The following is a 144,179-nucleotide window of genomic DNA, read 5'->3' as shown; positions in this document are numbered from 1 at the left end:
TCCTGTGAGCAATAAATTTACTTTCTACTTAACTAAGTATCAGTTTTTGTAGGTTGCAACTAAGAAAACTCAGAATAATACATATTGGTACTAAGCTGTGTAGTAAAGACAACTGAGATACAGATGTTGATGAAGAAAGTCCTTTACATTCTCAGTCTCATTAAATAAAAATTTTATAGAAATTGGTTTTTTGTCTGTTAGAGACACTAGAACAGCTTTTCTATTTTTTTCTCCAGATTTAGTGAATTTTAATTTCTGCACCATAATTTGAATTATAAATTTTAATCGTCTTAATTTCATAAACCCATGATTAAACAGGAAATAAGAAATTAATAGAAAACCTATACTCTTTTGAAGGTAAGAGATATATCCTATAGCATCAGAGTTTTGGCCTCTGAGTAAATCATCTGATGAAAAGGAAGGCCTGGCATGTTGTGATACTCTCACAAAATGGAGGGTAATTTTGTGTACCTTGTGTCTAATGACTCAATATGGGGAACTTTATTGGTAGACTTTTTTGTATCTGAAAGGCATCATATGATGTTTAGTTGTACTGACAAGTTAACCAGGTGACCCAAAAGGCTAACAAATTTGAATAAAACCCATTGCAACAGAATCCCTTCAGCTGGTCCAAGTTTCTGTACAAGAAACTTGGTTGAAAGAATTTTGGGATCTGGAGTATGGCTTGGCAAACATGTCTTATAAAAATGAAATAAAGTGTAGATATTAGTTGTTCAGTCATATCCAACTCTGTGTGACCCCGTGGACTGTAGCCCGCCAGATTCCTCTATCCATGGAATTCTCCAGACAAAAATACTGGAGTGGATAGCTGGTCTCTTTTCCAGGGGATCTTCCCATTGCAGGCAGGTTCTTTACCACTGAGCCACCAGAGGAGCCATGTCGTATAAAGCCAGATACTAAATATTTTAGCCTGTGTTATAGCAGCTCATATTGACATCATTTTTGCATGAAAAGAGCCATAGACAATTCTTAAACAAACAGATGTAGCTGTGTTCTTATAAAAATGTATTTATAAAAAAAGGCAACAGGACCATAGGCTCTAGTTTGCTGAATTTTGATCAGAGAATTCAAGTAGCAGGAATATGTTTGAGGAGATTTTAGTTCTCAATTCAAAATGTTATTCTGACAATTTTCTATGGTAAATAAGAAGTCAATTAAACAAAGTTTATCTCAACATCTAAGTAAAATGAACATAGCATTATTTTCATCATATGTATGTACAATTTCTAAAAAGACAAGATTTCTGCTGAAATCTTTAGAAATAAATTGGCATGAAACTTGCAACTTACTTTCTAGTAGTATGACAAAACCATAGAACTAAACAAAATATGGCAATTTTTTTTCTTTAAATTGAAGTAAATTATATAAGAATATGTTTTCTCTAGGATCAAAAATATTTATAATAGATAGAAAAATCATACTAAAATAAGAAAATCACAATATTTTCATTTATATTATTTCAGATGTCATTTAAATTATTATGAATTTGAGATCTTTAGCTATAATATTCATTAGCTTAAATTAGTATTTATAAGGGAAGTAAACTTTAATATGTAATTTACTATCTGTATTAATCATTAGAATTCTATATTCTCCTACTGGCTTGCTTCACAGGCTCATTTTATTTTATTTTTTAATCTTAATAAAGCATGTTAACATATACTAAATGTTTGAATGACATAGGAAAAGCTACAATTAAGAGTTGGGACATGTTTAGCACTTAATACTTTGCAGAAAAAAATAAACATAAACAATTGTTATTACACTTTAAGGTCATCTGACCCTTCCAAGTTCACAAGATATGAGGAAGAAAATTAAATGATCGACTGTAGGCATGCTAATTAATTTGAAATTATTCCTTAGATAATATTAATAGTATTGTTAGCTCACTAGTTACTTTTTCTGAGTTGATCACAACTTCATTTTTGTAGCCACACTGAGAAACATATAAATGATGCATGGGTTAGTCAGACTTGATTATAATTAACTAAAAATCATTCCATTCCATTCTAAAACAATCATTCTCCATCAGTTATGTCTAAACAGTCTGACTCAAGTAAAATAAGTGGATCATTTCCACTCTATTATATAGTAAACTAAAATGGAGTGTTTTGAGTTCAGGTGAGAAGTTGTTTAGATTTAATAGCAAAGTAAAAAATTATTTTAAAGAAAACAAGGACATTAAGAAATAGTAACTATGATACTAAAAACCAAACATATCACATATAATTTAATCTAATTTAAAAAGTAAATAATACATTTTTATGATTTCTTTTGAGGCTAATTTCACAAATAGAATGTATATAAAGAATCTGCCTGAAATGCAGGAGACCTGAGTTTAATCCCTGAGTCAGGAAGAGACCCTGGAGAAGAGAATGGCAACCCACTCAGTATTCTTGCCTAGAGAATTCCTTGCACAGAAGAGGCTGGTGGGCTACAGTCCATGGGGTCACAAAGAGTCAGACACAACTGAGTGACTAACATGCACAGACACTGAGGCTAATTTCACAAATAGAATGTGTGTGTGTATATATATACAATAAGTTGCAATAGTTCTGGCACAGAAAATAGTAAATTTTCTACTAACTATGCAATTTGATGTAATTTTAAGTCTGTGTAACTATAAGAATATAGAGGAAGTAAAGTCTGGGAATAGATAAACAAACTACAAATATACTATATTCGCTAGGCAAATATAGTTGATAGAAGGAGTAAATAAGAGAAATTCGAGAAAAAGTACTAGAATGAATAGATAAGCAGTTTTGATGAATGACTTAACTTTTGCAATATACATTTTTCATAATTTACTTATTCTAATGTTTGGAGAGTTAACACATATATTCTTTACATTGACGATATCCCAAGGATATAATTTCTTTCCTTCAATTAAACCTTGCCTTTTTTGTCAACTCTTATGTTTTCCAAATTTGTTCAGTACTCCTATTTTTATTTAGCCAGAAACTTTTCTCCCCATATTTTCTCTTTTGGGTCCTCATTGTATTTTAAATTAAAGTACATATATCAGTCACAAGTATAGATAAAAGGCAAAAAGCTTGTGGGAGCAAAAATAATACTTCTATTAAATAATATTGTTGCATATGTGTCATTCATAGCATGGAGTGTCATACCTCCAAATTGAACATTTTCAAAATAAGAATGAGAATTTTGTTCTGAAGGAAAATCAGAAAGTGGTGGATCCAGCATTTGTTGAACACAATACGTGCCCGATTTTCTATTGGACATTTTCTATTGTATTCTCACTTTTAGTCCTCACCAAATCCTAGAATATGGGAGTTTATGTCAGCAAATACCTAAAAGATAAATCACTTTCCATTTCCTCAAATGCTGAGGTAAATAAATATGATACTTCACTCTGGGCAAAAGTTATCCATTTCTTCTTTACATATTTTTTCTGAAGAATAAAAAACTGTTCAGAGATGCAAAGACTCCACCAAAAGTCCCCACAGCAATGTAGTAATCAAAATACAAGGGAACATATCACATATAAGAAACAAAAGATTACCACTCATAAAGATGGGATATCAACTATTCAACATAGTACTCTGTATTAAGGACATTGCAATGTGCTCAGAGAAAGAAGAAATAAGCATAGAATGCAAAAAACATTGCAAGTGATACCAACCAATTCATATACAAGTGATACACAAGAGGCATCAACTTGTAAAGTGTGATTGAAATTAATAGGTCATAAAATAAGAACACGGGATTTCAGTTGGAAGAGAAGCTTCTGAGTTGAAGTAATCTAGTGATCTTTATTGAGAAGAATGTATGGCAAAAACCACCACAATATTGTAAAGTAATTAGCCTCCAATTAAAATAAAATATAAAAAACGGTGGGAGTTTGGATAGTTACAGAGAGAGGGCAAAACAGCAAGAAAAGCTGCAGAGTGTGGTAGAGGGGGAGAAATAGTTAGCCAATTACAAAGTTCTCTTGTGAAGGAAATGTGACTAAATGTGAAGGATATTGAATTTGAGGCCAAATAAAGCCTAAGTGGAGTGAAAAGTTGCATTTACTCTCTAGATTTTTATGGGAAAAGAAGCCCTGTCATTGTCAAAGGAAATAACATTTGTTTCATTGTCAAAGGGAAGAATTAGTTTTGTTATTGGAATTCTTTAGTGGAATTCTTTAATGTTATTGGAATTCTTTTCCATTCACTAGGTGGTGGGAAAAAAGTGAAAAAAAAATGGCAAGATAGTAAATATTTTCAGCTTTGTGAGTAATAAAATGTCTGTTCAAACATTCAGCTCCACTTTTATAAGCAAGAAAGTTTTGTAGGCAATGGAAATAAATTATATTTGTTCCAATAAAACTTTTTTATAAAAATTCAGTGAATTAGATATAGTTCAAGGCTATGAATTGTCAGCCCACATTTTAGAACACACATTTATTAAAATGACTATTCCCAGGTGGCACTGATGGTAAAGAATCTGACTGCCAATGCATGAGACACAAGAGCCACAGGTTCAAGCCCTAGCTTGGAAAGATCCCCTGGAGTAGGAAATGGCAACCTGCTCCTGTATTCTTGCCTGGAAGATTCTATGGACCAAGGAACATAGTGGGCTTCAGTTTATGGGGCAGCAACGAGTCAGACACAACTGAGCAACTGAGCACTTATGGCTTTGCTAAGATTGAAGGGACATAGTTTTCTTCAAGGAATAGAAGAATGATCAGTGAATATATTCTTACAAAATCATGTGAAGACTTCAGTTATTAAAATCTACTATCTATGAGGACCCTAGAAAAGATGTTATTCTTGTCCTGAAACTCATATCCATACAGTCTTTCAGGTATACTATTATTTAGCTATATTATTCTCTGAACACAGTGAACAATTTCATTGCTCAAACCACACTCTTTCATCTTTACCTATGGCTTAAATATCATCACTACATTTGCTCTATTTTAAATACCATCCACACATTATCCAAAAAGAAACTTGCTGATCTCTAATACTCAAACTAAACTTTACCATCTCTCTATAATTTCCCATGAGTACTTTCTGAACATTCTTTGATATGTATTTCTAGAGAAATTCAGAGCAAAAATAATAGCAAATTTTTTTTTAAAAACCTGAGCTGCATAATTAATATATAGTTTTTCAATTATAAAAAACTTGGCAATCTATGTCTTTTTATATACATTCAAAAATAAGGGCAGAGTAGTAAATTTAATCTTGAGTAGTTTATTTTCTCACATTTAGTAAAAACTGACACAAATATTTGTTTGAAACTAAAGCATGACTTCTCTCCTCTATGTCAGCCTATCTCAATTATAGCTCTTGCCAGTTGCATTTATTCTTTATACTACCATCTCTAGCCCTGATTAAACAGTTCCTCGAAGGTATTTTTGTACTTCTGACCTTTTACACAGCTCTTCAAACATAATGCCAAAAAAAGCTTCATTGAAAAAATACATTGAAAAGGTTATCAGATATGCTTTCATCCATTACCAATCTTTTCTTCTTAAAATAGAAATATTTATCTATTCTTCTGGACCATTATACTTGTATGAGAAAAAAGACAACAAAAATGTACTTCCCAATTCAGAGGCATGCTGGTGTTTTTCAAAGTGACCAGCAGAAAATCCACATGCCCTTGAAGATATAACGAATTAGACTACACTAGGTTGGGAAAGGTTTCAGTTTTACTTATATTCTTGGAACTATATCTTATATTGCCAATAATAAGGCCAAAGGAGGAATTATAAGATGGATAGACAGCAGAAAACCATCATCAACACTAGTCTGCTTTTGAGTTTTACCCTTTTAACACCAGGGCAATAGGTAATTTTGAATTGATAGGCTAGACTTTCCTAAATCTCACTTACCAGTGACCAGAAGTGATGGTTCCTGGCCACCGCTGCTGGTATGAAGAAAAGATAGTGGCTGCTATACATAAAATGGATAACCAGCAAGGACCTAAAATATAACACATGGAACTCTGCTCAATGTTATGTGGCAGCTGGATGGGAGGGGAGTTTGGGGGAGAATGGATACATGTATATGTCTTGCTGAGCCCCTTCGCTGTTCACCTAAAACTGTCAGAACATTGTTAATCAGCTATACTCCAATACAAAATAATAAAAAAAAAAAAAAAAAGAAAAGAAAAGATAGTGGACACTGAGGTAACTCAGACCTTGGTAATAACTTTGAGATTTAACAACATGGACTTGAGTAATTCTTCCTGCATTTGATTACTGTAATTTCCATTTCTATCTATTAATATATATTTAACATTTCAGGGGGTTAATGCAGCACACACATACACAGACAATGCAAAATCTAATACTCTGTATTTACTTGTATATAACAAGTTGTCAAACACCATGACCCCAGTAGATTTTTTAGTATTTTACTAGTACTCTTCAGAAATAGCTTTGTTGCCACATCTCTTTTGCTTCATTTCTATGAAAGATGTCCATTACATGTTCTTATTTTGCTAATTTTATATGGAAATTTGGCTTCCCTGGTGGCTTAGCGGTAAAGAATCCACCTGCAATGCAGGAGATGCAGAAGATGCTGGTTCAATCCCTGGGCTAGGAAGATACCCTGGAAAAGGGCATGGCAACCCAACCCATATACTTCCCTGGTGAATTCCATGGAAAGAGAAGTCTGGCAGGCTACAATCCATAGGGTCGCAAAGAGTTGGATACAACTGAAGCTACTGAGCACTGTACTGCACTGCATGTGGAAATTATATAATGCTTGAAATAATCTTTATACCTATTTCAAATATGACATCGTAATATTTAATTGATTCATTCAAAATGCTACTCAGTTTGATACAATGTATTGTTCATAATGCCCTTTGACAAAGCTACTCTATTCTAAAGAATCAGTTCAGTTCAGTCGCTCAGTCGTGTCCGACTCTTTGCGACCCCATGAATTGCAGCACGCCAGTCCTCTCTGTCCATCACCAACTCCCGGAGTCTATCCAAACCCATGTCTGTTGAGTCAGTGATGCCATCCAACCATCTCATCCTCTGTCGTCCCCTTCTCCTCCTGCCCCCAATCCTACCCAGCATTAGGGTCTTTTCCAATCAGTCAGCTCTTCGCATGAGGTGGCCAACGTATTGGAGTTTCAGCTTCAACATCAGTCCTTTCAATGAACACCCAGGACTGATCTCCTTTAGGATGGATTGATTGGAGTCCAAGGGACTCTCAAGAGTCTTCTCCAACACCACAGTTCAAAAGCATCAATTCTGCGGTGCTCAGCTTTCTCACCGTCCAACTCTCACATCCATACATGACCACTGGAAAAACCATAGCCTTGACTAGCCGGACTTTTGTTGGCAAAGTAATGTCTCTGCTTTTAAATATGCTATCTGGGTTGGCCATAACCTTCCTTCCAAGGAGTAAGTGTCTTTTAATTTCATGGCTGCAATCACCATCAGCAGTGATTTTGGAGCCCAAAAACATAAAGTCTGACACTGTTTCCACTGTTTCCCCATCTATTTCCATGAAGTGATGGGACCAGATGCCATGATCTTAGTTTTCTGAACGTTGAGCTTTAAGCCAACTTTTTCACTCTCCTCTTTCACCTTCATCAAGAGGCTCTGTAGTTCCTCTTCACTTTCTGCCATAAGGGTGGTGTCATCTGCATATCTGAGGTTATTGATATTTCTCCCAGCAATCTTGATTCCAGCTTGTGTTTCTTCTAGCCCAGCGTTTCTCATGATGTACTCTTACAAAGAATAAATCATCTTATTATAAATTATTCAGTATTCTGTGCTTACAGCTACAGAATCCTTAAGTTTGTTCTCATTAAGCACTTCATATTTTAATTAAAATAAATTTTATATTACTGCAATGAAATTCTGATTGCTGACTATCAGAAGTTTGGACAAATTTCAGAGGTTAAGGGCATAGTCTTCTACACCACTTGTCTCAAATCAGACAACTGCAAATTTGGAAACTCCCAGGCCACACACACACTCCTGACCAATTTGCTAAGTTTGGGGCTCCAGCTACCTCCTCAGGTTTGATAATTAGCTAGAATGACCCACAGTAGTCAGTAAAAGACTATACTTATGATTATAGTTTTATTATAAATCACAAAAGCCAGAACACACCAGTGTAAGAGACACATGGTGCTAGGTCTGAGAGGGTTCCAGATCCAGAGCCTTCATGTCATTTCCCCATGGAGTCAGGATGAGTCACCCTCTAGCATATAAATATACATCACCCACCAGGAAGCATACCTGAGCCTTGGATGTTCTTAGTCTTTTTTTGGACTTTATTATGTGGGCACAATTGATCGAATCATTGGTCATGTATTTAAACTGGATTTCAGCCCTCATTTCTTCCTTGGAGGTTGAACTGATACCACGTGACTCAAAACTCTACCTAATCACACATGGCTGGCCTCTCTGGTATGCCCAGTCCCTTCCTAAAACAATCTATGGATCCACATGAGTCACCTCATTAGCATAGACTCAAGTGTGATCTGAGAGTCTCACCATGGATAAAAACCCTCTCCACAAATGAGGAAATATCCAGAATTTGGAGGCTTCATCCCAGGAACTGGATACAAAGACCAGCCAAATTCTTTATTACATAAGAATTACACTAAGATTGTGCTCTAATATTTTAAGAGGAATCACTGAAATAAGTCATGTACTGAAAACAAGTCAGCAGATCTTAACTATAATCTCAATTTCAATCAGACTAAATGAAAGTTCACTGGGTGTTTTAGAATATCTTATTATCGCTATCATGTTAATGGGTAGACACCACACTAAGTCATAAGAATGTCAGTAACTTCTAACATCAAACATATTCATATGTGTGTATTCATATTCATAATTGAGTGTGGTCAAAAGATTAAATCATTCTGATTAACTATGGCCCATTTTTATAACCCTTTGACCATGAGGGAAACACAAATACCAATATCATTATTCCTAGAACCGTTTTACGAAGAAGAGAAACTCAGTTATATTTATGACCTGTCTAGCTCTAGAATTTAGTTATCCAAGCATTATTTAGAAAAATTTTAAAGTTCACCTCTTTGCCCACAAATTTATCAAAATTATTTGAATAGAAGCAAATCACTGAAACTCGAACGATTTTTTTTCTTTCTAAAACTAAGGTCAAGAGAGAATTAGCGTAAATAATTCAAAAAAGTTCTTCCATGGTAACTATTATTAAATTTTCAAACATGAAAATGTATTTGTTGAGGATCTATTGGGTTGGCCAAAATGTTCTGTAACATTTTACAGAAAAAAACAAACTCTTTGGCCAACCCAATATATAAGGGAATTGCATGTCTTTTTGTTTTCCATGCAGTTTATCTGTTTATTATTCATGGTAGTATTTTTAAAATATATTAATCTTCTCAGGTAACAAATCAAATTAGCCTTAAAAATAGCAATGGTATATTGAGGATCATTTACTGAAAATAATTTTACAATTTTCCACATTCCTTTTAGAAGTTATATGTTCTATGGCCTACATGGCACTGTCTGATTTAGGAACTATCTCTGCATGTCCATTTTGCTGTGAGAGGACTGACAGTCCATTATACCCTCCCAACACATAGAGAGACAAATGGGCCAATTTGACCAATAAGATACCATCTCTTGGTGTTTTCTATGAAGATGGGAAAAAAGAAACATCTTGATTTCCCTCCTTGAATTGAAAAACAGATATTCTCTATTCTCTTGGTTCATTTTTAAGTAGACAATGTAATATGTGACTAGGAAGTGTCGTATCTTACATCATTTTGGAAGAGCCCACCTGCAGAAAAAAGAATGAGACCAGGATGCAAAGAGAAAGTAAAGACTGGACTAAGAAATAGAGAAAGAAAACTAAGGACTCAGATGAGTCCTTAGTATTTTTTTAGTATTAACATACAGCTTGTCTTAAGACAGTTCTACAAATAAATTTCACAGTTATGTGACCTAATGGTTTTTATGTATTACTTAATGATGCCCTTTTGGATTTGGGCTCAATAATAAATACTAGATTTCTGAATAGCATACCATTGTGGAAGTAAAAAAAAAGAACACCTGAAGCAAATGCTCAAAGACTACTTAGGTTATATACTTGATACATAGCTATAAGACATAAAGATTTAATATGATGAATTTTCTATGTAAAGGAATATGTTAAAATAAATTTTATAGTGTATTTCAGATGGCTTACTATGTGTCAGGCAATACTCAAAGCACAGTAAATACTGACATCACTAGTTCTCATGACAGTCATATGAAGGAAGCACTATTATATAGTACTTTTACAGATGAAGAAACTGAGGACCAGAGAGGTTAAATAACTTGCTCAATGAACATAGCTATAAATGTACAGAGTGGGTGAATTCTATCTTCTAAGTCCAGACTCTCAGCTGTTCATATCTAATACTATCCCTGCTAGGGATACTGGGAAGTTTCTCTTGCACATGATAAAATGTTATTGCCATAAACCGATGTCAAATGCTAGTAATTTACCTCACTATAATCTGAGCACCAAATAAAATTTTGTCTACTCAAATGATATATATGTTCATGCAGGGGAGTGGCTGATTACCGGGGGTGCATTCTGCATAAACATATCATACAATTTTTACAAAAAAATTTATGAACATAAATGAAATACTAAAATTTATGATATGATAATGATATTTTTCTCAAGGTATTGGTAAAACAAATATAATATCATTGATGATAATTTTTAAATTTGGTTTTGTTTTTATACGTCATTATATACCTATACAGGTTTACTGCACATATATGGTCATTTTAGTGTATAATATTTTTCATACAAACCATGCACTTTAGTACCATTTTTAAAATTAACTGTCACATAGCAAAGGACTATATGAGATTCTATTAATTCATTCTTCATAACAAAACATGACAATACAATCTGACACAAAATTTGGAAAGAAAATTGAGTTAAATAATATTTCTGAAAAAGAATATAAATTGAAACATTGCACTTCCAGTTTCCTTCCAAGCATGAAAGGAGCTTGGAAGTCATCACTCTTCACTGCAGTACATGTAAAATATTGAACAAACTGAAAATTAAAAATTATTAGAGAACTTAGAACTGAGATCACAAGGCAAACCTCTGCCCTCCAAATTTGAGAGATGATCGGACACATAAAACTAATAGCTTATTTGGCATAAGCACTGGAGCAGAAACCTCTGCTGGGGACAAGTTATCCTGCAACTGATGAATTGCTGGAGGCTCAATGTGGGCAAATTTGAGAGTTAAAACTGCCAGAAGGACAGGTTATATCGTGGTCCCCAAACTTTCATGAGTTTTTCTATTAGGAGCCCTGCCATGTTCTTTTCATACTAAAGACTGAAGAAAAATCTCCATATTTCCAGCAAGAGAAGGGGAAAAGTACCTATTTAAAAAAAAAAAACAACTCTCAGAGCAATTTTTTTTTTAAACTATAGTTGCTTTAAATGGCTGTGTCAGTTTCTGCTGGACAGCAAAAGTGAATCAGCCATATGTGTGTGTATATATTGGAGAAGGAAATGGAAACCCACTCCAGTGTTCTTGCCTGGAGAATCCCAGGGACGGGAGAGCCTGGTGGGCTGCCGTCTATGGGGTTGCACAGAGTCGGACACGACTGAAGCGACTTACCAGCAGCAGCAGCAGCAGTGTGTATATATATATATATATATATATCCTCTCTTTTCAGATATCTTTCCCATTTAGGTCACCACAAAGTACCGAGTAGAGTTCCCTATGCTACACAGTAGATTCTCATTAGTTATCTATTTCATACATAGTAGTGAATATATGTCAATCCCAATTTCACAATTCATCCCACCCCTACTTCTTCCTTGGTATTTGTAGTTTTTGTTCTCTACATCTGTGTCTCTCTTCCTTTTTTGCAAATAAGATCTTTACCATTTTTTTTTAGATTCCACATATATGCATTAATATATAATACAATATTTGCTCTTCTCTTTGTGACTTACTTCACTCTGTAAGACAGTCTCTAGGTCCATCCATGTCTCTGCAAATGACAAAATTTCATTTCTTTTTATAGCTGAGCAATATTCCATTGTTTATGTGTACCATATCTTCTTTATCCATTCCTGTGTTAATGGACATCTAGGTTGCTTTCATGTCCTGGCTCTTGTAAATAGTGCTGTAATGAATATTGAGATGCATATATCTTTTTGAATTATAATTTTCTCTGGGTATATGGACAGTAGTGACATTGCTGGGTCATGGCTTCCCAGTGGTAGAGAATCTGGTTGTCAGTACAGGCGGATTCAGTGGTAAAGAAGCTGACTGTCAATACAGGCAATACAAAAGATGTGGGTTTGATTCCTGGTTGGAGAAGATCTCCTGAAGAAGGAAATGACAACCCACTCTAGTATTCTTGCCTGGGAAATCCCATGGACAAAGGAGCTTGGCAGACTTCAGTCCATGGGGTTGTAACAGAGGCAGACGTGACTTAGCAACTAAACACACACACGATAGTTTTACTTTTAGTTTTTTATGGAAGCTTTTTCCTTAACAGGATTTGCCATCAATTGAAACTATTTTACCAGAGCCTAATAGACTGAGGTTTTTATAAGAGCCTAACTGACCTGGGGAAAGAAAATGTCTGAATTAAACTATGGCATGTTAATAGAAAGTTTGAGTTATGTTAAGGCCAGCAGAAGAGGAGATGATTGCCTTAAAAAATAGATAATTTGTTACTTACAATTTCCAGGTAGAGGAAGCACACCTTGACACATGGAGAAGTACCAAGTCAAACAGGCGGCTAAGGGGAAAAAGAGTAACTTTGGACAGGAGACTTAACAGTGGCTTTCATGGAAAGGAGGGGCCAGGCAGGGTAAGCAGGCTAGCTTGAACAATTTCAGTGGGCTCTGGGACATAAAGCTTCTTCCTAGTTGTCTGTGGGGTACCTGTCCTTGGGGTGGTTAGAGCAGGTGCTTAAGTGGCCTGGAGTGTAACAGCCTGAAAAAGAAGGTGATTGAAGGGTAGCTCTTGATTGATTGTCTTGAACTTGAAAAGCATGATCTTATGCAAGGTGTTTACCATCCCTAGGTATTGGCTCAAATCCTGGGACGTGAAGTCTCTGGAGGGTCAACAAGACCCCAGTTGTCAAAGCATCAGGATACCGAAAATAAAACATTGTTAAAACAACACCTAATGGTAGCCTCCTCTCATTTCTTAATAGCCCAAATGTGAAAACAACCCAAATGGCCATCACCTGATGAATGGATAAACAGAAGTCCATATATTATACAATGAAACAGTATTCAGCAATAAAAATAATGAAGCAACGATCCTAATACATAGAGGAATCTTGGAAATATTTGCTAAGTGAAAGAAATCAGGCACATGTAATTAGATAGTGGCAATATTTGTATAACATGTGAATATACTAAAAAACACCTTAGGTTGGTGAACTTATAAGTGACATATATTTCTTTAATGTTTTTAAAATGTGACATACAAACAGTAAATCAATATTGCAAGGAAAATAAGAACATCACTAGCTATCCTATATTTCAGTGAAATGGTAGTGAAAAATATTGCTACATTTATAATAACTTTAAAAATCTAAAATGTCCTGGGATATTAATACCATAATGAGAAATACTGTGTGAAGAAAATTATTAAGCTAATTAAGGGTCATTAAAGGAGTTATTTTGAAAAGGGAAAGTCCATTGTCATAGTCATAGTGTCAATATTACAAAGAAACCAATTTTCTTAAAGCATAAATATGATTTTATCAAAATAGAATACGGATTAGTTTGGGAAGGTTTGGGCTTTACATTTTTTCTAAAGGTACTGTCAATTTATATAATTTTGAGACCGGCAAGAGCTTTTCAAAAATTAAAATAGTTCTTGGATCAAATTAGACGGACCAGTGAAGCATAACCATTATCATTTTACAGTTATTTATTGTAATAATAAAGTAGCCATTATATTTAGTGGAAAAAAGAGAATTATTTAATAAACTTTCTTGGGACAAGATACTAACAACTTGGAAAATAATAAGGGTGTATTTATTGTCTTATACCTCATTTCTATATGAATTAAAATTTAAATAAAACACTGCAAATTTTAGAAGTACTTTAGAAATGACAGGTCATTATTTTACAGAATGAATATAGAAAAGACAATATTTTTAATATCAAATGAAATTATGAACAAATAGTTTATAATTTTTGTATATATATATATCATAATATAGTGTGACATGTGTGTTGTTCAGTCATGTCCATCTCTCTGTGACCTCATGGACTGTAGCCCACCAGACTCCTCTGTCCATGGAATTCTTCAGGCAATATTTCTGAAGTGAGTAGCCATTCTCTTCTCCAGGGGATCTACCCAACCGAGGGATCAAATTCACATCTCCTGCGTGTCTCTGCAGGCAGATTCTTTATCGTTTGAGCCAACAGGGTAATATAATGTGATATACAATTATACAATTCAAAAATAATTCACTGACTTTATATATACAGCTCTATTATTATATGATTATGTAGTATATTAGTATTAGTTATATATTCATTATATATTAGTGTATGTGTGTATATATACATATATACTATATCTATGTCCATCTATCTTATCTATCTATCCATATAGCCTTATAATTTAAAAAAGGTTCTGGAGTGGCATTTTGACCAGTTACAGTCTCTGTTACCAAACTTTTCTCATCTGAAAATCATTACAAAAATAGGATTTACCTCTTGAAATGTTTACCACAATTAAATGAAATTATACATGCAACATACGTTAACATTGTATAAAATGTAATAAAACTTTAATAAATGTAACCTGTTAATTGTATAAAAGATTGAGGCATTCTCCGGTGGCTCAGCAGTAAAGAATCCTCCAGGAGTGCAGGAGATTCCTGAGTCACCGGTTCAATCCCTGAGTCAGGAAGATCCCCTGGAGGAGGGCATGGCAACCTACTGCAGTATTCTTGCCTGGAGAATCCCATGGACACAGGGGCCTGTCAGACTAAGGCCCATTGAGTCACAAAGAGTCAAGCACAACTGAAGCAACTGAGCAAGGACATAATAGATTGTACATTCAGAAATATATTAAGTAATAAAACGGATCTCATTCAGATCCCAGCCCTTCTCCACAGGTAAGGAATCCCGACAGTTGGTGTACTATTAAATACTTTTTTATATCTGTTTTCATACATGAATATTTTAAGAGAATCTTAACTTATTTTTAACTTTCTATGGAAAGATATATAATTTATATCATTCTGTGAATCATATTGTTCTTACCTAACAATTTAGTTCATTCTGGTATATCATTGGGCTTTCATCATCCATTCTTCCTATCCTTTTAACATAACCACATTTTGAGCCACCACCTCAGTCCAAGTGGATTGGATATGCCACCTCCATCCCTGACTGCAGATGTGGTCACATGACTTGAGCCTGGCTAAATAGGTTATGGAATCTTCCTGGGCACAATGTCTTATTTAGGGATGAACAAATGATATGATTTGCATAGTGTAACACTGTTCAAAAGTACAACGAAAAGTAAAAACATTTATATTTCTGTTGGATGCATGAACTGAGCCTCAAGTAAGTGGCAGCAATGTTGCCACTAACTAGTGAGAATCACCTTAGAACCAACACAAATAATGAAGTATTAGAAAGAAATGATGGTATTATTTGAATATATTGTTGGAATTCCTGACTAAAGCTAGAGCTATCTCTGAATATTTCCATTGCGTGTAGAATGTATTCCTTTTTCCTTAATTCTGTTTCAGTTAGGTTCTGTCATTTTCAACCCAAATTAATAAATATGTCAAACTCTCTCCCTCTTCTTCTGACTTTCTTTCTCTTTTTCTGTCTAGTTTTAATTATCACAGTAGTGCTAAAAGAAATATAACTGTCCCTCTGTATCTGAGGGGGATTAGTACCACACCCCTTCAGATACCAAAATCCTTAGATATCAGATCCTCTATACAAAATTCTGAGGTATTTACATATAACCTGTGCACATTCTCCTATATACTTTAAATCATGTCTAGATTACTTGTCATACCTAACACAATGCAAATACTATGTAAATGGTTATAATTGCCATGTCAATGTCTTCTAAAAAGTTACTGGAACATGACGAATTCCAGTTTTGATTTTTAGCACTGAATTTTTTAATGTATATTTTTGACTTGCTGTTGGTTGATTCCACAGAAGCAGATCCAAGGAATAAGGAATGCTGACTGTGCATTCATCTACTGTTGTTATTATTGTTTATTTGCTCAGTTGTGTTAACTCTTTGTGACCCCATGGACCATAGCCCGCCAGGTCCCTCTGTCCATGGGATATCCCAGGCAAGAATACTGGAGCAGATTACCATTTCATTCTCCAGGGGATCTTCCCAACCCCAGGATCAAATCTTCATCTCCTGCATTGAGAAGCAGATTCTTTACCACTGAGCCACGTGGGAAGCCCCAGAATCAGCTATAGGTATATATATTCTGGAAGCCGCAGAATCAGCAATAGGTGATGTATATATATAAATCACCTCATTTGTGGATTTCCTTCCCATTTAGGTCAACACAGAGCATTGAGTAGAGTTCCCTGTGCCATACAGTAGGTTCTCATTAGTTATGTATTTTATACATAGTATCAGTAGTGTATATATGTCAATCTCAATAGCCCAATTCACCCCATCCCATCTTTTCCCTCTTGGTGTCCACACATTTGCTCTCTACTTTGTTTCACAAATCAGATCATCTATACCATTTTTCTAGATTCCACATATATGCATTAATATATGATATTTGCTCTTCTCTGACTTACTTAACTCTGTATGACTGTCTTTAGGTCTATGCACATCTCTATAAATTACCTAATTTCATCCTTTTTTATGACTGAGTAATACTGCACTGTATATATATCTACCACATCTTCTTTATCCATTCCTCTGTTGATGGACATTTAGGTTGCTTCCCTGTCCTGGCTATTATAAATAGTGATGCAATGAACATTGGAGTGCATGTATCCTTTCAGACCATGTTTTTCTCTGAGTACATGCCCAGGAGTGAGGATTATAGGGTCATACGATAGTTCTATTTTTAATAGTTTTAATAGTTTATATTTTTTTAAGAAATTCAATCCTGCTCTTCATGGTGACTGTATCAGTTTACACTCCCCGGCGGAGTAACCTGAAGCCTGAGCAGGGTAGACGGGGAAAGCACACACGCCGTGAGCGGGGGCGAACCCAGTGCGGCCGAGACACTGCGAGCTCACCACACACACGCCAGATTTGCAGTGTTCCTTCCTCCCCACAGCACGATTGAACAAGCGAACCTAAAGAGATCACCTCCACCGCTTTGTTGCAGGGCGGAAATTAGATACTGAAGAGATCTCCAAACAGAAGCCAAATAAACAGAGGGAAGCACTTTGGAAGGGACAGGCCAACAGATTAAAATCCCTGTAGTTAATACCGACTGCATTGAAAAGGACCTATAGATCTTGAAAAGTATAAGCAGGAATAAGGATCTATCTGAAACTGAGCAGATCCCACACTGCTCACAACAGCTCCAGAGAAAGTCCGGGATATATATTTTTTTACTATTATTATTATTTTTTTTTTAATTTTTTTTTTAAATTAAAAAAATTTTTTTTCTCTTCTTTCCTTTTTCTTCAAGTCCTCTATTACACCTTTAACTTTCATTTTCATAACCCACTATTAACTTGCAAAAAAAAAAAAACTCTATTTTTGAAGCAAACTACATACATATATCTTATACCTTTTGTGTTTTCTTTTTTTAATGTTTTTTTCCTGTTTTACTTTTTTTTACTGTTTTACTGTTTTTTTCCTTTTTACACTGTTTCCTTTTTTCTTTTTTTTATATTGTAAGTTTTATAAGAGTCTAACCTCTACTCTAGATTTTTAATCTTTGTTTTACATATTTGATATCAATTTTGTACATTTAAGAACCCAATCTTTAGGACCCATTTTTACTCAGGAGTGTGGTCACTGGCCTGATTACTCTCTCCCCCTATTGATGCTCTTTCTTCTCCCCCAGGGAACCTCTATCTCCCACCCTCCTCCTTCTCTTCTCAACCCAATTCTGTGAATCTCTGAGGGTGATCTGGGTACCGGAGAACACTTCAGGAACAGGATACTGCCCAGATCTCTCTCTCCCCTCTTGATTCCTGCTCACCTCTATTACCTTCCTCCCCCCTCTCTACGTATCTCTGTGAACCACTCTGAGGGTTCCAAACTGTGGAAAGCACAGAGGGAAGTGCTTACTGGCTAGATTGCTCTCTCCACATTTGAATTCCCCTCTTCCCCTCCTGGTCACCTCAACCGCCCCCCCACCTCATCTCTCCATGTAACTCAGTGCACCTTTCTGGGTATCCCTCACTGTGGAGAATCTTTTCACCATTAACCTAAAAGTTTTATTATTGAGGCTGTATGGAAGGAGAAGTCTTGAGGCTACTGCAAGAATAAGACTGAAAGCCAGGGGAAACATTAATTAATAAGAGACCATCCAATAGCCTCCATATATACACTGAAACCAAGCTCCACCCAAGAGCCAATAAGTTCCAGAGCAAGACATACCACGCAAATTCTCCAGCAACGCAGGAACATAGACCTGAGCATCAATATACAGGCTGCCCAGAGGCACAGCAAATCCATAGACATCTCAAAAATTAATACTGGTCACTCCATTGCACTCTAGAGAGCAGAAATCCAGCTCCACCCACCAGAACACCGACACAAGCTCCCCCAACCAGGAAGCCTTGACAAGCCACCTGTCCAACCCCAACCGCAGTGAGGAACCTCCACAACAAAGAGGAACTTCATACTACCAGAATACAGAAGGGCCACGCCTAACACAGCAATCTAAACAAGATGAAAAGGCAGAGAAGTACTCAGCAAGTAAAGGAAAATGAGAAATGCCCACAAAACCAAACAAAAGAGGAGGAAATAGGGAATCTATCTGAAAAAGAATTTAGAATAATGATAATAAAAATGATCCAAAATCTTGAAAGCAAAATGGAGTTACAGATAAATAGCCTGGAGACAAAGATTGAGAAGACGCAAGAAATGTTTATCAAGGACTTAGAAGAAATAAAATGGAGTCAATATAGAATGAATAATGAAATAAAGGAGATAAAAGACACTCTGGAGGGAACCAACAGTAGAATAACGGAGGCAGAAGATAGGATAAGTGAGGTAGAAGATAGAATGATGGAAATAAACGAAGCAGAGAGGAAAAAAGAAAAAAGAATCAAAAGAAATGAGGAAAACCTCAGGGACCTCTGGGACAATATGAAACGCCCCAACATTCGAATCATAGGAGTCCCAGAAGAAGAAGATAAAAGAAAAGGCCATGAAAACATACTCGAGGAGATAATAGTTGAAAAGTTCCCTAAAATGAGGAAAGAAATAGTCACAGAAGTCCAAGAAACCCAGAGAGTTCCAAACAGGATAAACCCAAGGCGAAACACCCCAAGACACATATTAATCAAATTAACAAAGATCAAACACAAAGAACAAATATTAAAAGCAGCAAGGGAAAAACAACAAATAACACACAAGGGGATCCCCGTAAGGATAACAGCTGATCTTTCAATAGAAACCCTTCAGGCTAGAAGGGAATGGCAGGACATACTTAAAGTAATGAAAGAGAATAATCTACAACCCAGATTACTGTACCCAGCAAGGATCTCATTCAGATATGAAGGAGAATTCAAAAGCTTTACAGACAAGCAAGAGCTGAGGGAATTCAGCACCACCAAACCAGCTCTCCAACAAATGCTAAAGGATCTTCTCTAAACAGGAAACACAGAAAGGATGTTTCAACACGAACTCAAAACAACAAAGTAAATGGCAACGGGATCATACTTATCAATAATTACCTTAAATGTAAATGGGTTGAATGCCCCAACCAAAAGACAAAGGCTTGCTGAATGGATACAAAAACAAGACCCCTATATATGCTGTCTACAAGAGACCCACCTCAAAACTAGGGACACACACAGGCTGAAAGTGAAGGGATGGAAAAACATATTTCATGCAAACGGAGACCAAAAGAAAGCAGGAGTCGCAATACTCATTTCAGATAAAATAGACTTTAAAATAAAGGATGTGAAAAGGGACAAAGAAGGACACTACATAAAGATCAAAGGATCAATCCAAGAAGAAGACGTAACAATCATAAATATATATGCACCCAACATAGGAGCACCACAATATATAAGGCAAATACTAACAAGTATGAAAGGGGAAATTAACAATAACACAATAATAGTGGGAGACTTTAATACTCCACTCACGCATATGGATAGATCAACTAAACAGAAAATTAACAAGGAAACACAAACTTTAAATGATACAATAGACAAATTAGATTTAATTGATATTTACAGGAGTTTCCACCCCAAAACAATCAATTTTACCTTTTTCTCAAGTGCACATGGAACTTTCTCCAGGATAGATCACATCCTGGGCCATAAATCTAGCCTTGGTAAATTCAAAAAAATTGAAATCATCCCAGCCATCTTCTCTGACCACAATGCAGTAAGATTAGACCTCAATTACAGGAAAAAAACTATTAAAAGTTCCAACAGATGGAGGCTAAACAACACGCTTCTGAATAACCAACAAATCACAGAAGAAATCAAAAAAGAAATAAAATTATGCATGGAAACGAATGAAAATGAAAACACAACAACCCAAAACCTATGGGACACTGTAAAAGCAATACTAAGGGGAAGGTTCATAGCAATACAGGCGTACCTCAAGAAACAAGAAAAAAATCAAATAAATCAACTAACTCTACACCTAAAGCAACTAGAGAAGGAAGAAATGAAAAACCCCAGGGTCAGTAGAAGGAAAGAAATCTTAAAAATTAGGGCAGAAATAAATGCAAAAGAAACAAAAGAGACCATAGCAAAAATCAACAAAACTAAAAGCTGGTTTTTCGAGAAGATAAACAAAATTGACAAGCCATTAGCCAGACTCATCAAGAAACAAAGGGAGAAGAATCAGATCAACAAAATTAGAAATGAAAATGGAGAGATCACAACAGACTCCACAGAAATACAAAGGATCATGAGACTACTACCAACAGCTATATGCCAATAAAATGGACAACTTGGAAGAAATGGACAAATTCTTAGAAAAGTATAACTTTCCAAAACTGAACCAGGAAGAAATAGAAGATCTTAACAGACCCATCACAAGCACGGAAATCGAAACTGTAATCAGAAATCTTCCAGCAAACAAAAGCCCCGGACCAGACGGCTTCACAGCGGAATTCTACCAAAAATTTAGAGAAGAGCTAACACCTATCCTACTCAAACTCTTCCAGAAAATTGCAGAAGATGGTAAACTTCCAAACTCATTCTATGAGGCCACCATCACCCTAATTCCAAAACCAGACAAAGATGTCACAAAAAAGGAAAACTACAGGCCAATATCACTGATGAACATAGATGCAAAAATCCTTAATAAAATTCTAGCAAACAGAATCCAACATCATATTAAAAAGATCGTACATCATGACCAAGTGGGCTTTATCCCAGGAATGCAAGGTTTTTTTAACATCCGCAAATCAATCAATGTAATACACCACATTAACAAATTGAAAGAAAAAAACCATATGGTTATCTCAATAGATGCAGAAAAAGCCTTTGACAAAATTCAGCATCCATTTATGATAAAAACCCTCCAGAAAGCAGGAATAGAAGGAACATATCTCAACATAATAAAAGCTATATATGACAAACCCACAGCGAACATTATCCTCAATGGTGAAAAATTGAAAGCATTTCCCCTAAAGTCAGGAACAAGGCAAGGATGCCCACTTTCACCACTACTATTCAACATAGTTTTGGAAGTTTTGGCCACAGCAATCAGAGCTGAAAAAGAAATAAAAGGAATACAGGTAGGAAAAGAAGAAGTAAAACTCTCAATGTTTGCAGATGACATGATCCTCTACATAGAAAACCCTAAAGACTCTACTAGAAAATTACTAGAGTTAATCAATGAATATAGTAAAGTTACAGGATATAAAATTAACACACAGAAATCCCTTGCATTCCTATACTCCAATAATGAGAAAACAGAAAGAGAAATTAAGGAAACAATACCATTCACCATTGCAACAAAAAGAATAAAATACTTAGGAATATATCTATCTAAAGAAACAAAAGACTTATATATAGAAAACTATAAAACACTGACGAACGAAATCAAAGAGGACACAAACAGATGGAGAAATATACCGTGTTCATGGATTGGAAGAATTAATATAGTGAAAATGAGTATACTACCCAAAGCAATCTATAGATTCAATGCAATCCCTATCAAGCTACCAATGGTATTTTTCACAGAACTGGAACAAATCATCTCACAATTTGTATGGAAATATAAGAAACCTCGAATAGCCAAAGCAATCTTGAGGAAGAAGAATGGAACTGGAGGAATCAACCTGCCTGACTTCAGGCTCTACTACAAAGCCACAGTCATCAAGACAGTATGGTACTGGCACAAAGATAGAAATATAGATCAATGGAACAAAATAGAAAGCCCAGAGATAAACCCGCGCACATATGGACACCTTATCTTCGACAAAGGAGGCAAGAATATACAATGGAGAAAAGACAATCTCTTTAACAAGTGGTGCTGGGAAAACTGGTCAACCACTTGTAAAAGAATGAAACTAGAACACTTCCTAACACCATACACAAAAATAAACTCAAAATGGATTAAAGATCTAAACGTAAGACCAGAAACTATAAAACTCCTAGAGGAAAACATAGGCAAAACACTCTCCGACATAAATCACAGCAGGATCCTCCATGACCCACCTCCCAGAATATTGGAAATAAAAGCAAAAATAAACAAATGGGACCTAATTAAAATTAAAAGCTTTTGCACAACAAAGGAAACTATAAGCAAGGTGAAAAGACAGCCTTCAGAATCGGAGAAAATAATAGCAAACGAAGCAACAGACAAACAATTAATCTCAAAAATATACAAGCAACTTCTGCAGCTGAATTCCAGAAAAATAAACGACCCAATCAAAAAATGGGCCAAAGAACTAAACAGACATTTCTCCAAAGAAGACATACAGGTGGCTAACAAACACATGAAAAGATGCTCAACATCACTCATTATTAGAGAAATGCAAATCAAAACTACAATGAGGTATCATTTCACACCAGTCAGAATGGCTGCTATCCAAAAGTCTACAAGCAATAAATGCTGGAGAGGGTGTGGAGAAAAGGGAACCCTCTTACCCTGTTGGTGGGAATGCAAACTAGTACAGCCACTATGGAGAACAGTGTGGAGATTCCTTAAAAAACTGGGAATAGAACTGCCATATGACCCAGCAATCCCACTGCTGGGCATATACACCGAGGAAACCAGAATGGAAAGAGACGCGTGTACCCCAATGTTCATCGCAGCACTGTTTATAATAGCCAGGACATGGAAGCAACCTAGATGTCCATCAGCAGACGAATGGATAAGGAAGCTGTGGTACATATACACAATGGAATATTACTCAGCCATTCAAAAAAATACATTTGAATCGGTTCTACTGAGATGGATGAAACTGGAGCCCATTATACAGAGTGAAGTAAGCCAGAAAGAAAAACAACAATACAGTATACTAATGCATATATATGGAATTTGAAAGATGGTAACGATAACCCTATATGCGAGACAGAATAAGAGACACAGATGCATAGAACAATTTTATGGACTCTGAGGGAGAAGGTGAGGGTGGGACGTTCTGGGAGAATAGCATTGAAGCATGTGTATTATCATATGTGAAACAGAACACCATTCCATGTTCGATGCATGAGACAAGGGCTCAGGGCCGGGGCAATGGGATGACCCAGAGGGATGGGATAGGGAGGGAGGTGGGTGGGGGGTCCAGGAAGGGGAACACATGTAAACCCATGGCTGATTCATGTCAATGTATGGCAAAAACTATTACAATATTGTAAAGTAATTAGCCCCCAACTAAAATAAATAAATTTATAAAAAAAAAAAAAAAAAGAAAAGGCAAAAAAAAAAAAAAAGAAATTCAATCCTGCTCTTCATGGTGACTGTATCAGTTTACATTCCCACCAACAGTGCAAAAACATTTTTTCCACACCCTTCCCACATTTATTGTTTGTAGATATTTTTAATGATGGCCATTCTGGCAGGTGTGAAGTGATACTTCATTGAGGTTTTGATTTGCACATCTCTAATAATGAGTGATGTTGAGCATCTTTTTATGTGTTTATTGCCCATCTATGTGTTTTCTTGGAGAAATGTCTATTTAGGTCTTTGCTCATTTTTTTTTTAATTTTGCTCTTTGTTTTATTGATCCTGAGGTGCATAAGCTGTTTGTATATTTTGGAGATTAATCCTTTGTCAGTTGCTTCATTTGTGAATTCTTTCTCCCATTCTGAAGGTTGTCTTTTTGCCTTGTTTATGGTTTCCTTTACTGTGCAAAAGTTTTCAATTTTAACTTTAATGAAATAAGGCACAAATTTATTTTCTGGTGCTTCTTTGCCAACACTGTTACCAATATTTTACATTTTGAGTAATCTGATGGATGAATAATGACATATTAGTTAACAGCACAATCTAGAAAGTATATATAAATATGTGTGTGTGTCTGAAGTAGGGCATGGAAATCCACCCCAGTATTCTTGCCTGGAGAATGCCATGGACAGAGAAGCTTGGCAGGCTATAGCCCTTGGAGGGTCAAAGAGTCAGACACAACTGAGCCACTAACACACACACACACACACACACACACACACACATATACATATACCATTTGTTTTTGTGCAATTTATCCAGTAATAACATTAGAATGTTTAGAATAAATTTTTATTACTTTTCTCAAACATTTTAGAGCTTATATTAGAGTTAATAATTTGTCATACATACGGCTAAAGATTTCTACTTCACTTACAACTTTTTTTTTTCCTGGTATCTTCTTTTATATAAATGATTATTTTGTTTAATGTCAATCTTTATGGTTTCTGATTGTGTGTCTAAATTAGAAATGCAGGAAAGACATCCTAACCATAATATCAAAGCAATCATCGAAATAATTGCTTGGGGCTTCCTAAGTGGTGCTAGTGGTAAAAAAGAGTTGCTTGATAATTTAATAATGCAAAAATTAAAGAGCTTCTCAACAGGATAAAGAATTCAAATAAAATAAATGACAAGTTAAAAAAATGAAGAAAAAATATTCATAATATATATGGTAGAGTGTTCATGTCCATCATATACAAAATTCTTTTACAAATCTTTGCAAAAATTATGAAAGATAAGAAATTTTAAATATAAATATGAAAACTTCCATTGTCCAAGAAGTTAGGAAATAGATTATCTAACAGATTGTAAGAAAGGAATCATAAAAAATTTCTGGAAGGCACTTAGTAAGTATGTATAAAGTTATGGAAAATATACACAACTATTGACCCAGAAATTATATTTCTGGGAATCAATTCCAAAGGAAGAATTTAATAACTATATGATATATTCATATATTAATTGCAATATTGTTAATATTGGCAGAAAATTTTAATACAACTGTTGGGGGAGTGTGTAATTTCCTTGCTTCTATCTTTTCACAACAAAAATTTGAAGTGACACACCAATGTTACAGCCCTCAGATGGACTGGTGTTACAGCTCTGTGTTACAGCTCAGTTTTATTTAGAAAATAAAGCAAAATACATCCTCGAGGCATGAGGGCATGCAGACCCAACACACGGGAAGAGAAGAGAGAGACCCCCGGCCCTTTGGCTCCTCTTTTTATATGATTTTTTTTCCTCCTCCCTCCAGGCCTGTCCTATGTAAATTGGGCTAGCCAGGAGTGCTGTTTGTTTTACCTGAGGTCCTCACTCCTGTCCTTGGAACTTCCTTTGTTCTATTTTTGCAGGCTTTTCCCCTCCTTGTCTTTTAGCCATTGCCATTCTGGACTCCTTTTTCCTATTTTAATGACCTAACACAACCCAAAATGGATTAAATATGTATATATCCATAAAATGGAAAATTGCCACAGATTAATTCAATTTAAGTAAAAATAGATAAGGCAAATTTCACATGAAAATATATTATCAAGCACATATTACCTCTATTTTAAATGTATAGATTTAAAATATTTTTATACAAAAATACATATCTATGGAGATTAAAAATAATTAGAAAAATTAGTAGATATAGTTTGAATGCTAAAATCAATTTTCTCTGGATGGTATCATAAAAATAAATTGTTATTTTTATCTTTATATATTTTGGAGATTTTTAATCAAAGGTTTACTTTGATAGCAAACAATTGCAAAAAATGAATTTTTTTATGATAAAGATATTATGTGAGAGACTATGACTAATTTAGGGAAATGAAAGGAAAGAAGAATGTTCTGAAGCAATAATCATCAGTTTAGAGTTTTAAAATAATCAAAATATTTAAATAAAGAATAAAATTCTTTCTTCACCTTTATGACAATTTTTTTCATGTCATTTTCTCCTTTTCAGTATATCTTGGTGTGTAATTGCTTTGTCATTTTGTGATTGCCACCACCATATACTGTTCTCTGTTTGTTTGTTTGTTTTTCCCCAGTACAATATGCTTCTTCTCAGCCTTTCCTATCATTTCCTGTTTGCCTCTCAAGCTAATCTGCATTTTAAGTTCTTACCAAAACCACCCTTTTGCCATTTCTTTTCTGTTAAAGACATTGCGTAAATTTTCCTTTAGTTCTCATTCTTTTCTCTCATTTTAACTCAAAACCAATTTTATTTAGCCAGGAAATTTAGAAAAGTGTTTAAATGGTCATCCATTTTGTTAACACTGAAGAGTAACTGTTTAAAGTTTGTACTCTCATGGGTCAATTTTTACCAATATATCTGGTGAATTCTAACAACTCTGTATTTATACTGAACTTAAACTTCAGAACTGGAGTATTAGAAAATCAATAGTCTGAAATAGTTGTATTTGTACTATCTACTTCTCTTTGGGCTGGGTGCTTCACTCCTGGCCCATTCTCAGATGCATGTCTGCCTAGGGCCTCACTTCCTCCTGGGCAGGGGTGTCTTATATTATATTATAAAAATATTATAAAAATCATTTTATAAAATTATTATAATATGGTTTATAAAATGATTTTTAATGATTTTTATAAAATCTTTTATAAAATGATTTAGGGAGCTACTAAAGGCCCCTAAATTTTTGCTGTCCACAAATTTTTGTTTCCATTTTGCTGTCCACAGTGCACTATCCTGATTTCAGGGGCCTGTCTCAGATAACTCTCCACGTGGCTGGGCATCCTGAGCTGTGTAGTAACCACATCACAGCACATGCTGTCCACTTTTAGCCATCCCCCAACTATAAGACCCTGGAGAAAGAAATGGCCACTCACTCCAGTATTCTTGCTTGGGAAAAATCCAATGGACAGAGGAGCCTGGTGGGCTACAGTCTATGGGGTCTCAAAGAGTCGGAAATGACTGAGCGACTAAGCACGCTTCTCTTCAGAGAGAAAGAGATTTTCTGTCCTTTTGACCTTGCCATTCAAAAAAAGTTCGTAACAAAATACTTTGAAAAAAGATATCCAGGATTAAAATATCAAAAAAAAAATGAAGCATGTATGAATTTTAATTTCTTGACACTAGATAATAAGATTAATTTAGATAATCTAAAACTGTGTAGAGCTGAATTTTAAATTTTTAAAATATCAGTATCAGTTCAATATTCTATCTGTCTAGCCCAGGATGCATGAATATGTCATGATGCATGAATGTGGCATCAAATTACAGATACAGGTATCTCTCCTAGATTTTCAATGATAGAAATATCCTGTAGTACTGTAGAGGTCTGAGTGCAGGATCTACAAGTTGAGCAATGGTTCCATTATTTTTAAAGTTATAGAGAAAGTTATTATACAAGGACTTTTCATGATTATAGTCACTTTGCAGAATAGCATGTCATGGGTTCTTTCTTACGTTACATTGATCTTCCCTAAACCACCGAACTGCTAAGAGACCTCACCCAAAATGCAGAGTCCTAGATCTAGGGTCATCCTCTACTTTCAACCACTTTCACACTTGATTACTGTTCATATTTTCACTACCCTTATAATCAAAAGCTGTAAATCTAATTTAAGAAAATCATGTATAATGACCATATGGTCATGTAAACTGAATTAAAAAAAAATCAAAATATGAGAGCGGTGAGTTTTAGTTTTATTTGAGGACCTTATTGTGGATTATAGCCTGGGAAACAGTCTCTCAGTAGCTCTGAGGGCACTGATCTGAAGAGGTAGGAGCAAAGACCAATATATATATATATATATTGGCTTTTGGCTAGGGAATATGTACAATCAACATTTATCTTGGTAGAGGGTTACTTACTAGTTATGAGGAACAGGTATCTCAGTGATTTTAGAGCTTCTCTATGTTTGGGAAAATGAAGATGCAAGAATCTGCATTCATATTTTTTGTGCAGAGATATTTTTATCTAACTAAGGGGCTAGTTTTTCCAAAGCACAGAATGCTTCATTCTGATTTTTTGTCATGAATCCCTTTTAAGGCACTGTTGGTCAATAACTTTAGTGGCAAATGACTTAATCTTTGTAGAACTGAGAGATGAGCAACATTCTTTGCTTTATAGCTTAAAGAGCTAATGATCTTAGAACAGAACTCCAAAGTTTAGCATCTCAAATATATTTAGTATGCACTTAAAAATATCCTGTATCTATTTCCTTGAAAGAAATGATATATGCTTTTATTTCTTCATGATCCATTTTTCTTCCTCTAGATTTGTTTGAACATTATATGAACAATGAAGCAATGGAAAAAGAAAGAAAGAAAGAACAATCAAACAAACTATAATTTGAAAACTAAAAATATGATGCTATAATTAATTGCTGCTGCTGCTGCTAACTAGCTTTAGTCGTGTCCGACTCTGTGCAACCCCATAGACAGCAGCCCACCAGGCTCCCCTGTCCTTGGGATTCTCCAGGCAAGAATACTGGAGTGGGTTGCCATTTCCTTCTCCAATGCATGAAAGTGAAAAGTGAAAGTGAAGATGCTCAGTCGTGTCCGACTCTTAGTGACCCCGTGGACTGCAGCCTACCAGGCTCTTCCGTCCGTGGGATTTTTCAGGCAAGAGTACTGGAGTGGGTTGCCATTGCCTTCTCCAGCTATAATTAATTAGAAAATATAAAATAAGAGATGTTGAATAACCAGAATTATCAGGATAATATGAGAATAGAGTCAGCTGAAACAGACCATATATTTATTCATAGCTTGCTTCAACTATTCATCCTGTTTGTTTTTATAAATCCAAAATCATTAAAAATTAGCCCAAATATACAACTATTTTACAGTCACTTAAAGTGACCTTAAATTATTAATATAAATTTAGTGGTTTGGAATGTTGTTTTATTATTTTCTTCTACTTTTTATCATGTTGTATTGCAAAAATCATAGTTAAAAGGAAGAACTCAATAGAAATAAGAACTGAAAACATAGTATACAAGAAAGATAATGAAAACATCATTTTTCTTCTACTAAAAATGATAAAATGTCCTGAACGATTATGTTTCCATTTCCTCCTCTCACAATAAAAGGAAGCAAATGTTTTCAATGATTATTACCATAGTATTATATTTAGAAGTAATTAAAGAAGCTATCAGTTTTACCTTTGTCTACAAACTATGTTCTGCTAAATAGGTGTTATATAGAACATAAATAGATGTTCTTTGAATATATGCTATTATAAAATAATTTTTGGAAATTCTGATATAAACAAAAGTAAACTCACTTGTAGAAATTTTTGGATGCTTAAAATTTTTATTGGTAAGAATTATCCAAGGCAACAGAGAAGGCAATGGCACCCCACTCCAGTACTCTTGCCTGGAAAATCCCATGGATGGAGGAGCCTGGTAGGCTACAGTCCATGGGGTCGCTAAGAGTCCAACACGACTGAGCGACTTCACTTTCACTTTTCCCTTTCGTGCACTGGAGAAGGAAATGGCAACCCACTCCAGTATTCTTGCCTGGAGAATCCCGGGGACGATGGAGCCTGGTGGGCTGCCATCTATGGGGTCGCACAGAGTCAGACACGACTGAAGTGACTTAGCAGTATCCAAGGCAATGCCTTATTTTTATGCACTTTACTTGATAACAAATTCTTCTACCAAACATTGAAAAAATTTCTCTTATATTTCTTGAAGCATCAGAATGTTAATCTAACAAATTTTAAATTACATGCTATCTCTTTATAAAAAGGTATCATTTATTCTAAGTGACTTAAGGATTATCTTAGATAATGTATACATACTGTTTGTCCAAAGACATACAGTAATAAAATATAGTTAAATTCATTGTTACATAAGTATCATTTATCTAACTTTACAATACAAAACAATAAATTTGGGAAGATATAAGAGAACATCTATGAAACTCATATCCTTTTTTTGTCAGTTTTGCTCTATTGATTGCTAACCTTTATTAATAAAATTCTTCCTTTCATAGGTGAGAAGAGCTAAAATAGTACATTAAACTCTGTTAATGGTTTAGAATCTGATTTCAAAGATGAGAGTTAAACTTGGACATACTTGTTAAGTAAGATCTGTATACAGCAGCAAAGCATGCCTGCTCTCCATTGGACTACATATTGATAAAGTTTGCCTTAAAACTTGGGGAATCTTAAACATGGAGCAAACGAATTAAAATCAATTCTATAAAATATGTCAAGCTTGAGTCTTTATTAGAATTACTAATTATCTGTATCATTTGATTGAGAAGACATATGATTCTGAGCACAGCAAGGGGTATGTAAAACCATTAACTGTCGCTCCCTCTAGATATCACAAGTGATGTGTAGTCCTAAACTCGGCAGGGACTATCTTTATAACCATGCCCTGAGGGGAAGTGGAACAAGCTTGAATGGAACACTGTTAAATGAGCTTAATATGACCCTTCTTTCTCTCTTCCTCCATGTTCTTATTCTCTGTAGGCCTTGAATTTTGAAATATAGGCATTAACTTCCATTTTATATGTGTAAGATGTAACATGCTATAATTACTATTTTTAGACTAGTCTGATAAAAGTAAACATCGAACCACAAAGTATGTCAATACTGCAACTCATAGTTTGAATTTTATAAAGAACACTGGTATTCTGAAAAGTTATTTCATAGCATAAACTATGATTTTAGCAGGACCATAGATTTGTGCTACCCAAGAGAGCAATACAATATTTGCTCAATGCCTTCTCTCAGAATGTGCCCTATGTCAATTGTCTCAGAGTAAAGAAGGAAGTTAAATTGAACTTCACCCCTGGGAACTCTGCTTCTACTCACATGACATTATGAGAAGTTTCCTGGACTGTTCACCTTTGTGATAAAATAAACTCTATTCTCACTCTGTAGCTCTACTGCCCCTCAAAAGAAAACTTTTGTTAGAAAAAAGTAAATTTTTCAAATTGAAATAATTCTCAGTACCATTTTTAGCTAATTTAATAGGTCTGTAGGGGAAAAAAACAGAAAGACGGCAGGAAATGATAAATAGTCACGCCTTGGAGGCATTTTCTCTTTTACACACATGTATAGGGAAAGCCTCACATGATATTTTGGAGAAGGCACACGATGTTTGAAAAAAATGAATTAAACAAGAGTATGGACCATATAATCACCTGGAAGAAAATCATTTCAAGCATATGTGGTCAAGAAGTCCAATGTGGTTGAAGTAGAAGAATAGGGTATTGCAGAAGGGAAATATAGGCCAGATTATGTAGCTCATTTTAGGCCATATTAAAGGTGGTGGATTTCAGGTTTTTACCCTGGTGGCTCAGATGGTGAAGAATCTGCCTGTAATGCAAGAGACCTGGTTTAGATCTCTGGGTCAGGAAGATCCCCTGAAGAGGGGTATGGCAACCCATTCCAGTATTTTTGCCTGGAGAATTCCATGGACACTGGAGCCTGGTGGGCTACAGCTCATGGAGTCGCAATGAGTCAGACACAACTGGGCAATTAATACCTTCACTTTCACTTTTGAATAAGATGGAAGGCAATTATAGGATATACAATGGAGGAGTGACTTAATCTGACATATTTGTATATTATTGCTTTCAATGTCAACTAAAGATGTGTGAGTTAAAGATGGAAGCAGAAATACCAGTGTAAGGCTTTTGCAATTATTCAAGAAAGATATAACAATAGTTAGTATTTGGATGATATTGATGGCAAATAGATGGGGAAACAATGGAAACAGTGACAGACTTTATTTTTGGGGGCTCTAAAATCACTGCAGATGGTGACTGCAGTCATGAAATTAAAAGATGCTTGCTCCTTGGAAGAAAAGTTATGACTAACATAGACAGCATATTAAAAAGCAGAGACATTACTTTGCCAACAAAGATCCATCTAGTCAAAGCTATGGTTTTTCCAGTAGTCATGTATGAATGTGAGAGTTGGACTATAAGGAAAGCTGAGGGCTAAAGAATTGATGCTTTTGAACTGTGGTGTTGGAGAAGACTCTTGAGAGTTCCTTGGACTGCAAGGAGATAAAACCAGTCAATAGTAAAGGAAATCAATCCTGGATATTCATTGGAAGGACTGATGTTTAAGCTGAAACTCCAATGCTTTGGCCACCTGATGCAAAGAACTGATTCATTGGAAAAGACCCTGATGCTGGGAAAGATTGAAGATGGGAAGAGAAGGGGACAACAGAGGATGAGATGGCCAGATGGCATCACTGATTCGATGGACATAAGTTTGAGCAAGCTTCGGGAGCTGGTGATGGACAGAGAAGCCTGGCATGCTGCAGTCCATGGGGATGCAAAGAGTCAAACACAACTGAGTGACTGAACTGAACTGAACTGATAGAGCTGTAAATAGTGGTTGATTTCAAGTGTGTAATGAAAGAAGCCATGATAGCTTTTGCAGATGGATTAAGTGTGGTTTATGAAACAATGATGATTTTAGTCACTGCCTCCTGTTATGAACCTCTGTCCGTAGTTCTTTAGGCACTCTATCTACCAGATCTAATCCCTTAAATCTATTCATCACTTCTACCTTAAAATCGTAAGGGATTTGATTTAGGTCATACCAGAATGACATAGTGGTTTTTCCTACTTTCTTTGATTTAAGCTTGAATTTTGCAGTAAAGAGCTCATGACCTGAGCCACAGTCAGCTCCAGGCCTTGTTTCTGCTGACTGTCTATTTGATTTCTGTATTGACCATTAGGTCATTTCCATATGTAGAATCATCTCTTCGGTTGTTGGAAAAGGGTGTTTACTATAACCAGTGTGTTCTCTTGACAAAAATCTGTTAGCCTTCACCACACTTCATTTTGTACTCCAAGGCCAAACTTGCCTGTTACTCCAGATATCTCTCAGCTTCCTACTTTTGCATTCTGGTCCCCTATGATGAAAAGGACATCTTTTATTTTATTATTATTATTTCTAGGAGGTCTTCTAGGTCTTCACAGAATTGTTCAACTTCAGCTTCTTCTGCATTAGTGGTTGGGGCATAGACTTGGGTTACTAGTGATATTGAATGGTTTGCCTTGAAAATGAGCCAAGATCATTCTGTCGTTTTTGAGATTGTACCCAAGTACTGCATTTCGGACTTTTGCTGACTCTGAGGGTTATTCCAATCCTTCTAAGAGATTCTTGTCCACAATAGTAGATTTAAATCATCAGAATTAAATTTGCCTATCCCCATACATTTTATTTTATTGATTTCTAATATGTGGATGTTCAATCTTGCCACCTCCTACTTGACCACATCCAGTTTACCCTGATTCATGGACCTATCATTCCAGGTTGCTATGCAATATTGTTCTTTAAAGCATTGGACTTTATTTTCACCACCAGATATATCTTCAACTGAGTGTCATTTCCTCTTTGACCCAATGACTTCATTTTTTCTGGCACTGTTAGTAATTGTCTTCCACTCTTCTCCAGTAGTACATTGAACATCTTCCAACCTGAGGAGCTCATCTTCTGGTGTCATATCTTTTTGCCTTTTCATAGTGTCTATGGGATTATCCAGGCAAGAATACTGGAGTAGGTTGCCATTTCCTCCTGCAGTGGACCATGTTTTGTCAGAATTCTTCATTATGACCTGTTTTTCTTGAGTGGTCCTGCATGGCATGACTTCATTGAGTTATGCAAGCCCCTTCGCCTCCACAAGGCAGTGTACCATGAAAGGGACATATCAATGGACATGAATTTTGGCAAACTCTGGGATATAGTGGAGGACAGAGGAGTCTGGCGTGCTGCAGTCCATGAGATCACAAAGAGTCAGACATAACTTAGTGACTGAACAACAACTAATGAATGATGGTAGGTAATGATGTGTCCTTGGGTTTTTGTCCTGAGAAAGTGGTAGAATATTATTGTGATTTACCAATATGGGAAAAAATCAGTAAGAGAAGGTATGATGAGGGTGAATAAATGTTTGATCTTGGATATATTAAATTTGAAATGCTTTTTAGATGTAATAAGATAAACGAGTTAGGCAGTTGGCTATATAAATTGGATGTTTAAACAAACCATCAGATTTGCAATTAAATTCTGGAGACATCAGTGAAGAAACATTATTTACAAGCAAGGGACTTGATGACATCCTTTAAGGAGATAGAGCACATAGAGAAGAAAAAACGTCAGAGATAGAGACCTCAGTTGTGCTAACCACAGTGATTGCGAAGATGAAGAGAAAGCAACAAAACTGACTGAGGAGCTGGGATAGCTGGAATGTGGGGATTAGGTGGTTGGTTTTTGAAAAAAGGGAATAAACATTTGGGTTAAGTGTTGGTGACTGATAAGAATTAAGAACTGTTAGTGAATCGGGCTACATGAATCTTCTATTAATAAAATTCTAAGAATTGAAACATCTTTCTAATTGTGGGGATAAAAGTCAAGTGAAAGAACATTTATAGAAAATCAAAGGATTATTATTATGTTTTTTAATTTGGAGACTGCACATAAAGAGTTTTGCCTACAAAAAGAACTCAAATAATAGTTTGTACTTATAGGTCACAGAATGATTTTATTTTTTAATGATAGAGGAGCAGATAATAAACATAACATGTTCTATATGAAACAATTGTCTACTAGAAATTGAAAGCAACCAATTTACTCCAAATTAATAAAATAACTTGAAGTAAATTGATTTAATATTTTTAGAACCTGAATATGATTTGACCATGGTATGGACCATGGTCATATTGTTTGTTGAGCCTGAACATACAGAAAGCTGAGAGATCATATTTTCAGAGATGTAATTATTTTTGTCTGACATAAAATGATAACTAGAAATATAAATATTAGAAATGATTCATAGGACCCGTGCCATGTGCCCCCAGAAGCAAAATTATGTCCTATTATGCAATTTGGCTACACAGTTTAAAATGTCAATGCAATAACCGTTAAGATAGAATTGTCCAAATTTGAGAGGACAGAAAATATAATACAGCAGGGGTATGCTAATGAGAGAGAGAGAAAACACCAAACACCAATAAATAATATCCAATACCATAATTTTAAGAAAGAATTCAACTAATTAATATTATTATAATTCAGATAAGACATAGTAAAATATTATATAATTAATGTAATTCTTTTAAGATTTTGCATTGTCAAAGACAATCATTCTATCAATCCAAAACTAGCTCTTTGAGAAGCAGAACTCATATGAGAAATACTTTCAAGTTGAGTCATTACTGAGACAACTAAATTTGGCAAAGGGAAAACCAGCTCTGTTTTTTAGGGCATATTCCATTCAGAGGCTTGAACACATTTCTAAGTCCTGAATTAAAACATAGTACAAGGCAATAAAGTAAACTCTAAAAGGAGATAAATTCAATTACTCAAAATCTTGACAGACGTGCCATTCTTCCTAATTTTAATATTTTTTGACCACCGAGTATGGATAACAATATTTTTTCACTACTGGTAAATTTTTTAAAAACTTTAAAACAAACTCAGGATATTGATTTTAAAAAGCTAGCAAAAGTAATATTTTCATTGTTTTTATGAAAGATTTGTTTCTGTGAGGTCTGTTATCACAGAGATAAAACTGTATTCCATGTAATCAATAAAATATTATTAAAAATATAATCAGAAAAAAATGAACTGCCACCAGATAATCTCTCACAACATTTTTCAATGAACAGGATTTAGTTAAACTAGTTAAAACAATGTGCTATTAAAGTGATGGTGTAAAGCTGACATATATAATCATGTGTTTAATGTACCACACTGAATACTAAAGCAAACTCAAGTCTGTGAAGCATTTCTGAGGTTTTTTTTTTTTTTTTTTAAGATTTCCTAGAAATGCTTTTATATATTGAAAGTTTAAATGGAAAAGGCGTTCCATTTTCTGGACTCAAATATAAAGGTGTTTCAGAGTGACTAGCTGGGCTATCATTTCTTTTTAAAAAGACAGGAAACTTATATAATTACCAAAAAACTAAAAACCTCAATTTATACCCATTTTGGAATTCATCAGTGAAAATATCAACATATTTGTATAAGAAGGGAAAGCTAAGCAAATATTTATATGGCACAAGAGAGGTTCAGTTCAGTTCAGTCGCTCAGTCATGTCGACTCTTTGCAACCCCATGGACTGCAGCACGCCAGGCCTACCTATCCATCACCAACTCCCAGAGTTTACTCAAACTCATGTCCATTGAGTCGGTGATGCCATCTAACCATCTCATCCTCTGTCGTCCCCTTCTCCTCTCCCACCTTCAATCTTTCCCAGCATCAGGGTCTTTTCCAATGAGTCTGTTCTTTGCATCAGGTGGCCAAAGTATTGGAGTTTCAGCTTCAACATCAGTCCTTCCAATGAACACCCAGGACTGATCTCCTCTAGTATGGACTGGTTGGAGCTCTTTGCAGTCCAAGGGACTCTCAAGAGTCATCTCCAACACCACAGCTCAAAAGCATCAATTCTTCAGCGCTCAGCTTTCTTTATAGTCCAACTCTCATATCCGTACATGACTACTGGAAAACCATAGCCTTAACCAGATAGACCTTTGTTGGTAAAGTAATTTCTCTGCTTTTTAATATGGTGTCTAGGTTGGTCATAACTTTTCTTCCAAGGAGTAAGCGTCTTTTAATTTCATGGCTGCAATCACCATCTGCAGTGATTTTGGAACCCCCCAAAATAAAGTCTGCCACTGTTTCTCCATGTATTTGCCATGAAGTGATGGGACCGGATGCCAAGATCTTAGTTTTCTGAATGTTGAGCTTTAAGTCAACATTTTCACTCTCCTCTTTCACTTTCATCAAGAGACTCTTAAGTTCTTACTCGCTTTCTGGCATAAGGATGGTGTCATCTGCATATGTGAGGTTATTGATATTTCTCCCGGCAATCTTGATTCCAGCTTGTGCTTCATCCAGTCCAGCGTTTCTTATAACATACTCTGCACATAAGTTAAATAAGCACGGTGACAATATACGCCGCTGGAGCGGCAAGCGGCGGAGAGGAGATCCCCATATCCAAAGTCAGGAGCAGAGGCTGCGCTTTGCTAGAGCAGCCATGAAGAAATACCCCACGTCCAAGGTCAGGCACGGTGGCTGCACTTTGCTGGACCAGCGTGAGGAGATACTCCACGTCCAAGGTCAGAGAAACCCCAGTAAGATGGTAGGTGCTAGAGCAGCTATGAGAAGATACCCCACATCCAAGGGCAAAGGAGAAGCCCCAGCAAGATGGTAGGAGGGGCAGACTTGCATTTAGAATCAAACCCCATTCCTGCCAGAGATGCTCAGAGGGCTCAAACAAACCTTGTGTGCACTAGGACCCAGAGACCCCACAGAGACTGAAGACAGAACTGTGTTTGAGTGTCTCCTGTGGAGGTACAGGTTGGCAGTGGTCTGCTACAGGGACAGGGGCTCTGGGTGCAGCAGACCTGGGTATGGCATAAGCTCTCTTGGAGGAGGTCGCCATTAACCCCACTATCAGTTTTGTTCAGTCGCTCAGTCGTGTCCGACTCTGTGACCCCATGGACTGGAGCTCGCCAGGCCTACCTATCCATCACCAACTCCCAGAGTTTATTCCGACTCATGTCTGTTGAGTCGGTGATGCCATCCAATCATCTCATCCTCTGTTGTCCCCTTCTTTTCTCACCTTCAATCTTTCCCAGCATCAGGATCTTTAAAAATGAGTCAGCTCTTCTCATCAGGTGTCCAAAGTATTGGAGTTTCAGCCTCAACATCAGTGCTTCCAATGAACATTCAGTGAATGTTCATGTTCCAATAAACATTCAATGAACATAACCCCACCATAGAGCTGCCAGAACTTACACCAGACTGGGAAATAGACTCTTGGAGGGCGTAACAGAAACTTGTGCACCAGGACCCAGGAGAAGGGAGCAGTGACCCCAGAAGAGACTGTCCTGGACTTGCCTGTGGGTGTCCCAGAGTCTCCAGCAGAAGCCTGGGTTGGTGGTGGCCTGATGCAGGTTTGAGGGCACTGAGAGTAGAAATACATGAATGGGATCTTTTGAGGGAGGTCACCATTATCTTTATTACCTCCACCATAGTTTGGCCCTAGGTAAACAGCAGGGAGGGAACACAACTCCACCCACCAACAGAAAATTGGATTAAAGATTTACTGAGCAAGGTCCTGCCCATCAGAAGGAGACCCAGTTTCCCCCTCAGTCAGTTTATCCCATCAGGAAGCTTCCATAGGCCTCTTATCCTTCTCCGTCAGAGGGCAGACAGTCTCAAAACCACAATCACAGAAAACTAGCCAATCTGATCACATGGACCACAGCCTTATCTAACTCAGTGAAACTATGAGCCATGCCCTGTAGGGCCATCCAAGAAGGATGGGTCATGGTGAAGAGTTCCAACAAAATGTAGTCCACTGGAGAAGAGAATGGCAAACCACTTCACTATTCTTGCCTTGAGAACCCCATGAACAGTATGAAAAGGCAAAAAGATAGGGCACTGAAAGGTGAACTCCCTGGGTTGGTAAGTGCCCAATATGCTACTGGAGATAAGCTAAAAGTATAAAAAGAATAATATAATTAGAAAATTACTTCTTACTAGATTGATGATTTAGTAAATGATCATTAGTGCATGCAAAAAAATGTGAGTGAAGGATTATTGTGGATAAGATATTTTTAGTGTCAAAAATATAGATTTCTTTCTAATTAAAAAAGAAAGCATCTTTTACAATAGAGAAATATGATCTGTTACATTCTGAAAAAAGGAGATGAAAATTAGCATCATCTATTTTAGGACTGTCCTTTATCGAGCCTATCTTTGCATGAAATGTTCCTTTGGTATCTCTAATTTTCTTGAAGAGGTCTCTAGTCTTTCCCAATCTGTTGTTTTCCTCTATTTGTTTGCACTGATCGCTGAGGAAGGCTTTCTTATCTCTCCTTGCTATTCTTTGGAACTCTGCATTCAGATGAGAATATCTTTCCTTTTCTCCTTTGCTTTTCGCTTCTCTTCTCTTCCCAGCTATCTGTAAGGCCTCCTCAGACAGCCATTTTGCTTTTTTGCATTTCTTTTCCATGGGGATTTTCTTGATCCCTGTCTCCTGTACAATATCACGAACCTCTGTCCATAGTTCATCAGGCACTCTGTGTATCAGGTCTAGTCCCTTAAATCTATTTGTCACTTCCACTGTATACTCATAAGGGATTTGATCTAGGTCATACCTGAATGGTCTAGTGGTTTTCCCTACTGTCTTCAATTTAAGTCTGAATTTGGCAATAAGCAGTTCATGATCTGAGCCACAGTCTGCTCCTGGTCTTGTTTTTGCTGACTGTATAGAGCTTCTCCATCTTTGGCTGCAAAGAATATAATCAATCTGATTTCAGTGTTGACCATCTGGTGATGTCCACGTGTAGAGTCTGCTCTTGTGTTGTTGGAATAGGGTGTTTGCTATTACCAGTGCGTTCTCGTGGCAAAACTCTATTAGCCTTTGCCCTGCTTCATTCTGTACTCCAAGGCCAAACTTGCCTGTTACGCCAGGTGTTTCTTGACTTCCTACTTTTGCATTCCAGTCTCCTATAATGAAAAGGACATCTTTCTTGGGTGTTAGTTCTAGAAGGTCTTGTAGGTCTTCATAGAACCGTTCAACTTCAGCTTATGCTGAACCGTATCAACCTCAGATATGCGGATGACACCACCCTTATGGCAGAAAGTGAAGAAGAACTAAAGAGCCTCTTGATGAAGATGAAGAAGGAGAGTGAAAAAGTTGGCTTAAAGCTCAACGTTCAGAAAACTAAGATCATGGCATCTGGTCTCATCACTCCATGGGAAATAGATGGGGAAACAGTGGAAACAGTGTCAGACTTTACTTTTTTGGGCTCCAGAATCACTGCTGATGGTGACTGCAGCCATGAAATTAAAAGACGCTTACTCCTTGGAAGGAAGGTTATGGCCAACCTAGATAGCATGTTTAAAAGCAGAGACATTACTTAGCCAACAAAAGTCCGTCTAGTCAAGGCTATGGTTTTTCCAGTGGTCATGTATGGATGTGAGAGTTGGACGGTGAAGAAAGCTGAGCGCCAAAGAATTGATGCTTTTGAACTGTGGTGTTAGAGAAGACTCTTGAGACTCCCTTGTACTGCAAGGAGATCCAATCAATCCATCCTAAAAGAGATCAATCCTGGGTGTTCATTGGAAGGTCTGATGTTGAAGCTGAAGCTCCAATACTTTGGGCACCTCATGCGAAGGGTTGACTCATTGGAAAAGACCCTAATGCTGGGTAGGATTGGGGGCGGGAGGAGAAGGGGACGACAGAGGATGAGATGGTTGGATGGCATCACCGACTCGATGAACATGGATTTGTGTAGACTCTGGGAGTTGGTGATGGACAGGGAGGCCTGGCGTGCTGCAATTCATGGGGTCGCAGAGAGTCGGACACGACTGAGCGACTGAACTGAACTGAACTGATTTTAGGACTACATGATACTGTGTTCTAACCAATGGGGTACAAAGTATGGTGCATGGGATTACTGGAACCATATTGTTACCAATAAAACCGTTCATCTGAATCATATTATGTCTTTGGATTTAATTTCCAGTTTAGAGATAATACAGAGTTTGAGGAAAGGTTAAATTCTAAAAGAAACAGATTGTCTTTAAAAAGTATATTTGGCAAAAACCACTACAATATTGTAAAGTAATTAGCCCCCAACTAAAATAAATAAATTTATTAAAAAAAAAGTATATTATTAGAGAATAAAAAGTGTGGGTTTAAAATAGATTTTAAAAAGAATAAAAGACATAACCACAAATGTAATATGTGGAACATTTTGGATCATGGTTGAAAATAAAATAGCTATAAAAGATACACTGGCAGGCACTTGGGGAATTTTGAATATGGACTGTATGTTAAAGTATTAAAAAAATACTACTCTTTTTAGGTAAGGTACAGGCATCATGGTTGTATTAGAGTATCTCCTGTTTAAACAATGCATGCTGATTTATACATATATATATATTTGCACATATAAGCATAATTAGTGTGTAATAATTAAGTTCAGAAAAATATGTATAAACAAATTTTGATAGATAAAGCAATAAGACAAAATGTAAAATAATTTTTAATCTAAGTAATGAATATGATACATTAGTGTTTGGTAAAGATTCTTTCATTTTTATACATATTTCATATTTTTTATAATAATAAGATGAAATTGAACTGTACCAGAATATTTTTAGAATAAGCAAAGTAGGATTTTGATATTAAGTGATTTTCTACCTTAATATGCATATTGTCCTTGGGCTAGTAAATCAGAATTTACAACATTGTTTAAATGATGCCTTCAATTTGAAACACAAAAAGTCTAAGTCTCAAAGAAGGTTTAAAATTATCAAAGGAATATTAATTACATATTTACTAGATTGGTCTCCATTCTCCTGTGAGCACTTCTAAATTTGTTATACTCTTCTCTAATTTATAAAACTGCCAAGACCATTTTAATGTTGAGATTTTACACATAAACTTTGTTTCATCAAGTTGAAGCAAAGGATTTTTTTCCTGGGGCTTAAAGAGAGTTACTTCTGTTTTGCATTTAGTTCACTCTTGCCTAATAAATCTCATTGAAATTCATCCTGTGGGCTATTGATACAAACTTTGTTAGATAATAAATAATAAAAGATTTAAAAAATTGAACAAAAGGAAATCATGAATCATGGATAGTACTTTTGTGAGCAACAATAATCAACTTACTGCTTCTTTGAAACCCAAGTCTAATTCTTTGCAGTAGTCACATTCCATTTGAATTTGGTATTCTGTAGTATAGATCTTGAAAACAAAATATTTTTCATGAAAATAAAATCAACAGAGTGTCCTAAGAGTATTTGGGACTATTTTAAACCATCCACTGGACTAGTTTTGAAAAATGAATGGACAAATATTTGTTGTCATTTCTAATTATTTTTTACTCTATTGGGAGATGATAATGTAATGTATATAAAATGGATATAGGAAGAAATATGCCAAATGCCAGGATTCTAAATAGCCTCAAATAGCTGATTACACAGTAGCTTAGATTCAGGTGGATAAGTCCTGTTGTTTGGAAGCAGTTTAAATGAAGACTGTTAGAAATGTTTTAAAATGCAATTAATGAAAGTGTAACATAGCAAGAATAAAATGTAGAGAAAAGTAACAAAACTTACTTATATTGGTCTCTAATAATCATTTGCTGCAAAATTCTAAGTTTATCTGGATAAAGCAACCCACAATTATTTTAAATAATCTCAATTTTTTCTGTATTTTGATTTTCTTTGCAAATCTTAAAGCAATTAAAATTAGAACACCTAACTCTGCATGGTACCTTACATATTTCCCTTGTAAATAATTGGATTTAAGGTATTTCTAAGAGTTAAAAGTTGTGATACCTATGTAATGTTTAATCACATATTTAGAAGAATGGAGTGAGCACAGTTGACATGTTGACATATATCCAAAATTATAGGTTTGAGTATCAAATATTTCTTATTTATTTATCTATTTATTTAAATATAAATGTATTTATTTTAATTGGAGGCTAATTACTTTAAAATATTGTAGTGGTTTTGCCAGACACTGACATGGATCCACCATAGGTGTACATGTGTTCCCCATCCTGAACTCCCCTCTCACCTCCCTCCCCATCCCATCCCTCTGGGTCATCCCAGTGCACCAGCCCCGAACACCCTGTCTCATGCATTGAACCTGGACTGGCAATCTATTTCACATATGATAATATCCATGTTTCAATGCCATTCTCCCAAATCATCCCACCCTCGCCCTCTCCCACAGAGTCCAAAAGACTGTTCTATACATCTGTGTCTCTTTTGCTGTCTCACATGTGGGGTTATCATTACCACCTTTATAAATTCCATATATATGTGTTAGTATACTGTATTGATGTTTTTCTTTCTGGCTTACTTCACTCTGTATTATAGACTCCAGTTTCATCCACTTCACTAGAACTGATTCAAATGTATTCTTTTTAATGGCTGAGTAATATTCCATGTGTATATGTACCACAGCTTCCTTATCCATTCGTCTGCTGATGGACATCTAGGTTGCTTCCATGTCCTGGCTATTATAAATAGTGCTGTGATGAACATTGGTGTACACGTGTCTCTTTCAATTCTGGTTTCCTCGGTGTGTACACCCAGCAGTGGGATTGCTGGGTTGTATGGCAGTTCTATTTCCAGTTTTTTGAGGAATCTCCACACTGTTCTCCATAGTGGCTGTACTAGTTTGCATTCCCACCAACAGGGTAAGAGGGTTCCCTTTTCTCCACACTCTCTCCAGCATTTATTGCTTGTAGCCTTTTGGATAGCAGCCATTCTGACTGGCGTGAAATGGTACCTCATTGTGGTTTTGATTTGCATTTCTCTTATAATGAGTGATGTTGAGCATCTTTTCATGTGTTTGTTAGCCATCTGTATGTCTTCTTTGGAGAAATGTCTGTTTAGATCTTTGGCCCATTTTTTGATTGGGTCGTTTATTTTTCTGGAATTGAGCTGCAGGAGTTGCTTGTACTCAAATATTTCTAATAAAAAACACCTATTATATGTTTTACTGGAGTTTGCATTTAGTGATGTCAATTTTTTAAAAAGTGTACCTAATTGAAGAAATAAAATCTGTTTATGTAAGCATGCTTGAGAAGGCTTAAGTATTTTACCAGTTCTCATAGACAGTAGTCCACACTGCTACAGTGAGGCAGCAGCTTACTCTGTTCTTTCTCTAACGCCCATAATGTATTTTATTTAAATGACTGATTTTCACATATGACTATCTATGAAGAATATAATCTCTTTAATTGATGGATCATGCCGTTTTTTATCTTTGACTGACTGGATCCCACCACAGGACCCAACACATACCGATTCTTAATATATTTATGTTAAATGAAGTTGCAGACTTGATGCTAGGAGAGACCTGGCTTGTGTACCAGCTCACTTGGTCTACCACTTTAGGTCTCTGAGTAAACTTGAGAAAATATTACAACTTGTCATTAATGTTCGTAATATGTCATCTTCAAATTGTCAATAAGATCATCTACTCACAGGATTGTCACAAAGGTCAATTGCAATGATACTAGTAATAGGTAATCTTTACTGAGAGTAATTTTGTTAAGTGCCTACTATGTAGCAAGATTGGTCGTTGGTATGGTATGCCCAATTCTCTCTGAAAAAATTTAGATAAATTGTTTTATTTAATCCTCACCACCTCCATAAATTATGTATCATTACCTCAATTTTACAGATTGAGAAAATGACAAATGGAGTTGAAATAACTTGCTCATGATCAAACAGAAACTGAATTGAGAACCCAGGTGATTTGATTCCAGGACCTTGTGCTATGTAAAGGGTTTGCAAATCATCAGTTCAGTTCAGTCGTGTCTGACTCTTTGCAACCCGATGGACTGCAGCATGCCAGGCTTCCCTGTCCATCACCAACTCCTGGAGCTTGCTCAAACTCATCCCCATTGAGTCGGTGATACCATCCAACTATCTCATCCTCTGTTGTCCCCTTCTCTTCCTGCCTTCAATCTTTCCCAACATCAGGGTCTTTTCCAATGAGTCACTTCTTCACATCAGGTGACCAAAATATTGGAGTTTCAGCTTCAGCATCAGTCCTTCCAATGAATATTCAGGACTGATTTCCTTTAGGATTGACTGGTTGTATCTCCTTGCAGTCCAAGGGACTCTCAAGAGTCTTCTCCAACACCACAGTTCAAAAGCATCAATTCTTTGGTGTTCAGCATATAATATACAATCAATAAAGATTAGATTTAAAAACAAAACAAAACAAACAGCTCAGTTGCTATTCATGAGTTTCTTTCTTTTTTTTTTTTAATGCAGAGTTTCCTTTAGTTCAATAACTGCTAATGAGTATGTCATTTTTATGAATGTATGACTATACTTAAGCCTTCAAAGACCCTTATTTCTGAAAGTGGTTGAACACTAAATGGATATGAATAGCTGCAGGGAAATACTCTCTACATAATAGGAGGGTCCTTTCTTTTAAAGAAAACCACATGTGACTTGGGTAGGATGTGGCACTTCTGCTATATGATTTACAATAATATATCTGTTCCTTTAACTCCTCCTAGCAACTTCAAGCCAACTTACGTTTTGTTTTTTATTTTTTTGCTTCAATTGCCCTTGCCTTTCTGTGGAGAGATTTGACATTTGAAAATATGAAATAACAAGTGTTATTTCCATTTAATTCTAAAAAAAATTTGGCTTCCATCTAGACAAGCACCTGATTTGGACAAAGTAGAGGCTCCAGCCAGCTGGAAAGAAGGAAAAAATAAAAAAGAGTCAAGGTTTTCAAGAATGTAGATCTCTCCCCATTTAAATTGTTCCAAGCTGCACTCTTTTAAAATCATAGCCCCAAAAAGTCTTGACTCTTTTGCCACAGAACCTTTTTAATCTTCTATGGCAGGCCTAGGGCTATAGCTCAAGGCAGCCACATGGCCAGAATCTCTGTTCTCGTGTCTTTGGCTATAAGAAAAGTCGGTAAACCAATTTCCATACTATGTTAAAAGTAGTTTAACTGTCAGAAGAAAAAGAAAATGCTTTGATGTTCAGAATTTGAAATTAAACATTTGGTTTATATATGTGGCCTTTTTAGATCATTAAACTTGTAGCCAGTCACTTATACTTGAGACTCACATGCTATACCTAACAATTATACCACTTTTCAGCTGCCTCCAGTATTAAGTTCACAAGGCCTGTTATAATTAAAAATAATATTTAAAGAAAATCCACTCCACAGTTTATTCACAATATGACATGTGTTTATTTTGTTGAGTTCCCTATAGGTAAGCTAAACTAAACAGAGTTCATCTAAAAACTGCCATCCAATTTTTTCTCAAATATTGATAGCTTTCACACACAAAAAATGGTGTTTTCCATGATAACTGTTCAGTTCAGTCGCTCAGTCATGTCCGACTCTCTGCGACTCCATGAACTGCAGCACACCAGGCCTCTCTGTCCATCACCAACTCCCGGAGTCCACCCAAACCCATGTCCATCGAGTCGGTGATGCCATCCAACCATCTCATCCTCTGTCGTCCCCTTCTCCTCCCGCCCCCAATCCTACCCAGCATTAGGGTCTTTTCCAATGAGTCAACCCTTTGCATGAGGTGGCCAAAGTATTGGAGTTTCAGTTTCAACATCAGACCTTCCAATGAACACCCAGGATTGATCTCTTTTAGGATGGATTGATTTGATCTCCTTTCAGTCCAAGGGACTCTCCAGAGTCTTCTCCATCACCACAGTTCAAAAGCATCAATTCTGCGGCACTCAGCTTTCTTCACCGTCCAACTCTCACATCCATACATGACCACTGGAAAAGCCATAGCCTTGACTAGACGGACTTTTGTTGGCAAAGTAATGTCTCTGCTTTTAAATATGCTATCTAGGTTGGCCATAACCTTCCGTTCAAGGAGTAAGCATCTTTTAATTTCATGGCTGCAATCACCATCAGCAGTGGTTTTGGAGCCCCCAAAAATAAAGTCTGACACTGTTTCCACTGTTTCCCCATCTATTTGCCATGAAGTGATGGGACCAGATGCCATGATCTTAGTTTTTTGAACGTTGAGCTTTAAGCCAACTTTTTCACTCTCCTCTTTCACCTTCATCAAGAGGCTCTTTAGTTCTTCTTCACTTTCTGCCATAACTGTTATGACATAGCAAAAACAGTTCCTATGAGGAGTAACCCAGTTCCAGGAGAATGCATATTTCTTTTCCCCAGTACAGGAATATTTTTACCATTGTGATTATTTCCTCCATTAATACTAGAGTCAGGATACAAATTCCAAGACATAGAAATAAAACTTTAATATCTGAATAAAACTGAGACTAGTTAACTTGGTACATCCCAGCACAGCTGATGAGTTCTTAATGAAAACAGTCTATTCTCTGCATTGCAAACCAGCTCCTAGAGAACATTCATGAGTCTCTAAAGATAAGTTCTATTTCCACAGGACTATTTATACAGAATATTATTAACTGGAAGTGATAAGATATTTGGTGCATTGATAGCTTTTTCCATCTTCATCAGCTCTTCTAGGTCTTCCCACATAAATACAATATTGAAATAAACTGTATTTGCTATTCAAAGGTTACCTTCAACGGTAGTACCCTACCATCCCATTCTGGCCAGATTTCTCTCCTAAGCCCCACTTAAATACACATTCTGAAGCTGCTTCTGATATTATTCCTTCTATTTTGAAGCAGCTTAATCAAAATCAATTTTGAATACAGTAGTTGTCCTTTTCTCATGTTTTAAAGGTTTGCCAGCTTCACAGAGTCCTATTTGTGCTGCCTAAGAAAGAACAGTTAACATTTGTTTTTTCTTCTATGCAGTTAGGGAAAAGGGCTCTAATCTTATGTAATTCTTATAAACTTTGGATGTAAAATAAAAACTTACTTTCAGTATTCATCTTAACAGGATCATGTCTAAGTTGTTCAAAATATTCAAAACTAATATATAGATTTTAATTAATAACCAGACCCCTTATCAAGCCCAAATGTGTTAACAAATTTTTTAAAATTAATTTTATAAAAATATATGTTTAAAGTAACCCCTAATGATATCAGCATATTTGCTGCATCTTTGTGTATTAATGAATTAGAAGGGAAACAATAGAGAATAGTCCAGTTATTTAGCAGGAACAAAACGCTTACATATTTCTAGAGAGCAATTGATACTTTCATACTTCCATGTATAACAGGAATATGATATTCATTTTGGCTTGTAGACTTTTCCTTTGTAATCAATTATATTCAGAGCCTAAATATAAGGAAAGTGTTTTGGCCAATACAGTTTATGAATTCACAATTATTAATGTGCCCACTATTTGATTTATTGGGGAGATGTGCATATTCCTAACGTCCCTTAACTAGGTTATTATTAGACTATAAATGTAGATGAGATCCAATCAAGATATTTTCAGTTTTTTTTTAGTAATTTCATGAATGTAATATAAACAATTTGGAGAGTCATAACAATAACAATATTGGTTCTCCAGGTGAGATGTTTTGTTTCTTTACATCTTCTTTAGCTTCAATTAACAATGTTTTATAGTTTACAGTGTACAAGTCTCGCATTTCTATTACATTTATTCCTAACTATCTATTCTTTTTGATGCTATTGGAAATGAAACTTAATTTTGAAATTGTTCATTGCTAAATTGTTAAAACATGATTTTTAAATAAAGATCTTATGTCCTACCAATTTGATAAACTTATTGATTAGATTGGATACAGTTTTGTTTATTCCTTGTTTTTCTAAATAAAATGTCACGTAATATGTGTATGCTGCTACTGCTAAGTTGCTTCAGTCGTGTCCGACTCTGTGCAACCCCATAGACGGCAGCCCACCAGGCTCTGCTGTCCCTGGGATTCTCCAGGCAAGAACACTGGAGTGGGCTGCCATTTCCTTCTCCAATGCATGAAAGTGAACAGTGAAAGTGAAGACGCTCAGTCGTGTCCGACTCTTAGCGACCCCATGGACTGCAGCCTACGAGGCTCCTCTGTCCATGGGATTTTCCAGGCAAGAGTACTGGAGTGGGGTGCCACTGATGTCTCTGGTAATATGTGCATAGAGATAGTTTAATTTCTTTTTTTTTTTTGAATCTAGATACTTTTTAAATTTTGTATGCCCATATGCAATAAAGCATACAATGACTCTATCGTCATTTTAATGTTCAATAAAATGGTATTGTGGACTTCCTTTTGTTGGTTATGCTCTTGGATGAAATCTTTCTTCTTTTCCCATTCAGTTTGAAGTTAGCTTTGGGTTTTTCAAGTATATGTCTTTTATCTGCTTCAGCAAGTTCTCTTCTATTTCTAGTTTGTTGAGTGTTTTCATCATTAAAAAATGTGCTTACTTTGTCAATTTTTTTTTCCTATACCATTGAAATAATAATAAAGTCTTGTTATTTTTATCACTGTAGGGTATTACATTAATTAATTTTGATATATCAAACCAACTTTGTCATCTTGAGCTAAATCTACACAGGTCATATTGCTGAATGAAGTCTGTTAGCAGTTTTAGGGAAATTTTGTGTCTATATTCAAAAGGAATATTATTTTGCGTTTTTCACTTCTTGTGATACTAAACTTGGTTTTAATATCAGCATAATCCTGGAATGAGTTTGGAAATATTTCTCACCCTTTTACTTTTTGAAAGAATCTGTGGATTGGTGTTGAATCTTTAAATGTTTCTTAGAATTAAAAAATGAATTATTGTGATCAGAATTGTATTTTGAAGGAGTTTTTTGACCAATAATTTAATTTTCTTACTTGTTACAAATCCATTCAGATTTCTATTTCTCCTTGAATCCTTTCAGTAACCTGTATCTTTCTAGGCATTTGTCCTTTTCATCTAGGTTATCTAATTTATTGATGTACAACTGTTCATAAAATTTTCTTATAATTATTTTTTAAATTTTTGTAAGATCAGAATTAATATCACCTTTTATATTCCTTATTTTAGTAATTTGATTTTCTTGTAAAATCTAGAAAAAAATTTTTTCTTTAATTTTGTGGAACTTACAAAGCAACAGACTGGTTTCAATAATTTTCTCTATTTTTCTATTGCTTATTTTATTTATCTGCTCTAATTTTGTTCTCTTCTTTCTGCTTCCTTTGAGCTTAGTTTACTCTTCTACTGTAGTTTACTAATTTGAAATATTCAGTTTTTAATATAGCATTGTTTATGAATTTTCTTTTAAACACCATTTTAGCTACACTACAAAAGTGTGAGTGTGCTATGTTTTTATATTCATTCATCTCAAGCTAGTTTTAAAACTTGTCTTATGATTTCTTGTTTTAATCTTCAGGTTACCTTAGAAATGCTGTTTAATTGGACACATTTCCTCCTGTTGTTTGTTCCTTCTGAATCCCCCCCAATTTTTTTTGTTATTGTTATGGAATTGCCTTCCATTGAGGTTGAAGAACAAATTTTGATGATGAGTACTTTTAATTTTTTTTTAGGCTCATTTTAGAGCTTGACATATGATCTATCCTGAAGATATACTCTTCTTTTTCGTTAATTTTTCTTACTATTACTCCAGAAAATATCAATTGTTCTACCTCCAAGTATGCTGATTCTTTCTCCTCTGGCTTGAGCCCTTTTAGTGAATTTTCATTTCAGTTACCATATTATTCATCTTCCATATCTTTATTGATAGTCTGTTTGATGGTCATTTCTGTTTTCCATACATTGTATAGTTATCTGGACATCATTTGTTTGTTTGTTTGTTTTTAGTCTCTAAAGATATTTTAAAAAGCTGATCAAAAATCTTTGTCTCTTAATCCAGTGTTTGTGTTTCCCCATGGGCTGTTTCTTTCAATGGCTTATGTTCTCATGTATTGGCCATATTTTCTACTTTTTGTATGCCTTTAAATATTTTTGTTGATAATGTATGTTTCAAATCAAATAATGTGGCAGCTCCGTTAGATTTTTTTCCTCCCCATAGTTCGTCGTTGTTACTAGTTAGTATAGTTGTTCTTTGTTTGCTTAATAACTTTTCTAAAGTAATTCTGTAAATTCTGTCTTCATTGTGATGTGTATGTACTTACTGAAATCTCTGCTGAGATAGCTTGCTGCTGATGCTGCTAAGTCGCATCAGTTGTGTCCGACTCTGTGCGACCCCATAGATGGCAGCCAACAGGCTCCTCTGTCCCTGGGATTCTCCAGGCAAGAATACTGGAGTGGGTTGCCATTTCCTTCTCCAATGCATGAAAGTGAAAAGTGAAATGAAGTCGCTCAGTCGCGTCTGACTCTTCGTGACCCCATGGTCTGTAGCCTACCAGGCTCTTTCGTCCATGGGATTTTCCAGGCAAGAGTACTGGAGTGGGTTGCCATAGCCTCCTCCATGAGATAGCTTAGTGGTCAGCTAATGATTGAACAGAGACTTCCTTAAATGCCTTCTTTTGAGAACTCCTCCAGTCTTTGCTGAGGTGTTCTGCATGTGTTCTGGTGTATGTTTTCAATATTCAAGAAAATAGTTTACAACAATCTATTATTCGCTTTTTGTTTGTGCAGACCTTAAGATTAGCCACACTTGAGCATGCAAAAACTCTGAGTATGCCTATCATTCTGTGCATGAGTGCAGTCTTCTAAATTCTCGGGGGCATATCAAAGCTCTTTAAAATTCTCTATGAAAATCCATTTACTAGATTTCTTAAGTTTTTTGGGCATATTTCTTTTTAAGTTTTTTTTTTAGCATATGTATCACAATGGTATTGCAGCCTCAGGCAGCTGAGATGTTGAGCAGTTTCTGCAAATTCTCACAAACAATCCGGGAAAGGGCTACATGAATGGATTCTGAGAGAATTCACTGAGTGAATTCAGGTCAAATATATACAACCTCTGCAAGTGAGAGTCTTCAATAGACCCATAAGACAGGTAAAATAGTGACTATCAAGTAGCTTCAGGGGAACAAGGGTGGCACAGGGCAAAATAAAATTCCCACACAATTTTTTGTTCTTACTTAGATCAATCATTTTTTTAAAATAAATATTCCTTAGGTGGCCACAGACCTTTGGATATACAGAACTCTGAAAAAAGGAATCTGATATGTTTTGTTAACTTACTCATTACTCTTAGAGACAACAAATTCACTGGCCCCTACTCCACAAGTTTTGAAGATGCCATTCTCTATCATTTTTCTGAAAACTGGGTATAAAATTATGGGTTGAAATTTTTCTTTTAGCATTTTAAATATATCATTTTCTTGTCTTCTCACATGATTCCCAAAAAATGGTTTCTTTATTTTCCTCATTTCTATTCAGGCAATCTCTATTTTTTCTCTAGTTATGTTTTTCTAATTGTGTTTAGTTTTCAGTAGTTTGAAGCATATCCTTTTGTATATACTTTTTATTGTTGTTTCATTTTTTCCCCTATTTATCTTATTGGTTTTCTCTGAGGTCCTTAGTTCTGTGCTTGGTGTCAGTTCATTAAAATTAGGAATGTCTTGGCCATTATTTCTTCAGTATTTATTCTGTCCTTTTTCTCTCTCCTTTTTCCAAGATGTCAATTGTGCAAACATTAGTTTGGTATTGCCCCAAATCTTGGATGCTCTTTTATGCATTTTTCATTTTTTTCTCCTTGTATTTCAATTTGATTGTGTAATTGGAAAATAGGGCTTCCCTGGTGGCTCAGATGGTAAAGAATCCACCTGCAGTGCAGGAGAGCTGTGTTTGATCACTGGGTTGGGAAGATCCCCTGGAGTAGGGCATGACAACCCACTCCAGTATTCTTCCCTGGAGAATCCGCATGGAGAAAGGACCCTGGCGGGTTACAGTCCATGGAGTCACAAAGAGTCAGATATAACTGAGCAACTAAGCATAAATAACTACTACAGTAAGACACACTTGTGTTGTGGTGAATAGTAGTAATCTCATCATCTAAGAAGGTAATACTCCAGACACTGGGAGGGAGGTATGCTAAGTTTGTTTTTTAGAGTCACTCCTAGAACCTTCTTCATAAGGGACACTTCCCTTATGACTCTCTTGAACTGTTGCAAATACTTTTAATGTTAAAGTGAAAGTGAAAGTGAAGTTACTCAGTCGTGTCTGACTCTTTGCTACCCCATGGACTGTAGCCTGCCAGGCTCCTTTGTCCATGGGATTTTCCAGGCAAGAATACTGGAGTGGGCTGCCATTTCCTTCTCCAGGGGATGTTCCCAACCCAGGGATCGAACCCGGGTCTCCCGCATTGTAGGCAGATGCTTTTACCATCTGAGCCACCAAATGTTAAAGTGCAGAGTGAAAAATTTTAAATAAACAGTTTTTATTAATATCTATAGTAAAAACTTACTACTAGTCACAGACAGATAACACCAACCTAGATTTTACTGACATTTTCTTAATTTTCACTCACACATATATTGGAACAGAGGAGAGTCCCCCAGCAACTCCATTTCCAACACAAAACACTTCTAGAGGTCTTTGGATGTCTTGCTCACCTGCATTCCAGAACTTTCACTCACTTATTCTGTGGGGCAGACAGATGCCATTTTGTTGGTACCCCGGACAATTCCTTTTGAAACAAGAATTATATCAATTATTCAAATTGAACTTGGAAACATAAAGTTTATTAGTTTTTAGGAAGATTACATTGCAGGCATTCTCAATCTTGCAGGACCCCACATTTTTGAAAATAATTTCTTTTTAGGGACATTACATCTGCCTCTGGCTTTGTGCTTCTTATATGGAAACAGTGCAATAATTCACCCTTCTCCCCAAATCAGAGTGGCATAGCTTAGGAGTAGATATATGAAACCTTCAGGTATTTTATGAAACAGTAGGTCATGCAGCTCACATCTAACTGTGGATATCTTTTCAAAATGAGGCACCTCTTGGTTACTTGGGGCTGCTTCCCAGAGGACTAACTGATTCATTATTTATATGCTCCTTGGAGGCATTTATCTGTACAATGTGTCAACAAATTAGAAATCATGGTATAAAATTTATCCCTGACTTTAACTGAAGTGATCAATTACATTGCAATGGTCCTGGAAGGCATTTAGCCTAGACTCACTGGTCATAGTAGTTATGGATGATTGCTTGAATCTTGTTCCTTACAGACCAAGGCAGAATCTGTACAATCACTAATGCATCTGCTGTGCCTGGACTAATGCCTCGAGCCAAGTGGAAAGGTCAGTGCTAAAACTTACAGAGTAAGACACCAGGCTTTCTGAGTTAAAACCTGACTTGTTCAGCAGTGTCTGCTACCTTGGACAGCATATTTTAGTCAGCAGTTCAGGTTGATTTCATTAGTCTCCTTGGAATTTTATTGAGTAGAGTCTTAATAAAATATTGTATAAAACAATTGATTTTTTTCTTTACTAACCTCTCTAGTTCAGATTAATCAGATTGGCATCATATTTACTTGCAGTTCTTCAGAATTCAAGACAATGTAGAAATGAGGGATGAATATTTTGGGGAGTCAATACTCCACAAATCTCTCATGTTTCTGCATGCTTTGTGAGTGAGGCCCTGATGGCTCTTTCCAATGACATTCACGCAGAGCATTTCTTTGGCAGACAGAAATAGTGTCACCCTGAAAATCACAGTGCAGACATGCTTAGTGTCCAGTACAATAAAGGTAATGACTCCCTACAGAGCAATGAGCAAGTGTAATTATTTACTATTATAATAACCAAAATTTCCTAAACTTAGGTTTAACTTCCTATAACACAGCCCACTTCACGTGGCACGTGTTCGTGCATGCTAAGTTGAAGTCACCTCAGTTGTGGCCAACTCTTTGTGGAGCTATGGATTGTAGCCTCCCAGGCTTCTCTTTCCAAGGGATTCTCCAGGCAAGAATACTAAAGTGAATTGCCCATGCCCTTCTCCAGGGGATCTTCCCCACCCAGAAATTGAATCCACATCTCTATGTGTCCTGCATTGGCAGGAGGGTTCTTTACCAATGGCACCTCCTGGGAAGCCCCTCCACTTGGCACACCTTACCAATGAAATTCTACAGGACAAATTAACTCATTTATTCAAATAATAAATAGCCTGGAAAAACAATGAATAAGGATTGATGATTCCCTAGGATAAAAAAAAATCAAATGCAATATATATATATATCTTTTTCATCTTATTGTATAGAATCAATAATAAAATATGTTTTTGAAATGGTGACATTAAATATCAGCTTTCTATTGAATAAGATCAAAGATTATTATCAATTGTGCTGATTGGGTTACTCAATTAAGGTTGCACATAAAAAGAAAGTTATGTTAGAAATACATACTAAGTATTAACACATGAAAGGATATTTGGGGGCATTTTGTGTTGTTAAAAATTTAATGAAATTCTTTGAAAAATTAAGATTTAGTAAAGAAAACAAAGTATATGCTGATGAATAAATGCTGTGAATATAATCATGTACAAAATTTTAAGTAGTCAAACGCCTAAATTTTATGGTTATAGTGATTCATAACCACTTTCAAAATGTGGGTAAGCCTGGTCTAATGGTCCAGTACTTGACCAGTGGTTCTCCATGTGAAGCAGTTTTATTCCTCAGACAACACTTGGCAATGTCTGGAGACATTTCTGGTTGTCACAACTAGGGAGTTACTACTGGCATCAGATGGGCAGGAGCCAGGAATGCTGATAAATATCCTAAAATGCACAGGACATCCCTCAAAGAATTATGTAGTTCAAAATATCAGTAGTGCCAAGTTTGATAAATCCTGTACTAGACAATTAAATAACATAGAATTAACCACTGTTGTCATGTTTAAATGAGCACCAACAAGAGTAAGAGTAGGAAAAATCTGGATATGCCAGTGTATGGTAAGGGCACTCATGATGGCTTTTCTCTTGCTTTTGTATGTCTCCTGCTCCACCAGCCCTGCTTCATCTATAGCTACTCACACAAACCTGCCTGCCCTGGCCCCTTAAGCCAGATTGGCTCCACCTACTAGTTTATTTAAGGAAAACATTTGCCCTCTTAATGATCCTTAACCTGAGTGGCTGTGAGGGATGTGCCCAGCTGCTGGTTTCCCTAGGAGTTGATGAGTTAACCTGATGTCAATTTCTCTTATAAAGGATAGCCTCCTTCTCCTCTGAGTAGCAAATGTGGCTGCCATGTCCTGTCTGCCGTCTGCAACACATGGTGCGGTGTTGATCTAGGACTTTGCTGTACATGAGTAAGATTCCCCTTCTATTATATTAACGATGTCTCTGGAGATATCTTTCGACCCTTTCTTCAGTTGTGAGGCTGGGCAACTACAAAGCTTGCAGGCCTGTGAAATGCAGCCCAAGAGCCAGTTTTATAAGCAAGTTCTGGACACCTGTAAATAGCCACACCACTGTCATCATTAGCTGATTCAAGAGAAGGGTATGATTCTGCAAGCTGTAGCGGAGACAAGCAGCATTTAGTGTCAACATGTGCTTATCTTCAGTGACTGTGAGCATGTCTGAAGTAGTATGTAGGAAGAAGCTGCCAGCTTTGCTGGATCCACAGTGGACTACGTTTTCTGACAACTTCTCTCCAGAGGAACAACAAACCAGTACTCCGTTGCTTCCTTCCTTTGTCATACTCCCAGATCATAGCTTCAGTGTGAGTAGCAAGTAATTTTCTCGTAGATTTTCTTTCTTTAATGTACAGAAACGTGGGTGGAATCTTTTCTCTTCTTTGGAAGGAAGTATATTTTCATGGTACCTGAGTTATCTGTAATAGCCATAATTGAATTTGAGACTTATTATCCATGTGCACCTCCAGAGATGATATCTGGAGTAGATACCAAAGAGGAATTTAGAGACACTTTACTCAGATCTTTTGTTAAAGAACCCAGTTGCAGTGAAAGAGACTTTCTTTTTCACTCAGGTTTTATCTAGCTCTTAATTGCCCTCAGGACTTCCCTGGTGGCTCAGAGGTTAAAAGCCTCTGCCTCCAATGCGGGAGACCTGGGTTTGATCCCTGGGTCGGGAAGATCCCCTGGAGAAGGAAATGGCAAACCACTCCAGTATTCTTGCCTGGAGAATCCCATGGACAGAGGAGCCTGGCAGGCTACAGTCCACGGGGTCGCAAAGAGTCGGACATGACTGAGCGACTTCCCTAATTGCCCTCAGCTGAAGGAGGGGTCACACACCTGGAGAAAAGAACTACTAAGGGTGATGCCTTTTCCCACTAATTCAATAATTTTACCATCATTTAATCTATCTTCTGCAAGTTTTCAGATATCTGTGACCCTCCTTTGTTCTTTGTAAGGCAATATTCAATGAGTTTAACTTTATATCTTTATGTATGTTCAGTGTGTTTTCCACTTAGGTTTCTGGGAAACCAAATTGTTTGTTCACCTCTAGCATTATATCATGATTCTCATGGGGTTCTAAATCTAGCACCCTCTCAGTTCAGCATCACACTCTGTTCCCCCAAATTTCAAGGCTGAGTGTACCTGAATTTCTATAGCAGAACTGATTATTTGTGACTTATCCTACCTTAGCTCCTCACAGTCAAGGGAGAGGTATTCTTTTGAGGCATCTCTTTTGTTCATTCTACTATCAGTTTGAGAAGAAAGTTCTTCCAAGTAAGCAAAATCATCATCTTCTCCTAAAAAGGAATTTTCTTTGGCAATAGATTCAAATGCAACATTAACGTCAGAGGTTTTTGCTGACCTTGCTCACTTAGTTACATCTAATGCTAAAATCTGAATATATTGAAAAAGGATATAGTTAAAACAAAATCAGACATATATTTCTAGTGAAAACTGGGTGATGAGTATATGAGGATTTATTATGCTATTATCTCTTACAGCCAAACAGATATGAAACTTAGAGTATAACTTTGCTGATTCAAATCCCAGTAACAGTTGTTTGACTCTAATGTTATTTCTTCAAATTTGCCTCAGCGGAAAGTAGGAATAATATTAGCACCTATTTTATAGAGTTGTAATAAGTTTTAAATGTGTAAATATTTTTAGATGCTTAAGAACAATGCCTTGCTATATGTATTACTTACATACTAAAATATAAATATTTCTGGATTATAGTAATTATAAAGAATTTTGCCTCACATTATGTTTAAAGGTTAATTAATGCATACAATAGAATAAATACATCTAATATTAAGCACACAAATGGTAATCCTTTGTAGAGAACCAATTAACATAATTTATAACTGTTCATATACTTGTATTTTTACCCTAGAATGATAATGGGAGGCTTTTAGGGAATTTGATTCTAATTCAAAATCTCCCAGTATTTTCATGACTCCTATTGCATACACTAAATCTAGGAAGTAGATTAAAATTTCTCTTTTACTTATATTCAACTTGAAAAATTTCACTTCTCCTCCAGGTCTGAATAAATATAGATCATTTTTATGAGAAAAAATCCCCAGAAAGCAAAGAAGATATTTTCTTCACTGAAATATAGGTTCAAAATTGTAGTTCCAATGCTTGGCAGATAGATAATATTCCATTAACCAAACAAATCAATCAACCAATTAATCAATATTTAAATGTGTTACTTAACAGAATTCAAATATTTCCTGATTCAACGTAGCACTAGTAAAAATGCATGCTTCATAAAATTCCCCTGTTAATTCATAATAGAGAGTAGAATTCACAGCAAGAAAATCATATTAACTACTTTCTCTTCCCCCAATAAGTTAAAAGTGGTTCTTATATCTCCTTCTGCCAGAGAACTGCATTTCCTACTCACTGCTGAATGCCCTTGCCTCTAATATACTTCACAGAGGAGTGATAATTTACTTTTCTCACTAAGAAATAAATGTTCGATGTTTTAGAGGAGAAAAAAGCCTCATCTACTTATTCATTTCAAATGTTTTCCCACAAATTCACACCAGTTATATTGAACTTTCTCTGAACATGAGGATGTAAAGTATTGGAACAGTGATTCCATTTCCCAAGTTAAAAGCTGTGGTAGCTTTACAACTCAAGTGACTATGGTACTTCATCCCAAATTTTCTCAATGAGGATAATAAACCCTAGAACAAGTGAATGGCTAAGAATTTATAGAGAAATTTACATAAAAACTGAAATATATTCTTAGGAAGAAGAGTTCTACTTACTTTATGTAACAAACACAGTGAAACAAATTCTGGGAAGACTTTGTGTGACAAATTTTTCATGATTAAAATACTTATTCGATTAATAATCTAAAAATAACTAAATTTCTACTATAGAATTTGATAACAAACTTTTTTTGAGTATAGTTGACATGCAACAGTATGTTAGATTCAAGTGTTCAGTCACTCAGTTGTATCCAACTGTTTGTGACCCCATGGACTGCAGCATGGAAGGCTTCCCTGTTCATCACCAACTCCTGGAGCTTGCTCAAACTCATGCCATCGAGTTGGTGATGCCATCCAACCACCTCATCCTCTGTCATCCCCTTCTCCCACTTTCCCAGCATCAGGGTCTTTTCCAATGAGTCAGTCCTTCACATCAGGTGGCCAAGTATTGGAGCTTTAGCTTCAGCATCAGTTCTTCCAATGAATATTCAGGACTGATTTCATTTAGGATGGATTGGTTGGATCTCCTAGCAGTCCCAGGGACTCTCAAGATTTTTCTCCAATACTGCAGTTCAAAAGTATCAATTCTTTGGCTCTCAGCTTTCTTTAGAGTCCAACTCTCACATCATACGTAACTAATGGAAAAACCATAGCTTTGACTAGACAGACCTTTGTTGGCAAAGTAATGTCTCTGCTTTTTAATATGCTGTCTAGTTTGGTCATAGCTTTTCTTCCAAGGAGCAAGCATCTTTTAATTTCATGGCTGCAGTCACCAGTTGCAGTGATTTTGGAGCCCAAGAAAATAGTCTCTCACTGTATCCATTGTTTCCCCATACATTTGCCATGAAGTGCTGGGATCAGATTCTATGATCTTAGTTTTTTGAATGTGAGTTTTAAGCCAGGTTTTTCACGCTCCTCTTTCATTTTCATCACAGATGCTTTAGTTCCTCTTCACTTTCTCAAATGAGGGTGGTGTCATCTGCATATCTTAGGTTGTAGATATTTCTCCCTGCAGTCCTGATCCCAGCTTCTGCTTTATCCAGACTGGCATTTCACTTCTCATGATGTACACTGCATTTAAGTTAAATAAGCAAGATGACAATATACAGCCTTGATGTACTCCTTTCCTGATTTTCAACCAATCCATTGTTCCATGTCCAGTGCTAACTGTTGCTTCTTGATGTGCATACAGGTTGCTCAGGAGGCAGGTAAGGTGGTCTGGTATTCCCATCTCTTGAACAATTTACCACGGTTTTTAGTGATCCACAAAATCAATGGCTTTAGCATAATCAGTGAAGCAGAAGTAGATTTTTTCTGGAATTCTCTTTCTTTTTCTGTCATCCAACGGATGTTGGCAATTTGACATCTGGTTCCTCATTTCAGCTCAGTGGCTCAGTCATGTTCAGCTCTTTGCGACCCCATGGACTGCAGCACACCAGGCCTCACTGTCCAAAAGCAACTCCCGGAGTTTACTGAAACTCATGTCCATTGAGTCGGAAATACCATACAACCATCTAATTCTCTGCCGTCTCCCTCTCCTCCCACCTTCAATCTTTCCCAGCATCAGGGTCTTTTCATATGAGTCAGTTCTTCACATCAGGTGACCAAAGTACTGGAGTTTCAGCTTCAGCATCAGTCCTTCTAATGAATATTCAGGATTGATTTCCTTTAGTATGGACTGGTTGGTTCTCCTTGCTGTCCAAGGGACTCTCAAGAGTCTTCTCCAGCATCACAGTTCAAAAGCATCAACCCTTTGGTGCTCAGCTTTCTTTATATTCCAACTCTCACATCCATACATGACTAATGAAAAAACCATAACTTTAACTATATGGACATTTGTTGGTAAAGTAATGTCTCTACTTTTTAGTATGCTGTCTAGGTTGGTCATAACTTTTCTCCCAAGGAGCAAGCATCTTTTAATTTCATAGTTACAGTCACCATCTGCAGTGATTTGGAGTCCAAAAAAATAAAGTCTGTCACTCTTTCCATTGTTTTCTCATCAATTTACCATGAAGGGATGGGACCAGATGCAATGATCTTCATTTTCTGAAGGTGGAGTTTTAAGCCAGCTTTTTCACTCTCCTCTTTCACTTTCATCAAGAGGTTCTTTAGTTCTTCTTTGCTTTTTACCATAAGTGTGATGTCATCTGCATATTTGAGGTTATTGATATTTGTCCCAGCAATCTTGATTCCAGCTTGTGCTTCATCCAGTTCAGCATTTCTCATGATGTACTCTGCATGTAAGTTAAATAAGCAAGGTGACAATATATAGCCTTGATGTATTCCTTTCTCAATTTGGAACCAGTCTGTTGTTCCATTTCCAGTTCTAACTGTTGCTTCTTGACGTGCATACAGACTGCTCAGGGGGCAGGTCAGGTGGTCTGGTATACCCATTTCTTGAAGAATTTTCCAGTTTGTTGTGATCCACAAAGTCAAAGGCTTTGGTGTAGTCAATAAAGAAGATGCAGATGTTTTTCTGAAACTCTCTTGCTTTTTCAATGATCCAAAAGATGTTGGCAGTTTGATCTCTGATTCCTCTGCCTTTTCTAAATCCAGCTTGAACATCTGGATGTTCATGTTTCCTTGTATTGTTTGAAGCCTGGCTTTGAGAATTTTGAGCATTTCTTTGCTACCATGTGAGATGAGTACAATTGTGCAGTAGTTTGAGCATTCTTTGGCAACGTCTTTCTTTGGGATGGGAATCAAAACAGGCCTTTTCTAGTCCTGTGGCCACTGCTGAATTTTCCAAATTTGCTGGCATATTGAGTGCAGCACTTTCACAGCATCATCTTTTAGGATTTGAAATAGCTCAACTGGAATTCCATCCCTTCCACTACTTTTGTTCGTAGTGATGCTTCCTAAGGCCCACTTGACTTCTAATTCCAGGATTCTGGCTCTAGGTGAGTTATCACACCATCGTGATTATCATGTTCATGAAGGTCTTTTTTGTGTAGTTCTTCTGTGTATTCTTGCCACCTCTTCTTAATATCTTCTGATCTGTTAGATCCATACCATTTCTGTCATTTATTGTGCCTGTCTTTGCATGAAATGGTCTCTTGGTATCTCTAATTTTCTTGAAGAGATCTCTAGTCTTTCCCATTCTATTGTTTTCCTTTATTTCTTTGCATTGATCACTGAGAAAGGCTTTCTTATCTCTCCTTGCTGTTCTTTGGAAGTCTGCACTCAAATGGGTATATCTTTCCTTTTCTCCTTTGCATTTAGCTTCTCTTCTCTTCATAGCAATTTGTAAGGCATCCTCAGCAACCATTTTGCCTTTTTGCAGTTCTTTCTTTTGGCGATGGTCTTGATCAATGCCTCCTGTATAACGTCATGAACCTCTTCCATAGTTCATCGGGCACTCCGTGTATCAGATCTAGTCCCTTGAATCTATTTGCCACTTCCACTGTATAATCATAAGGGATTTGATTTAGGTCATATCTGAATGGCCTATTGGTTTTCCTTACTTTCTTCAATTTAAGTCTGAATTTGGCAATGAGGAGCTCATGATCTAAGCCACAGTCAACTCCTGGTCTTGTTTTTGCTGGCTGTATAGAGCATCTCCATCTTTGGCTGCAAAGAGTATAATCGATCTGATTTCGGTATTGACCATCTGGTGATTTCCATGTGTGGAGTCTTCTCTTGTTTGTTGGAAGAGGGTGTTTTCTTTGACCAGTGTGTTTTCTTGGCAAAACTCTATTAACCTTTGCCCTGCTTCATTTTCTACTCCAAGGCCAAACTTGCCTGCTACTCCACTTATCTCTTCCTACTTTTAATTTCCAGTCCCCTATGTTGAAAAGGACATTTGTGTGTGTGTGTGTGTGTGTGTGTGTGTGTGTGTGTGTATGTGTGTGTGTGTGTGTGTGTGTGTTATTTTTAGAAGGTCTTGTAGGTCTTCATAGAACCTCTCAACTTCAGCTTCTTCAGCATTAGTGATTGGAGCATAGACCTGGATTACTGTGATAATAAGTGATTTGCATTGGAAACAGAGATCATTCTGTTGTTTTTGAGATTGCACTGAAGTCTACATTTTGGATTCTTGTTGACTATGAGGGCTACTCCATTTTCTAAGGGATTCTTGCCCACAGTCATCAATATAATGGTCATCTGAATTAAGTTCAGTCATTCCTGTTCATTTTAGTTCACTTATTCCTAAAATTTTGATGTTCACTCTTGCCTCTTTGGCCTGAGTGTTTGGCCACTCAGGTGTTTTTTGGCCAAACTCCTGTTTGGCCACTTCCAATTAACTTGATTCATGGACCTAACATTCCCAGTTCTTATGCAATATTGTTCTTTACAGCATCAGACTTTACTTCCAAGACCAGACACATCTACAACTGAGTGTTGTTTTCACTTTGGCTGAGCCTCTTCATTCCTTCTAGAGCTTTTCTTCACTCTTCTCTAGTAGCATATTGGGCTGTTACCAACCTGGAGAGTTCATCTCTCAGTGTCCTATCCTTTTGCCTTTTCATACTGTTCATGGGGTTCTCAAGGCAAGAATACTGAAGTGATTTGCTATTTCCTTCTCCAGTGGAACACGATTTGTCAGAACTCTCCACCATGACCCATCCATCTTGGATGGCCCTACGTGACATGGCTTATAGTTTCATTGAGTTAGACAAGGCTGTGATCTATGTGATCAGTTTGGTTAATTTTCTGTGATTGTGGTTAATATATATATGTGCGTATGTATATATATATATATTTACACATATATATACAATTATATATACATACATACACACACATATATATATACATACACACATATATATATTATGTGTGTATATATATACACACACATATATGAGTGTGTATATATATATTATATATATATATATATATAATATATATATATAATTCTGTGATTCAGAGAAGGCAATGGCAACCCACTCCAGTGGGTTTATTTCATTTTGGATGTTTTCAAATCTGTTTCTACCTCATTGATTTAATTTTCTTTATCAATTTGACTTCTCATTTCAGGATTTAACTATTTGATTGTACTGTTGTGATTTATTAGATGCACTCTTATGTTTTCTTTTTTTAAACCTTATACGTGTTTCATTCTACTGCCATTTCATCTTTCCCAGTTTTACTTTTTAACCGTTTTTTTTTTTAACTAATGATATTTTCTTGTGTTTTTAATTTATGAAAAACATGCCTGTTTCATGATTGTTTACAGTGCCAAAGATTTTTTTCTGAAATTTGAAAGGTCAGAATCCTAAATTGTCTTTATTTAAAATCTAGCCACTTTTGGTATTTTCTTTTTCCTTTTCCTTTTGATATAGTTTTAGTGTAAACACTTTCAGTTTATTTTTGGGTTTTGTTTGTTTGTTTTGTTTTGCTTTGTTTTGCTTAATAAGGAGGCTTTGGTTTATATTTTATGGTTATGAACTTATGCCCTCTTGGAAATATTATTTTTGACAAATAAAAATAAATCATTTTCTTATATATGAAGCTAAGGTCCAGTTGATACATTTTTCATACCATGTTTTAGATATTTATAGGTGTTCTCTAGAAACTTCCTTGTATTCCACTACTCTGTTCTCTAATAATTTTAAATAATATGCAAACCAAAGTTTTCCAGAATGCATAATTAATAGTATGTTTTTGTCTTCAACTCTTTCTCTAGGGTGTAATTGATAGACTATTTCTCCAACAACAGAATCAATGGTTTCCCCCAATTCATTTTTAGAACTTCCTCTTTATTCCTCTCTTTATGCATAAATATATCCTGTGACTTCTCACTCTAAAATGGTGTTAAAAGATGATATTCAAGATGTACTGAAAGTTCATGGAGGCCCCCAGAACAAAATCCTAAGAGGAGGTTGAGAGTTGTACAGTTTTTTAATTGTTACATGCTCTGACTCTCTAACACAGAAAACAGATAGTGTAGGGGACTGCTTAATTCTTGTAACATTTTAAAGGTATTTTCTATATTATATTTTTAAATGGGTATTTTAGGCAAAGAGTTAAAGCTTAAATGTACTTTTAAAAAATCTGGCCCCATCTGTCTCTAATTAGTGTTGATAGTGTTGATCCACAAATCAGGCATTCAATTGTCTGAGTCTAGCTTGGAGAGTACACCAATGAGTCTATGGTTATCTTAGTGAAAGTTTTGTATAGACAATATTGTGAATTTCTAGCCATATTATTTTTAATGTGTTACTTATTTAATCAGAGAAAAATTCATTTGTCCCAGTCTTCTCATAATCTGTTAGAGTAATCAGAAGTTAGTTGAAACTTTTAGATGGCAATTTGGCAGTATCTATTTGCCAACTTGAAATTGAAATAATAAACCTGAAAAGTTGAAATGTTTCAGTGGAGGATTGTTTAGATATTAAGCATACCTTGAAAATAGAATGAGGTCTATCTAATTGGACTTTATATGCATTAAATCAAGTTTTTGAAGGATATGAATAATATTTTCCATTTATGCATAGTGGTAATATGATGATACATAGATGAGTATGTTTATAGTCTTTATAAAACATATATTTCTATGCTAATTGGTTTAATTCTAGGATGTATAACTGGAGGATTGTGAAGAAGCAATGAGAAATGTTACACATTTGAGTGTATATATTTTATTTTTTAAGCAGATATATTTTCATAAATTAAAAAATATTCAGTGGTGGAATAAAGCAAAATAAAATTTTTAAAGAAAGTAATAAATCCTATTGCAAAGTATAAAAATATGATATGAATGATTAGAGCTTTGTAATGTATCACATCCTATTGAAAAGTTGGCTTCCCTGGTTTGATTAAAGGCTTTTATCTCTGAAAAAATCTCTCTAAATTTTGTTTTCTTTTTTATTGAAACAGAACTGACAGAGTGATTTTTATGGCAAATATTATTACAAATATAGTGAAGTACAAAATTCATTAAGTGGTTCTTATTTAAAGTTCAAATTCTACTAGGTGCAAGATTTTCACAAAGCAAAGCTGAGACACCATTTGAGGCCTTGGGTTCCATTCAAGGTACATGCATCTGATTTGATGAGCAATCTTTGGCAAAATATTTGCATGGCTTTAACCTAATCTAGTGGGTGTTCCCCCATCTGTAAAAAATTAGGTTAATAATACATGTTTATTTTTAAAGTGTTTTGGTATGCTAGGAGTGAAAATGTCACAAGTGCAAATATTGTTAGTATTGTATTTATTAATTGCTGAGGGTGTCTTCAGTGCACCTTTGTTATTTAAAAATCCTGCTTGCAGCTTTGAAAACACTATGCCTAACACAAGCAGTTTTCAGTGGTGGTTGATGTAGAGCTCACAGAGAAGGCATTTGCAGGAGTGGACGATTATTAAGAGAAGAGTGTGAAAGAAAAAAAAAACTGCAGGTATTTAAAAGTTAATGGTGAAATATACACACATATATGTATATGTTTCAATTAATTATCAGATTATTTTAATTGCATGATTATATTTTTAACAAAGATATTATAGTGAGTAGATAGATTTATGGTTTTAAAGCTTAAGTATATCAATAAATCTAGTTGTATTTTCTATATTTTCATTTAATATTGCTATATTAACTTGGAGAAGAATGGTAGGAAAATATTCTAGCAGGTAACATGGAAATGTCAACATCAAAATGTCCAAACCCAGGAGAGAGCAAGATGGCAGAGAAGTAGGTGGACTTGGAGTACATCTCTCTCCACAGATACATCAGGAATACACTTTCAGACACAGAAATGCATGCAGAACACCAGCTGAGAGCAGATAGAGTACCTGACCATGGAAAATAATATATAGAACCCCGCAAAACTCGGTAGGATGAAGGAAATAGGGGAAAAAATAGGATTGTTAATAGGACTAGACCTGCCCTCAGCAGGTGGGAGAACTGAAGCAGGGGTCCAATCCCCACATCAGGGCAGTTGTCTGAGTCAGAGGAGAAACATTCAAGGATGGGATTGAAACAACTCATCTGTGGCAGCCTAAATGGAATGAGAATCAGACAGTTCTTGCCACAGCCATACATAGCCCAGATAGGGATGCAGGTCCCCTGGAAGACACAGCAGCTGGAAGGTAGAATTTAGAGACTGTGGAGCAATCCCAGGGCAAGGGCTGCTGTTGATTGTGGCGAGACAGATTGAGGGGATGTGAGGGAGGCGATTATGGTGGAAAATACCTGTGGAGGAAAGTCGGGCAGCCATGAAAGCAAGGCAATACTGCTGAGTCACGCATAGGGGTGGAGCCATCACCGTAGCCTCTCTCTCCCCACATGCTAGCATTGGCAGCTGAACAATAGAGAGGCTGGCACATCAAACGCCTGACCCACTGAACTACAGAGTAATACCCCACCCAGGGTACCCCTTTAAGTGCTTGACATGCTGATCTACAGAGTAGGACCCTAGCCGGGGGGGGGGCCCTCTATGTACCTGATGTGTCGAACAATAGAGAAGGACCCCAGGTAAGGGAGCCTTCTAAGTGCCTGAATGGGCAGAGCTACGGAAAAAGATTGGTCAAACAGGCCTTCTGATCGCAAGCTACAAGAGGCGCAAAAAAAGACTCAGGCCCATAACTCCTGGGGTGGAGGCAGTCCGTGTCCCTGCACACTTAGTGCCACCAGGGTCCCCACAAGCCAAACAGCTGTGCCACATTCACTGGGGCAGAGCTGCCACAGGCAAAAGAAACCTTTCTTCTATACACACAGGGTCGCTTCGGTTGTGTCCAACTCTTTGTGACCCTGTACAGTGTGGCCTGCCAGAGTTCTCTGTCGGGGGAGTTCTCCAGGCAAGAATACTGGAGCATATTGGTTAACACTGGTTGCCATACCCTTCTTGAGCACTATGTTTCCTGCTGCCCTACCTTCCACTCTCCTGAGTACCTGGTGCTGCCAGATCCCTTGCGACTCAAGCAGCTGCACCACCTCCACACCTGGCCCTAACATGGGCAAACCCAAGTCCTCCAAGGCAGCCTAGGAGCAAACCCCAGGGCACAACCTACATGCAGAGGTGGAAATAAAACCACAATTGAAACCCAGGGGCAGTGTGGCTAAGGAAGAAGACCCAAAACCTTCCCACCAGCTGTTCAAGCTGCAGGTTAAATCCACATGATCAACTAGGCAGACCCTGTGTCTATGGAATATATAAAAGGACATTGAGAGCTCCCACAAAAGAAAACACACTAGTTCCGATAGCTGTGGACATTGGAGGGGAGAACACACAGGAGCAGGATCAGATTAGAATCTTAGCTGCCCCCACAATAGATCCAGAGATCTGCACAACTTGGGAGGGCATCCGATGGAGGTGAGGTGGACTGTGACTCCCAGTGAGGGAAAGGACTCTTGACAGCAGTGACTCAAGAAAAGCATTTATTATTCTTATGTTTTGACTTATTCTGTAGGTTCTTTTGGATTTTTTTCTTCTTTTTTCTTTTCCTTCCCCCTCCCCACCCCATTGTAGTTTTTTATTTTATTGGCACTATGAAATCTAATTAAGCTTTTGAGCTTTTTTTTTTTTAACTAAGTCACATTTTTTATTGTTATAAACCTCTGCCTCAATGTTGGGCTTTTGTTGTTCTGTGGAGTATTCTTTCTTTCTTTTTTTTTTTTTTCTTTTTTCTCTTTTTTAATTTTAATTTTTTTAAAACCTATTATTATATTTCCTATTTTCCCCTTGCAGTTAATCTTTAATGTATATAAATCTTATCTACTTCTACTTAACTTTGCATATCCTTTCTTTACTTTCTTTCCTTTCCTCTTAACATATTTGTTAGTTTTATTTTCATTGCTTTATTCCCCAATTGGCATCTTGCTTGAGTTTTGTTTTCCAGTTTGTGCTTTAGTTAGTTTTTCTTTCTTTACAGGTAGGTATAATTTTCGGTTCCCTTTGTTTGCTGGGTCAATGTATTGTACTTTATTTTTGTTGGATTGTTTTGATTTTGCTTATGGGTGTATACGTATATGTGTATATTCAGTCACATTTTTTAGTATTGTTATAAACCTCTCCCTCCACGTGGGACTTTTGAAGTTCTGTGGAGTTTTCCTTTTTTTTTTTTTCTTTTTAAACCTATTATATTTTTTATACATTTATTCTTTTGTTTGCCTTTCCTACTGTTCTTTTTCCCTTGCAGTTAATCTTTAATGTATATAAATCTTATCTACCTCTATTTAACTTTGCATAACTATTCTTGCTTTCTTTTCTTTCTTTCCTTTCCTCTCAACATATTTGTTAGTTTTGTTTTCACTGCTTTATTCCCCACTTGGCACCTTGCTTTAGTTTTGTTTTCCAGTTTGTGTTTTAGTTAGTTTTTTTCTTAATTGGTAAATATAACTTTTGATTTCTTTGTTCACTGGGTCAATCTACTGTACTTTATTTTTGTTGGACTGTTTTGAGTTTGCTTATGGGTATGTATGTATATGTGTATATTCCATTATTTTAATTATTATTTGACTGATTTTGTAACTGCCATTTGTCTGGGTTTCTTCTTTGATTTCTCATTTTGGGGTATTTGTTTTAATCTCATTTAATGCCATAAGAAACCACTTTTGGAATCTTCATTCCTGACCAGGGATCAATTCCTGAGCGTTTGGAGTGGGGGCATTGACTCCAAGACCCTGGACTACCAGAGAACTAACCCAGGGAATATCAAATAGTGAAAACTCACACAAAGGAAACCACTTGAATACAAGACATAGCATCACCCAACCACCAGTAGCATCCTGTGTAGGACACCTCATCTAAACAACAAGCAAAATAAAAATACAAACCAAATCATCAGCAGATTGGATTACCACCTCACTCAGCCTTGCCCATCAGAGGAAAAACAAACACAGCAACAACAAAAAAACCTCAGCAAAAATCTCACCCTATACAAAGCTTACACAAACCACTAGACCAACCTTAGGTGGTCAGAAATCAAAAGGAAGAAGCCTGGGAAAAGGACCTCAAACACAATAAGTTAAAAAAAAAATGAAAAGGCAGAGAAACACTACACAATGAAGGAAAAAACTAGAAACACTATAAACAGAAGTCCAAATAAATGAAGAGGAAATAGGCAAACTACCTGAAAAAGGATTCAGAATAATGATAGTAAAGATCAAAAACCTTGAAAACAAAATGGAGAAAATACAAGAATCAATTACCAAAAACCTAGGAGAATTAAAGAATAAACACACAAACAACACAATTATTGAAATTAAAAATACTCTGGAAGGAATCAATAGCAGAATATCTGAAGCAGAAAAAAATCAATCAGTAAGCTGAAAGATAAAATGCTGCAAATAACTTCTGAGGAGCAGAATACAGTAAAAAAGAATGAAAAAAACTGAGGATAGTCTCAGAGACCTCTGGGATAATATCAAATGCGCCAACATTCGAATTGTATGGGTCCCAGAAGAAGAAGAAAAGAAAAAGAATATGAGAAATTTTTTGAAGAGATTATAGTTGAAAATTTCCCCAACATGGAAAAGGAAATAGTCAATCAAGTCCAAGATGGACAGAGTACATTATAGGATAAATCCAGGGAGAAACACACCAAGACACATACTAGTTAAATTAACAAAGACTAAACACAAAGAGAGAATATGAAAAGCAGCAAGGGAAAAGCAAAAAGTAACATACAAGGGAAACCTCATACGCTTAACAGCTGATCTTTCAGCAGAAACTCTGCAGACCAGAAGAAAATGACAGGATATATTTAAAATACTGAAAGGGAAAAATCTACAACCAAGATTACTGTACCCAGCAAGGATCTCATTCATAATTGATGGAGAAATGCAAAGCTTTTCAGGCAAGCAAAAGTTAAGAGAATTCAGTACCATCAAAGTAGCTTTACAACTAATGTTAAAGGGACTTATGTAGTCAAGAAACACAAGAGAAGGAAAAAGATCTGCAAAATCAACCCCAAACAATTAATAAAATGGCAATAGGAACATATATATCAATAATTACTTTAAATGTAAATAGATTAAATGTTCCAACCAAAAGACACAGACTGGATGAATGGATACAAAAACAAGACCCATATATGTGCTGTCTACAAGAAACTCACTTCAGACCTCAAGACACATATACACTGAAAGTGAGAGGATGGAAAAATATATTTCATGCAAATGGGAAGCAAAAGGAAGCTGGAGTAACAATCCCATGTCAGACAAAATAGATCTTAAAATAAAGAAGATTAAAAGAGATAAGGAAGGATACTACATAATGATCAAGGAATCAGTCCAAGAGAAAGACCTAACAATTGCAAATATCTATGCACCCAACATAGGAGCACCTCAATACACAAAACAAATACTAACAGACAAAAAAAGGAGAAATTGACAGAAACACTATAATAGTAGGAGACTTTAACACCTCACTCACACCAGTGGACAGATCATCAAAACAGAAGACTAATAAGGAAACACAAGTCTTAAATGATACATTAGATGAGATGGATCTCATGGATATCTTCAGGGCATTCCATCCAAATACAGAAGAATACACTTTCTTCTTAAGTGCACATGGAACATTCTCAAGGATAGACCACATCTTGGGTCACAAATCAGAGCTCAGTAAATTGAAGACAATTGAAATTGTATCAGGTATCTTCTCTGACCACAACACTATGAAACTAGATATCAATTACAAGAAAAAAACTCTTAAGAAACACAAACACATGGAGATTAAACAATGTATTTCTAAATAACCTACAGGTTACTGAAGAAATCAAAAGGGAAGTCAAGAAATTTCTATAAAGAAGTGACAATGAAAATACAACAACTCAAAACCTATGGGATGCAGCAAAAGCAGTTCTAAGAGGGAAGTTTATAGCAATACAATCCTAACTCTAAAAACAAGAAAAACATCGAATAGACAACCCAACTTTACATGTAAAACTATTGGAAAAAGAGGAACAAAAGCCCCCAAAGTTAATAGAAGGAAAGAAATCATAAAGATCTGAGCAGAAATAAAAGAAAAATAAATGAAGCAATAGTAAAGATTAACCAAACTTGAAAAACCTTTAGCCAGACTCATCAAGAAAAAAAGGGAGAAGAATCAAATCAATACAATTAGAAATGAAAAAGGAGAGGTTACAACAGACAATGCAGAAATATGAAGGATTATAAGGGACTATTACGAACTACTATATGGCAATAAAATGGATAATCTGGAAGAAATGGACAGATTGTTTGAAAAGCTCAATCTTCCAAGACTGAACCAGGAAGAAATAGAAACTATGAACAACCCAATTACAAGCACTGAAATTGAAGCTGTGATAAAAAATCTCCCCAAAAAAACAAAAGCTCAGAACCAGATGGCTTCAAAGGACAATTCTATCAAACATTTAGAGAAGAGCTAATGCCTATTCTTCTAAAACTCTTTCAAAAAATTGCAGTGGAAGGGACACTTCCAAACTAATTCTATGAAGCCACCATCACCCTGATACCAAACCAGACAAAGACAACACAGAAAAAGAAACCTACAGGCCAATGTCAAAGTTGAACATAGATGCAAAAATCCTCAACAAAATTTTAGCAGACAGAACTCAGAAAAACATCACAAAGGTCATACACCATGATCAAGTTGGGTTTCTTCCAGGGATGCAAGGATTCTTCAATATAGGCAAATCAGTCAGTGTGATGCATCATATTAACAAATTGAAAGATAAAAACCATATGATCATCTCACTAGATGCAGAAAAAGCCTGTAACAAAATTCAGCACCATTTATGGGCATAGACAGAACCGAATCAACATAGTAAAGACCATATATGATAATCCTACAGCAATTATTCTCAATGGTGAAAAACTGAAAGCATTCCCCCTAAGATCAGGAACAAGACAAGGGTGTTCACTTTCACCACTATTATTCAGCATAGTTCTGGAAGTCCTAGCTACAGCAATCAGAGAAGAAAAAGAAATAAAAGGAATCCAGATCAGAAAAAAAGAAGTGAAGCTCTCATTGTTTGCAGATGACATGATACTGTACATAGAAAACCCTGAAGATAGTATCAGAAAATTACTAGAGCTAATCAGTGAATTTAGCAAAGTTGCAGGATACAAAATCAATACACAGAAATCACTTGCATTTCTATATACCAACAATGAAAAATCAGAAAGAGAATTTAAAGAATCAATCCCATTCACCATTCCAACAAAAAGAATTGAATATCTAGGAATAAACTTACCTAAGGAGACAAAGAAAGGCAATGACAAAGAATGCTCAAACTACCACACAATTGCACTCATCTCACATGCTAGTAAAGTAATGCTCAAAATTCTCCAAGCCAGGCTTCAGCAATACATGAACCATGAACTTCCAGACGTTCAAACTGGTTTTAGAAAAGGCAGAGGAACCAGAGATCAAATTACCTACATCCGCTGGATCATCGAAAAAGCAAGAGAGTTCCAGAAAAACATCTATTTCTGCTTTATTGACTATGCCAAAGCCTTTGACTGTGTGGATCACAATAAACTGTGGAAAATACTGAAAGAGATGGGAAAACCAGACCACCTGACCTGCCTCTTGAGAAACCTGTATGCAGATCAGGAAGCAACAGTTAGAACTGGACATGGAACAACATATTGGTTCCAGATAGGATAAGGAGTATGTCAAGGTTGTATATTGTCACCCTGCTTATTGAACTTATATGCAGAGTACATGAGAAACGCTGGGCTGGATGAAGCACAAGCTGGAATCAAGATTTCTGGGAGAAATATCGATAACCTCAGATATGCAGATGACACCACCCTTATGGCAGAAAGTGAAGAAGAACTAAAGAGCTTCTTGATGAAAGTGAAAGAGGAGAGTGAAAAAGTTGGCTTAAAGCTCAACATTCAGAAAACTACTATCATGGCATCCGGTCCCATCACTTCATGGCAAATAGATGGAGAAACAGTGGAAACAGTGACAGACTTTATTTTTTGGGCTCCAAAATCACTGCAGATGGTGATTTCAGCCATGAAATTAAAAGACGCTTGCTCCTTGGAAGAAAAGTTATGACCAACCTAGACATTACTTTGTCAACAAAGGTCTGTCTAGTCAAGGCTATGGTTTTTCCAGTGGTCATGTATGGATGTGAGAGTTGGACTATAAAGAAAGCTGAGTGCTGAAGAATTGATGCTTTTGAACTGTGGTGTTGGAGAAGACTCTTGAGAGTCCCTTAAACTGTAAGGAGTTCCAACTAGTCCATCCTAAGGGAAATCAGTCCTGGATGTTCATTGGAAGTACAGATGTTAAAGCTGAAACTCCAATACTTTGGCCACCTGATGTGAAGAGGTGACTCATTTGAAAAGACTCAGATGCTGGGAAAGATTGAAGGCAGGAGGAGAAGGGGACGACAGAGGGTGAGATGGTCAGATGGCATCACAGACTCAATGGACATGAGTTTGGGTAAACTCTGGGAGTTGAGTATGGATAGTGAGGCCTGGTGTGCTGCAGTCCATGGGGTTGCCAAGAGTCAGACACGACTGAGAGACTGAACTGAACTGAAGTGAATGGAGAAGCAGACATAGGGAATCAACTGGTGAATATGGGGAGTGGGGAGGAGAGGGTGAGATGTATGGAAAGAGTAAATGGAAACTTACATTACCCTATGTAAAATAGATAGCCAGTGGGAATTTTCTGTATGGTTAAGGAAACACAAGCATGGGCTCTGTATCACCCTAGAAGGATGAGATGGGTAGGGAGATAGGAGGGAAGTTTAAAAGGGAGCAAATATATGTATACCAATGGATTATTCATGCTGAAGTTTGACAGAAAACAACAAAATTCTGTAAATCAATTTTCCTTCAATAAAACAATAAATTAATTTTTAGAAAAAGTCTAAACCCCACGGCATATATGCTAATGAAGATGGATACTGAATTAAAGATTTTCCAATCTTGTAAACAAAGAAGTGTAGCATATGTTTATATATTGATATTAAAATGGCCATACTACCCAAAGTAATCTACAGATTTAGTGTAATCCCTAGCACAATATCCAGGACATTTTTCACAGAGCTAGAACAAATAATCCTAAAATTTATATGTAACTACAAAAGATCCAGAAATGCCAAAGCATTCCTGAGGAAAAAGAACAAGGCTGGAGGTACAATATTCCCAGGTATACATATATACCAAACAATCCTGTATCTATGATAAAGAAGGAAAAGACTGTGGGACTTTTTCTTTTGTTTTGTTACTGTCAAATCTCGCCCTCACCACCTTCCCTTAGGCCCATCAATTCCTGTCTCTTCCACAGAGTTTGCTTTTATGTACAATGTATTATTGCATTTTTGTTTCTCAGTAAAGATAGACATATTAAAATGTAAAATAAATTAAGGAATAAAAAGCAAGTATGAGAAATACAGATCTTTGTAAAATTGCATCTTCTAATTGATCCCTTCAAGGTCAATAACATTTGTTTAGTTTGGCACCAGAAGGATTAAAATAATGTGTTTTTCTTCACCTACATATTTTTATTTTGCTGATCTTCTCTGCCCATGTGTTATCTTATTTAGTACATCCAAATTTACCTATGTGTGTGTGTGTGCGCGCGCATTAGTCAGTCTATTGTGTCCGACTATTTGCAATCCCATGGATTGTAGCCCACCAAGAATTTTCCAGGCAAGAACACTAAAGTGGGTTGTCATTTCCTTCTCCGTGAAATTTACCTATAGTTACAAACGCTTATTGTCAATCTTTCAAAGATGGTGTATGTAGATCCTTTGTGTCTTGAACCCTCAGCAGTTGTGTTGTTGCTTATAGAGATGTGTGAGTTAACAGAAGATAAGACCCTGGTGTCAGGGAAAGAGAAGGTCACTAACACCCTTCTTTGGCTACCTGTTTCCTGCTCTTCACCATCTAGCTGAATTAAAACTCCTCTATACAATTTGTTTTTGAAAAGAGGTGGATTTACAATGTCCAGCTTGTTTTTCACTTTTCTCTTGCTGCTGCTTTCAGTGGACTACTTCATCTCTCATTTTTCCTTCCTGTTTTTTCATTTCCCTTTTATTTTACTTCTCTGCTTTCTTCACTTTCTAGATTGTGGAATTTTACTTCTGGCCACTTAACTGATCAGAAAAAGAGTCATCTATAGACTGTGTCAGCTAGTAAGCCACAATGAAACCAGGACAAACTGAAGTGACTATACAGATTATTCAGGCAAATTAAAAACAAGTCAATATGCAATGGAAGTGACACACACTGTTTTACATTAACCAAATTAAATACTGTTAGCTACATGCTTTGCTTAGGTTTTATAGGCCATAGATAATAGATATTATCTTGATGTATATTTTTGGCGATGGCTGAGTTAATAATATGCTTTTATTAGTGTCACTCTTTTCTCTTATTTCACTTATTCCTTTTCATTCACATATTCCACGCTCCTTTCTACTCATCTCCACTCCGCTACAATCTTTCTATATTATCTTTTTTATTTTCCTTTGTTTCGACATGTTCTTATAACGGTGTACTACTGTATTATGTTATTAAACTTACATTATGTTTGGTTTACTGAGCACTATGATAACAGTTTATTGACCAAGGAATTTTTGCAGAAACTAATGCCTGTGGCCCACAGTTTGTTATGGAATTGAGTATTGAAATGTCTCCAGTCAATAAGTTGATCCATTTGTGGAAATAAGCATTTTTTAATCTAATGCTCCTAAGAGTGGCATCCTTTAAAGTGGAGTGAGTTTTGTTTTGGGAGGCAGTTAAACTACTTGAGGATTAGTTTAACACTTTAAAATTTTCATAGGGTAGGCTAGTCTAACCTTTTCCTTGACTAGTTAAGCCTTACTTAAAGGTGAGACCCTGCTAATATCTCTACTGCCTGTCATAGTTGTTTAGTTAATTCTGTCTGGTATGGCTAGTTGGATCTTGAATATCTTCTCTGTTTGAATTTAAAGAACTTTTCATCTTAAATTACTCTAATTATTTTTCCACTGAATTTGTTCTTTGATAGGCCTTATGAATACTTCTCCCATGCTTTATACTCCTAGGTATTTACTCAGACTCAAGATTACTCCTGCTTAGATGTATGAAGTCCTTTTGGAGGATGAGTAGCTTCCTTCTCTCCAATAATCTTAACAAATTCCAGGTGCTAAACTCCCTAAATAATTCTTTCTCTTTGGCACTGCTTATTTTCCAATATATGAGAAGTGGTTTTACATATTTTTCTCAGTTATCTATTATGAGAAGAAAATTTCAGTGCTATTTCTTCCATTCTGGCCACAAGGAGAAGTAAGAAAGTTTGGAATCTATATCTTTTCTGCTTAGTATCACATGATTATCAAAGCATAAACTTTTCAACACAAAAGAAAAAGCTTCAAATTATAAATGTAAAATGCTTGATAGATGCTGAAAAATGCAAAGTATAAATTACAGGCAGATTAATTCATCTAGGACTAATCATATAATATGAACTAAATAAATTTGTATTAGTTCATATCCTAAGTGACATGGTTGCCTTGGAAGAAGCCAAAACACTAGATTACCAGTAGATTAATCAAAAACTACTCTTCCTTGGAGAAGGAAATGGCAACCCACTCAAGTATTCTTGCCTGGAGAATTCCATGGACAGAGGAGCATGGCAAACTCTAGTCCATGAGGTTGTGAAGAGTTGGGCATTACTGATCAACTATCACTCACACTCATTCTTATTAGTGCCCTTCCTAAATACCATGGGGAATGCAACAGTTTCTAGAGAAGCACTTTGAGCACTCAAAGCTTTGTTCTATAATTGGTATTCCTCAGCCCATTGTTTACCAATATTCCTATGGTTCTAAGATGTATCTTCTGAGAATTAATAGTGAGTAATGTTTTGAAGCAAGGTTTCACACTTAACTGTGATTAACATAGTTTATGCCTGCATATGCTCTAGATTTGGAGGATGGTGATACATTTGATAGGAGATAGCATTTGGATTAGCCATTGTTCTGTGCATTTTGATACATTTTTAGCTTTGCAATACAAGGTGATTTCATGCTTCAGTGAATTCTTCACAGATTTAAAAAATAATGTATGTGTGTAAATATGAGTATTTTACTAGAAAGCAAATATCTTTAAGGAATTTCAAGTGTATAACATGGCCCCATAGCTCTCTTCATAAGTGAAGAGGCTGGATAAATGGTACTTGATGATAATATACTTCAACTTCCATTGGAAGATTAACATTATTTACCAAGAAGGAACTAGGGGAATAGGAGGCAGAGAGTTGCACTGCTGAAGAGTCAAAAAATCACTGAAAATATTTTCTACATGTGAGAAGGAAACACATGTATTGAAAGCAAAGAGAAGAACAAGTGAAGGTACATGATAGAGCTTTTTTTTTTTTTTTTAATAGTGAAAACTTAATGATTCATTATGTTTCTGGAGTTTAACTTCTAATGGGCAAACTGGGGATTTTAGGTACAACGATCAAATTTAGTTTCTCAAAGCCTAGCTGCTATAGCCATAGTATAGGATCTCTTTCTATTAGACTGCTACTTCATTGAAAGTTTGCAGCTACCTAGAGATTTCTTCTTAAAAACAAACTATGGTTACTTTTTTTTTTTAATAAATTTATTTATTTTAGTTGGGGGCTAATTACTTTACAATATTGTAATAGTTTTTGCCATACATTGACATGAATCAGCCATGGGTTTACATGTTCCCCTTCCTGGACCCCCCACCCACCTCCCTCCCCATCCCATCCCTCTGGGTCATCCCATTGCCCCGGCCCTGAGCCCTTGTCTCATGCATCGAACATGGAATGGTGTTCTGTTCCACATATGATAATATACATGTTTCAATGCTATTCTCCCAGAAAGTCCCACCCTCACCTTCTCCCTCAGAGTCCATAAAATTGTTCTATGCATCTGTGTCTCTTATTCTGTCTCGCATATAGGGTTATCATTACCATCTTTCAAATTCCATATATATGCATTAGTATACTGTATTGGTGTTTTTCTTTCTGGCTTACTTCACTCTGTATAATGGGCTCCAGTTTCATCCATCTCAGTAGAACTGATTCAAATGTATTTTTTTTAATGGCTGAGTAATATTGTTGCTTTGAGGGAACTGAAGAACCTAATATAGCCCCTTGCCAGGTATTGCTCCGAAGCCTCAAGTGTTATTTCTCTGGGAAACTTTGTGCATGGTACAGGAGCTTAAAAGTAGCATTGTCTTGTTGCCTTAATTCCTAGAAGTTCTGTACTGGGAACCTCAGGAAATAAACTATGATAGGAGGAATTCAAACATATGGCCTGTCTTATTTTAATTATTTTGAACAATTGAAATCTTTCTAGAAGCTGGTTTCTCTGACTGTGTCTTTATAGCCAACTGCTTCTTATTCAGTCACCTTTTCAGGAAGGGTTTCTCAAATAATCAACTTACCTCCTTGATTCTTGAGGCCGTATTCTTTTTCTATTTAGATTTCAGTTCCGTCTTTGAATCCTGACTGGATGTCTCTCTGTTTTCACATTCTCTTGGCTTTTATTCTTTGATCCACTTGTCACTTTTATCGCTTGACCTCCTCATGGTTTCCTATAAAAACAGAGGGAGTTAAGAGTTTGGTGACCAACAACTCCTGCCTTCTGTATGACGTTTTATTAAATTCTGGTTTTGCTGGGAGCATACTTAAATCACAACCAAAACGTTTTAAGTTGGGATAAGAATGGGTTGGTTTATCAAGTAGGACAGTGAACCTGTTCTTTAGGAAGAAATACTCAGAGAGTAAGGGAGAAGATGAACGGGAACTTCACTTTACATGACTTAAGACAACATGACTGTCTCAATAAAAGAGGCTAAAGTTTTTCTTGGATCCCAAAATTCAAACCATATTTATAAATATATAATTCAACTCCTTTATGGTTTAAATGGGCTTATTGGGCTAGCCTGGGGAAAATATCATTTTTACCATATTCTACAGAGAAAGTATTTTCCAATTTACGTGTCAGACAACTCAATGAACATTTAAAAAACAACAAGTTTTTGTGTTGGAACTACCTATGCAGCAGTTTCTTTACAGTTGTATATAGTGTTTTTACATTAAAATTGAGTTAATGTATAAAAACACATCTTTATGCCATAATATAATTACTACTACTTAGTAAACAAACAAACAAACAAAAACCTAGTCTTTATTAAAGGAGTTGCTGAAATGTTACTGTAATCCCAGAAGAGGGTGAGCATTGTCAAATGTACATAGGTTATGTATTACATTAATTAAGAAGCAACCCATAAGTTATTTATTACCAACTTACATAAAGCAAAAGTTTACAAATAGCTCTTGTTCTTGAAAACTCAGTCCACATCTGGAAGAGAAGGAAAGAAATTGATGCTGGAAGAGAAAAAAGGGGGAGTAACAAAATTTTCATGAGCCAAAGCATAATGGTGAAGAATAAACTATTGAGAAGAACATTGGAGGAGTTTAAGTCAGAGTTAAGTCAGAGTTGGGTTGTAGGATGTCACAGAACATAAAGATAAAAAAGAAAGATGTAGAACATACTCAGCTCAGTTCAGTTCAGTCGCTCAGTCGTGTCCGACTCTTTGTGACCGCATGAACCACAGCACGCCAGGCCTCACTGTCCATCGCCAACTCCCTGAGTCCACCCAAACCCATGTCCATCAAGTCAGTGATGCCATCCAGCCATCTCATCCTCTGTCATCCCCTTCTCCTCCTGCCGTCAATCTTTCCCAGCATCAGGGTCTTTTCAAATGAGTCAGCTCTTCGCATCAGGTGGCCAAAGTATTGGAGTTTCAGCTTCAACATCAGTCCTTCCAATGAACACCCAGGACTGATCTCCTTTAGGATGGACTGGCTGGAGCTCTTTGCAGTCCAAGGGACTCTCAAGAGTCATCTCCAACACCACAGTTGAAAAGCATCAATTCTTCGGCGCTCAGCTTTCTTTATAGTCCAACTCTCACATCCATACATGACCACTGGAAAAACCATAGCCTTGACTATACAGACCTTTGTTGGCAAAGTAATGTCTCTGCTTTTTAATATGTTGTCTCGGTTGATAATAACTTTCCTTCCAAGGAGTAAGAGTCTTTTAATTTCATGGCTGCAATCACCATCTGCAGTGATTTTGGAGCCCAGAAAAATAAAGTCAGCCACTGTTTCCACTGTTTCCCCATCTATCTGCCATGAAGTGATGGGACCGGATGCCATGATCTTAATTTTCTGAATGTTGAGCTTTAAGCCAACTTTTTCACTCTCCTCTTTTACTTTCACCAAGAAGCTCTCTAGTTCTTCACTTTCTTCCATAAGGGTGGTGTCATCTGCATATCTGAGGTTATTGATATTTCTCTCGGCAATCTTGATTCCAGCTTGTGCTTCCTCTAGCGCAGCGTTTCTCAGGATGAATGTACTATGGCAATAAAATTTATGGTGAAATTTAAATTCAGAGTTTAAGTTTTTTCTTTTTTTCCCCAGTATGTACAGGGCAAACACCTTTCAAGAATATATATTTAGTAAAGACTCAATATCTTCATCTATAAAAAATCTCTGCATAAAACATTGCAAGGTTATTTTTTTTCTCTGTGAATGAAGTAATGTTAGTGCAAACTCTTGGATGTTGAATATATTTGAGAAAGTAAATGTATTTGGAAATTTTTTAATTTCAAATAATCTAGCAGTTTGAAAATTATATATTTTGGTAAAGAAAGGCAGAAGTAATACAATGAAATCTCTTGAAAGACTCCCCCCTGTTAGACAAGAAGGTATGGCTGTTTGTTTATTTTTATTTATTTTTGTGATGCCACTTAGCATGAGGGACCTTAGTTCCCCAACCACAGATTAAACGCAAACTCCCTGCAGTAGTAGCTGAGAATCTTTAACTACGAACCTCCAGGGAAGTCCCAGGTATGACTGTCTATTTTTAAAAACCAAAAATAGTTAGGAAGTGTTTTCTAGGGTTTAGATACTGAGCTTAGGAGATGATGGAGAGAGTGATTGTTCTACTTTGATTTTAAGTGGATTCAAGGAAGTTTGATGGATCAATAGAATATATTTAACTGTAAATATACTGAAATTGCTAATGACTTCCTAATCTGTCAAGTATGAATCAAATTATCAAAATTAAAAATAATAAAGGTTAACTAGAATATGATGTTTTCTTATTCCTTTCTTGTTTTCCTAAAATTTAGAAAAAGTTAGTTCTTGTAAACAGTACTTTTAAAAATATTAAAGACAACTGTTTTAAGTGTTAATTTTTTAAAGAATAAGGGACGGACAAAAATAAAAACTGCAACATCTGAAGAGTGTTAAACAAGACAGAGCTTGCTATCAAAGAGCTTAGACTTTAAAATCTTCACAAAAAGTACAGACCTCATATCAAGTACTTTTAAAAATCAATTTCCTATGAATTAACTCTGTGTTGTTGTTTTTTCAGACTATATAATTCCTTGATTTTTATCCCCTATATTCTTTGAATAATCACTTTTATCTCAAATTATTATCATAGAATTCAATCTAATTCAAAGCTAGATGTCATGTTTTAGCAGGGTTAGATATGACTAAGCAACTAAACACAGCACAGCACATATAATGGGATGGACATAAGACTAATTCTAAACAAGTAAAAAGGTGTTCTGTTCATATTTACACCTGTTTTTTTCTTCTTTAAAATTAACCTTAATATTTATCATTGCTATCTTATGTATTTTTATTGTTCCTATCCCCGAGTCATTTTGCCCAAATTGAATACATAACCAAACTTGTAAAAATCATGAGTATAAATGATGAGTATACTAATAAATTTTAGCCAGTTTGTGGTTGCTTAAATTTCTCTTCTAAATATGTCCTAACACCTGCAGAATGATCCTATATACACCTATAAATCAAAGAGAGAAATGAACAAATAATATAGAAAGGATATTTACAGAAGATGTCATCCAATAAGTGATGATGCTCAGAAAGAAACAGATGTCAAAATCATCAGCAATCACAGAAATGCAAATTACATGGGTAAGATATCATTACACATCTATAAGAATGACAAAAATTACAGAGTCAGATGATAAAAATATAATTTTGGGGGGAGAATAAATCTCTAGCATTGGTAGATGGTTATAGAGGAAGTCTTTCCAGAGACCAATTTAATACTACTTAGATGAATTGAGGATAAAATTACTTAGAACACAGAAATAACATTCCTGGGGACATTTTCCTGATAAATTTTCACAGTGATTCATGAGGGAAATATATTCAAGAGCTCATTTCAGTGTTGTTTGTGGTGGGAAGAAGATGGAGGTAAACTTGAATTCATTCAAAATCCAACATAGCGGGCAGGTAGGCAAAGTATGAAGGACACTCAACTGTGTAGCAATCACAATTTCTGGCATCTAATCAGAAGTATGAGTCATGTGAGAGATGAAGAGAGAAAGAAAATAAATATCACCCATAACATGGAGGATGGCCAATCAATATAAACAAATTTGAAAATAAGAAAGATTTCAAAGCACTGATTTAAAACATGTTGGAATAATTAAAGACAATTTGAACCCAATGAATAGAGAAAAGAAAAATGTTAAGAAAAATGAAAACAAGTTAAGATTAAAATATACCTCATTTTTTTTGAAGTACAGTTGATATACAATATTGTGTTAATTTCAAGTGTTTAGCATAGTGATCCCTGTGCTATACAGTAATCCCTTGTTTATCTATTTTATATATACTGATGTGCATCTATTAATACCAGATGCCTAATTTATCCCTCCGGCTCCCTTCCCTTTGGTAACCACAAGTCTACTTTCCATGTCTGTGAGTCTCTTTCTGTTTTGTAAATAAGTACATTCATACTATTTTTTTATATTCCACATATGGGTGATAGCATGTGATATTTGTCTTTGTCTGACTTATTTCATTCAGTGTGACAATCTCTAGGTCTATCCATGTTGCTGCAATTGACATTATATCATTATTTTCATGGCTGAGTAATATTTCACTGTGTGTAATATTTCACATATTCTTTAGCCACTTATCTGTTGATGGACTTTTAAGTTGCTTCCATGTTTTGGCTGTTGTAAATAGTGCTGCCATGAATTTTGGGATGCATGTATCTTTTAAAATTAGAGCTTTTTTTTTCCTTCTCAGATATATGCTGGGTCATATGGTAACTCTAATTTTGTTTTTCTTTTAAGGAATCTCCGTAATGTTCTCCATAATGGCTGAACCAGTATATATTCTCATAAATGGTGTAGGAGGATTTCTTTTTCTTTCCAGAATTTATTAGTAGAGTTTTTGATGATGTCCATTCTGACAGGTTTGGGATGATATATCATTGTAGTTTTGATTTGCATTTCTCTAATAACTTCATGGCAAATAGATGGGGAAACAATGGAAACAGTGACAGACTTTATTTTGGGGGGGTCCAAGATCACTGCAGATGGTGACTGCAGTCATGAAATTAAAAGACACTTGCTCCTTGGAAGAAAAGTTATGACCAACCTAGACAGCATCTTAAAAAGGAGACATTACTTTGCCAACAAAGGTCCATCTAGTCAAAGCTATAGTTTTTCCAGTAGTCATGTATGGATGTGAGAGTTAGACTATAAAGAAGCTGAGTGCCAAAGAATTGATGCTTTTGAACTGTGGTGTTGGAGAAGACTCTTGAGAGTCCCTTGGACAGCAAGGAGATCCAACCAGTCCATCTTAAAGGAAATCAGTCCTGAATATTCATTGGAAGGACTGATGCTGAAGCTGAAACTCCAATACTTCGACCACCTCATGCCAAGAGCTGACTCACTGGAAAAGACCCTGATGCTGGGAAAGATTGAAGGTGGGAGGAGCAGGGGACAACAGAGGGTGAGATGGTGGATGGCATCACTGACTCAATGGACATGAGTTTGAGTAAGCTCCAGGGGTTCATGATAGACAGGGAAGTCTGGCATGCTGTAGTCCATGGGGTCACAAAGAGTGGGACACGACTGAGTGACTGAACTGAACTGAATAATTAGCAGTGTGAAGCATCTTTTCATGTGCTTCTTGATCATCATATGGCTTCCTTAGGAATAGAGATAGAGATATTAGAAATAGAGAAATGTCTGTTGTGATGTTCTGCCCATATATTGATTGAGTTGCTTGTTTTTTGTTAGAGTTTTATGAGCTGCTTATACATTTTGGAAATTAAGCCCTTATTTTTGCATCATTTTGCACATATCTTCTCCCAGTCCTTAGGTTAATTTTTTATTTTGTTTGTGGTTTCCTTTGCTGTGCAAAACCTTATAAGTTTCATTGCTTATTTTTGCTTTTATTTCTTTGCCTTAGGAGACTGACCTAAGAAACATGGCAAGGTTTGTGTCAGAGAATGTGTTGCTTATGTTCTCTTCTAGGATTTTTATGGTATCTTGTCTTATATTTAAGTCTTTAAACCATTTTAAGTCTACTTTTGTGTATGCTGTAGGAGACTGTTCTAACTTCATTGATTTACATGCTGCTTTCCCAGTACCAATTGATGAAGAAACTGTCTTTTCTCTATTGTATAGTCTTGTATCCTTCATTTAAAATTAATTGACTAAAAGTATGTGTTTATATATCTGAGTGGTATTCTATTCAATTGATCTACATGTCTGTTTCTGTGCCAGTTCCATGCTGTTTTGATCACTGTAGTTTTGTAGTAATGTGTGAGGTCTAGGAGGGTTATGTCTCCCGCTTTGTTCTTTTGCCTCAGGATTGCACTGGCAATTCTGGATCTTTTGTGGTTCCACATGAATTCTAGGGTTATTTGTTCTAGTTCTGTAAAATATGCCATGGGTAATTTAATATGGACCACACTAAATCTGTAGATTGCTGTGGGTAGTATGGCTATTAACTATATTAATCCTTCCAGTCCAGGAGCATGGAATATTGTTCCATTTTGTGAATCACCTTCAATTTCCTTTTTTGAATATTTTTCTAGTTTTCAGAGTATGTCTTTCAGTTCCTTGGTTAGGTTTATTCCAAAGTATTTTTTGATGCAATTTTAGACAAGTTTTTTTTTTTTTCACTCTCTCTTTCTGATGTTTTATTTATGTAAAGAAATACAACATATTTCTGTATATTAATATTTATTTTGCTACCTTGCTGAATCAATCAGTTCTAGTACTTTTTTGTGTGGATTCTTTAGGATTTTCTATATAGAGTATCTTGTTTTATGCATATAATGACATTTTTATCTCTTCTCTTCTAATTTGTATACCTCTTATTTTTTCTTGTCGATTTGCTGTGCCTAAGACTTCCAATGATATGTTAAATAGAAGGAGCAGGAGTGGACATTCTTTTCTTGTTCCAGATTTTATTGGGAAGGCTTTCAGCTTTTTGCAATTTAGTATTATTGGTTGTGGGTTTGTCATAAATGGCTTTTATTATGGTGAGATGTATTCACTCTATATACACTTTGGCAAGAATTTTTACCATGAATTAATGTCATTTTTTTTCAAATGCTCTTTTTTGCATCTATTGTGATGATCATGGAGATTTTACCTTTTATTTTGTTGATGTGGTGAATCATATTGATTTTTTTTCTTTTTAAAAAAATTGTTTATTTTTAATTGAAGGATAATTTACAATATTGTGTGGGTTTCTGCCATACATCAATATGAATCAGTCGTAGATATACATATGTCCCCTCCTTTTTAAACCTCCTTCCCAACTCCCATCCAAGCTCACCCTCTATGTTGTCACAGAAGATTGAATTCGAACTCCATGCATCGTAAAGCAAACTCCCACTGGCTGTTTTACATATGGTAATGTGTATGTTTCAATACTACTCTCTCAATTTGTTGCACCCTCTCATTCTCCTACTGTCCCCACAAGTCTGTTCTTTATGTCTATCTCTTCTTTGCTGCCCTGCAAATAGATTCATCAGTACCATCTTTCTAGATTACATATGTATGTGTCAATATACAGTATTTGTTTTTTCTTTATGACTAACTTCACACTGTATAATAGGCTCTAGGTTCATCCACCTTATTAGAACGGGCTCAAATGTGTTCCTTTTTATAGCTGAGTAGTATTTCATTGTGTATATGTACCACAGCTTCTTCATCCATTCATCTGTTGATGATATCTTGGTTGTTTCCATTTCCTAGCTATTATAAATAGTGCTGTGATGAACATTGAGGTGCTTGTGTCTTTTCCAGTTATGGTTTCCTCAGGGTATATGCCCAGCAGTGGGGTTGTTGGGTCATAAGGTGTTTTTATTCCTAGTTTTTTAAGGAATCTCCATACTGTTCTCCATAGTGACTGTATCAATTTACGTTTCCACCAAATGCGCAAGTGGGTTCTCTTTTCTCCACACCCTCTCCAGTATTTATTGTTTGTAGAATTTTTGATGATGGCCATTCTGACCAGTGTGAGGTGATACCTCATTTTAGTTTTGATTTGCATTTCTCTAATAATGAGCAATTTTGAGCATCTTGTGTTTATTTTCCATCTGTATGTATCCTTTGGAGAAATGTCTGTTTAGGTCTTCAGCCCACTTTTTGATTGGGTTGTTTATTTTTCTGGTATTGAGCTACATGAGCTTCTTGTATATTTTGGATATTAACCTTTGTTAGTTGTTTCATTTGCTATTATTTTCTCCCATTCTGAGGCTTGTTTTTTCATCTTTTTTATGAACTCCTTCACTGTGCAAAACCTTTTAAGTTTAACTAGGTCCCATTTGTTTATTTTCCTTTTTATCTCCATTACTCTAGGAGATGGATCATAAAGGATCTTGCTGTGATTTAGGTCAAAGAGTGTTCTGACTACGTTTTCCAATAAGAGTTTATAGTTTCTAGTCTAATTTAAATCTTTAATCCATTTTGAGTTTATTTCTGTGAATAGTGTTAGGAATTATTTTAATGTCATCTTTGACAAGTAGCTTTCCAGGTTTCCCAGCACTGTTTATTGAAGAGACCAACTTTTCCATTGTATATTCTTGTCTCCTTTGTCAAAGATAACATGCCCACAGGTGTATGGGTTTATCTCTGGGCATTCTATCTTCTTCCATTTGTCTATTTTTGTTTTAATGCCAGTATCATACTGTCTTGATGACTACAACTTTGTAGTATAGTCTGAAATCAGGGCATCTGATTCCTTCAGCTCCATTTTTTTTTCAAGATAGCTTGCCTATTTGGGGTCTTTTGTGTTTCCATACAGATTGTGAAATTATTTGTTCTAGTTCTGTGAAAAATATCATTGGTAGATTGATAGGGATTGTATTGAATTTATAGATTGCTTTGTATAGTATAGTCATTTTCACAATATTGATTCTTCCAATCCAAGAACATGGTATATCTTTCCATTTGTTTGTGTCATCTTCGATTTCTTTCATCAGTGTTTTATAGTTTTCTGCATACAGATATTTTGTCTCTTTAGATATTTTATTCTTTTTGTTGCAATGGTGAATGGGATTGTTTCCTTAATTTCTCATTATGATTTTTCATTGGTAGTGTATAGGAATGCTGAGGATTTCTGTGTATTAATTTTATATCCTCTGACTTTATTATATTCATTGATCAGCTCAAGTGATTTTCTGGTGGCATCCTTAGGGTTTTATATGTATAGTATCATGTCATCTGCAGTGAGAGTTTTACTTCTTTTCCAATCAGAATTTATTTTATTTCTTTTTCTTCTCTAATTCCTGTGGCTAGGATTTCCAAAAGTATGTTAAGTATGGTGAGAGTGGGCACCTTGTCTTGTTCCTGATCTTAGAAAAAATGCTTTCAGGTTTTCACCATTGAGAATAATGTTTGCTGTGGGTTTGTCATATATAGCCTTTATTATGTTGAGGTATGTTTCTTCTATGCCTACTTTCTGGAGAGCTTTGTCATAAGTGAGTGTTGAATTTGTGAAAAGTTTTCTCTGCATCTATTGAGATGATCATATGGTTTGTATCTATCAGTTTGCTGCTATGGTATCACATTGATTTGTGTATATTGAAGAATCCTTGCATCTTTGGTAAAAAGCCCAGTCGATCATGTTATATGTCTTTTTAATGTGTAGTTGGATTCTATTTACTGGAATCTTGTTGAGGATCTTTACATCTATGTTCATCAATGATATTGGCCTGTAATTTTCTTTCTTTCTTTCTTCTTCTTTTTTTTTTTTTTGTTATGTCTTTGTCTGGTTTTGGTATCAAGGTGATGGTGGCCTTGTAGAATGAGTTTGGGAGTTTTGCTTCCTCTACAATTTTATGGAGGATTTTGAAGAGGATAGGTGTTAGCTCTTCTCTAAACTTTTGGTATAATTCATCTGTGAAACCACCTGGTCTTTGTTTTTTGTTTATTGTATGATTTTTTTTTAATTACAGTTTTTATTTCTGTGCTTGTGATATGTCTGTTCATATTTTCTATTTCTTCCTGGTTCAGTTTGGAGGGTTATAATTTTCTAAGAATTTGTTCATTTCTTTGAGATTGTCCACTTTATTGGCGTATTGTTGCCCATAGTAGTCTCTTATGAGTAGTCTCATATGTTTTCTGTTGTAACTTCTTTTTCATTTCTAATTTTTTTGATTTGAGTCTTCTTCTTCTTTTTTCTCCCCTGGATGAGTCTAATGGCTAATGGTCTGTCAATTTTGTTTGTCTTCTTAAAGAACTAGCTTTCAGTATTACTGTCTTTGCTATTGTCTCCTTCATTTCTTTTTCACTTATTTCTGTTCTGATCTTTATGATTTCTTTCCTTCTACTAACTTTGGGCTGTTTTTGTTCTTCCTTTTCTAGTTGCTTTAGGTGTAAAGTTAGGTGGTTTGTTCAATGGTTTTCTTGTTTTTTGAGTTAGCTTTGTATTGTTATAAACTTCCCTCTTAGCACTGCTTTTATTGCATGCCATAGGTTTTGAGTTGTCATGTTTTCATTGTCATTTGTTTTTAGGTATATTTTTATTTCCTTTCTAATTTCTTTAGTGACCTGTTGGTTATTCAGAAGCATAGTGTTTAACTTCCATGTGTTTGTGTCCTTTATAATACATTTTTTTTTCCCTATAGTTAATCTCTAATCTTATGGTTTTGTGGTCAGGAAAGATGTTTGAAATGATTTCTTTCTTTCTTTTTTTTTTTTTTTTATTTACCAAGGCTTTATTTGTGACCCAAGTGTGATCTGTCCTGGGGAATGTTCCATGTGCACTTGAGAAAAAAGTGGAATCTACTGTTTTTGGATGACATTCTCTGTAAATATAACTTATGTCCAACTGGTCCAATGTATCATTTAAAGCTTGTATTTCCTTATTAATTTTCTGTCTGGATGATTTTTCCATTGGTATGAGTGGAATATTACTGTGTTATTGTCTATTTCCCCTTTAATAGTTGCTAGCGTTTGCATTATGTATTGAGGTCCTCCTATTTTGGGTGCATAAATATTTACAATTGTTATATCTTTTTGGATTAATCCCTTGATCATTATGTAGTGCCTTTCCTTGTAACGTTCCTTGTCTTTTGTAATGGTCTTCATTTTAAAATCTATTTTATCTGATACGAATATTGCTACTCCTGCTTTCTTTTAATCTCTGTTTGCACGGAATATCTTTTTGCAGCCACTCATTTTCAGGGTGTGTCCATATGTCTGAGATGAGTCTCTTTTAGACAGCATATGTAGGGGACTTTCACATTGACTTTGTATGTTTTGAAACATCTTTGTGATGCTGGAATGAATCCAGCTTGATCATAGTGTATGGTCTTTTCTAATGTGTGATTGGATTTGCCTTGCTAATATTTTTGAGGACTTAATCAAAGATACTAGCATGTAATTTTCATTGTTGGGTAGAGTCTTTGTTGGTTTTGGTATAAGGATGATGGGACTTCCAGAATGACTTTGGAATATTCCCTCCTCTTCAATATTTTGGAAGAGTTGGAGAAGGATGGTGTAAATTCTTCTTTGTATGTTTGACAGAATTTCTCAATGAACCCATTTAGTCCTAAATTTACATGCAAGGAATCTTTTTTTTTTAATCGCAAATTCTATTTCACTTCTAGTGATCAGTATATTCAAATTATCTGTTTCTTCTTGATTTAGTTTTGACAAGCTATATGGTTCTAGGAGCTTGATTATTTATTTTAGGTTGTCCAATTTATTGGCATGTAACTGCTTATAATATTTTTACAGTATTTATTCCTGTCATTTAAAATTTTTTTTCCTGTTCTTCTGATTGGTGATTTTTGGTACTCTGTATCCATCTTCCAGGTCACTTACTCATTCCTCCACATTATCTAATTTGCTATTTGTTGCCTTTAGGTCATTTTCATCTTGGCAATTGAGTTGTCTAATTTTGATTGATTCCTGTTTATTTAGTTCCTTGTTACAATGATCCACATTTCTATGTTCTTTCTTAATTCCTTCAGCATTTTTATTTTGTCTTTTCTGATCTCAGGATCTGATAGACTGGAGAGGTCTGCTTTATTTTTTTTTCAGGAGATTTATCTTGTTCTTTTAATTGGAAACAGTTCTGTTTTTCATTTTTCTTATTTATCTTTTACTGTATGAATTTAGGAGAAATAGTTATCTGCTGTGATCTCAAAGGTCTTGTGGTCTTGAATGGCTGTGTTTATGTGGGAATGATCCTGTTTAGCAAGGACACAAGACATCAATTGTTAGCAATAAATAATTGAAAATTAATTTTAAAAGAGTACATTTTACAAAAAGCATCAACAAATATGAATTGAAAGAGCAAATTTAAATATGAGCAATATATATATATATATATATATATTCTGAAAATAAAATATTCATGAAGAATCTGTTTGTTTACCAATTGATTCTCTCCAAAGTTACCTGTAGATTCAATATAATTCTAATCACATCCTCAGAAGTTTTCCCCAGAAATAAAGATGATTTTATAATATACTTGAATAGCCAAAGAATTTATAGTAACCAAATTTTTTATAAAATTAAGAAAACATTAAGATTTATTTTTTAAGTGTTACTTTAAAATCACTGAGTTCAAGATAACGTGAAATACATGTTAAGATAGACAAATGTACCAATGAAGTAGAAAGGAGATTGTATAATAGGCCTTTAGAGGTTAATTTTCAATGAAATTCAAGATTAAATTCAAAGAAAAAGATATATTTTCTTCAACAAATGGTACTAGTCCAACCAAATCTACACTTGAAAGCTGAAAGTAAAGAATTCAACCTTTACTTCTAAGCATAGAGAAATATTACTATGGTAATTTTTATAGCAAAGGTAAAAGTTCAAAATATGAAATATAAAGATGAATGCAGAAGAAAGATCTTTGTGAGCTTGATATAGGCAAATATTTCTTTGTCAAGCCACAAAATAATAATAGCTATAGAATAAACAATAAACTGAACTTGAAAAAGTTAAAGCAAATATATAGAGTACAAAGGACTACAGTCCAGAATGTATAAAAACAAAGATTTGTAATCTAGAAGATATTAAAAAAAATACTTTTACAATTAACTAATAAAATGTATTAAAATGGGCAGTAGATATGAATGGACACTTAATGAATAACACATATCAATGCACACACCCTATAATTAAATAAAAACAAACAAACTTAAAGGTCTAGTTATCAATAAACTGCAGTTCAGAACCACAAAATATCCACTAAGGACCCTCTGAAATGGCTACAAGTAAAAAGATGAGCACCACAAAGTGTTGGTGAGAATGAAGAACAACTGGAACACTCATATATTGCTAGTAGTAGTAGAAAATGTTAAATACACTTTTGAAAAGCATTTAGTACTTAAAAAAAAATTAAGTTATATAATATTTGTGTTTAACAACAATTTTAGTCCTAGGTAGTTATCCCAAGGAAATGAAAATGTGAATCTACACAAAGAACTGTATACAGGTCATAGTCACAATAATTTAATTCACAATAATCAAAAGTGGGAAAAAAAGTTCAAAAAAAAGGTGAATAAATTATTTTATGGCCATACAATGGAATACTATTTGCATTTTTTGGGAAACAAATGGTTGATAATTCTAAAAAGATTCCTACTAAAAGTGCCTTCATAATACACAAAAATATAGACATAAAAATACATAGAAAATACTTTTTTTAAATGCCATGGCAAAAAGCATAACAAAACAAGCCAAACAGCAAAACCAAATACATATCTATATGAGAAATCTAGATGAGGTACAATTAATATATGTTGTCAGAAAATAATTATGTGGTTCACTGTTGATTGAGGTAGGAGTTAGGAGAAGTGAGGAAATAATTGACATCAAAGTTACATGAGATGATATTTTGTGGTGATAGAAATATTCTGCATCTTGACTGTGGTGATAGTAAGATAGGGCTATGCATTTGTTGAAATCATCGCATTGTTCAGTTAAAAACGTATCAATTTTATTTATTACAAATTATAATTCGATCAAATGGAATTTGATGCAAATAGGATCTGACTGGGATGTTTATGTTTCTGCAGATTGCCAGAGAAAAGAACATTCTTTCATTTCGTGAAAAATGGATATACAGACATTAGACTTTGGTTCTCATAGTTTAAATTACTTTTGTACTATACATTTTTTATCAAAAATGAGAAATAGTTCTATCTTATAAATGTGAATAAATAAGACATTGAGTTTAATTTTCACATTTGAACCACTTACACATAAAATTAGAAAAATAAATGTCATTTGATTGAATACTTATTTCTTGAAAATATATGACAGAAATAAATATTTGAAATTGTTATATAATACAGCTTAGGAAGGCTTTGTCATTTATACAGAAATGAAAAAGGTTAATTTCCTTTTAGGCACCGAAATCCTCTTTAAAATAAAACTTCTTATAATTAGAACAAGATTGTAATTAATTAATATAATTTTGGTCATCATAATCAAAATGAAACCATCCTGATAGCAATCTGGGATGTCTTAACCAGTGCTCTAAAATAGAGAGATCGCTACATGGTTAAGATAGGCTAAGGTAAAATTTTAAAAGCTCATACTTAGAAGTTAACACTAAATCTTATGTCATTTGTAGGAAAATTCCAAAAACAATAGGCAATATCTTAACCTCTCTGAAATGGCATATTATTTTTAATAAGTAATCATAATTCTGTCACTAAAGTTGTGACATTTGATATTTATTTGATGAAATTGTATAAAAATGATTTTGTAGCACATTATCAAGACTGTTTTTCTGCATTTATCAATATAATCAAAGGATAAAGTAGGGAAAGATTTCAATATCATAAAGTTAGATTTCTAGTTTTATTTAATTTTACCTTGCACATATTATTCCAACCTGTATAACCTCTGTTGAGTTACTATAAGAGGTGTGCACTACAGATGGAAGACCCTCCATCCACCTACAGCTATGTATTTCTGCTGTGTCAGTTTGTTCTTGTTAGTTTGCAGAAATCACATTTTTGCAGGGGTGGTTGTAGGCAGGTGGTAACACACAGATGTTTTACTTAAAACAGAATGTATAGTACAAAATCTGAGTAAATACACTTACATAAGAGATAAGAATACAAATAAGAGGAATTGAAAAAAAATTGACTGTTTGTATGGTATAAATTTCTCAAAATAGCTAAAGGAACATTTAAATAATTTTTAGTCAAATTAGGTGATTCACAAACTTGGCAATTTTTTCTATTTTGTTGAAGAGAATTATGAAGAAGTTTGTTTTGGGTTGTTTCTAACATGATTTACATTTACATTTGCATGACTAGTAGCCAAATGCAATCCAGATTTTCCTGTTGCAGATTACTTAGAAGAGAAATTCCACAAATATCATATGTAATGTTAGCAAAACCTCATAACAATACAAAGTTGGGCTTTTTATTATTTTGTTTACAGGTAAAAAATTGAGCTTCATATTAACAAATGTAGTCAATGATGTCGTTCTTATAAGGTAATATGTGTGTTAGTCACTCAGTTGTGTTCGACTCTTTGTCACCCCATGGACTGTAGCCTGTGAGTCTCCTACGTCCATGAAATTCTCCAGGTAAGAATAGTGGAGTGGGTTGCTGTTTCCTTTTCCAAAGGTAATAATATTCTGAGTTAAAAGAAAGCACTACACCCTTGATAATCTAGATAGTCTGCATGTTTGTAGTTCTCTTCCTTTTGTCCAGAATAGTATTTGTATGTAACTTTCTTCTAAACTAATTAGAAGCTGGGCTTTTGTGCATACCAACATAAAGTCACCCCAAATATACAACCTGTTCTCAAGCCAAGAGTGACAGTGGAACATGTACTGGAGTGATCAGCTGAAGGCAGGGACGTGCAGCCGCCATACTGCCATTCAGGGCTTCTTAGCAAGACACTGAATGAGAGGGCAGTCTTTACAGGAAAAAAAAAAAACAAACTTTTTTCTCCTTAGAGAAAAAAATTATGTTCTGATTATACAAGTCATGGATACTTAACTATGTAACATTTGGAAAAATACAGAAAAATAAATTAATAATTACTGGTAATCTAAAAATCAAAGATAATGTGATTCAATAATTAACATAGTGCTTCATAGCTATGCTATACAAATATAAAAACTAAACAATGTATGTATAGATTTTATTTTATATATTAGAAATTAAGTACCAAAATTAACTTGTGCTCTCTCTCTCTCTCTCTCTCTCTATATATATATATATATATATATATATATATATAATTTGTATTGGTACCTATGCAGAATTACTAGAAAATAACATCCCATACCTAATGATTGTCAATATATAGTAACTGTATAAACACTTGCTCTGAAACTAAATTTGGGTTTCTTACGACACTTAAAGACTTTAATCAACAAGCTTAGCAGTTTCTACTTCTAAATGTTGTGTGCATTTGATCAAACAACAGTGACATTGTAAAAAGGTGATTTTCTTTAATTTCAAGTATTCATAGAGAAATGCATTTAAAATGCTAGTTGTGTTTTTCACATTTTAAAGGTGTATAATATAACTTACTAGCTTTCTAACTCATAAGTCATTCTTTGTATATAAACAACCATGTGAAAAATGACAAAATTAGAAATTTTATATGTATGTACATAAGGATTTAATAGGCTTCCCTGGTAGCTCAGTTGTAAAGAATCCTACTGCCAATTCAGGAGATGTGAGTTTGATCCCTGGGTAGGGAAGATACCCTGGAGAAGGAATGGCACCCCACTCCAGTATTCTTGCCTGGGCAATCCCATGGACAGAGGAGCCTGGTTCTGTACAGTAGATGGGATTGCACAGTCAGATATGACTCAGTAACTAAGCAACAACAAGGATTTAATATTAGAAATGTTGTATATACATATACTAATCTTCCCAACCCAGGGATCAAACCCAGGTCTACTGCATTGCAGGCATATTCTTTACTGTCTGAGTTATGACTTTACCATCTATACGTATATACTCATGCATATATGCATGTTCAATATCTTTAAAATTTTCATTTAAAATAACAAATAATTTAAATAAAATCAGTCAGAACAGAAGTGAGGGAAATATTAGAATGAGGCATCTACGGTGCAGAGAACAAAAAAAGAATTAAAAAGTTAAAAGAAGTGACAAGTATGCAAAGTCAGTTAATTTTCTCTATCCCTAACTTTATAGTGTTTTGAAAGTTCTTATTAAGAAATTCTTATGTTTTAGTATAGTACCTGGTTATTAATATCCCTTACCACATCTATTCATTACTATAAGTTATGCCCCTTTTTGTAAATAATTCTGGCCAGTGCTGTACTTTTGGCTTTTCTGAGATATAGCAGGGTAACATAGCTTTGGAAGATCAAGAAGTTGAGCAAATAAATGTTAATTATATAACAGACACTAGGATGCATTTATGCCTTTTGAAGAACAATCTATTAGGTAATATAATTTTGATATGGATAAATAATAAATTATGCAGGAACACTGTATTCTTCCTTTCTTGTTGCTGTGAAAACTCCCCAAACTAAACCTTTTTATAGAATTATACAATGGACTTTATTACTTAATGATGCTTAGTGACACCTATATTGGTTCATATCTAATTGATCCCGCAAAAATAATTTAAATATATTCCTCATTGCAGAGAAACAAATTTTGTGTTCAAAAGATAAAGACAAAAGACAAATTCATAAACAGGATGACCTGTTCTACTGGAGTATTTTTATTTTAAAACACCTAAATTTAACCCACTGAGGAGATAAGTTTCCACTCTATAATAAACTTATTACAAATGATCATTATTTGCTTTCTTGTGAAATACCTCAGGCATGATTAAACTTTCATACACCCGAGTAGTAACATGGCATGTAACATGTAGGGAAGTACAGAATCTGATAGAATTGAAGAAAGTTATCTTTCATCTAAGCAAACAAATGCTAAATTATACATTAAAGTAAATAGATACAGAGATCTGGTCTAATACTTACTCATATTTCCCTATATAGTAAGCCAACTATTTTGACATTAAAGAAATTAAAGCTTCTATTCTCTCCTTTTCAGTTTTGGATGTTAATTACATTTTTGGCTGTCAATGACCTAAGATTAAAGTCAAATCAAACATGTCTTTTCTTTCTCCCTGTTACTTCAGATGTATTAAGATTCAAGTGAAAAGTTAAGATACTAGTGAAACTTGAAGAATTTACTTTCTAATATAAAGCATATAGATGCTTTTTCTTATAAGTATTAAAATACAAAGCTTAGTCATTATTATACATGACTCAAAGGATAAATTTCCCCCTTTAGAGTCTTAGGAATTATACTTGCCTCTCAGAAGCTTTATATGTGAGTTACAGTGAAAGTTACACCCAGAATTGGTTGACAACTGAATTTTAATTTATTAGCAACATATTGGCTGTGCTATTGAAATTAAATTAATGCTTTGAAAAAACTGAATGTAGATATAAAGAAAATTTTATGCAAAATAGACAAATTAAGCAATATGCTTTGAAAACTTGAAGGCTAAATTAATGTAAACATACACACATTATTAAACTTTTTTGTCAAAGATGAAATGTTTTGTCAACACAAGGGCATATTTTCTAGCTATGTATTGAAGAAATAAATGAAACCTGATTCTAACCAGATATACAGCATTATGTAGACATGGCATAACACTCATCTCAGTAGGGTTAATTCTTCTGTAATATTTAATTATTTTAACTCAGTGAATGTTTACTGAATTATAAATTCCTCTTGTATACAAGACTGAATTCAACATGACATACAGCACTCCAGGAGCAAGTCTTCTTGAAAGGGACACTGCTGCTGCTAAATCGCTTCAGTCGTGTCTGACTCTGTGTGACCCCATAGACGGCAGCCCACCAGGCTCCCCCGTCCCTGGGATTCTCCAGGCAAGAACACTGGAGTGGGTTGCCATTTCCTTCTCCAATGCATGAAAGTGAAAAGTGAAAGTGAAGTCGCTCAGTTGCATCCAACTCTTAGCGACCCCATGGAGTGCAGCCTACCAGGCTCCTCCATCCATGGGATTTTCCAGGCAAGAGTACTGGAGTGGGGTGCCATTGCCTTGTCCTGAAAGGGACACAGATATAACTAAATGTAATATTCAAGGAAAGGCAATACTATAAAAGAGGTGAAAGTGACATGTAAAAAGTAGTTAAAGATGTGATTCACTCCACCAGGAGGACTAGAAATTTCTAAGAAAAGTAGTCAAATAAAAGTATCAGTGTTTCAAAGAGTAGAGGTTAGCAGAGGATTTTAAGTACATAAAGAGAGGAAATAAAAGTGGACTACTTTTGGTTGGTTATCAGGTCGTTAAGCACTGTGGTTAAGTGCTTTACATACACTGTCATTTAATTGCTTCAAAAATTATTTGAGATATACAGCATTTGAGGGCTGAGTTACAACATTTATAACTTTTTTTCAGTCATACCAGAGCCCGTTTTTATAACAATCAAACCAACTTATCTTTGTGGACAGAAGAAAGCTATATTTCTGAACCTTATGCTGATAGGCTAGCTTAGGGGATCATTTCAGAGTCAGCCAGTCTTTTTCTTAAGCTAGGTCTGCAATCATACACACAAATCTGATTTTTCACTCTAATTGGGATATTTGACACCATATTTATAACTTTAGGGAATTCATTATCGATTTTTGAACTTAGGTGACTTTTCATCAAACAGAAGAGAATAGAAGGAAACTTTGGTGGAGAAAACCAGTTCAATATAATGAAATGTTTCTAGTTCAGAATGTCACGCATGTGTTTATGCCATAAGGACTTTGTGTTGTATATTTAGCTTATATTCAAGCCTGGGGGGAAAAAAGAAACACAGGAAAGTATTTTGAAATGAACTCCCTGAAAAAGATAACAATTGATTCAAATAAGAATGCTTAAACCTGATTCTATAATTTCAGTAGAAATAGTAGAAAGGCTTCTGGTGCCCATTTGTTTTATGGAATCTCTATCTTTTAGCACTACTGTGAAATAATGATGGTCCTTTCCATAAGGAATCAAAAGAACATCTTAAATGTTTCTCTTTACCCAATGTCAATTTGTAAACCAAATTATAAAATATTTTAAAGATTTGTCAAAAAGTAAAGGAGATGAAATTTTAAAGCACGTGGTGGAATAAGAATATTCTAATTTTTTCCTCACTGGTATAAATGTTACATTTCTTCAGGCTGTATGTAAAAAACTCTGTTTCAATTCCAGAAATTTTTTTAAGGTAACCAATTCAGCTTTTAACTAGATACACGACCGTGGGAAAATAATTCAAACTCTCAGATACTCAGTTCTTTCATGTGTAAACTGCTAGGATTGAAATATGTATTCCTTATGTCCCAATCAGCTTTAAAATTCTGCTGGAAGTAGATGTTTTCTTGAATTACAGCTACAATAGCATGGAAAGAAAGATGCACAGCTATGGTAGACTGATTAGAATGTAACTAGTTCAGTAGGAACACATACAATTTGAAACCAAGTGTACAAATGTTGCAAATACTTTCTGGAAATTGGAAAACATATTTAAAAGTTGTTTTCCTCAATGGGCCAAAATCAAGAAAATCTATGGATCTATTGTTCAACTTTTCTGAAAGACAAAAGATTTTTTTCTATTCCCTCATTTTGCTGCTTTTTTTTTTTTTTTTTTTGCTACTCAGTATGATCAGAATAATAGACTAGGCTTAAAGTCTCAGAATAATTTAATGTAGATTCTGATGGTTATATATAAATAAATTTATGTTTCTCTGTACTGAGATCCTTATTGTTCACGTTTATTTTTCATTATTTGTTACATATATAAAACTTTCATTACTTTTATTCTTTTCCGTTTAATATTTGTAATCCATTCTATTATTACTACAGTTAAGAGAAACTATATTTGAAGGGGGTCAACTCTATGGTGATGGATAGCAACTAGACTTCTGGTGGTAGTGAATTTGTATTTCAAACAAATGTAAAACTATAACTGTACACCTGAAACTTATATAATAAAAAAGAGCATCTATGATTTAAATTTCATAAACATTTTATTCAATGCAATCTATTAGACAGGGCTTCCCAGGTGGCTTAGTGATAAAAAAAAACAATCTACCTGCCAATGCATGAGGCGTGGCTTCGATCCCTGGTTTGGGGAGATCACTAAAGAAGGAAATGGCAATCCACTCCAGTATTCTTGCCTGGAAAATCCCTTGGCCAGAGGAGTCTGGCAGGCTGCAGTCCATGGGATTACAAAAGAGATGGACAAGACTTAACAACTAAACAGCAACATCTATTAGACAATGCATAGTCAATAATTACTGCTAATTTTGAGCATCTTTCCTGTGCCTTGTGGCTATCTGTATGTCTTCTTTGGAAAAATATTTCTTTAGGTCTTTAATTGAGTTGTTCACTTTATTGAGTTTTAAGAGTTCTTTGTATATTTTGAATAGCAGTTCTTTATCAGATATTTCTTTTGAAACCATTTGTTCCAGTATTTAGCTTTTCTTCTCATTCTTTTGACAATGTCTGTGTAGAATAGAAGTTCATTTTGTTTTGTTTTTGCCTGAATGAAGTTCAATTCATCATTTGTTTCTTTAATGGATAGTCTCTTTGGTGTTGTCTTTAAAAATTCCTTACAAAACCCATTAACATCTGATTTTCTCTGATGCTATTTTCTAGGAGTTTTATAGTTTTTGGCTTTAACATTTTTATCTATGGTCCATTTTGAGTTAATTTTTTGAAAGGTATGAGATCTGTGTCTAGATTTTTTTTTTATATAAATTTATTTATTTCAGTTGGGGGCTAATTACTTTACAATATTGTAATAGTTTTTACCATACATTGACATGAATCAGCCATGGATTTACATGTGTTCCCCTTCCTGGACCTCCCACCCACCACCCTCCCCATCCCATCCCTCTGGGTCATCCCATTGCCCTGGCCCTGAGCATTTGTCTCATGCATCGAACATGGAATGGTGTTCTGTTTCACATATGATAATATACATGTTTCAATGCTATTCTCCCAGAACGTCCCACCCTCACCTTCTCCCTCATAAACACTGAGGAAACCAGAATTGAAAGAGACGCGTGTACCCCAGTGTTCATCGCAGCACTGTTTACAATAGCCAGGACATGGAAGCAACCTAGATGTCCATCAGCAGACGAATGGATAAGGAAGCTGTGGTACATAAACACAATGGAATATTACTCAGCCATTAAAAAAATACATTTGAATCGGTTCTACTGAGATGGATGAAACTGGAGCCCATTATACAGAGTGAAGTAAGCCAGAAAGAAAAACACCAATACAGTATACTAATGCATATATATGGAATTTGAAAGATGGTAACGATAACCCTATATGCGAGACAGAATAAGAGACACAGATGCATAGATTTGTTCTTTCCTCTTATATATAGACATTTTTTTTTTTAGAGCAGCTTTTGTTTAACATCAAAATTGAGAGGAACATACAGAGAGTTCCCTTACATGCTGCCTCAACAATGCATAGCTTCTCCCATTATCAACATCCCCCACTAGAGTGGTATATTTGTTGCAATTGATGAATCTATATTGACAAAATCATAATCACCCAAGACCATAGTTTACATTAGGGTTTACTCTTGGTACTGCACTTGCTATAGGTTTGGACAAATGTATAAAGACATATATTCATCATAGTATCATACAGAGTATTTTTACAGCACTGTACTCTGCCTATTCATCCATCATCTTCATCCCAACCAACTACTGGCAACTACTGACCAGAATGCCATATAATTACAATCATATGGTATATAGGCTTTTCAGATTGGCCTTTTTTCCACTTAGTTATATGTATATGTGTATATATATATATTTTTGTTTGTTTGTTTGTTTGTTTTTGCACAAGGGTGTTCAGTTGTTCTAGCACTGTTTGTTAAAAAGTGAAACAAAACTATCCTTTCTCTATTGGAAAATCTTTGCCCCTTTGCCAAAGATCAACTGACTATATATTGTATGGGTCTATATAATGTTCCAAGGAGAAGGCAATGGCACCTCACTCCAGTACTCTTGCCTGGAAAATCCCACGGACGGAGGATTTTCCGTCCATGGGGTTGCTAAGAGTCAGACACAACTGAGTGACTTCACTTTCCCTTTTCACTTTCATGCATTGGAGAAGGAAATGGCAACCCACTCCAGTGTTCTTGCCTGGAGAATCCCAGGGACGGGGGAGCCTGGTGGGCTGCCGTCTATGGGGTCACACAGAGTCGGACACGACTGAAGCGACTTAGCAGTAGCAGTAGCATATAATGTTCCATTGATCTATCTGTTCTTTCCCCCATTTAATTTTATTGTTTTCTAGGAGGTTATTTTTATAAAGTATCATTTATGTTATCAGTTTCTAGAATAGCAATAGTCTAAAGCTAATACTTTCATGGAATGCATTTAATGTACACATTTTGATTTTGAATTTCTTCACTCAGAACTTAAATAAAAGCACTGCATAATTAAATACTAAAGTAAATTTTTATTGTACACATCTTCATTTTATACATTTAAGAATTAAGAATTGTGTTATTGCTGTAAGTCCAAATGATGAAAATTGAAGCTTAGCTTTACTTTTACAAGATAAATATTGTATCATTAAACTCATGCAGATTGGTTATCTATTTAGATAAAAGTTATTTTTGCCTTGTGCCATATTCTAAAATAAGTTTCAAATAGAGTAAATATGACAAATGAAAGTAACTTTTAAAAAGTATAGGAAAATATATGTCTGAACTCAAGCTGAGGAAGTTCTTACAAAGTATTTCATCAAAGGAAAGATTGATGTTTTGACTATAAAAAATTTAAATATCCTGAAGTTAAAAAGAAAAGATATCATGAGCAAATGTCAAATGTTTGCCGTATGTGTAATCAAAGACTTTATATTCTAATCCTATAAAACTCTCAAGAAATCAATAAGCAAAAGATTAACACTCTATTAGAAAAATAAAAGGGAAACCCATGCAAGAAACATAAGAAATACTAATGGCCGATAAACTTATGGGAAAAGGGTTTAATAACAAAAAATGCATATTAAAGCAATAAAATACCTTATTTTGGTTTCACATTGGATTTTTAAAAAAAATTTAATACCAAGTATTGGCAAGATCTCATAGAAGCAAGTTAACGAAAAGAACTGATATTTATTGAGGATTAACTCTGAGACAGGAAATCTCACATATGTCTGATAGGATTGTACATTGTTACCAAACTAAAGCCAAAACAAAAATGTGTACTTTATAATTATTTTTATCACCTCATTTTGTTTTATAAAGTTAATAGTTGTTTTCTTTTTAAGAATGTACTTACTTTTTTTTGACTCTTGATGTAAGGTGTTTTGATTAAGGCATGAATAATATGATTTTCTTATCATAAATTTGTCCTAAAATCTATTAATATAACTTATTTTGTAAGATAATAACTTTAAATTTTATTTCTTTGCTTCTATTTAATTCATCTATTAGCAGAACAGAATAGGACAGTGAAGAACTCATGTTTCTATATTTTTCCTGATGTTTACTGCCTTAGTTAAATCACTTTTGTGTTTCCTTCCAATCTAAATAATTGCACTTTTTGCAATTGCCCAATTTTGTGCCAGAATTTTTGTGGTAGAAGCAAATAAAGCACTATGATATAATCACATCATTAAAATTGAGACAAGGTTGCTTAAGAGAAAAATAGAAAGCTGTAACCTGAAACTTGCAAAATATTTTTCTAAGAGAAGCAAGAAAATGAGCAGCAAACAGTGAATGTACATTTACTATAAATTCCAGAGGGGTCCCATGTTTCCTGTCTTCAGTAAGAAAGTATTGTTAATCAGGCCCAACAATTTTTAGGATTAAGATTAACTTTTAGCTGAGAACCTAAAAAAGCCTAAGTCATGACTAACAGTATATTCAAAACTTACATCATATGATCATGAGGGGTTTTATCCTAGTGGAAAATTTGGGGATATTGTTAAAATTGCCTCTATTAAGAAAAACATAGGAACAACAACATTATGACTATGAATTATGTATGAATATAAGTATGTTTTGTCTTCTTCCACAGAAACTTTGAGGAGAGACATTTCATCCTTTATTAAGCTATTATTTATTGAGCATGGATTATGTTGGTAGTACTCTCTATGTGGGCTTCCCAGGTGGCACTAGTGGTGAAGAATCCACCTGCCAATGCAGGAGACATGAGAGCCATGAGTTTGATCCCTGGATTGGGAAGATCTCCTGGAGGAGGGCATGATGACTCACTCCAGTATTCTTGCATAGAGAATCCTATGGGCAGAGGAGCCTGGTGGGTCCCACTCCACTGGATCACAAACAGTCTGACACTACTGAAGTGACTTAGCATGCATGCATGCACTGCATTATGTGGTTGGAAACATAATTGAAAACACAGATAAAAATATGTCCTGTTGACTTCTAATTATACCAAAGGAATGTGTGTGTTTAATCACTCAGTCATGTCTGACTCTTTTTGACCCCTTGGACTGTAGCCTATTAGGTTCCTCTGTCCATGAGTTTCTCCAGACAACAATACTGGAGGGGGTGGCCATTTCCTTCTCCAGGGGATCTTCCTGACTCAGGGATTGAACCTGGATTTCCTGTATTGCAGGCAGACTCTTGACTGCCTGAGCCACCAGGGAAGTCCCAATAAAGACTGTCTATATAGCAAATTTTACAGCAAATTAGAAGGTGATTGGAAAAGGCAATGGCATGCCACTCCAGTACTCTTGCCTGGAAAATCCCATGGATGGAGGAGCCTGGTAGGCTGAGTCCATGGGGTTGCTAACAGTCAGACACAACTGGCCAACTTCACTTTCACTTTTCACTTTCTTGCATTGGAGAAGGAAATGGCAACCCACTCCAATATTCTTGCCTGAAGAAGCCCAGGGACGGGGGAGCCCGGTGGGCTGCCATCTATGGGGTCACACAGAGACGGACACGACTGAAGCAACTTAGCAGCAGCAGCAGAAGAAGATGATTAGTAATGTGAAAAAAAAAAAAGAAACGTGAAATGATAAGGGCTAGGGTGGGAGTGAAGGAAGGTTGTAAATTTACAGATGGTCAGAGGTTGAAAAATGAACAAATACTTTCAGAAAGGTAAGGAAGTTAGCCATGGCATAGCTAGAGGAGGAACACTTTCAGGAAGAAGAAACAAAAAATGCAGAGGCTGAAAAGATCAAGTATGGCATGCATGCTGGTCTAGGTATTTTAGGATTAGCATGGGAAGCAGAGTGGGTGGAACAGAATGAATGGAGAGGAAGGTAGTAAGGACTATGATCAGAGAAGTCATGAGGATGGGAGAGTGTGACTCATGTTGGACTTGGTAGGCCTCTCTGAAGACTTTGGACTTTACTCATTGAAACAGTGAGCCATGAGAGAATTTCGAGTGAAAGATATAAATTATACATCTTTTGAAGTACCGATTTCATTCTGTGTTGCAAATAAACTGTAGAGGGGTGAATGGGTAAGGTAGAAGCAGGAAAACTGTAGCAACCCAGGCAAAAGATGTTGAAGCCTAGTGTCAACCTTAGAAACATACAGAAAACATTAGATTCTGGATATGTTTTTAACACAGAGCTAACATTTTCTGGTGGATTGGAACTGGAATGTGAGAGAGAGAGAAGTACTGAGGACAGCCTTCTTTTTGCTCGGGGGAGAGACAATCATTTGTATCTTTCAAGGTTGTTCACTGTATAACCATCCTTGACAAGAAACTTTGGAAGAAAGGCAGTGTCTTTCTCTCAAGATGTGCAATATGAGAGGTACATGGAGAATTGTCTACCATTAACTGATTTTTCCCTTATGCAAATTCCTTTATAAGGCAAAACAATGGTACAGTACACTTGGCTGTACATTGGACTTTGATGACACTATTCAAAATTAAGCCTCACCTGAAGCCATACAAGTCTTTAAACATTTTAGTTCCTATATTGTTTGTGGATTTGAGTTGGATTTTTAGTTACTTATAATCAAAAAAGTACTCTTTCCATTCTTTATGATTAAACTTAAACTATACTTCTCCCTATAACTTTCTAATTATTATAAGGTACTTTGGTCTATTTCATCACATAATTACTGTTTATAACATTTAAAAACTTTGATCTACTTTCATTCCAATTTTCTAAAATTTTAGTATTTTTTTAGTTTATCTTTGAATTTTTTATAAATTCCATGAGAATGCCATGATCCATTCAACATTTCTTTTTATAGGTAGAAAGTATATCTCTGCTCCAGAATAGTATGAGAAATTATAGCTCATAATAACATTCAGTAATCATAGATATGCTTTTTCCAGTAATACTAATATTTAAAAATTAAATCTGGATGAGTGACATTACCAAAATGGCAGAGTAGGAAATCTCTTGCCAGTCCACTTGCCCCTCAAAGATCAACAACTAGACAGCTGTCCATAAACAAAAGCAGCTCTTAGATTGCTCAGGAGTCCACGGGGTATGAAACTTCAGGAAACGCAGTAGAACAAAACAAACCTGAGAAGAACCACCCCACAGGCAGGCACAGCTCACCTAGAAAGAGTTCCCCGCAACTGGGAAGGGGAGAAGGAAATGAGTGACCAGCTTCCCCAGCCATTTGGGGCACTACATGAAGAACCTTGCTTTAGCTTCACCCCATCCAGAGACTGCAAGGCTGAGACAGCCAGGAACAAAGAATAGGGGCTATGGGTATTAGCCACACAATAGGAGTGACCAGGCTTCCCAGTGACCTATTCCACAGAGGACCCCAGAAGCTTTTATTACTGAAGACCCCAACGGTCAGCACAACTACCGGAGACCCCTACAGAGCTGACCATTTTTTTTTGCCCCACAGATACAATTTGCAGGTGCTAGCTTCCTGAGTCCTTCCCTGCTCTCTCTCCCTTCTACCCTGCCAGAAGAAGGATCTGCACACACCTCCAGTCTGTACCTTTATGTCTGCATGAGTACAAGACAGTAGCCTAGATCTGGGTGACTGGCCCTTATGGCTGTGCGGGCCTTGGGGGTAGACCCTGTGTACATGCACACTGCAGTTCTGACACCTGTGACCAGGTCCCTTATGTGCATGCCTCTGGTGAGTTACAGTGACTGTGAAATGTATACTCAGATCAGGCCCTATTTCCTCTCATTAGCCTGTACAATTAGTCTCACCTACAGCTATGTCCACCAGCTCTGCACCTACACAACTCTAGTCTAAATCACTTCACTACCCTCCACTCTCATGAACTCACCCATAGGAAAACCCTGCAGTGGCCAGAGTTCAGTAGAATGCTGATAGCTAGGGCCCCCACAGCTGCTTATGAGCCCAACTCTGGACCTGTCTCTTCTAGATGGCCTGCTCTGCTGGCCTTGTTTGAGACTAGACCCTCTAACTATGTATTTGCATCCCACTCGCCTGACTTCCCTCAGCAGACTTCACTGTTGTGCTCATGTCTCTGGCAAGTTCCCGAAACCACAGAAGTGCATGCTGATCCCAGCAACCCTGCAGTTGCCAGAGGGGCTGCAGTTGGCCTTAGCTTTTGCTGCTGGGCCTGACCCCCCCACCAAAACATGTGTATTTGCAACCTGCCCCAACCCAGGTTGTGCGTATGACAGACTCCAACTACCACCACTGCCTGCCACTGGACCTGCAGGCCCTCCTGAGAGCCCCAGCATCACTACTCTAATCCTCCCCTAGAGGAGGTCATTGCAACCTACTCCATTATTCTTGCTTGGAGAATCCCATGAACAGAGGAGACTGGCAGGCTATGGTCCATAGGGTCACAAAGAGTTGGACACAACTGAAGTAACTTAGCACACATAAAAGGATTATAAACCATAGTCAAGTATGATTTATCCCTAGGATACAATCATGATTTAAATCAATAAATGTGAAACATGACACTAATGGAATGAAAGACAAAAATCATAATATTATGTCAGTAGATGAAGAAAAAGCATTTGACAAAACTAACATTTTTTTGAGGGAGATGGGGGAGAGATAGTGGAGGATAGTTACTATATTACCTTTAAGAAAGGAAAGATTAAATTGTAAGCTTAAAGCCTGAAAGCTATCAAGTACATGCACGCTCAGTTGCTCTAATCATGTCCGACTCTTTGTGACCCCATGGACTATAGCCCGCTAAGCTCCTCTGTCCATGGGGATAGTCTAGGCAAGAATACTAGATTGGGTTGCTATGCCCTCTTCCAGGGGATCTTTCAGACCCAATCTCTTATGTCTCCTGCATTGGCAGGCAGGTTCTTTACCGCTAGAGCCAGCTGGGAAGCCTGAAAGCTGTCAAGTAACGGTAGTTAATTTTAATAGTATGTTTCCAAAGGCCAGCTATTGTTCTTTGTAACACACATTAACTGATTTAATTAATCCTTAACACAGCACCAGGAATTATGCATGTTTGTTATCATCAGGCCACTAAGACACAAAGAATAACTTAGCCAAGGTTGTGCAGGATTCTTGCCCAGAATCCCTGCCTCAGCTACTCCATTTATTGTTTGTTGTCCATCATAGGTCTTTCTGCTTCTAATTTTGTATACTCTAATCTATACTTCTAATACTCTCACCTATCTTGAGAATACTGTGTGTGAGCTCAGTCACTCAGTCATGTCCAATTCTGTGACCCTATGGACTGCAGCCCCCCAGGCTCCTCTGTCCATGGGATTCTCCAGACAAGAACACTGGAGTGGGCTGCCATTTCCTCCCCCAAGGGATCTTCCAGATCCAGGAATTGGACCGGTGTCTCCAGCATCTCCTGCATTGGCAGGTGGATTCTTTACCACTAGTACCACCAGCCACCTGGGAAGCCCCAACTTGAGAGTATTATATCATTCTATTTGGTTTTTATCCATTGCTATTGCATTTAGTTTGCCATATGTTATACATATCTTTCATGTGAGATTCTTTTATAAGGGACGGAACGTAAGTTTTCATGTTAAAGAGAAACTTAGAGTTGGCCAGATTTGAGCTTGAAGTTTTGATGCTCTCAGAGGTATTTTGCAAGTAAGTCCTTTTAATATGAAAATGAGTATAAGGATGGAGATGGGATTCACAGAATCAGTTTTATAGGAACTCTTCACCATCTGGCTATTCTATCAGTAGAGTAACACTGAAAATCCTCACAAGAAACAAACACGTTTGTGTCTGTCAAAAGCAGGGCACCTAAGAAACCACAGGAAAATTCTGACAGTCTATGTTTATCATTGGTGTGAATTTATGACTGTATAAAGCAATAGTATTCTCTTATCCATACACAATATTGGCTGTATTACTATAAGAAATATATATTAGTGATTGAAAATATCTGAGGATAAACTAAAAGATGATAGGTGATACTGTGCAGACAGATCTTGGTATAGCCTGGAGTTAACAGTGAGCACAGATACCTTATTCATGTCTTTCTAGCACCTCCCACCTAAGGGAAATAATAGCACGTTTCAGGTTACAGCTCTATTTATCTCTTAAACTACCCTGTTTCAACTTGGAGTTATGATTATAACATAATGTTGTATCTACCTTAACTACATAGTTCCTGGCATTACTTGGAGAAACAGAAATGCATAATTATTTGGTATGGAAGACAGAAGCCCTCAAGGGAATTTTTTTAAAGGAATTTAAAGTCAAAGAAGTAGAGAAATATGATTATCTCATCATAAAAGAGTTAGTTAAGTTGTGGTTAAAGAGCAATACAAAACAGTTCTGTTAATGCAGGCAAAACAGTAAGATCACTACATAAAAGCTGACAGAGCAGGTGCAGTGCTCATACTGAATGTCCTGAGCTCTGGGGCCAGTCATTTTCCTTTATTTACTCTGTGTATGTCCAGGCTGGCTGAGGCTGCAGCAGCGCTGAATTCAGATACTAGATAGAGTTTGGGACCTGCAGGCCTATGTGCATGTGTATAAAATGGAAATCACGAGTGGAGACCTCTAATAATATAAGATTCTAAACTATACTATATTTTTAAAATATCATAAAAAGTTTTGATATTTGGGAAAAAAACAATAGTGTAACTTTCCTTAATCTCACTGCCTACATATACTGCACATTTTTTGAGGGAGAGATGAAGACTATGTAGCAAAATAACTTGAATAATTGGCACAAGAGCTATTTATTTGATTCCAGAATATAAATACAGCTTCTGGTTAGAAGGGCAGCAATTTGGGGGAGCTACAGACAGACTCCTTTGAACTCTCAGAAATAAGGTTTACTACAGCAGGCTTAATTCAATCAAAAAAACACAGTTTTTCTGAACCTTCCTACAGTTTCCTTTGTATCTCTAAAAGCAGAAAGTAGAGAGGATAAAGGGTAGGGTGCTTTCTTTCAAGTGGGGAGCATCTGGATTCTTATTACAACAACCAGTCCCCTAGAGAAAAATTCAAGAGGTCAATTCCCTGTATCATGTTTTTACACTGAAAGCATACAGCTCTCACTAAATCATGTGAATCATCTCACTAAATCATATAAACCAACAGCATTACCCCAAATGAAAAAACATACTTGTGACAAATTTAAGACATCGTATTACATTTATTATCACAGAAGAATTTGCTTTGATATGAAAATTTTAAAATGCATGAATATATGAGTCTAAGCCAAAAATAATCAATAAAACACAACAGGGTGCAATTCTCATAATTACAAGCTGCACTAAACAGTATAGCAAGATTTAAGGTACAGTCTTGATTGTTACTTTATGATAAATCATGCCCTTCGGTTGTCTTCTAAGGAGTAGAATTGTCAGTTACTGCAGGTTAAATTTCTTTAAGATTTTCTTCAGAGACAGTAACTAGACATTTTGCTCCTCTAACAACATTTCAGAAAGGATTTAAGAAGATTATTTTTTTGCCATAAAATCATAACTGTCTTGTGTTTTTTTGCTAGATTATTCTAGTAGGAATGAGAGACAGTGGATTAGAGTCAAGAGTGGTGCTACGGTGGCAGGTCTGGAGATTTTTGAGAAGGTTTAGGGAAGAGTGGACAAAGCCTAGGCCAAGACATTGACAGTGAGTGTCATGTGGGATGGTTTTGGATTAGAGAAACCTCCCTGAGTTGGAACTGTGTGCCCCTGGAGAGTAGCAGGTGAGCCGAGTACCATGCCCCATCCAAGCAGAAATGCAATGACTTCTCCTGTGAACTTTTCAGAGGAATACAAGTTTGTCTAATTTTTCCATACAATAGTTTAAGAGTAATCTCAACACATAACTAATGTATAAACTTTTACCCAGCCTTTTGAATCTTAGCATTCAAAAGATTCCCCCTAATACTCTTTAACAGACAAACCAACAACAACAACAACAACAACAAAAATGGGTAGGTGGAGAAAATTTAACTACAGATTTAGAGTACATTCAGTTCAGTTCAGTTCAGTCACTCAGTCATGTCGAACTCTTTGCGACCCCATGAACCACAGCACACCAGACCTCCCTGTCCATCACCAATTCCCGGAGTTTACCCGAACTCATGTCCATTGAGTCGGTGATGCCATCCAACCATCTTATCCTCTGTCGTCCCCTTCTCCTCTGGCCCTCAATCTTTCCCAGCATCAGGGTCTTTTCCAATGAGTCAGCTCTTCACATCAGGTGGCCAAAGTATTGGAGTTTCAGCTTCAACATCAATCCTTCCAATGAATACCCATGGCTGATCTCCTTTAGGATGGACTGGTTGGAGCTCCTTGCAGTCCAAGGGACTCTCAAGAGTCATCTCCAACACCACAGTTCAAAAACATCAATTCTTCTGCTCTCAGCTTTCTTTATAGTCCAACTCTCACATCCATACGTGACTACTGGAAAAACCATAGCCTTGACTAGATGGACCTTTGTTGGCAAAGTAATGTCTCTGCTTTTTAATATGCTGTCTAGGTTGGTCATAACTTTCCTTCCAAGGAATAAGCATCTTTTAATTTCATGGCTGCAGTCACTGTCTGCAGTGATTTTGGAGCCCCTCAAAATAAAATCAGCCACAGTTTCCACTGTTTCCCCATCTATTTGCCATGAAGTGATGGGACCGGATGCCATGATCTTAGTTTTCTGAATGTTGAGCTCTAAGTCAACTTTTTCACTCTCCTTTTTCACTTTTAAGAGGCTCTTTAGTTCTTCTTCACTTTCTTCCATAATGGTAGTGTCATCTGCATATCTGAAGTTATTGATATTTTTCTGGCAATCTTGATTCCAGCTTGTGCTTCATCCAGCCCAGTGTTTCTCATGATGTACTCTGCATACAAGTTAAATAAGCAAGGTGTCATTATTAAATACAAAATTAAATCAATTAACCAAAAATATCCCTTTCTTTAAATTTTTAACTAATGAAAATTTTGCCACAGAGAACATAGATAGAGTAGATAATAAATGCAAACAAAGCCACTTACCTTCATTTCCCACACCATCATTCATAAGTCCTCCAAGCCACATTTACTCTAGGTCTCTCTGTGTGTTAAGTCACTTCAGTCATGTCTGACTCCCAGGCTATAGCCCAACATGGTCCTATGTCCATGGGATTCTCCAGCCTAGAATACTGGAGTTGGGTTGCCATTTCCTCCTCCAAGGGATCTTCCCCACCCAGGATCGAACCTGTATCCATTACATCTCCTGCATTAACAGGCAAGTTCTTTACCACCAACACGACCTGGGAAGCGATCTGCTGTATAGCAGCCATACATATCTGGGGTAATGTCTGGAACTTGGAACTCTGCCTCTAGTTGCCCCAGGGGAGAATCTTTCAGAGGCATCTTAAGGTGAGTTCAGAATACAATGAGCCTGTCATCATGGGCTAACCAATGGAGAAGGAAATAAAAACACATCTCTGAATGCCTACTTCTTTCAGTTTCTCCAGACTTCATTGTATCCTGTGTGTTTCTCTTCTTAGCTTAAACTACAAGATCTCTTCTCTAAACCATATGGGTTTAGTATTCTTTGTTTCAGAAACTTTAAGGACAATGACATCAATTTTGTTGTTTGTTTGTTTTGGATTTTGGATAGGTACCAATGTCTTTCAGCAAATCCCTTTTTGGAATTTATTCAAAGAAATAAATTGGGGGAGCATTAAAAAAGCAAAGAGGACACAAACTAGTGTTGTGATAGGTCCAACCCAAAACCGAGATACTTCCTCTTCCATCTTGTAGAATAGAAATAGTTCTCATAGTTATATATCTGCAACCTGATCATCATTTCACACTGTTATCTAACTGTGCATGTGTGATGCCCGATTATTTCTTTTTATACACTGTGGGAAAGTAAGTAAGCTTTCCAGTGGCATAGTAGGAAATTATATTCAGAACCTCAATTTTAGTGCCAGGCAACATGGGTTGTCAAAGGTATATAAAAGGCTATTGTAAAAGGTAATTATCACAGAGTTTCAGCATTACCTGGTTGGAGATTGAGATGTTGGAAAGCCACATTCAGAGGTTCCCACAACCTCACAGAAATTCAGTCTAGACAACTTAAAACTAATCACTACTGACCTGAGCTGCTCTCATGAGGATCTTAACAGAAGTAGTCCTGATTGATTACCCCGGCCTGTTGTGTTTTTACTACAATGAATCTTTCTAGCTCTTGCAGATAACTGTTACTTATAAAAGACTTAATTGTTGGTGTTTATTTTTTCCAAGGGACAAAAGCACAGTCCTCTGTGGAACTGTATCAGGTATACATGGAAATAGTAAAGACAAAAAGTAAACACTTTAATGACAGCAATTAGTGTTGTTTAAAAATGACAATTATAGTCATGATAGACATTAAAACAACAATAATGACAGTAATAATAACAATTATTTTTTTCTTTTTTTAAAATAAATTTTAAATTTATTTACTTTTTAGTTGAAGGATAATTGCTTTACAGTATTGTGTTGGTTTCTGCCAAACATCAACATGAATCAGCCGTAAGTATACATATGTCTCATCCATCTTGAATCTCCTTGCCACCTCCCTCCTTCCCTTTCCCACCCCTCTAGGTTGTTACAGAGCCCCAGTTTGAATTTACTGAGTCATACAGCAAATTCCCATTGGCTATCTATTTTACATATGGTAATGTAAGTTTCCTTGTTACTCTCTCCATACATCTCACCCTCTCCTTCCTCCCCAACCCCCTCTCCGGGTCCACAAGTCTGTTCTCTATATCTGTGTCTCCATTGCTGCCATGTATATAATTTCATCAGTGTCATCTTTCTAGATTCCATATGTATGCATTAGTATATGATATTTATTTTTCTCTCTCAGGCTTACTTCACTCTCTATAACAGGCTCTAGGTTCATCTACCTCATTAAAACGGACTCAAATTCATTCTTTTTTATTAGCAGTTAATGTTGATTGGACATCCATTTTTATGACAATGCAAATGTAGTCTTTTAAGGGTTTTACATACAAGAACATATTGGATTATTGTAACAAAATCCTTGAGGCCAATTTTATAGTCATTCCTATTTTACAATGTTTGACTCAATGGAAACTGTCTTTAAAACCAAGACTTTACTTCATGTAACTCCATTCATTACTAAAGTTCATGTGTGTGTGTGTGTGTTTTCCCTTTTCATTCTTTATTCATTATATATACACATTCAGACTGAAAATCAGACGACATCTGTTTAAATGTTAACTTTACTTCTGACAGAAGATTCAGGGGATTTTTGGTCTTTGTTATACACATCTTTCTGCATTATTTGAGATTTTATCAAGAAGATATATTTTTAATAAAAATATTTGAAATTAAAATATATGGTTATATGGCAAATGTTTTAAATTCATTGCTTAAAAAAAGTAAGTTTCCAAATTCTTTTGCATTTATGATGACAATGTTGTACTCCTAAACCTACACATACACCCACACACATACTCACAGTCACAGGTAAAATGTTGGAAGTACATCAAAATCTTAGTTATAATTATCTATGAGTGATGAAATTAGGCACAGTTTCAATTTTCTTCTTTTTGGCTAAAATGGGCTTTTTCATTTTACTTTACATTAACATATGTTATTTTGTAATAGGTATAAAAGCTAAAAAAAAAAAAAAAACTTAAAAAGAAAGTGAAAGAGAAAAAAAAAAAACAGAAGTGGCATAGGAAGCACCTGGGTATAAAACCTATTTCTGGTGCCATCATTTATTGACTGTCACTTCACCTATTTAAACCTCAAATTCTTTATTTGCTAAGAAGTTTATAGTAATAATACCTCATAGGATTACTGTTTGAAGCAAATTAAATAGTGCAAAATGCAAAATGTAGTTATAAAAATGAATTCAAATTCTAGGAATGATTCTTCTGTTTGGACTAAAGCTAAGAAACCATATAATGCAATTCCTAGTGGGAAAAAGAAGTATGGCTTCAGGCTAATATGAAAAAATTATAGTTCTTCCTAAATTAGATCCACTTATCTACTTATCTAATCAATATGTGCTTTGCCTTTTTGGTGGTATTCCCATTCTCTGTCTTAGACTTTCACAACTTCAAGCAATCAGATTCACAGAAAAATGACACACTCAATTTTTGCCCTTTCCATTCAATGCCAAAAGCATAATAACAGTTTCTGAATTCCGTGCCTACTCCACAAATAACAGAGCTTGAGTTTAAAGCACATTCTTGTTACCCCATGGTAATTTCTACCTTGCTTTTCTCAGAATGAATCCTTTCCCAAACTTCATATCACTGACTTTAGCCATAATATCCAGATTAACCCTTAGCAGTCAACTTCCAAATATTAGCATTGTTTCTCCTACTTGTCTCCAAAGTGTTGAGAAGATCTAGGGTTTAATGCTCCAGAACACTGCCTCTCTATTTGTGCCCCCTTCTCAGGAGAGACCCCACAGGTGGTGGAAACATGCTGATTCTGGACTGCCTTTATTACTGATCCTTTTCCTGGTTCTTTAAAGTATTTTGGCCAGGCTGCTCTGTGCAATTGTCTTTTGGAGAATCTCATATAACTCCATCCATTATTCTATGTTTAAATGATGTTTGCTGATCTCTAGAATGGGTAATATGAAAATCCTGTCTATTTGTTGTATTTTTAGATAATTAAATGCCTGACTAACCAAATAACAAACAATTTTGAATTCTTTTATTCTTAATTTGTTTAATTCTTAACAAATTAAAATATGCTTTCTTGTTAGTTTGTTCCTACTACTGATCCGTGTCAGCACAATGGACATGCAGCTTTTTAAAGTACTGCTTTGAACCTATATTAGAGCATTTATTATATTTGTATATGAATTTTTGTATTGGAATATATTTGATTTACAATGTGGTGTTAGTTTCAGGTGACAGCAAAGTGATTTAGTTATATACACATTTATATCTGTTCTTTTTTAGATTCTTTTCCCATATAGATTATTATAGAACACTGAAAATAGTTTTCACTGTGCTATACAATAGGTACTTGTTGATACTTTTACGTATAGTGTGTGTATGTGTATATGTTAATCCCAACCTCAAAATTTATTCCTCCCCCTTTGGTAACCATAAGTTTGTTTTCTATATCTGTGAGTCTGTTTCTGTTTTGTGAATAAGACCTTTTCCTTTAAACATATGATAATGTATGTTTCTATGTTACTCTTCATACATCCCACCCTCTTCTTCCTCCCCCACCCCCAGCCATGTCCATAAGTCTTTTCTCAATGTCTTAGTCTCGACTGCTGCTCAGCAAATAGGTTCATCAGTACCATCTTTCTAGATTCTATATATATGCATTAGTATACAATATTTGTTTTTCTTTTTCTAACTTACTTCACTCTGTATAATAGACTCTAGGTTCATCCACCTCATTAGGACTGGCTCAAATGTGTTCCTTTTATGGCTGAGTAATATTCCATTGTATATATGTTTCACAGGTTCTTTATCCATTCATCTATCAATTGACATCTAGGTTGAATCCTTGTCTTAGCTATTGTAAATAAAGCTCCAATGAATATTGGGGTACCTATGTCTTTTTCAATTTTGGTTTCCTTAGGGTATATGCATAGTAGTGGTAAATAAGTTCTTTTGTATCTTTTTTTTTTTTTTTTGGTTCTACCTATATAAGTGATGTCATATGATGTTTGTCTTCCTCTGTCTGACTGTTCACTTAGTATGATAATCTAATAGACTATGTTTCTGAAAATGGCATATTTCATTATTTTATGACTGAATATACTCCATCTTCATTTTCCATTCATCTGTTGATGCCTATTTAGGCTGCTTCCATGTCTTGGCTATTGTATATAGTATTGTTCTAAACATGGGGGTGTATGTATATTTTTGAATTATGTTTTTCTGCAGATATATGCCCAGGATTGGGATTGCTAAATCATATAATAGCTCTATTTTTGGTTTTTAAGGAACCTACATATTGTTCTCCATAGTGGCTGTATCAATTTACATTCCTACCAACAGTGTAGGAAGATTCCCTTTTCTCCATACCCTCTCCAGCAGTTATTGTTTGTAGATTTTTCAATGGCCATTCTGACAGGTATGAGGTGATACTTCACTGTAGTTTTGATTTACATTTCTCTAATAATTATCATTGAGCATCTTTTCATGTGCTGGAGGAAACCATAAATAAAACAAAAAGACAACACACAGAATGGGAAAAAATATTTGTAAGCAATGCAATCAACAAGGAATTCATCCCAAAAGTATACAGCTCATGTAGCTCAATACCAAAAAAACAAAACAAAACAAATAACCTAATCAAAACATGGAAACATACATTACCATAAGTAAAATGGGTAGCCAATGGGAATTTGCTGTATAACTCAGGGAACTAAAATTGGGGCTTTGTAACATCCTAGAGTTGTGGGATGGGGAGGGAGGTGGGAGGGAAGTTCAAGAAGGAGAGGACCTATGGCTGATTCATATTGATGTTGGCAGAAACCAATATAATACTGTAAAGCAATTATTCTTCAATTAAAAATAAATAAATTTTAGAAATGAGCAGAAGATCTAAATAAACATTTACCCTGTTCTATTTTTAAATGTTTGCTTTTCCATTTTCCCTTGGATTATACTGTGCTCTGAGGGCAATCACATCATCCAAAATTGTTCCCATTTCTTTCTGGCCCCAAGATCCAAAGGCCTCAGTCATCAGGTTGTTTATTCAATCTATCTTAGGTGAAAATAAATTTACTTTGCACTGAATCTGTTTGGCAACATCATTTATAGTGATTTTCCCATGCAACATGTATGTAATACTTGGCTTTAGATAAACAAAACATAGTGATTTACATTGTTTAATAAAATTATATAATTAAGTTTGGTGGTTCAGTTTTATTCTCAATGATATATTTGTACTAAGTACTAAAAATGTTTCTTGAGGAAATGCTGAGATGAAAGGAAAATAACATAGGAACAGAATCACGGTGTTGGCTATAAGAAAGTGAAAATGTTAGTCCTGTTTGGCTTTTTGTGACCCCATTGACTGTAGAGTCCACCAGTTCCTCTGTTTATGGAATTCTCCAGGCAAGAATACTGGAGTGGGTTGCCTCCCCTCTCCACAGGATCTTCCTGACCCATGGATCAAACCCAGGTCTCCCACGCTGCAGGCAGATTTTTTACCATTTGAGCCACCAGGGAAACCCGTTAGCTATGAGACATCAGTATTAGACTCCTCGTTAGTCACTCAGTAGTGTCCAATTCTCCAACTACATGGACTGTAGCCTGCCAGGAGCTCACCAGGCTCCTCTGTCCATGAAATTCTCCAGGCAAGAATACAGGAGTGGGTTGCCATTCCCCTCTCCACAGGATCTTCCCGACCCAGAGATTGAACCCAGGTCTCTCACACTGCAGGCAGATTCTTTACCATCTGAGCCACCAGGGAAACCCATTGGCTATGAAACATCAGTATTAGACTCTGTGTTAGTTGCTCAGTCATGTCCAACTCTTTTTAACTCCATTGACTGTAGCCTGCCAGGCTCCTCTATCCATGGGATTCTCCAGGCAAGAATACTGGAGTGGGTTGCCATTTCCTTCTCTGGGGTATCTTCCTGACCCAGGGATCAAACTTGGGTCTTCTGCATTGTAGGGAGATTCTTTACTGCCTACGTATGTTTCCTGCGTTGGTAGGAGGGTTCTTGGGAAGCCCTTTCATTCCTAAATGGGAGATAATAAAGTTGGGGATCAAATGAGATGGTATGTTTGAAAATGTTTTCCCCCAAATAAAAGTTTCAGTACATTTGGTTAATTTTAGACTTATGCTTAAAACACACAAAAAAACCAGTTAAGATATTCTATATGTTAAATGACTTGAGCTTTGGAAATCAGTTGTCATTATCACTATCATCATCCTTATCATCCTAATGATAAAATAGCAACTATAAGTATTTAGTGAGAATTTACTATGTGCTAGAAATAATTTTTGCTATTTTTATAATATCTCCAATTGTTGTGACTTGCAAGGTAGTTATTATTCTCTCAATTTGACAAGATGAGAAAACTGAAACTCAGAGGGTGGCTTGGGTAGCACCACACAGCCAGTACATGACAAAAACTAACATAAAATTCTGGCCATAGATTCTCATCTGGAATCACAAGGTGACTGGAATGATAATTACACAGATTAGTTGTTTTTTTCTTACAGATGGTTTGTTCAAAACATATGCAGATGGAGGATAAGCAATTGAAGAGTACTTGTAGATCTACTCTTTGTGATTCTGCATCCACAAGCTGTCTACCTATTCTCTGAAGCATCATTATTCATCCCTCTGCCAGGGTCTCAGCATGTGTACTTGGGCTATATGAGTTACTTGGCCCTAGAGTCACCCAGTTGCACTTAAAAGGAGCGACCATGCTTCAGAACATAATTTACTCAAGAATTAACTTCTCCACTCTCTCACAGCTTGTTTTTAGCAATGGTGTTATATTGAAATCAGTTTTTGTTATTTGACTTCTGAAGTTATCAATACAACAAGACTCCTTTAATGTTTTAACCATCAATATTTAGTTTTGCTAAAGTCAACATTGACAACTGTACCTAGTGTAGATCTATGTAAACATTCTTCTGCCTTTTATGTGATAATTATTATGGAAAATTGCCTTCACACTCTCCAGGAATATCCCCATTGCTTTCTATCACTGTTATTTCAGAAACAATGCCATCTTCCAGAATTTTATTCCTGACTCACCAGAAACATTAATTTCTCTAGATTCAAGGTTTACATGTATAAAATTTAGATTTTACTACTCTCCTGAAATTTTCTTTAAATGAGATAATATATGCAGAACACTTACTATAATATATGCTTATTGCCAAATTCAGACTTAAATTGAAGAAAGTAGGGAAAACCACTAGACCATTCAGGTATGACCTAGATCAAATCCCTTATGAGTATACAATGGAAGTGACAAATAGATTTAAGGGACTAGACCTGATAGACAGAGTGCCTGATGAACTATGGACAGAGGTCCGTGACATTGTACAGGAGACAGGCATCAAGAAAATCCCCATGGAAAAGAAATGCAAAAAAGCAAAATGGCTGTCTGAGGAGGCCTTACAGATAGCTGGGAAGACAAGAGAAGCAAAAAGCAAAGGAGAAAAGGAAAGATATTCCCATCTGAATGCAGAGTTCCAAAGAATAGCAAGGAGAGATGAGAAAGCCTTCCTCAGCGATCAGTGCAAAGAAATAGAGAAAAACAACAGATTGGGAAAGACTAGAGATCTCTTCAAGAAACTTAGAGATACCAAAGGAAACTTGCATGCAAAGATAGGCTCGATAAAGGACAGAAATGGTATGGACCTAACAGAAGCAGAAGATATTAAGAAGTGGTGGCAAGAATACACAGAAGAACTGTACAAAAAAGATCTTCACGACCCAGATAATCACGATGGTGTGATAACTCACCTAGAGCCAGACATCCTGGAATGTGAAGTCAAGTGGGCCTTAGAAAGCATCACTACGAACAAAGCTAGTGGAGGTGATGGAATTCCAGTTGAGCTATTTCAAATCCTGAAAGATGATGCTGTGAAAGTGCTGCACTCGATAAGCCAGCAAATTTGGAAAACTCAGCAGTGGCCACAGGACTGGAAGAGGTCAGTCTTCGTTCCAATCCCAAAGAAAGGCAATGCCAAGGAATGCTCAAACTACCGCACGATTGCACTCATCTCACATGCTAGTAAAGTAATGCTCAAAATACTCCAAGCCAGGCTTCAGCAATACGTGAACCGTGAACTTCCAGATGTTCAAGCTGGTTTTAGAAAAGGCAGAGGAACCAGAGATCAAATTGCCAATATCTGCTGGATCATCAAAAAAGCAAGAGAGTTCCAGAAAAACATCTATTTCTGCTTTATTGACTATGCCAAAGCCTTTGACTGTGTGGATCACAATAAACTGTGGAAAATTCTGAAAGAGGTGGGAATACCAGACCATCTGACCTGTCTCTTGAGAAACCTGTATGCAGGTCAGGAAGCAACAGTTAGAACTGGACATGGAACAACAGACTGGTTCCAAATAGGAAAAGGAGTCCGTCAAGGCTGTATATTCTCACCCTGCTTATTTAACTTATATGCAGAGTACATCATGAGAAACGCTGGGCTGGAAGAAACACAAGTTGGAATCAAGATTTCTGGGAGAAATATCAATAACCTCAGATATGCGGATGACACCACCCTTATGGCAGAGAGCAAAGAAGAACTAAAGAGCCTCTTGATGAAGGTGAAAGAGGAGAGTGAAAAAGTTGGCTTAAAGCTCAACGTTCAGAAAACTAAGATCATGGCATCTGGTCCCATCACTTCATGGGAAATAGATGGGGAAACAGTGGAAACAGTGTCAGACTTTATTTTTTTGGGCTCCAGAATCACTGCTGATGGTGACTGCAGCCATGAAATTAAAAGACGCTTACTCCTTGGAAGGAAGGTTATGGCCAACCTAGATAGCATATTTAAAAGCAGAGACATTACTTTGCCAACAAAAGTGCGTCTAGTCAAGGCTATGGTTTTTCCAGTGGTCATGTATGGATGTGAGAGTTGGATGGTGAAGAAAGCTGAGCGCCGAAGAATTGATTCTTTTGAACTGTGGTGTTGGAGAAGATTCTTGAGAGTCCCTTGGACTGCAAGGAGATCCAATCAATCCATCCTAAAAGAGATCAATCCTGGGTGTTCATTGGAAGGTCTGATGTTGAAGCTGAAACTCCAATACTTTGAGCACCTCATGCGAAGGATTGACTCATTGGAAAAGACCCTAATGCTGGGTAGGATTGGGGGCGGGAGGAGAAGGGGACGACAGAGGATGAGATGGTTGGATGGCATCACCGACTTGATGGACATGGGTTTGGGTAGACTCCGGGAGTTGGTGATGGACAGAGAGGCCTGATGTGCTGCAATTCATGGGGTCGCAAAGAGTCGGACATGACTGAGCGACTGAACTGGACTGAACTGATGCAGAACACTTCACACATACACACCCACTCATTAAATTATAATTCCTTTCCTATTTTCAACCACTTAGAATGAATCAATATTTGGAAAAGATAAAGCAATAAAATAATTTGTGTCAGATTTTACATATGCATGATTTCTTCCCTGGTAGCTCAGATGGTAAAGAATCTGCCTGCAATGCAGGAGACCCCAGTTCAATTCCTGGTTTGAAAGATCCCCTGGAGAAGGGATAGGCTACCCACTCCAGTAATCATGAGCTACCCTGGTGGCTCAGTTGGTAGAGAATTTGCCAGCAATGCGGGAGACCAGGGTTTGCTGCCTGCACTGGGAAGATTCCCCTGGAGGAGGCCATGGCAACCCACTCCACTCTTCTTGCCTGGGGAATCCCTACAAACAGAGGAGCCTGGCAGGCTGCAGTCCATAGGGTGCAAAGTATTGGACATGACTGAGGGACTAAACACAGTATGAATTTCTGAAAAGTACAGTCATTTTGTGTGTGCATCTGTCCAAAGTCCCTTCAGTTGCGTCGGACTCTGTGCAGCCCTATGCACTGTAGCCTGCCAGGCTCCTCTGTCCATGGGATTCTCCAGGCAATAATACTGGAGTGAATTGCTATTTCCTCTCCCAAGAGATCTTCCTGACCTAGAGATCAAACCTGAGTCTCTTATGTCTCCTGCATTGGCAGGCAGGTTCCTTACCACATAGCACCATCTGGGAAGCCCAATTTTATGTGTGTAACGTATTAATCTTATACAACCACATTTTTTCTTATGGAAAAAATTAAAAAAAAAAAATAGTTTAAGTGTAACTTGAAGTGAGGATATACATAAAGCAATGTCCCTAAGAGTAAAGACTTATTAAATCTCCCTCTCGCCTGAGCCCTCTCTGGGGGTTTGAGAATCAAGAATAGCTTCACTTTATCCTTTTTAACTACATCCACTTAATTTCTCTGTTAAGTAGCTCTGCTCCATTTGACCCAGGTGCTCTTAACCCTTGTTTCAATTCTCTCCATTTTAAGTAAAGAATAATAACACCTGTGTTATTCCTCAGAGGGTTGTTGTGGGGAACAAAATGAGAATGCATGAAAGTGAAAGGACATTCGTAAGTTAAAAATATTGAAATAAATATGTTGGAATTATTCTATTAGGAGCGACCTTGAGTGGATAGATCCTTTAATCACGGATTTCAGAGTCTGAAATACTGAGGCCTCGATTGCTATAAATGTCACACAAAGGTATTTTGCCTGAGTGCACAGTTAAGATACTTTTCTAGATCTTCTGTTTTGTGTGACCCTGCGACTCAGTTGATTCGGAAGAATGATGTATTTGACTCCCAGACCTGCCCCATAAAAACCTCCTATGTAGACTTGTTTACAGTTCTTTTTTCACTTCAAAATGCTGGAATGGAGACAAGTAGCAAGGTGACCTTGGGCACATGTTGTTCAAAGTGGCAAAGTCCTTGTTTCCATGGTCAATAAATAACTAACAAGAGAGGGAGATACAGCATTGACCTGTAAGGGAAAAATAATCTATGATGCAGATTTGGATCAATTTGTTATAGCAGTCAGAATAAACCTAGGCAAGACAGAAATCTACTCTAATCATGCTGAGCAGAATAAGTTACTTTCATATATTTTGATTCAATTAAATCTTCCTAATAAAAACTTGAAAAGTAAAACATATGCTGAAATCAAAATAGGACATTTATTGCCAAATACAAAGCTATACAAGTATTTCTCAGTACTCATATATGGAAACTATATATCTGAATAATGCTTCTAATGCTCATAAAGTTTTACAGTGTTGTCTTGAAGATTATTTTTTATGTTTTACGTAAAGTGATCATTATGTTTTAAGGATTGTAGTTAATATTCTTTAAATAGTATCTTAATATAACTGGGAATCGCTGAGTTTTTCAACTTTTCAAAGGAGATACTACTACTAACAATGTATTACTAATAAAAATTATGTGCTTGGGATATTGTTAGAACTTTACATGCATTTTACCATTTAATACACATAATTGCACTCAGAATAAATACCATTATGACTCTAATTTTACAGACAAGGAAACTGAGGAGTAAGAGGTAAGCAACTTGTCCAGGGTCACCTATAATCTTGATCAGGATATGCTGGGTCATTCTGCAATAAACAAAGTCAAATTTTAGAGGCTTGACAAAGTTTCTTTCTAAAACTACAAGTTAATAAGTTTCCAGGGGTTCACATTCACTATTGTTGCTTAGGAACCCAAGCTGACCAAGTCCTTGTTCAGAACCAGCTCTCCCCCTCACTTTGACAAGAGGAAACAAACATGACAAATCATGTGCTGATCCTAAAGCTTTTTCCCAGAAGTGATACACCTTCTTTTCACATTTGTGGGGAGGGGGGTAGGGGTGGTTAAAGCACATCACCGGATCACACCAATTTTCAAAGTGCAATCCTAACATATTCCTGAAAAAAAAACAGATGTGACATTACAGTTTTAATATCTAACGGTTACAGCCAGTAAGTAGCGGAGGCAAGTTGCAAACTCAGACAATCTGGCTGGAAAGTTGGGGCTTTTAATCAGTAAGTTCTGTTCCCTAGATAACAGGGACTTAGGGAATATGGGGTCTATTGGAATGAGATTCAAGCAAGGAGTTGGTAGACATTGACCTTCTGACCAGAACATGGTAATTTCTTGGTGACTGGGTACCGTGGACGTATGTCCTCAGCTCACACGGTTTCAGGATGATCTTATACACCTTGAGGAGTTAGGCCCAATGGCAACCAAGACCCCTCTCTCTTCCTGTCAAACATGTTCTAGGGACACAAAAATCTGAGCTTCTTTTTCAGGAATACATCTACTATTGGTTATATAGCTTGTTATCCCTGAATCTAACCATAAAAACCTAGTTCATATTCATATCCTTCCTTCAGCTGGCTTAGTGGTAAGGTCACCTTTCTTTTGTATAATGTTCTGCAGTCTCCCACGGTCTTTCATAATCCCAAATCCTACCACATTCACAAGTTTTAAAGGTGTGGAGAAAATAATCTGTAGGGTATCAGCAAGAAAATTTTCATCATTTTTCCTATTGTCTGTATAGAATTTCTCACCAAGAGATTGGCTATAGTATTCTAGTCCTTGCTGATATAGAGGAAATTAACTATTTTGTCATTTAAAAACTTTCTTTTGGAGTACAGTTTTATTTGGGATTGTTATATAATGGAGTCTCAGTTTAAAATGAAATAAACTATAAACTAAACATAAATGATGCCTCTGGTTAATTATGACTGAATATATATGTTTATCTCAACTTAGCTTCCCCACTCCCTCAAGTAAGACTTTAAAAAATTGAATTTTGAAAGGCATAATCCTATAAAGAAAAAATAAACAATAGAGCAAATATATTTTTCTTACTTGTCATTGACCTGGTTATACTATATGTAAAATTTAAAACTTTTTCAACATTTGTACAAAATTAAGATTCATCATCACAATCTAGATAATAAATTTACCCATAATCCAGAAGAGTCCCTGTATAGCTTTGTAATCCTACTCATTTTCATCTCTCTCTTACCATAACTACCACCCATCTTTAGGCAACTACTGACCTGCTTCTGTCCCTAGGTTAGTTTCCCATTTTTTAGAACTCTATATAAATTAAAATTTACACTGTTTTTTTCACTCAGCATAAGAGATTCACCCATGTTGTTGCTGTATCAGTAGTTAAATCTTTTAATCATTAAATAGTATTACAATGTATAAATATAAGAGAATTTATCCATTGACTATTTGGTCGATATTTCAGTTGCTTTCGAATTTGGATTTTTCTAAATTAAACAGCTATGAACATTGATGAGTGAGTTTTCATATGGACATGTGTTTTCATTTTTGTTGAATATGTACCTAGGAATAGAATGACTGGTTTATCTGGTTGATGAATGTATGGCAATTTAAGAAAATCCAAAATTGTTTTCTAAAGTGGTGGGACCAAATTCATTCTCTTTGGTAGTATGAGAGCTCAAGTTGTTTCCCATCCTTTACAAGACAAAGAATAACCAGACTTTTATATTTTACCCATTTTAATAGGTATATAATGGTATCTAATTGTGATTTTAGTTTGCGTTTTCTTGACTAATTATGACTAAAATTCATAACTAGCTTGACAAATTATGTCAACTGGGTTTCCCTGTTGGCTTAGCAGTAAAGAATCCACCTGCCAATGCAGGAAACATGGGTTCAATTCCTGGGTCAGGAAGATCCCCCAGAGGAGTAAATGGCAACCCACTTCAACATTCTTACCTGAGAAATCCCATGGACAGAGGAGACTGGTGGCTAGAGTCCATAGGGTTGCAAAAGAGTTAGAAAACAACTTAGCCATTAAACAACAACAACAAATGATGTCAAGTAGCATTTTCTGTGTTTATTTGTCTTCCATATGTCTTTCTTGGTGAAGCTATGGCTCAAAAATTTCCCAAGTCTTTAAAAATTGGATTTCTTCTTATATCATTATTGAGTTATAAGATTCGCTATATATATTGTTGTTGTTCAGTTGCTAAGTCGTGTCCAATTCTTTGAGACCACATGGACTGCAGCATACCACGCTCCCCTATTCTTCACCATCCCTCAGAGTTTGCTCAAATTCATGTCCATTGAGTTGATGACACTATCTAATTCTCCCATCCTCTGCTCCCTGCCTTCTTCTGTCTTCAGTCTTTCCCAGCATCAGAGTCTTTTCCATTGAGTTGACTCTTTCCATCAGGTGGCTAAAGTATTGGAACTTCAGCTTCAGCGTCAGTCCCTCCAAATAATATTTAGGGTTGATTCCCTTTAGGACTGACTGGTTTGATCTCCTTGCTGTCCAGGAGCCTTCTCCAGCACCATAATTCAAAAGTATCAATTCTTCAGCACTCAGTCTTCTTTATGGTTGAACTCTCACATCCATATATGACTACTGGGAAAACCATAGCTTTGACTATGCATAGCTTTGACTTAGACCTTTGTCAGCAAAGTGATGTCTCAAAGCTTTTTATTATGCTGTCTAGGTTTCTCATAGCTTTCCTTCCAAGGAGCAAGTGTTTTCTAAGTTCATGGGTGCAGTCAGCATCCAAAATGATTTTGAACCCAAGAAAATAAAATCTGTCATTGCTACCAGTTTTTCCTCTTCTATTTGCCATGAACTGATGGTACGAGATGTCATGATTTTAGTTTTCTGAATGTTGAGTTTTAAGCTAGCTTTTCCACTCTTCTCTTTTACCATACTCAGGAGGTGTTTCAGTTCCTATTCACTTTCTGCCATTAGAGTGGTTATCACCAGCATTATCTGAGGCTGTTGATGTTTTTCCTGGCAATTTTGATTCCAGCTTGTGAGTCATCCAGCTTGGCATTTTACTTGATGTAAGACTTCCCTTATAGCTCAGTTGGTAAAGAATCCACCTGCAATGCAGAAGACCCTGGTTCGATTCCTGGGTCGGAAAGATCTGCTGGAGAAAGGATAGGCTACCCACTCCAGTGTTCTTGGGCTTCCCTTGTGGCTCAGCTGGTAAAGAATCCGCCTGCAATGCAGAAGACCTGGGTTTGATCCCTGGGTTGGGAAGATCCCCTAGAGAAGGGAAAGGCTACCCACTCCAGTATCCTGGCTTGGAGAATTCCATGGACTATATAGTCCATGGTGTTGCAAAGGGTCGGACATGACTGAGCGACTTTCACTTTCACTCTGCTTAAAAGCTAAATAAGCAGGACGACAATATAGAGCCTTGACATACTCCTTTCCCAATTTGGAACCAGTCCTATTGTTCCATGTCCAGTTCTAACTATTGCTTCTTGACTTGCATGCAGGTTTCTTAGGAGGTGGGTAAGGTGGTCTGGTATTCCCATCTCTTTAAGAATTTTCCACAGTTTGTTATGATTCACACAGTCAAAGGCTTTAGCATAGTCAATGAAGCAGAAGTAGATTTTTTTTTAATTCCCTTGCTTTTTTTTTATGATCCAATGGATATTGGAAATTTGATCTCTGATTCCTCTGCCTTTTCTAAATCCGTCTTGTACCTCTGGAAGTTCTTGATTCACCTATTGCGAAACCTAAGTTGAAGGATTTTGAGCATAACCTTACTAGCATGTTGGGCTTCCCTGGTGGCTCAGATGGTAAAGCGTCTGTCTGCAATGCTGGAGACCCGGGTTCGATCCCTGGGTTGGGAAGATCCCCTGGAGAAGGAAATGGCAACTCACTTCAGTATTCTTGCCTGGAAAATCCCATGGACAGAGGAGCCTGGTAGGCTACAGTCCATGGGGTCGCGAAGAGTCAGACACGACTTGAGCGACTTTTACTTTACTAGCATGTGAAATGAGGGAAATCGTTTGGTAGTTTGAGCATTCTTTGGCATTGCCCTTTCATTGGGGTTGGAATGAAAACTGACATTTCCAGTCTTGTGGCCACTGATGAGTTTTCCAAATTTGCGGACATAGTGAGTGCAGGACTTTAACAGCATCTGTCTCTCTCTCTATATATATATATGTAAATATTTCATTTTTATTTGATTCTATGTTTATATATATATATCATGTTTTTAATTTTGACAAAGTTCATTTTATCAATTTATTACTTATTGATGTCATATCTAAGTCCTGTTTGTTTAACCTAAGCCTTTTATGTTATCTTTCATAATTTTATAATTTTACATTTTACTTTTAGATCTGTTATCCATGCAGTAGATAAATGAAGTATAAGTAAATTATATATATCCTGTAAGGTAAGGATAAAATTAATCTTTCATATATATATATTTAAATTTATCAGTGTCATGGTAAAAATAACCTCTGTTCTGTGATTATCTTTGCAGATGTTTCAAAAATATGTTGTTTATGTGTGTAAGGGTATATTCCTAGACTCTCTATTCTATTCCACCAACTTACATGTCTATACTTTTGTCAATTCTGTGACATTTTTGTTACCTTATCTTCATAATAAGACTTGAAATCAGTTGTTATTAGCCTTTCATCTCTGTTTTCTTTTTTGAAAGATGTTTTGGATACTCTAGATTATTTGTTTTTCTCTATGAATTTTAGAATCAGCTTGCCAATCTCCTCCAAAACAAACACAAAACATAAAAGCTTCTTGGAGTTTTAATTTAGGTTATACATTTAACATATAAATCAATTTGGGAGGCATCACATCACATCTGTTTATGTAAAGCTCTCCATTTATTTAGGACTTTTTTAATCTGGTAGTTTTTATGTCTTTTGTCAAATATACCTGTATTTCATGTTTTGATACTATGATACAATTATATGTATATCAATATTATCATTTTATTTTCAATTTTTTTGGTTGTTCATAATATATCAAAACATGACTGATTTTCATATTAATCACACATTTCTGCATAGCTTTCTCCATTCTTTTTCTCTGTAAATTCTGATCCTTTTCTTAAAAAATTATGTTGGAGTATATTTGGTTTAAAATGTTGTGTTAGTTCCTGCTGTATAGCAAAGTGTATCAGCTATACATATACACAGAGCATTGGGCAGAGTTTCCTGTGCTATAGATTAGGTTCTCATAAGTTATCTGTTTTATACATAGTTATATATGTATATATATGTCACTTCTCTTTGGTCTCCTCAGATCCTTCTCTGTCTCCTTAACTCAGAGATCCACCAGGGTCATCTGATTTCAACCTCCCTGAAATAAATAAATAAATATTTAATAGAAAAAGAAAGAAAGCTGCAGACTTATGCTTATGAGAACGGGAGTAGGTGGTGGCTCAGTCAGTAAAAAAAAAAAAAAAAAATCTGCCTGCAGTAACAGAAGACCCAGGTTCAATCCCTGGTTTGGGAAGATCCCCCAGAGAAGGGAATGACAACCCACTCCAGTATTCTTGCCTGGAGAAATCCGGAGACAGAGGCACCTGGCAAACTATAGGCCATGGGGTCAAAAGAGTCAGACACAACTGAGCGACTAACACTCTCTAACACATATACGTGAGAGAGGAGACAGAATAAAGGCTATCATCATTTGTTTACATTATTTCTAGAAAGGCTGGGGATTTGGTGATACCAGATGCTTGTGAATGTGGGTTGCTTTTGAGGGTGGATTTGAAAACTGGAGAATTCATTGAAAATCTTTTTAAGAAACAATGCCCAAAGCTAGACAAGTAAGAGACAGCTTTTCATAATCATAATAAAAGAATTTCCTGGGACTCTCCAGTACTAGGACCATTCTGTTCAGATCAATGCAGGGAGCCAGAGGACTCCAAGAAAGGATGGTCAGCTGATATAGGAAATGAAAGCACTTGACAGATTAACTATGCATTTTACTGTGCTGCAAGAAAATTTATAGTTAGGATACTTGGGAATTAATTAATGGTAGGTACCTGGAAATCTAAGTGAATGAAATGAGGCAATTAACAACTTCATGGAAAATGAAAAGCTGTGCAGGAATGAAAATGTAACTTCTGTGATTACTTAGCCAGGCCCAAGTTTAGATAGCATGATACCATTCTGAATATTGATTTAAGAAAACGATTTAAGATAAAGATGAAATACCATTGGTAAGAAGGAAGGAGTAGATGCATGAATGTGTGTCTATGGTGATGCTAATCTCTTTGTAGCTGGTAATAAGTATAATGCACTTAAAAATCAAGAAAGAATAGTATGAACATACTCTGTTTTGGTTTTAGAATTATGTAAACAAATTACAAAGAAAGAAAATTAAAAATAATTGCTTTGAGGCAGTAGGAATTAGATCAGAAGACTGCTATTGATTATTAATGTTTGTATATCTGTATACATATATTATTTTGATTGAAATTAATATAAATTAAAACAAAAGTTAACTCAGTATTACTTACACTTAGAAGCTTCAATGTGTCTGTTTAAAAGCTAAGAATCTGCATCCAGATTTAGAATCTCTGCTCTACTGTGTGATTAAGTTATTCTGAAAATGTTGCTTCACCACTGATGACTTAATGCCCTAGTCGGCAAAATGGAAATGGTAGCTGTATCTGCCTCATATGGATATTAAGGAGCTCCAATGGGGTAATATTTGTGAAGTGCTTAGTATTGGGACAGGCCCATAGTGAGTGCTGATTTCTAGTCTGTTATAATAATAAAAACAAAGAAAAGGATACTAATAAAATGTTGTAGGAATGTTACTTTGGCTTCATTTAAAAATCTGTGGTGAAAATCATTGCCAAAAACGCAGAAGTATCACTTTACCTTAAGCCTTTGCAGTGATTTAAAATATTCAAAAATTTTAAAAAGTAAGTTGTTTTTGATGCTCCTATATCTGTTTAAGGGACTTCCCAGATTGGACATGACTGAGCGACAGTAGACACAGACATATCTGCTTAAAGAAATGCTTCTGAGCACATTAGTCAGATTCTGATTCCCCATTTTGTTCAAAACATGTCCATTCAATAAATTTTTTCAAAGCCACAAAACCATGCAATATGATTTTTCAAAACCAGAAGTGTGGAGAAACAGCTGGCCTGGCCAAGTTTCCTGCCCTAGTTATGAGCCTGAGTCTGAGATGGATTACCAGAAGAAAAATTGGCCTCCTTTGAATTTTTAGATAGAAGGAGTTTGCTAAAGCAAAAGTGACCCTGAAGGACTTTGTTAGTGTAAAGAATAGTTCACTCCAGTTTCTACTTATTTACTAGCTGCTAGGGAAAATATAAACTATATTGGCCTCAAGGCATCAGCTTATCCTGTGGAACCACTGCAAAATCATTCCAAAATATGTATTAAAATCAGCAACAAAACAAAATCAACCTTTTTCCTATCTTTTCCTTATTTTAGTAAACTTCTTGGGATTTGTTGCATGTTAACATATTACTATGAGGAATTCAGTATTGTAAAAGGAACATAATTATCCTGAGGAAAATATGTCCCATTTCACTTTGAAAAAAAACACTTAAAGAGCAAGCTTACAATGAAAATTTTAGACTACATATTTTTAAAAAATATTTGATACATCATGACCTCCTCAAGAGCACGGACTTTGACTTTTTGTGTGTGACACTTTCATTCTGTGCAATGTCTAGGACATATCTGATGTTCAGTGAATATTTATTTCACTGAGTTTATTCCTGGTTAAAGATATTTTTCTGGGGGACATTTTATTTTCACTGTGACTTTGAGGCTGTCTTGATGAATATGCAGTTTATTCACAGTATTGTACCATAAAGGTCACTATGACAGGGCAATGGAAAATATGAATATAGAAGCTTGAAGATGAGTTGATTCATTTTACAAAGGTAAACACCAAATGCTGCATAACTGTCTGCTTTTAATTAGCTTGTCAAAAGATTTTGACAAAGACCTCCAGTGGATTACTGAACAAACCTGGATGCAGATTACTTCTATTGAATCATTTATTGTCTTTCATAGCTTTTAATAGAATTGATCTAATCATGTTCATTCTATTCTCTTATCAATTTTACACTCCTCTTTTGTTTGCATTTGTAACTATAAGGTTTTTAGAGATAATTTTGTCTTCCCTGTGTTTGTTACAGCTGCTCTCAGCTTGAACACATACTTTAGATCTCTCTAGATATTTTTATTTGGGTCTCAGTATGATGTTTCTAGTAATGTTTATACTTTTATTTGTTTCCCTTGGTTTTTGATAACATTTTTTTATAGCTATCATTTCCTTCTCCCATTTACTATTATAACAAAATAAAAATATGGTCATTTTTTAAAAGAAACTCAGGAAATTAATGCCTTTAGTATAATATCCAATTTCCTTGATCTTCTCATTCTTATGAATCTTTTTCATCCCCCTTTTCCTCATTACAAATAGGAACGAGATGTTTCTGAAATTAGCAACTTATCTATAAAGTGAGATGATATGATACAAATCAGTTTTCATCTTCACAGTATTAAATGAATTAATTCACCAAAGTAGCTTGCAAGATAATGAAAGCAAAATGCAAGCAAAGAAATTGAATGACCTTTAACAAGCCTCAAATAGAATTAAATGTCAATGTCCTGAAGAGGAGTTCCTTCTGTTTATTTTTGGCAGCTACAGATTTTAGCCAAGACACAGGGTGATGGGGAGTTGCTGGCTGATATTTAAAACTTGGATTTTATTACTGGTGAAAGTTTACTATTCCCAGCAGGACAATGGCATTTTTTTTTAAATGATTCCTTTCTCTTGCACCTCTCAAAATATTGTATTTTTTTTCTGAAAGAGAAACTATTTTATCAGGTATTTGCCTTTCACTTGGCATATACAAAAACTACACATTTAAGTCAAAGTTGGCAATAGTATGTAATATAGGTATATTACAAGTGTCTCAAAAGTTAGAGGTATTTTTCTGATCAAAAGTCAAACAGAGTAGACAAACTGTTAAAGTGCTGAGCAAATTACCTGAAATTGTTCATTGCAAAATGAGAAATCTCAAAATACTCAAACTCTTAAGAAGCATATCGGTAGGATGGGAAAAAACAAAAATGAATAAAAGTAAAAGTAGTAATAATAAACCTAGACATTATGTTTGAATAAAATGGAACCCTATTCTAATATCAAGTTATTAATACTCCTCTAGCAGGTTATAATTGATTACATACTATATAGTGTATGAACAGTTACTTATAAACCCATCAATCAATTTTATTCTGCATTTGGAAATGTATCTATCACTCTTTGCTGGTGCTTCATTCTCAATTATTGAGAAATAAGAGACAAAATGTAGAAGAAACTCAAGCTAGTGCCTCACTAAATTGTGGTAATATAAAAGGCTTTCTTGTGTACTGTTGAGCTGGTTACAGAGAAATATAACAACTTCCTCTAGGTAACTTAGATCATCAAATGAAGGGACTTGAACCAGTGTCTTGATCTCCATTTCACAGCGCTAGCTATGTGTTATGCATAAAACTGGAAGAACCAACTGTTGTCAGTATAAAAGAAAAGAAGAGAAGCATAGAGAATCATGCTTTGAGTCACTGGATATCAAGAGCCAAATATTGTGCCTATTAGTGTGAGGACAGTTTCGTTTAGTTTTTTCCAGGATCTAAAGCATCTCTCCTTACACAATTATAGAAGAAGAAAAAAGTCATTGATAAATACTAAAAGTTAATGCATAGACAGATAAATTAGTTTTTTCTTATCTACCTTGGTAACTGAATTTCATAAACTCAGTCAGCTAATTATGTTTAAAATATATTTTCATGTATGATATACAAAGTGAAATCCCACAGGAAACACTGTTAATTGACATTGTGGACATATGTAAGCACATGTCTGTGTGACTTTGTTTATTTGATTATTTTTCTAATTTAGCAATGTGTATATGTGTGTGTGTGAGTTGCTCAGTTGTACTTGACTCTTTGGAACCCCATAGACTGTAGCTTTCCAGGCTCCTCTGTCCATGGAATTCTCCAGGCAAGAATATTGGAGTGGGTTGCCATTCCCTTTTCCAGTGGGTCTTCTAGACCCAGCGATCGAACCCAGGCCTCCCACATTGCTGGCAGAGTCTTTACCATCTGAGCCACAAGGGAAGCCCAATTTAGCAATGTATCTACTTAAATTCACTCTGCATAGCTCCTTGTATAGGAAAAAAAAAAAAAAAGAAAGAAAAAATATATGTCTTGAGAACCAATTATGTGAAAATCACTGGGCAAGTACATAAAAGTTACAGAGAAATGTAGAACATATTTTTCCTCTTAAAGAATATTAAAGGTGTTTTATCGATTAGCCTATGCACACAGGAAGCAAAAAGTTTATAGTGAGAAATAGTGTATGGAATTACATATGCATATTAATTTAACAAATATCTACCAATTATCTGCTCTTCCATATTGTATAAGAAAACTTGTGGTGAATACTGCCTCTAAAGTTTCTACTGTTGTTGTCTTTATAGAGTTTGGGGTAATTAGACAAGTGAGCATAATGTGTTGGAATGACTATTGTTACAATGATCCAAGAAAGAAACATAACTTTCCATTGCTGTGGTTCAAAAGGCTGAATTTATTCTACATGATAGAAGTTGGTTCTAGTAAATGAGTTGATAGAAAAAAAGAGAACAATCCAGGAAAGAAGTAAGCATAAACATACAGACCTCCTCTGATTGTCATAGTACTATGGATGTGTTATCTTTCTGGTGTGGGTCAAGCATAAGCAGCTTGAGTTCTAATACGTCAGTGGATTTATTGATTTTAAAATTGTATTTGTAAATTCTACCTCACCTAGTGCCAGGCCTTGGAAAAATAGGTGTGCCACAAAACTAACAATTGAACTATATATTTTTCTCATCTATGTATCTTTCCTTAAAGCTATTTTTCCTCCACAGAACTAATATCAAAACACAAATTTTCATGAGTGAAATGCTTTGAGCATGACATTTGACTTATATGAGCTTTAAAATTAAAAGATTAAAGTACAATTTTAATTCTTAATGTATACATGTTAAAATATTTAATTAGAAATGCATGTAACAAGCTCCCAAACTGTTCCTGGAACATGGTTACCCTAAAACCCTCTCCTCCTCAACTTCTTACTTAAAGCTTAAACCACTACCACATTCTAAGAGCTGATGGCATTGTATAAGAAGAATATATGCTTCAGTTTGAAATTTGATACCTGTGTTAACATCTTGGCAGATTTAGTAAAATTAATTACCCCATCTATTTTAGTTCAGCAAGTTCTAACATTTGTATATCAGTATTATTTGCACATGTACAAATATACATATACTGCCAAGACATACCTTAGAATATAAAAGGATTTGAGAGGGAAAATACCCTGTCAAGAAAAATTTGAAATAAATCCAATCAATATTAGCATTCTTTCTACCTCTAAAATTGTACCTCTTCTACTCAGGGATGATTTTTGGAGATAGGAAAATACATTTTGTAGTTCTCAGGGCTGAGAGCAAATACAACTTTCCTTTGCTAAACTCAGTAATTTCAGGAATAGGCACCTAATCTGGATATTACATTTTTGTGTGAAGGTGCCTTTTCTCCATCTCATGCACTAGGCATTTATTCGTAATGGATGCTATTTGCAGACATTGCCTCACCATAAATAACTGTTTCAATGAGGCCAGGACCTTTTGTGTTCAACCTGTAGGCAGTGTTCCAACTGAATGGCATTTGTGCTTATATCCTGCTTCAGGGGAAAACACACATACACATATACAAAATCTCAACTGTTTCACAAACCACATCTCCATTCTGCACATCATTATTTGTGTCAAGAAAGTTTTGGTCAGAATGAAGCAAGGTAGATTGAAAATGACAAAATTTCACATGTTTTCTAGTTAACAATCAAAATGTGTTGTGCTCTGCTGTATATCTGCTTGCATTCATCCTACATATTTTATTTATTTTCTCATTTATTTCTAAACATCTAGACCTACATTTAAATTTACAGATATAGAGCATGGAGCCTCTGGGCACATTTAAAATACAAGGAAATAAATAAGCATTCTTACAAAAATGCTCTAAAAATCACAGTGGAGCCCAATTTTCTTTGTATACCAGGGAGAAGGAGAAACAAGAAGCCTGAATCTGAGAGACCAAGTAAAGATTTTACCATCGTGAAATAAAATTGAGATTTCATGAGACACTCTGTCTTATAGAGGAGGGGAATATCTGTGTAGTAGGACTATGGAGAAAAGCATGGAAGCATGGTTTGATAATGAGAGTGAACTTGTTAGTTTAGCACAGAGTAAATGTGCCTATTATTATCATTATTTTATTATTACTGCTACTATAATTATTTTAATTGCTAAGCAGATTCATTTAAATTCCTATAAAGTTAATAATCTTTGAAGGAGTCATTAATATATCTTGAATCCATTTCATAGCCATAATTGTGAGATAATATTTTCAAAATTAAACAACAATTAAACATCATAATTGACAACACAAAAGTAATAGATCTTCATGTTCCAAGGTAACATACTATTCAGATTCATGACTATGAATACTGGACCTCAGAATGTTTCTAGAAAAAAAAAGAATTTGAAGAAAATCATTTACCCAGGTAAATTTATTTTACTCTGCAACAGACTAGTGTGGAAGAAACAACAATACTAAACTGGTTGTGAAGAGTAGGGTAGAATAGTTTGGTACACAATAAATGTTTCTTTTATTATTATTATTTTGATATTATTTTCTTTGTTAATCTGATTCTTTAAAATCATTGAAGAGATTGATAATTCTTCTAGCAAGAGTAACATATCTTTTAGTCCATTACACATAATAATTTTAAACAATCTTGCCATATTAGAAAAAACAAATAGTATAACATTAATTTTCACAGATGATTATAAGTAATGGACCTCTGGAAGTCCCCCAGAAAAAGATAATTTTACAAAGAGACTTTTCCCAGGCTAATTTATTGTAATGTGAGCAGAAGTAAGGAGGAATTAAGTATGAAAAACTTTTCCTGTGATTGTTTTTTTAAGCATGTGAGTCTTTGACTCAGTTCGAATGGAATGGGGAAAAGAGCCTATAAAATTTTCCTTTATAATTAAGATTATATTTGTGTGATTAATTTTAAATTGAATCTTTATGAAAAATAAACTATAGCCAACTAAATGTAAAAAAATCATAAATCTTATTCTCACAAAGAGGTCATTGTAAATATATTCATTGGGAGACTTTAGGGACTGTAGTCTTCAGTAAAAAGCACTAACATTCTAACTAAAGTTTAAGTAATTTGTGCTTTCATAGTTATTCTAGGTATAAATATTAAATATTTACACTGCAGTATTTATGAATGTCTTGATTTGAGTAACAGTTGTCATGTGTGATCTTCTTGATATCAGTAATTACATTTTCTCACATAAGAGAAAAGTGCATAAGAGAAGGTGGAAAAATCTTTCCTATGGTTTAAATGTTTCAAATGTCAGAATCCTTTAGAAGCTAATTATCAGTATTTCAAATTTTTTCAGCTCCAAAGAAAAAGAGCAGCCTGGAAACCAATAAATAGAGAAAAATGATAAAAGCCAGACAAGTTTTAACAGTAATTTAGAAAACAAAGTTTTATACTATTAACAGTAGGTATTTATTCTCAACTACCCCAGATAATTTGCTTTCCTTAACTTCAGGAAGCTAGTTCTTTGTAATTAATATTGCCTTAAACTTTATCTGGAGCTCCTTCTTAAACAGCTCTTCCTAAATGGCATAGATGTTTAAAGTTAATGAACCAATTTAGGAAAAATACCACATTCAAATCCCTGGTTTAGATTATTGTTGGCATTAATCTAGAGGAAACACACAGAGCAAACAAGGAAACATGACAATAAGGATGAAATCAAACCATTTTGAGTATGTGTGTGTGTGTGTGTGTGTGTGTGTGTGTGTGTGTGTATGTGTGTGTGTATAGCTAGATATCCTTTGATTCTCTGCGTTAAAAATGTGTGGTCCATTCTTTTTATTTTACTAGAGAATTTAACTGTCTTCAAAAGGAACTGGCGTTTTATAAAGAAAAGATTTACAAGACAGAAAAAAAAATCTCATAATACATGTAGCTTCAGTTATGGTTTTGTCATTTCTCTGCCTTGATTGTTTAAAAAGCCTCCTCATAGGTAATCTAGTTCCTTCTTAACCAAAGTGTGATTTATGGACCAGTAGCATTATATAACCTAGAAGGCAGAATCCCAAACCCTATCTGAAACCTATTAAATCAGAGTCTGCCTTCTAACAAGCTTCCAGATGATTTGTGTGTACTCCTTGACTTCCCTGGTAGTCAGATGGTAGAGTCTGCCTGCAATACACGAGACTAGGGTTCAATCCCTGGGTCAGGAAGATCTCCTGGTGAAGGGCATGACAACCCACTTCAGTATTTTTGCCTGGAAAAATCCCATGGATGGAGGAGCCTGGAAGGCTGAAGTCCATGGGTCACAAAAAGTTGGACACGACTGAGCAACTAACAATTGATGTTTCAACCAATGTAGTTAAAACTGTAATTCCAAATGTTGGAGGTACAAGAGCTAAGGTTGAAAAATAAGGGCAGGTCATAGAAGGTTTTATCTGGCATGCATAAAGATGTATATAAAAGAAATCCTCACTCAGTGAACTTTAAAAAGAGATTTGTTTAATGTCCAGAGTCAAGGTGGCCCCAAGGATAGTTACTTAGAAAGATGAGTTAAATATCATTACAGTTCATGCTGACTTAATTCTCACACTGGCAGCATAATGGGTGCAGGTCTTCTGGAGGCTACATCAAGTGGTGTCATTTCTTTCCGTATATGTTTTATAGAAGCAAAGAAAAATTCCAAGAATCCCCTCAGGAGACATTTATTGTTTCTCATTGTCCAAAACTGAACCATGCTTATCCCTAAAACAATTAGTGGCCCTGGAGAAAGAGATCACCGTGATTAGCTTAGATAATCAACATCAGTCTCAGAAGCTCAACTTGGCGTCATTTTCCCCTGATTCATATAAGGTTAGCTAGAAAATTTGAAAAATAGGTGTTGTGTTGGGTTAAATGAGGGGGAAAAAGAGGGTTTTTTTTGTAGCCAACTTCCTCCAGAGTCAATGTGGAAAGACTGAAAGATTTTTAAGTGGGATAGTAATGATTAAATCTGTTTATAAGAAAACATATTTTGTTTATCTTCTCAAGGACCAGCTTTTAGTTTTATTGAGCTTTGCTATAGTTTCCTTCATCTCTTTTTCAATTATTTATTCTCTGATTTTATGATTTCTTTCCTTCTACTAACTTTTGGGGTGTTGTTGTTCTTCTTCTTCTTTTTAAAGTTGCTTTAGGAGTAAAGTTAAGTTATTTATTTGATGTTTCTCTTGTTTCTTGAGATAGGCTTGTATTGTTATGAACTTCCATCTAAGCCCTGCTTTTACTGAATCCCAAAGGTTTAGGGTTGTCGTGTTTTCATTATCACTTGTTTCTATGCATATTTTGATTTCCTTTTTGATTTCTTCAGCAATCTGGTGCGTGGTTTAGCCTCTGTATGTTTGTGTTTTTAATAGTTTTTTTTCCCCCACCTTGTTGTTGATATCTAATCTTACAACATTGTGATCAGAAAAGATGCTTAAATAAATTTCAATTTTTTAAAAAATTTACCAAGGCTAGATTTTTGGCCCAGGATGTGAGCCATCCTAGAGAATGTTCTGTGTGCACTTGAGGAAAAGGTATAATCCATTGCTTCTGGGTGTAGATATCAATAGGTCCTATAGACATCAATTAGGTCTAACTGGTCAAATGTATCATTTAAAGCTTGTGTTTCCTTGTTTTTCATTCTGGATAATCTATCTGTCCATTGATGTGAATGGGGTATTCAAGTCCCCCGCTATTATTGTGTTACTGTTAATTTCCGCTTTAATAGTTGTTAGAGTTTGTCTTATATATTGAGTTGCTCCTCTGTTGGGTGTATATATAATTATAATTGTTATATCTTATTCTTGGATTGATCCTTGATCATTGTATAATGTCCTTCTTTGTCTCTTATAACAGTCTTTAAAGTCTATTTTATCTGATATGAATATTACTGCTCCTACTTTCTTTTGGTCTCCATATGCATGAAATATCTTTTTCCAGCCCCTCATTTTCAATATGTATGTGTTCCTAGGCTTGAATTAGGTCTCTTGTAGACAGTATATATAGGGGTCTTGTTTTTATATCTATTCAGCCAGTCTTTGTCTTTTGATTGGAGCATTTGACCCATTTATGTTTAAGGTAATTATTGATAAGTATGGTCCCATTACCATTTACTTTACTGTTATGGGTGCATTTTTATAAACCTTTTCAGCTGGTTCTCTGAGAAGATAAACAAAATGGACAAACAGTTAGTCAGACCCAACAACAACAAATAAAAAGGTGAAGAATTAAACCAATAAAATTAGAAATGAAAATGGAGAAATTACAACAGAAAACACAGAAATACAAGTGATCACAAGAGACTATATGAGCAACTATATGCCATTAAAATGGACAACTTGGAAGAAATGGACAAATCTTAGAAAAGTATAATCTTCCAAAACTGTACCAGGAAGAAATAGAAAATTTGAACAGACCAATCACAAGCATGGAAATCAAAAGTGTATCAAAAAATCTCCCCCAAAACAAAAGCCCAGCTCCAAATGATTTCACAGGTGAATTCTACCAAAAATTTAGAGAAGAGGTAACACCTATCCTACTCAAGATCTTCCAGAAAATTGCAAAGGAAGGTAAACTCCCAAACTCATTCTATGAGGCCACCATCACCCTGTATGAAAACCAAACAAAGATGGCACAAAATAAGAAAACTATAGGCCAACATCACTGATGAACATGATGAAAAAATCCTCAAGAGAATTCTAGCAAACAGAATCCAATAACATATTAAAAAGATTACACATCATGATCAAGTGGGCTTTATTACAGGGATGCAAGGATTCTTCAATATTCACAAATCTATCAATGTGATACACCATATTAACAAATTGAAAAATAAAAATTATATGATTATTTCAATAGATGCAGAGAAAGCCTTTGACAAAATTCAACAATGATTTATGATAAAAACTCTCCAGAAAGTTAGGCATAAAAGAACAGACCTTAACATAATAAAATGTATGACAAACCCACAGGCAATCAAAGAAAATGAAATAAAAAAAAATGGAAAAGAAGAAGTAAAACTCTCGCTGTTTGCAAATATAATCCTCTACATAGAAAACCCTAAAGATGCCACCAGAAAATTACTAAAGGTAATCAATGAATATGGGAAAGTTTTAGGATATGAAGTTAATACAGAAAATTAATACAGAAATCCCTTGCATTCCTATTCACTAAGAATGAAAAATCAAGAAGAGAAATTAAGGAAGCATTCCCATTCACCATTGAAACAAAAAGAATAGAATACTTAGTAATAAATTTACCTAAAGAAACACAAGACCTGTATACAGAAAACTATAAAACACTGATGAAAGAAATCAAAGATGACACAAATAGAAGAAGAAATATACCATATTCTTGGATTGGAAGAATCAATATAGTGAAAATGAGTATACTACCCAAAGCAATCTATAGACTCAATGCAATCCCTATCAAACTACCAATATTATTTTTCAAAGAACTATCACAAATAATTTCACAGTTTTGTATGGAAGCGCAGAAGACCCTGAATAGTCACAGCAATCTTGAGAAGAAAGAATGGAGCTGGAGGAATCAACCTTCCTGATTTCATACTATACTACAAAGCTACAGTCATCAAGACAGTATGGTACTGGCACAAAGCCATAAATATAGATCAATGGAACAAAATAGAAAGTTCAGAGACAAGTCCACACTCCTATGGATACCATATCTTTGAGAAAAGAGGCAAAAATATGCAATGGAGAAAAGACAGTCTCTTCAATAAGTGGTGCTGGGAAAACTGGTCAAATAAATGTAAAAGAATAAAACTAGAACATTTTCTAATACCATACACAGAAATAAACTCAAAATAGATTAATGACCTAAATGTAAGACCAGAAACTATAAAACTCTTAGAGGAAAACATAGGCAGAACACTCTATGACATAAATCAGAGCAAGATCCTCTATGACACACCTCCCAGAGTAACGGAAACAAAAATGAAAATAAACAAACAGAAGCTAATTAAACTTAAAAGCTTTTGCACCACAAAGAAATCTATAAGCAAGGTGAAAAGACAGCCCTCAGAATGGGAGAAAATAAAATCAAATGAAACAACTGACAAAGAATTGATCTCCAAACTATACAAGCAGCACATGCAGCTCAATACCAGAAAAATGAACAACCTAATCAAAAAATAGGCAAAATACCCAGACAGGCATTTCTCCAAAGAAGCCACACAGATGGCTAATAAACACATGAAAAGATGCTCAATTTCACTCATTATTCAGTTCAGTTCAGTCACTCAGTCGTGTCCGACTCTTTGCAACCCCATGACCTGCAGCACGCCAGGTCTCCTTGTCCATCACCAACTCCCAGAGTTTACCCAAACTCATGTCCATTGAGTTGGGGATGCCATTTAAGCATCTTATCCTCTGTCGTCCCCTTCTCCTCCTGCCTTCAATCTTTCCCAACATTAGGGTCTTTTCAAATGAGTCAGCTCTTTGCATGAGGTATCATCTCTTGAGGTACCATCTCACACCAGTCAGAATGGCCATCATCAAAAAGTCTACAAACAGTAAATGTTGGAGAGAATGTGGAGAAAAGGGAATCATTGTACACTGTTGGTGGGAATGCAAACTGGTACAGGAAGCATGGGGAACAGTGTGGCGATTCCTTAAAAAACTGGGACTAAAACTGCCATACAACCCAGAAATCCCACTGTTGGGCAGACACCCCAAGGAAACCAGAATTGAAAGAGATACATGTACCCCAATTTTCATTGCAGAGCTATTTACAACAGCTTGACATGGAAACAACCTAGATATCCATTGTCAGATAAATGGATAAAGAAGTTGTGGTATGTATACAAAATGGGGTTATTAAAAGGAATGAATTTCAGTGAGTTCTAATGAGGTGGATGAACCTGGAACCTATTATACTGAGTGAAGTAAGTTTGAAAGGGAAAGTCAAATACTGTATATTAATGCATATATAAGGAATTTAGAAAGACAGTATTGACAGTCCTACATACAGGCAACAAAGGAGATATAGATGTAAAGAACAGATTTTTGGACTCAGTGGGAGAAAGTGAGGGTGGTATGATTTGAGAGAATAGCATTGAAGCATGTATATTACCATATGTGAAATAGATCACCAGTCC

General features: G+C 35.7%; 1 pseudogene; it reads right to left on the bottom strand.

The window, feature by feature from the left end:
• Window positions 1-56,545: 56,545 nt before the first annotated feature.
• LOC145521909 (nuclear receptor coactivator 7 pseudogene) lies at window positions 56,546-112,597 on the bottom strand (annotated as a pseudogene).
• Between the last annotated feature and the right edge of the window lie 31,582 nt (window positions 112,598-144,179).

Source organism: Giraffa tippelskirchi, chromosome 9 (genome assembly GCF_054371585.1).
Source record: "Giraffa tippelskirchi isolate mGirTip1 chromosome 9, T2T-mGirTip1v1.2.pri, whole genome shotgun sequence".
In the NCBI taxonomy this organism is placed as follows: Eukaryota; Metazoa; Chordata; class Mammalia; order Artiodactyla; family Giraffidae; genus Giraffa; species Giraffa tippelskirchi.
Note: the sequence above shows the minus strand (reverse complement) of the source record. Positions and strands in the feature narration are given on the sequence as shown.